The 116,764-nt window shown below is 43.3% G+C and overlaps 3 protein-coding genes across 10 annotated transcripts; all 3 read right to left on the reverse strand.

Annotated features, from left to right (window-relative positions):
* Positions 1 to 6,659: 6,659 nt before the first annotated feature.
* On the reverse strand, positions 6,660 to 11,557 carry CHCHD5 (coiled-coil-helix-coiled-coil-helix domain containing 5). Of its 7 annotated transcripts, none has more exons than XM_058428409.1 (4): positions 11,116 to 11,325; positions 9,654 to 9,790; positions 9,403 to 9,568; positions 6,660 to 6,834 (listed from the first exon to the last, which is right to left on the reverse strand). In XM_058428409.1, exons 1-4 carry the CDS (start codon positions 11,182 to 11,184, stop codon positions 6,811 to 6,813), a joined length of 396 nt encoding a protein of 131 aa, XP_058284392.1. In that variant the 5' UTR covers positions 11,185 to 11,325; the 3' UTR covers positions 6,660 to 6,810. The 7 variants fall into 7 exon arrangements, with proteins under 7 accessions (XP_058284392.1, XP_032032407.1, XP_058284395.1 ...); XM_032176516.2 differs by having other exon boundaries at positions 9,654 to 9,794; positions 11,116 to 11,250; XM_058428412.1 differs by lacking the exon at positions 11,116 to 11,325 and adding an exon at positions 10,850 to 11,096.
* Positions 11,558 to 14,419: 2,862 nt separating this feature from the next.
* Positions 14,420 to 49,563, reverse strand: POLR1B (RNA polymerase I subunit B). Its single transcript, XM_058428407.1, has 16 exons — positions 49,546 to 49,563; positions 49,065 to 49,249; positions 44,568 to 44,735; positions 44,188 to 44,334; positions 42,358 to 42,490; positions 40,652 to 40,788; positions 39,328 to 39,551; positions 38,501 to 38,672; positions 33,211 to 33,382; positions 31,719 to 32,000; positions 26,500 to 26,633; positions 22,559 to 22,729; positions 21,797 to 21,953; positions 17,940 to 18,136; positions 16,891 to 17,144; positions 14,420 to 15,860 (listed from the first exon to the last, which is right to left on the reverse strand). Exons 2-16 carry the CDS (start codon positions 49,239 to 49,241, stop codon positions 14,978 to 14,980), a joined length of 3,408 nt encoding a protein of 1,135 aa, XP_058284390.1. The 5' UTR covers positions 49,242 to 49,249; positions 49,546 to 49,563; the 3' UTR covers positions 14,420 to 14,977.
* Positions 49,564 to 49,972: 409 nt separating this feature from the next.
* On the reverse strand, positions 49,973 to 103,530 carry TTL (tubulin tyrosine ligase). 2 transcript variants are annotated; one of them, XM_032176519.2, is made up of 7 exons: positions 103,184 to 103,530; positions 99,657 to 99,735; positions 91,507 to 91,739; positions 84,246 to 84,381; positions 82,072 to 82,341; positions 70,879 to 71,022; positions 49,973 to 53,556 (listed from the first exon to the last, which is right to left on the reverse strand). In XM_032176519.2, exons 1-7 carry the CDS (start codon positions 103,338 to 103,340, stop codon positions 53,532 to 53,534), a joined length of 1,044 nt encoding a protein of 347 aa, XP_032032410.1. In that variant the 5' UTR covers positions 103,341 to 103,530; the 3' UTR covers positions 49,973 to 53,531. The 2 variants fall into 2 exon arrangements, with proteins under 2 accessions (XP_032032410.1, XP_032032409.1); XM_032176518.2 differs by lacking the exon at positions 49,973 to 53,556 and adding an exon at positions 59,644 to 63,624 and having other exon boundaries at positions 103,184 to 103,527.
* Between the last annotated feature and the right edge of the window lie 13,234 nt (positions 103,531 to 116,764).

The following is a 116,764-nucleotide window of genomic DNA, read 5'->3' on the forward strand; positions in this document are numbered from 1 at the left end:
GGGAGGCCGAGGTAGGTGGATCGTGAGGTCAGGAGATTGAGACCATCCTGGCCGACATGGTGAAACCCCGTCTCTACTAAAAATACAAAAATTAGCTGGGCGTGGTGGTGCATGCCTGTGGTCCCAGCTACTCAGGAGGCTGAAGCAGGAGAATCGCTTGAACTCGGGAGGTGGAGGTTGCAGTGAGCTGAGATTGCACCACTGCACTCCAGCCTGGCGACAGAGCGAGACTCTGCCTCAAAAAAAAAAAAAAAAAAAAAAATAGTGCATGCCCACAACTGAGTAAAAGACAGGACTGTGATCAGGAAATGCAGAAAATGTTAAATTTTAATGTCATAGGTTAATTTAGAAAACATTGGCAAGTATTTTCTCCTTTTATCATACCTTCCCCCTTTCTCATCTTTGATGCAGATAAGGTCAAGTTCAGGGACTGCAGGACTTAAGGGGTAGGAGGCAATTCCTTCAAAACAAAAATGAAGGCCGGGTGCGGTGGCTCACGCCTGGAATCCCAACACTTTGGGAGGCCGAGGAGAGCAGATTACTTGAGGTTAGGAGTTCGAGACCAGCCTGGCCAACATAGTGAAACCCCATCTCTACTAAAAATACAAAAAAAGTAGCTGGGTGTGGTGGCGCGCGTCTATAATCCCAGCTACTCAGGAGGTTGAGGCAGGAGTAATGCTTGAACCCAGGAGATGGTCCTTGCAGTGAGCTGAGACCACGCCATTGCACTCCAGCCTGGGCCATAGAGTGATTCTGTCTCAGAAAAAAAAACAAGATGAATAGAAAACCCTTCTTTTCTCCTGCTTCGCATCTGCAATGGTGCAGGAATCCACAGATGTAACTAGACATAAGTGGTGAATTGCAAGAAGTTAGAAGCCTGAAGAATGCAGCCGACATGAAAGGCTTTTATTCATACAGGTGATGTGATCTAAATCACTGACTGCATATTTAGAAAATAAGAAGAGTGTGAGGGACAGCAGCAAGGGTGAAGAATCGCCCCTCACCAGACAAGACTACGACAAAATTAATTGAGTCCTCATTTCAGCTTTAAAATAAACAAAAGGGGCTGGGCATGGTGGTTCACTCCTGTCATCCCAGCACTTTGGGAGGCCGAGGCAGGCAGATTTCTTGAGCTCAGGAGTTAGAGAACAGCCTGGACAAGATGGTGAAACCCCATCTCTACTAAAAAGACAAAAATTAGCTGGGCATGCGTGCCTGTAGTCTCATCTACTCAGGAGGCTGAGGTGGGAGGATCATCTGAGCCCAGGAGGTGGAGGTAGCAGTGAGCTGAGATCACATCACTGCACTCCAGCCTGGTCAACAGAGTGAGACCCCATCTCATAAATAAATAAACAAACAAATAAATAAAATGAACAAAAGGGGAACTGTGTACCCAGACTATAAAAAAGATAAATAAAAAAAAAATGAACAAAAGGGGAATTGTATACCCAGGCTTAAGGTGGAGTCAGGCCTTCTAAGAAAAAGAACAGCAACAACAATAACAATACCAAACCTTCTGCAGGGGCAGGGTGCAAAGAAATGGTGGTGAGAATGACAAGCTGGGGAAAATAATGCCTGCTGCAACTCTGGACACATTGGGACTTAGTGCTCCCTTTGAGAAATATATATGAAAGTCCATGGCAGCAGGTGGAAGCCCAAGGCAGAAGCCAGGGCTGGAGATAACCATCTGTGAACCAATGACTTATCTGATATTCTCTAGGAAGGAGATCACTGCACAGAGTAGAGAATAAGAAGAGGCCTGGTGTAAGCCTTGAAGAAAATCATTATGTCACGGCTGGGTGGGAGAAGGTGAAGGCATAGCCAGAGACCTAGGAGGAAATCTGCAGAGTCCATGTAAAGAAGAAAGAAGAGTGGAAATGTGGAGGGCCATTAAAAAATTATTCTGACACTTGTTAAAACAGTATGGAAAATTGTACTCAAGACGACTGTCCCTGTCTCACTTCCCACTGCCTTAGTAATGCTTACTGGGATCAACCTCTAATTCTCTGTCCCAGGGTCTGTTTCTGGGGGAATCTGAGCTAAGACAGTGCATCATGAACCAAGGATTATGATTCAAGCACATATGGCACATTAACAAAAGCTGAGCATATGCCAAGCCATAAAGGCTCGACACATTTCAAAAGATTAAAATCATATAAAATGTTCCCAACCCAATTGCAATTAAGCAAGATAACTAAAAAAAAGAAACCCTCCTTATGTTTAGAAATTAAGAAACATGACTCTAAACTTTCTAAATAATCTGAGGTCAATGGAGAAATCAAAAGAGAGTAGAGAAGGGAAAACAAGGAGCAAAAGGAGGATTGAAAGAAAAAGACATTCAAGGAGCAGGACTACTATCAGCAGAGATGGCAAGAAGGAAATGTGACTGTTGGCTAAGTTACAGCAATGCACTCATGGGTTTTTGTTGTTATTATAGTTATTTTATCTTCTATTTTGAAGAATGATTTGCTATTTCTTCACAGTTATGGGACAAGTAAAATTATATATCTGGGAAAAAAAAAAACAAAAAACAAAGTCAAGCTTTGTGGCAAATTTAAGTGTATTAGAAAAGAAAGCCAGACGCGGTGGCTCACGCCTGTAATCCCAGCATTTTGAGAGGCCGAGGTGGGCAGATCACGAGGTCAGGAGATCAAGACCATCCTGGCTAACACGGTGAAACCCCGTCTCTACTAAAAATACAAAAAATTAGCTGGGCGTGGTGGCAGGCGCCTGTAGTCCCAGCTACTTGGGAGGCTCAGGCAGGAGAATGGCATGAACCCGGGAGGCAGAGCTTGCAGTGAGCCAAGATCGTGCCACTGCACTCCAGCCTGGGCAACAGAGCATGACTCTGTCTCAAAAAAAAAAAAAAAAAAAAAAAGGAAAAAGAAAAAAGGCTGAAAACCAGTAGCTAAACATTCATTTCAAAGAGGTAGAAACAGACAATTAAATCTAAAGAAAGAAGAAAATAAGAGAACTAGCTGGACGTGGTGGCTCACACCTGTAATTCCAGCACTTTGGGAGGCCAAGGTGGGTGGATCACAAGGTCAGGAGTTCAAGACCAGCCTGGCCAACATGATGAAACCCTGTCTCTACTAAAAATACAAAAATTAGCCGAGTGTGGTGGCGGGCACTTGTAATCCCAGCTACTCAGGAGGCTGAGGCAGGAGAATCGCTTGAACCTGGGAGGCAGAGGTTGCAGTGAGCCAAGATCACACTACAGCACTCTAGCCTGGGCGACAGAGTGAGAATCCGTCTCACCAAAAAAAAAAAAAGAAAAAAAAAAAAAGAACTAGTTAAAAACAAATGTACAAAATAAAGTGTCAACAAAGCCAAAAGCAATTTCTGTGAAGATTAACAAAATTGATAACCCTCTCTCAAAATCGATAAAAAAAGGAAGAGCATACAAATAACCAATGTCAGAAATGAAAAGGGGGTTATCACTACACATTCTACAAACCTTAAAAGATACTATGAGGATATTATTAACAAGTTGATAGCAATTTGAAAATGTAGATGTTTGTTTTAGTCTATTTTCTGTTGCTATAACAGAATACAATAGACAGGGTAATTTACTAAAAAGAAAATTATTTCTTATAGTCTGGAGAGTGGGAAGTCCAAGAGCACAGTGCCTGCATCTGGTGAGGGCCTTCATGCTGCATCATAACATGGCAGAGAGCATCACATGGTGAAAGGGCAAGAGCAGACCAGTTCAGGTCTTTTTTCCTCTTCTTATAAAACCACCAGTCCCATCATGGTGGCCCCACCCTGATGACCTTATCTAATCTTAATTACCTCCCAAAGACCCCCACCTTCAAATATCACAACTGACACAAGAAGAGACACTATGAAGTTGTTGCAGTAATTTAAATATAGGCACAATTTTTTTGCAGCCAAATGCTATCAAGAAGTAAAGTCTCCCCATCTCTTTAATCTCAGCTAGACTCATGACTGCTTTGAACAATAGAATGTGGTAAAAGTGATGTCTGAAGTTTCCACTTTCACTCTCTTGGATCCCTGAGACCATCATATAAAGAAGCTAGTCTAGCCTATTGTAAGAGAGGACACACAGAGATGTTCTAAAGTGTCGTCTGGATCTCCATTTTGTCTGTTTTAATCACACTTCTTTTAGTTGCATGAGATAGAATCCCACTCAAGCTTACTCAAGCAAGTGGATGGGCTGAAAACATCCACCACAGCCCATGGAAACTAGAGCTGGAAACAAAAAGCCACCAGGATCCAGACCCTTTCAGGGACAGGAACTTGCAGGGAGCCAAAAGCCTGTGGGATGTGACCAACTCAGCATTCCACTGAGGGCTATATGATCAAACAGCAAACTGTTTACCATTAATACGGAATGTGGGCAAACTCACTTCTGTGCCTGCCCTAGAAGGTTTGATGAGGGGAATCGCTTCCTGGCGCCGAGTTCCTTGAGGTTATGTACTGGAACATCTAGAGAATGCGGTCTTGCAAGCCTACTCTGGACTGAGCAGCTGACCTCTTCTTCTACTCCTCTTCTCGCTATCTCTTTTGCCTAATAAATACAGAGAGCTGTGTAAAGCTCAGGGCCCTTGTCCACTAGAGGCAAGGTGCCCCCTGACCCCTTCTTCCAAATATACTCTTTTGTCTCTTGTCTTTTATTCCCGCGTTCGCCCCCTTTCTTCAGTCCACCAGGGATTGTGGCAGGTTAGAGGAACTGATCACAATTCTCTCCCCGCTACCTGGGTTTCCTCCTAGCTCAGACAAATCGTATAAAATCTTGCAACCCTGAACTTACAGGATTTCCACCTGGCTCCTAAACCAATGAACAACTTCCTTTGTCTTGGAGATTAATCCCTAGGAGAGACTCCCATAGGCGAGGCTCATTTTTCCAAGCCGAGCATAACCCTTGGGTATCAAATGGCCAGTTACTCCAATTTCCAGAGGTTTGGGATCACCTCCAGGCAGGAGGGCCTTGTCTGAATGGTGAATGTGGGTGCAGGCCATGGGCATGCTCAGCTCAGCACTCTGGGGTCTCCTTCTCTATTGCATACATGCCTGTCTGCTTTCTGTTCTCTAGGACCAGTCCCTACTGGGGAGCCTGTATCAAACAGCAGAAGCCTGTATTCCTGAGAAGCATGAAGAAGCCACAGCAGCCACTATTGGTGCCTGTCCAGATCCACTCAGCATATCTTCCGCATGTTTAAGGCTGCTCGCTTGATCCCATTATACTCTGCTTACGGCCCTCTTCTGATGGCAGAAGTGAACTTGGCCTATAAAGGGCAGGCCAGAAGTACCAGTCAATGCCCATGAAAATACCCCTTAATGACAGATGGGAAGTTGGTAGATAGACACAATTCCCTTGCTCCTTGATAGGGCAACTGGGTTATGTTCTATAAAGTCCCCCACAGGTCCCCAGTGGGACTGAGTCCCAGTTGCCCAGAGTGGTAACTCGCTTGATAAGGCACCTTTTCTTGGCTGTCTTTCTCTGTCTCCCTTCTCCATTCCTCTACCAGTGTTTCTGGAATCAAATTCAAATTACCATCTGCACTCAAATTCTGAGTTGGCTTCTGGAAAACTGGAAACTAAGAACAGAAATCCAGTGCATAGGCCAGGTGCGGTGGCTCATGCCTATAATCCCAGAACTTTGGGAGGCTGAGGTGGGCAGATCACCTGAGGTCAGGAGTTAGAGACCAGCCTGACCAACACAGTGAAACCCCGTCTCTACTAGAAATAAAAAAATTAGCCGGGCATGGTGGCGGGTGCCTGTAATCCCAGCACTTTGGGAGGCTGAGGCGGGCAGATCACCTGAGGTCAGGAGTTTGAGACCAGCCTGACCAACATGGTGAAACCCCATCTCTACTAGAAATACAAAAATTAGCCAGGCATGGTGGCGGATACCTGTAATCCCAGCTACTCAGGAGGCTGAGACAGGAGAATTGCTTGAACTCGGGAGGCAGAGGTTGCGGTGAGCCGAGATCACGCCATTGCACTCCAGCCTGGACAACAAGAGTGAAACTCCATCTCAAAAAAAAAAAAAAAAGAAAAAGAAAGAAAGAAAGAAAAGAAATCCAGTGCATAGCCTTCTAAGCCATACATCCTTCCATGCAGTTGTTTTCAATAATAAAGCCAGTATTTTCATCTCCATTGCCTAATGCCTCTAACTGTTGCCCAGCTGATTCTGAATTCAGCAGGGAAAGAGGCATATTATTTATCACACCCCCAAGCCTCCAAAAAACTGAATACAGACTTGGAGAATGCAGCCAGGCACTGTGTCAAGTGCTTGTAGTGCTAGCTACTCTGGAGGCTGAGGCAGAGGATCACTGGAGCCCAGGAATTCAAGGCTGCAGTGAGCTATCATTGCACCACTGTACTCCAGCCTGGGCAATAGAGCAAGACCTTGTCTTTAAAACAGATATATATTAAAAAAAATAACGACTTGGGGAATGCTAGAGAGGAAGGGAGCGAGGGTCTTTCCCCCATGCACATGCAGCAGGAGTCAGGAAATGGCTGTGTGGCAGAGTTCACAAGAGAGGCAGGGTAGTCTCAACCCTGGGGCACAGCTGCAGAGTCCTGCTCTTCCCAGGCACTTCCTTGGCACATCTAGTAAAGCTGGGGAACAGATGACTCTGCCCAGCCAGCTCTCCTAGGGCCCTCTCAGGTACGGATGGCAGGAATCAAAGCCCAGTATACAGAGTCTTTATTTATTGGAAGTCCTGATATCCAGGAAAGCCAGGCCCATGGCCAGGGCTCAGGACTCCATCTGGCCACTCTGCAGGGGAGGGGTGGGGGGGCAGTCATTCATGTCCAGTTTTCCTGCAGTCAGAGGAGTCCTCAGGAGGCAGGAAGTGGCTGTGCCTGTGGAGAAAGCACATCAACATCTAGTAGCACCTCCTCTGTGCCCAGCCTGGGGAGCCTACGTAGACACAACAGAGGGAGACCCTGCAGAGCCCACAGTCTGGAGGGAGAAGGGTGTCGGGCAATGACCCTGGCCCTGAGCCATGTGAAAAAGTCAGCTGTGGTGAAGTGTCATGGGGGGCAGGGAAGGCGCCATTCTGCTGTATTTACTGAGCACCTGCCATGTACCCAGCAGGCAAAACTCTCTGACTCAGGCAGGGAGAGACAGACAACAAATATGTCAACATTCGAGAAATGCTATGAAGAAAATTTAATCAGGGTAAAAAGCAGAGGTGTGTGCAGAATGGGAGGGACATGTACCACTTCGACTGTCAGCCACAAAAACACAGGACATTCTGTAAAGTCTGTATGCCATGCTGTAGATGAGAATGTTTGTGTTCGCTATTGTGTAGACCAGACAACGTGGGAGACCCAAATTTCACTGCCCCTAGCTAGGCAGGAAAAATTGTAACTGGGATGCCATTCCCAGGAATGAGGGGATGATGAGGAGGAGCTGATTATAGTTACTCTGAGTGCACTGGAAAGCCACAAGAAGGTTTTAAAGGGGAAAGATGTGACCTAATTCCCTGGTTTTTTTTTGTTTGTTTGCTTGTTTTTTTGGAAGACAGAGTCTCGCTCTATCGCCCAGGCTAGAGCGCAATGGTACAATCTTGGCTCACTGCAACCTCTGCCTCCCGGGTTCAAGCAATTCTCCTGCCTCAGCCTCCCAAGTAGCTGGGATTACAGGTACCTGCCACCACACCTGGCTAATATTTGTATTTTTAGTAGAGACGGGGTTTCACCATGTTGGCCAGGCTGGTCTCAAACTCCTAACCTCAGGTGATCCACCCACCTCGGCCTCCCCAAGTGCTGGGATTACAGGCATGTGCCACCGCACCCGGCCCTAATTCCCATTTTTAAAAGCTCCTTTGGCTGCCAGGGAAGAGAAGATCGTCAGGGCAGGGGTGACCACAGGGAGACCAGGGAGAGGCTGGTTGCTGGTCCAGGGAGGGAAGCAGCAAATGGCTCTAAGATAGGAGGATGGGATCTTTACTGTTCAGACGCCCAAAAAACTTGAAAGAGAGAAATGTCCCCAGCAGCTGACTGAGAACAGTATGTGATCGTTAGGTAACGTTTCCTGAGGAGAATTAAGTTCCTTCCGGCTCTCAGGGGTCGTAGTTTCTGCCCTGGGGGTCTGAACTATTCACTTATCCTTGCCTTACAGAAACAATTAATGCCTATAGGGCCTGGTAAGAAGGGCATCACCTCCATCTTCAGCCAAGAGCTCCCCTGAGACAGGCACAGGATGTGAGCCTTGATGGAGGGGCTCAGGGACCTTGGGAACTTGAAGACAGGGGCGGGAAGTGGGTGGGACATCAGGGAGGTTTTCTGAGAGACGTGCCGTCTAAGCTGGAATAGGAATTAGCCAGGAGATGGATTAGGAAGGGCAGTCCTGGCAGAGGGAAACAGCTGGACAAAAGCAGCGGAGACGTGCACTTGAGTAACTGCATGTTCACTGGGGCTGGAACATAGAGCTTAAGGGGGAAAGTGAGGAGAGGTGGGAGCACGGGTCACAGGGACTACATCCCACAGGGCCCTGTGGGCTGTGCTGGCGTTAAGACTTGGGCTGGTGGAAGTGAGAACCATGGAAAGGTTTGTAAGTAGAAGCAGAACATGGTCAGATTTCCTCTGAGATCAGTCTAGGATGATCACCAAGAATGACTGGAAAGTCAAGATGGAGCATGGGGCCCAGGAGAAGGATGGCCAGGTGGCCCAAGAGAGAAGACAGGGCTGCAGGGACAGAGAGAGGGCCCCAGGAGAGGGTGCTCAGAGGGGCTGGGGCAAGATGTGACTTTCACCTTTGGAGCTCACAGTCCAGTGAGGAGGGCAGTAAACATCTAAAAGAGCATTTTTCAACCTTTTTCCGTTACTGCCTCTCCTCAAGGAGTCATTTTAGACTTCTGTTCTAATTGCCCAACCATGAAACTTACATATCACAGATATACTGTGTATCTGGTTTACATATTAGATACATTTAAAAGAGTGACCTTTTTTTGGCCACCCCAGCCCAGCCCCTCTCCAGTTGCAGATGAGGAGTAGTGAGAAGGAAGAGGGTGAGGGAGGAGGTGAAAGGGAGAGCAGAAAGAACCCAGCAAGGACCTGGAATTTTGTTCTCAATGTGACACAAAGCCACTGGAGAGCTTTAAGCATAGGTGTAATGGGGCCAGATTTCAGTCCTTACATGCTCACCCAGGCCGCTTTATGGAGGCAAGAAAAGAGGGGGGAAGGGAGACCAGGGAGAAGGCTGGGGCAGGTATCCTGGAGATGGAGGGTGAGAGTGGTGGTGGATTAAAGCAGGGGCTATAAGGGGCAAGAAGTGATGATGTTCTGGATTCTGGATGCATGGCAAAGGCCCGTGTGGTGGTGGGCTGGGGCTGAGGATGACTCCAAAGTCTTTACCCTGAACAACCAGAAGGATGAAGGGGATGTTACGGAGAAAAGAGATGAACTGAGGTGAGCCCCTCTTACCTCCACAGTTGTAGGTGAGCGTGGCAGCTGCACCTGCTCAGCGCACTGCAGGAAGCGGCGCATATGCTCCGCACAGTTGCCCACAGCTGCCTCGTTCTGTCGAAGACACTCCTCGAAGGCCTCGAAAGGCTGAGCACAGGCCTGGCGGATCTGGCGGATGATTGGGCTGTGGGGGTAGGGCAGTTCAGCCCCTGGGAGATTCCCACCCCACTGCCCACCCCCTACACTGTCTCATACTTGCCCACACTCACTGGGAGGATGTGCATTGGGCAATGCTCATCTTAAGGTAGTGACAGTCCCGCTGCCAGGATTCCGGCTTGGCCGCCACACACTGGCCATACTGCTCCAGCTCCCGGCCACAGTAGCGAGCGGTGACCTCCAGGGCTGCCTGCCTGTGGGACAGGATGGGCTGAGGATCATTCCAGGCAGCAGGCAAGCAAGGGAATTCTTTTTTTGTTTTATTTTTTAGAGACAGGGTCTCACTGTGGCCCAGGCTGGAGTGCAGTGGCATGATCATAGCTCACTGTAGCCACCAACTCCTGGATTCAAATGATCTTCCTGCCTCAACCTCCTAAGTAGCTGGGACCACAGGCATGAGCCACCATGCCCAGCTAATTTTTTATGTTTTGTAGAGACAGGGTCTTGCTATGTTGCCCAGGCTGGTGTTGAACTCCTGGGCTCAAGTGATCCTCCTGCTTAGACCTCCCAAAGTGCTAGGATTACAGGCATAAGCTATGGTGCTCGGCAAAGAAAGGGAGTTCTGGTCTGCGTCTGAAGTAGGACTAGGCGTCCAGGGCAGATGTGAGAGTCTGAAGGATACTGAGATGGGGCCAAAGAAGTGTAGAGGTGAGGCCCAGCCCTGGGGCTTGTAAAGCAGGAGGGGAGCTTCTGGGGAGAGAGTGATTCTAAAACAAGGTCTGATTAATCTAAGGTAGGCCTTCCGGGTCCTAGAAGACAGGCCTTGAAATCCAGGCATTCCCCGGTAGGCCTGGGGATCATGCACAGAAGACTTGGGGCCTTTAGAAGTAAGATCTAGAATTCCAGGGAGAGAGCTTGAGATCCCTAAATGGGTTTGGGGGTTCTAAAAGTGAGGTTTAGAGGTCCAAGAGGTGGGGTCTCAGGTCCTGGGGAAGAGTGTCTTAGCCAAAGGGTCTTCAAGATGAAACCTAAGGCCCCGGTGCGGGACTCAAGGTCCCAGGGGCGTGAGGTCTGGAAGCCCTGGATGAGGCTGGTGCTCTGGGAATCCCGGGAAAGGTCAGAGTGGTCTAGGAACAAGTCTATGGACCCTATAGGTGAGGACTGGGGTCCTAGGCAGATCTGGAAGGTTCAAAAGGTAAAGTTTGGTGATGAAGGGGGGAGGAACCTGGAGCTCTAAGGACGCGTGTAGGAGTCCTAGAGGTCCCTAAATAAGTCTGTAGTCTTAGCATTTCGGTCTGAAAGGCCAGACCTGGAGTACTGGGGGCAGAGCTTGGGTGAAGAGTGACTGGACCGAAGTCCTAACCCGCGCGAGAGGGGGCGGGACCTAAACGCTTAGAGGGCGGCGCTTGGGCATGCGGAGGGTTGGAGCTCGTGAGGGAAGGCGCTGCATCCTGAGGGTCAGATCTCCAAGGAGGGCGGCTGGTCCTAATTCCGGAGGTCCTAAACTAGGTCTAGATGACTGGGTAAGAGAACGGGAGCGGCAGCACGTATGGGGTAGGCGCTCTCGCTACTCACATCTCGAGACCTTTGCCGGCGTAGGTCTGTCCGGGGGAACGACCCGCCTTTTCCGGTATCGGTTGTCATGGCGGCGCCCAGCCCAGCCTGGTTTTTTCCGGTAGCCAACTGAACTAACAGCTCCGTTCCCTTTACGACTAATCTGTCATGGCGGCGCCCTACCTCTTCTTCCGGCCCGGCTCGTCATGGCGGCGCCCTGAGTAGCCACTTCCGCCCTCTTCTGGCTAAATTGCTTTATCCTTATTTCCGGCTTGCAATGGCAGCGCCCGGGGTTCAACGGAAGTAAGCAATGGAAAGTACGGTGGTGCCTCGGCTCCAAAGAGAATGCGCCTCTGAGTTGCGCGGCACCTCACGGGAATGAGCCGCAGACACAAGCGCTCCAAATCTCCGACTGGAGCTGGTGGGAAGCGTCTGCTGTTGCTACAGCGTCTCAACATGTTCCCATTTTGGTTGGGTGCTGTGGCGGTATGCTGTTGGGCTCAGGGTTAGGGGGCCTGATTCCTAACGCCGCGCTGCCACCATCGGCCTTGCGCAGACGCTGATAATCCTCCTGGCACCCTGGTTCTTGTGAGCGCTTGGAACAGGAGGGAAGAAGGAGTCAAACCAAGAGCCGAACTAATTCGGCTTGGGCCTCCCATTTACTCAGCCTGGGACCCAGACGTTTCCCCATCCCTTAGCGTAGGCCAGGACAGACATGGCGTTTAATCCTGACTCCATGAGACTATCAAGGTAGTTACTTCCTCTCTTTGTAATTAATTCCTCCTAGTGTAGCAACATTTTCCCCTCCCTTCTCATCTGTCTTAAAAGTGTGAGGTTAGACCTGGGCGTGAGTTTCCCCACATAGAGACTGGATATCCCCTGGTCAGAGAACTGAGCATCAGTCCTGCCGTTTAGTTTGCAGATCTTTCAAGACTGTAGTCAAAATGAGCAGAACATTTTGCAGTTAATCATAGAGTTGAAGATGAACGAGATGAACGAGAGCTACTTGACTGTGAACTAGTAACGACCACTTGGAGTCTCAGTGTGTCTATAAAATGATGATGATGACAGTGACATCATAGAGGACATAATGCAAGTGAACAGTTTGATACTGAGCTTGGAGCCTCAGGAGTTCTGGATAAGTGAGAGCTATACGGGAGGCTGTAACCATGAGCTACCCTGGTTGGCAGTTGACATCCGAGCATCAGCACTGGTCATCTGAATCTGCCATGGGCACAGAAAGAAAGCTTTACACCTTGAGATCCCTCCGTTCTTCTTGAACTTCCAAGTGTATGTTTGATGGGAGAAGAGGGGAAGGGATCAACATTTAAAGGCTCTGGAAGGAGTCAGATAACTGTTTTTGGCTCCAATGTAGACTGAATCCCTAGATTTTCCTCTACTGGGAGAATGAAATCTTAACCCATCCCGTTCCCTTGTTGGTCTCAGAAACGGATACCGCAAAGATGCATTTTGACGTGCTGAAAGGCCTTAGAAGCTGCCTCAGAAGATCTGTCTAACCTTGTCTTGTTGGGGTGGGGATGCCCACAGATGCACAGGGCGGGAGTTTCTGAAATTTTCTTATCTGACCGAGAAAGCAAAAAAAAATTCAATTGTCTTAAACCCGGTTTCTAGGGATCTCATTAAAGAACTAGGAAAAATTAACCACCTGTTAACAGAAAAACCAAACTGAAATTTTGTTTTGGTTTGGTTTGGTTTGGTTTTGCTTTGTTTTGTTTTGTTTTGTTTTGTTGAGACGGAGTCTGGCTGTGTCGCCCAGGCTGGAGTGCAGTGGTGCAATCTCGGCTCACTGCAAGCTCTGCCTCCCGGGTTCACGCCATTCTCCTGCCTCAGCCTCCCGAGTAGCTGGGACTCAGGCGCCTGTGAAATGTTTTAAAGAGGTTTATTTTGAGCCAATATGAGTGACCATGGCCTGGGGAACACAGGCTCAAGAGGTCCTGAGAAAGTGTGCCTGAGACAGTAGAATTACGGTTTGGTTTTGTACATTTTAGGTGGACAGGAGTTACAGACAAAGACATAAATCAGTACATGGAAGGTAAAGATTGTGTTCAGCGGGGTGCAGTGGCTCACGCCTGTAATCCCAGCACTTTGGGAGGTCGAGGTGGGCGGATCGCTTGAGGTCAGGAGTTGGAGACCAACTTGGCTAGCATGGTGAAACCCTGTCTCTACAAAAAACACAAAAAATTAGCCAGGCATGGTGACAGGCACCTGTAGTCCTGGAGCTACTCAGGAGGCTGAGGCACGAGAGTTGCTTAGGCTGGTCTAGAACTCCTGGGCACAAGTGATTGCTCCTGCCTAGGCCTCTTAAAATGTTGGCATTACTGGCGTGAGCCACTGCGTCCGTCCTGCTAAGCCTATCTTGAAATGATAGATTTTTCTGTCTTTTCCTATCTGCCTTATAATTAGTGACAGACCATCTAAACCAAACTCAGGAAAGAATTACCTTAGGAAAGCTTTCATCATCAAAAAGCATCTTATAATTGCACAAGTATATACAAGATGATCTATTATCAATGGTTTGTAATGGCCAAAGATAAGTCGTCAGAATATTTGCAGAAAAAAGTTATTATGGCCAAAGAATGGAACAACTTAAATACACAGGGGATGGTAAATCCATACAATAAAATACTGTACACAAGAAAGAAAACGTAAGTGGCACTCTACACACTGCTATGAAAGCAGATCCATATAAAAGCAGAAAAAAGCCAAGTATAGAAGTGTAGACTAAATATAAAATACTCACCGGAGGCCAGGCACAGTGGCTCACACCTGTAATCCTAGCACTTTGGGAGGCCGAGGTGGGTGGATCACTTGAGGTCAGGGTTTTTAAGACAGGGTCTTCCTATATTACCCAGGCTGTCCTTGAACCCCTGCACTCAAATGATCCTCCCATCTCAGCCTCTCAAATAGCAGGGACTACAGATGCACACACCATGCCTGGCTTCCAAAATGGATGAATCTTATTTCACTATGCTAAGTGAAATAAGCCAGTCACAGGACAAATATTGCATGATCCCACTATATGAGATATCTAATAATAGTCAAACTCGTAGAAACAGGGTAGAAGGGTGGTTGCTAGGGGCCAGGGAAATGGAGAGTTGTTCAACAGGTATAAAGCTTCAGTTATGCAAGACAAGTAAGGTCTAAAGATCTGTTGTACAACATGGTGCCTGTAATTAACAATACTATATTGTACACTTAAAGATTTGTTAAGAGGGTAGGTCTTGAGTTAAGTGTTCTTACCACAGAAGACAAAACAAAAACTCAACAGCAACCAAAAAGCAAAAAACAAAGGGCAGGAGGAAACTTGTGGAGATGACAGATATGTTTATTACCCTGATTGTGGTGATGGTATCAAAGGTGTGTGTATATAGTCAAACCCATCAAATTGTATTCATTAAATATGTAACAACTGTACTTCTATAAAGCTGGTAAAAAACACTGTACCTGTTTGTTTTTACTTCAATGTGGCTATAAGAAAATATAAAATTACATTATATTACAGCTTGCATTCTATTTGTATAGATGGATTAACAGGTGTGTGACAGTCACTGCCTGCTGAGAGCAGGGTGTAGGGAACCTGGGGTTGGAAAGGAGACTTGTCACTGCATGCTTTTCCATTTATCAATATTTCATATTTTGAGAAGACAAGAAATTTTCGAACAAAGATACAGAAAATCATTGTCAATAGTTAATCTACCAGAGATATTCAGAAACCTTGCGTTCTTGGTTTTCAGGTCTTGGTTGAGAGTTCTAACACCCTTGAAAAATCTCGAGAGTAACCTGGTAATAATATCTTCATTGAACTAAAATTACATTTTGCTTTAATCTGATAGTCCTCTTAATCCAAAAGGTCAACATCAAGTTAAACAACATCCAGTTTCACTTTGATGTTCATAGCTGCCAGTTCAGCTACAAAATACCGAAAAACATAAGGCACAGAAACAGTATCGATAGTGTCACTGCGATTACACAGAGTACAGTTGTATTTTCTGTTGCGCATGGCAGACCAAGAAGGGGGTGGCTTCTCCAACAGTGGAGAGAGTAAACTGCCACACTTCACACACACATGGGCTACCGACCGATCCGAGCAGTTGAAGAGGCGGTCATGAAGGAGAAAAGATGTACCATGAGCTAAAAGCGCATCCCGTTCCATCTCCCCAAAACGGATTCCACCCTGGACATTTCTTCCCCCAATAGGCTGGTTGGTGACTCTGTCTCGGGCTCCAGTTGTCCTTACTTGAAATTTGTCTGAGACCATATGGCGTAAGCGCTGATAATAAACCACTCCTATGAAGATGTCTGCTTCCAGTTCTAGCCCACTGATGCCACTATATAACCTCTCAGTGCCATGGAAATTGTAGCCAGCAGCCTTTAACATCTCACCAAAGTATTCTAAGGCCGAGTTCTCCTCTGAGAAGATGAAGGGTGTAGCATCATGGCAGAGACCATGCAAAGCTGCAGACTTCCCGGCCATACTCTCAATTAACATCCCAATGGTCATGCGGGATGGAAAACCATGGGGATTGAACAGAATGTCTGGGACCATCCCACTCTCAGTAAAAGGCATGTCCTCAGCTGGCCACAATCTGCTTAAAATGCCCTTCTGCCCATGGCGACTGGCAAATTTATCTCCGATAGTTGGGTTCCGAGGCACTCTCATAGTGATGCAAACACACTTGAATTTTCCACTCCCAGTGTCATTACTGCACACTTTGATGTTATCCACAACACAATTTTCTTTACTCCTAGGAAAAAGTAAACCGTATAAGGTCAACCTATTTGTTTAAACTTACAGAGATAAGTTTCATTGATATAATTAGTGCTTCATAAAGGATATTTGTAAAACTTTTTTTTTTTTTTTTTATGAGACAGGGTCTCACTCTGTTGCCCAGGCTGGAGTGTGGTGGTGCGATTACAGCTCACTGCATCCTTGACTTTCCGGGTTCAAGCAATCCTCCCACCTCAGCCTCCTGAGTAGCTGGGACTACAGGTATATGCCAGTAGGCCTGGCTAATCTTTAAATTTTTTGTAGAGATAGGGTCCCACTACATTGCCCAGACTGGTCATGAACTCCTGTGCTTAAGGGATCCTCCTGTTTTAGTCTCCCAAAGTGTTGGGATTGCAGGTGTGAACTACTGTGCCTGGCCTGCAAAACTCATTCTTGCCTTTATTCTCCAATACAAACAGAGATGGTATGAATAGAGTTATTGGTGATACTCACTACAGAATTATGTTCATCTGAAAGAAAACTAGCAACAAAGGCAACTGAAAAATTATTATGAAGGCCTATTGAAATAAATTATATTGTAAAATAAACTAAAATAAGACATTTCTAATAAGAGGTATGAGCTCAACATTTTGGCTAGGAAACATTGCTAACATTGTATATGAGAAAGATGACAAAGTTTGGATAATACAGTTTTTTAAAAAAGCACAAATAGGCCAAGCACGGTGGCTCACGCCTGTAATCCTAGCACTTTGGGAGGCTGAAGCAGGTGGGTCACCTGAGCCCAGGAGTTCGAGACCCGCCTGGGCAACATGGCGAAACTGTCTCTACCAAAAATACAAAAAATTAGCTGGGCATGGTGGTCCGTGCCTGTAGTCCCAGCTACTTGAAGGCTGAGGCGAGAGGATTGCTTGAGTACGGGAGGTGGAGGGTGTAGTGAGCTGAGATCACTCCACTGCACTCCAGCCTGGCTGACACACTGAGACCCTGTCTCAAAACAAAAACAAAAACAAAAACAAAAAAAACCCAGCTTGGATACCCAAACTTACTTATAGTACATCACAAAACTTTCCCCGGTGTTGAGGTTTAGGTAGCTGTAATACGGATCTCCATACTGCAGTTTTGCTCCTATAAACGGCAATCCATCGTCATCTAACTTCTGCAAAACCCGTGGGTCACCAGGTTTGATTCCAAACACCAGGCTACTATCTCCTTGTTTCATTTTTTCAGAGAGGTCTATGAACTCAGACTTGTAGACACTTCCATGGGCAAAGCCTCGTTCCCAAGAGGCCTTATTCACAATCTGTGAAGTAAAAGAATCATTAAAAGACTGAGGCCAAGTGAGGATTTTCAAAATAAAACTAGGTGGGACTCTAATACTTGGTTTAGGATAACTGGCATCACATTTTAACTTTCCTCACATTTTCCAAATCACTGATACTAACTACAAAAACCCAGACATGGCCGGGCACGGTGGCTCACGCCTGTAATTCCAGCACTTTGGGAGGCCAAGGCAGGCAGATCACTTGAGGTCAGGAGTTCGAGACCAGCCTGGCCAACATAGTGAAACCCCATCTCTACTAAAAATACAAAAATTAGCCAGGCATGGTGGTGGGTGCCTGTAGTCCCAGCTACTCGAGAGGCTGAGGCAGGAGAATTGCTTGAACCCAGAAGGTGGAGGTTGCAGTGAGCCAAGATCGTGCCACTGCACTCCAGCCTGGGCAACAGAGCAAGACTCTGTCTCAAAAATAAAAAACAAAAAACAAACAAACAAAAAACAAGAAAAAAACCCAGGCACACAGAAATAGCTTAAAATCTAATCATACTTAAATATAAAAGGTAGATAGATCCAAAACCAAACTTCAAAATTTACTCATAATATGCACTCAAATATGCAAGACGTGTATCTGAATATTTAGTGGATATTCCTCAAGGCTTGCCCACTTTCAACTTAGACTAAGAACTAATCATTTAATAGAACATCATGTGCCAAATACTAGGTACCTGGGTACACAAAAATATTCCTTCAGTGATTTCACAGTAAACAAACGAGTTAAAAAATAAAAAGATTGGAACAACATTTCCCGGTAAAACTTACCATGGCATCTTCCATATCATAGCCAGTGTAAGAAATCACAGCAACGATGGCATTGGTCCCAATTGGATAGTTATCCATGTCATAATAATCATACATGGAGGGTCTCACCAAGGGACTCTGAGGAGTCTGAAGACGATACAGTTTGTTATCCGATCGGTCTTGATAAGTGAGAAGTGGAAAGCCCATAGTTTGCTTACCTACATGGAGAAAAACCATCTTAGCATTTTCTGCTTCTTTCATCTTGATTATAGGTGTCATACACAACACTGGAAACAACTAAATATTCATCAGAGGAAAATGAATAAATAAAAAATCATGGCAGTTATGCTTACTTTAGACTAATACATAAGCTGTGAAAATGAAGTAAACCTAAATGTATCAACGTGACCAGACCAGGAAAACCATGCTGAGTGGGAGAAAGTGCAGACTGACATTTAATATGATACGATTTATGTGCATTTGCAACACACCCCAAACAATTCTATACTTAGTTTATGGATACATGTATGATGTAATAAAAGCTTTAAAAAGGGACAGAAAGGCAGTACACAAATTACAGGATATCACTACTGGGGGAGAAAAGTGGATAGTAATTATTATGTAATTAGATTACTTTCTTACAGCAGAATATGTATTTAATTCTAGGTAGTGGAGCATGGGGTGAGATTCCTCTGTGTACTACCTCACAGTATAGAGAATCATTTTAGAACAAAATGATTTTAAAATATAAATACATACAAGTGAAATTTTTAAAAAAATTATAGACTTAGAGCTTCCAGTAATAAAGGGCTACTCTTACAAGACCACCCTTAACACATAAGTATAAGACGCAGACCCCCAACTACACATATAGCACTAGAGAGTAACCAAAAGCTGTCAGAAGCTGAGAAGAATTTTTACTTGGACAAAAGGAACCACACTGGGTGAATTCCAGGTTTTTAAGTATTTATGTATTTATTTTTGCCTTATGGCCCAGTGTGGCAGCTACAACTTAGATAGAAACCCACAGTCTTACTGGCTTGAAGAACCAGGAAATAGAGTTCTGAGCATGACAACAATTGGGAAGGGGGAACGTTTCAGAAATGAGAGAACCACAAAGGGAGACCCTTAAATTCAGCATATAAATTGGGTCCAAATCTTTGGTGGACTCTCGAACTATGCATGCATGGGACAGATCACAGCAGCCCACCTAAGGCTGAAGAATGTACTTCAACTGCCATGTTCACCAAGTTAAGTACCTGTGAAAACTAAAAACCAATCCTCTTCCCCTGGAGAATTTTTGGTGACATGCACTGAGCCAGGTGATGGACTGTGTATTAAGAAGGAAAGACATAAAATGAAAAGAATTAAAACGTAATTGAAGGTCAAACACCACACTAAAAACAAAACCAATCCTCTTCAGAGGACCCTAACAGGATCCAGGGTTTAAAACATATTCCTCGCAATGTTCATAATACAATCCAATATTACTGGGCATACAAAGAAATGGTGAAACTTGACTTATACTCAAAGAGACTGATACTGAGATGACCCAGACATTGGAATCTGCAGATAATGATTTTACAACACCCATCATATAAAACTATGCTCAAAATATAAAGGAAAACATGCCCACAATGAATGAAGATAAGAAATCTTAGAGAAGAGAGAAACTATAAAAAAAGAAACAAGTCAGGCCAGGCGCAATGGCTCATGCCTGTAATCCCAGCAATTTGGGAGGCTGAGGCGGGCAGATCACTTGAGGTCAGGAGTTTGAGACCAGCCTAGCCAACATGATAAAACCCTGTCTCTACTAAAAATACAAAAAATTAGCTAGGCATGGTGGCACATGCCTGTAATCTCAGCTACTCAGGAGGTGGAAGCAGGAGAATCGCTTGAACCGGGGAAGCAGAGGTTGCAGTGAGCCAAGATCGTGCCACTGCACTCCAGCCTGGGTGACAGAGCGATACCCTGTCTCAAAAAAAAAAAAAAGAAACAAGTAGAAGTGCTGGACTTGAAAAATACAGTCATGCACTGCATAGCAATGTTTTAGTCAATGCAGGATGGCATATATACTATGGTGATCCCATATTTTTACTGTACCTTTTCTATGTTTAGCTACACAAATCCTTGCCATTGTCTTACAACTGTAGACAGTACACAGTACAGTTACATGCCACCCAGGTTTGTAGCCTAGGAGCAACAGGCTATACCATATACTAGGTGTGTAGTAGTCTCTGCCATCTAGGTTTGTGTAAGTTCATTCTATGATGTTCACACTATGACAAAATCACATACGACTCACTTCTTCGAAGGTATCCCTGTCATTAAGGGCACAAGACTGTAAGCGAAAATTCAGTAGAAGACAGAATAAAAAGTGACTGTGATAATAGGTCAATAAAAATAATCCAATCTGGGCCAGGTGCAGTGGCTCACACCTGTAACCCCAGCATTTTGGGAGGCTGAGGCAGGCAGATCGCTTGAGGTCAGGAGTTTGAGACCAGCCAGGCCAACATGATGAAACCCTGTCTCTACTAAAACACAAAAATTAGCTGGGCATGGTGGTGTGTGCCTGTAATCCCAGCTCCTTGGGAGGCTGAGGCAGGAGAATTTATTGAACACGGGAGGCAGAGGTTGCAGTGAGCCGAGATCGTACCACTGCACTCCAGTCTGGGCAACAAAGCGGGACTCCACCTCGGAAAAAAAAAACAAAAAAAAGATCCAATCTGAAGAAAATAAAGAAAAAAGAGAACAGAAACTCAATGTCTTATGGAACAATATCAAAAGGTTTAAATATATGAATAATTGATAGAAGGGGAGGAAAGAGAGAAAAGGATAGGAGCAATGTTTTTAAAAATAATGACAGAAGAGTTTAGCAATTTAATTAAATTTAAAAAAACAAAAAACAAAAACAAACTTGAGGCCGGGTGCAGTGGCTGATGCCTGTAATACAGCACTTTGGGAGGCCCAAGTGGGCAGGTCACCTGAGGTCAGGAGTTCGAGACCAGCCTGGCCAACATGGTGAAACCCCATCTCTACTAAAAATGCAAAAATTAGCTGGGTGTGGTGGTGAGTCCCTGTAGTCCCAGCTACTTGGAAGGCTGAGGCAGGAGAATCACTTGAACCCAAGAGACAGAGGTTGCAGTAAGCTGAGATCACACCACTGCACTCCAGCCTGGGCGATAGAGCGAGACTCTGTCTCAAAAAAAAAAAAAAAAGAAACACACTATATTCAGAAGACTGCTGCCTTCTAACTAGAAATGACAGAGACTAAGAAGAGACAGTGTAACAACAACTTTTAAGTGTTGGAAGAAAAATAACTGTCAACTCAGAATTGTATATCCAGTGAAAGATTCCTTCAAGTGAAGCAAAATAAAGACATTTTCAGATAAATGAAAACCAAGAGAATTTGTGGCCAGCAACCTGCACTATAAAAAAATGCTAAAGAAAGATTATCAGGCTGAAGGAAAATTGTATGCAAAGAAAACTTGAATCTTGCAGCAGGAATGAAGAGGACTGGAAGTGATAAATATGCGGGTGACTATAATTGCTTGTATTCTTCAAAAAATCAAATAATAAGACCTCAGGCACACCCAAATCTATGGACATTCTATAACTTTTTCTTCAAAAATGTCAATGTCAAAGACAAAGAATGGTTCAAGATTTGTCATAAATTACAGGAAACTAAATAGACATGCCAACTAAATATAATGAGTGATCCTGGGCTGGTTGCTTGTGGCACAGAAAAAAAATAAACTTGTCATAAACTGTATTTTTGGAACAAATGGTCAGCATATGTAAATAAGGACAATAAAAGAGTATGCTAGTATCAAGTTTACTTTCCTGATTGTGACTATAACATCATCCCTCTTCCTTACCCATCTGGCACTGGTACATGTTCCGTGGACTCTGGTTGTGATCAGAGAAAGGGATGAAGTTGGCAATCACACTCAGCAGGCTGTGTGGAAAGAGTTCCTGGTGTGTGGTAACTCCAGCAAAAACCTCATCCTCAAAGATAGCGACATTCATGAAGATCTGGAAGAGCAGGTGTCCAAGGCACAAAATAACGGCAACTGCTTACACATTTACTCTTACCATTTCTCAGAGTTCAGTACTCAAAGACTCAAGAGAAAACCATCCCCACCCAGCATCATGAGTGCTGAAGGGATCAACTGGGAAGCACAGGGAAGTAATCAGTTAGAAATACCACTTGCTTTACATATCTCACTCTAAATCTACCCCAGACCAATTGTGAAGGGGAATAGAAAGAAAAATTTTTAAGTAGCACAAAGCCTATAATTTTGCAACTGCAAATATGTAGGCAAAGACTGAGTGTGAATCTAATGGAATGTTTTCACTTCACGGCTGAGGCAGAGCCAGGTACAAAGGAGTTCTGGGAGCTAGACAAGATGGGAGGCAGGTAATGTGACCACCAACCCTCTCAGGTTCTGTGGAGTGAGATCAGACATGGAAACTAATCTATGCTGATCACAGAGGAGGTGGAAAGTCTGACTTTCTTTCAAATGTCCAACTGTTGTTATAACACTAACAACCCTTTTAAAAAGGAAGAGTTAAGTCTCTGAAAGTTGCACACTATACAAACAAGCACATACACTCATCCATCACACATATGTATTTACCTGTTCCATAGTTCCAATTAGCTCTTCTTTGCCCATTTCCAAGTTCTGCACAGGCCGTACCAGTCTACAAGGAGTGGTAAAAAGGAACAATCCTGGGTACAGACTTGGTTTTCCTGTCATGGGTATAAGGACCACTTCCATCCAGGGAGGAATTCTTTTCTCTCTCAACACCTGTTTTTAACAAAAACAGAGTTTAACAAACCTGTCCCACAGCCATGGCTGTCACTGCCAGTCTTATGCCCCATGGAATACCATTCATCCACACTCAGCCATGGTAAAAGCCCTACTTCCTTGGGTGCTCACCCCAGCTAGCAGGCAAATCACTAACTACTGAGGCTAAGGATAAAGCACACCATGAATGCACGCGTCGATACACACGTGTCCTCTGTGATCTAAAATAACAGTAGATTACTGGTTTTATTTGTAAATTTAATAAACCAAAATCTCATGGGTGGGCCAGGGGTGGCTTATTCCTGTAATCCCAGCACTTTAGGAGGCCTAAGTGGGTGGATCACATGAGCCCAGAAGTTCAAGACCAGCCTGGGCAACATGATGAAACCCCGTCTCTACAAAAATTAAAAAATTACCTGAGTGTGGTGGTATGTGCCTGTAGTCCCAGCTACTTGGGAGGCTGAGGTGGGAGAATCACTTGAGCCCAGGAGGTTGAGGCTGCAGTGAGCCATGATCATGCCACTGCACTCCAGCCTGGGTGACAGAGTGACCCCGTCTCAAAAACAAAACAAAAAAACTCCAACAAACTCCTGGGTGAAAGGAGAAATAAAAAATTACAGAAACCTGAAAACAACAACAACAACAACAACAACAACAAAAAACCCATGTGTCAGAACTCATGGGGATTCACAGCTAAATGCATTATCATTAAAAATGAGAGGATGTTTGGTGGAGGGGAACACGGGGAGACGTTGGTCAAAGAGTATAAAGCTTCAGTTATGCAACAAAATTAAGTTTCTGGAGATCTCATGTACAGCATGTGACTATGGTTAAGAATACTATATTGCATGCTTGAAATTTACTAAGAGAGCAGATCTTAAGTGTCCTCATCCCCTGACCCTCCACAATGCTAACCAAAAAAAAGAGAATGAAAATAAATTCTCTATAAAAAAGACAAAATCTGAGACTAATGAGGCAGGCAGCTCATTTGAGGTCAGGAGTTCGAGACCAGCTGGGGCAACATGGAGAAACTCCATCTCTACTAAAAATACAAAAATTACCCAGGCGTGGTGGTGTGCACCTGTAATCCCAGCTACTTGGGAGACTGAGGCAGAATTGCTTGAACCTGGGAAGCAGAGGCTGCAGTGAGCCAAGATCACACCACTGCACTGCAGCCTGGGCGACAGAGCAAGACTCTGCCTTAAAAAAAAAAAAAAAAAAAAAGGAATGAGTGTTTAATGGTTACAGAGTTTCAATTTGTGATGACAAGAAAGTTCTGAAGATGGTGATGACTGCGCAGCATGAACGTACTTAAAACCCTGAACTGTACACTAGATCAAATCTCATACACTCTCTGAGCATCGAAATAAGTAGTAACAGAATATTCACAAAATTAAACAAGCATCTATAAATCTATGCTAACACAAATAAATGAAAAACTAATAGAAAAGAAAGCCCTCCCTTACAGAATAGCAACTAATAAACACAGAAAAAATGCTGGTGGGGGAAAACACCATGTGGTAACCATCACAGTAATATTAACTCAGCAAAGAACCAGCAATGGAATAGTAATTCAGCTAATAATTCATCAACTAGTGGGTGAAAATATGAAGAAAGGGGGCTCCACATAGCTTTCAGCTATCTCTCCACAAGTTACTTATTACAGAGAAAAACAGAAACTGTACAGTGTATTAACCTAAAGAACACAACTTTGAAGGGATCAGTTAACATGAGTTGTAACAGGACAAACCAATGTCATGTGCTTCCTGAAATATCTTGAATCTCATCATGAGGAAGCAAAACATAAACCTAAATTACAGGAGAGCTATGATTCCCAGCACTTCGGGAGGCCAAGGCGGGTGGATCACTTAAGGTCAGGAGACCAGCCTGACCCTAATGGTGAAACCCTACCTCTACTAAAAATAAAACAAATTAGCTGGGCGTGGTGGTACACACCTGTAGTCTCAGCTACCAGGTAGGCTGAGGCACAAGACTCTGACTCAAAAAAATAAAAATAAAAGACTGGTGGTTGGCAGCATCTAGGTGGCTTCAGGATGGGGCTTGTCACCAGGAAGACCAAGCCGGGATTAGAGGATTGGGACTTTCAGCCCCACCCTCAACCTCCAGGAAGGGGATAGGGGCTGGAGGTTAAGCTAATCACCAATGGCCAATGATTCCATCAGTCATCCTATGTAATAAAGCCTCCATAACAACCCAAAGGACTGGGTCAGGGTAGCCGGGCACAGTGGTACAGTCCGGTGGTCAGGCTGCTTGGCAAGCTGAGGTGGGAGGATCACTTAAGCCTGGGACATTAAGGCTGCACGGAGCTGTGATTGTGCCACTGCACTCCAGCCTGGGCAACAGAGTGAGACCCGTCTCTTTAAAAAAAAAGAAAAGAAAAAAGAGAACATTACTGAGACAGCTGGTGGAATCTGAGTATCAACTATGGATCCCACCCACATGACCTTCTCTGATTTTCATAAATGTACTGTGGTTATTGAAGAGAAAGTCCTTGTTCTTAGAAAAAGTATGCTAAAATCTTTATGGAAAATGGGACCATGTCTCAATACTGCTCTCAAATGGTTCAAAAGAAAAAAATTATAAAGAGCATACAGAAGATAAAGCATGTGGGGCAAAGCATAGCAACGGGTGGATCTGGGTAATGTGTATACAGGGGGGTCCCATGTAACATCTTTGCTCTAAGTGTAAAATTATATCAAATGAGCCACAATTCCACTTAACAGGAATATACTCAAAAGAATTAAAAGCACAAGGACTTAAATAGATATTTGTACACTCATGTTCACAGCAGCATTATTTGCAATGACCAAAAGGTAGAAACAACCCAAGTGTCCAACAGAGCACTTAAATTAATAACTAAATTTAGTTTAAACATTTAGTTTAAACATTTTTTAAAAAATGAAAACATAGGGCCAGGCGCGGTGGCTCATGCCTGTAATCCCAGCACTTTGGGAGGCCGAGGTGGGTGGATCACCTGAGGTCGGGAGTTCGAGACCAGCCTGACCAACATGGAGAAACCCCCGTCCCTACTAAAAATACAAAATTAGCCAGGCATGGTGGCACATGACTGTAATCCCAGCTACTCGGGAGACTGAGGCAGGAGAATCGCTTGAACCTGGGAGGCGGAGGTTGCAGTGAGCCGAGATCGCGCCATTGCGCTCCAGCCTGGGCAACAAGAGCAAAACTCTGTCTCAAAAAATAAAATAAAATAAAAACATAGAACAGAAAATAAACAACAAACTCAGCCTGTTGCCAAAGGACAATTCTTTCAGTGGCCATTATCAAAGCAACAAATACTCTTCACTAGGAGGAAATCTCAAAGATAAGTTATTCAAAGAATGTCATTCTACTTTTTAAAAATATATTTTCAAAACCTAGGAGGCAATGGGGTATAACTTCTACCTTGCATATTTTGAATATTATTGAAATATCTGTATTTTGAGATCCCTTATATGCCACTAGTATTAAGAAGGTGAAAAAAAGTTAAAATTAGTTAGATAAGCAGACTGAGGTGCCTCAATGAAACTACCAAAGAATGTATATGGGTCAAATATCTGTCACTGACCCCTATCGATGAGGCCAGTATAAGGCAAGCCTCTGTCACAAGAGGGAATGCACAGGCATTCTGGACATTGTGACCCCCTGACCACTTGATCACTCTAGACCGCCCAGGGGTTAACCCCAAAACTAGAAAGGAACTGAAAACCTAAGGCCAAGGGATAGGACAATTCACAAAGCCTCAAGCCCACCTTAAAATGACGAAGAGAATCTGCGATACCTGGAGCAAGCTCCTTATCCACCCAGCCAACCATGACGCCGTCCAGCAGGACAGGGTAGCACTCACTGTATGGTCGGTGGGGAGCTCCATCAACGGGAGTGACCCCTGGTGAAGGGAACAAACATCACAATCACATCAGAATGCTGCATCCAACATTCCAGATTCCCTCCAGATGGGGTCAACAGCTGCTCTATCAGTTCAGATATCAAATTATCCTTGTCTCTAAAACAGGTACAGGCATTATTTCTTTTAATTGCACTTCACAGATATTTCAAGCAGGCTTATCAATGCCGTTTTTCCAACAACAAGTGTTCCCTTTGTGTCTCTGTGCCACCATTTTGGTAATTCTTGCAATATTTCAAATATTATTATTATTATTATTGTATCTGTTATGGTGATCTGTGATTAGTGATCTCTGATGTTACTACTGTACTTGTAGATGTGGTAGAAATAGCAAGACAACTAGAATTAGAAGTAGAGCCTGAAGCTGTGGGTGAATTGCTGCAATCCCATAATCAAATTGGGTTTTGATTATAATCAAATTATGGATGAGGAATTGCTTCTTAGAGGATGAGCAAAAAAATGTGTTTGTTTTGTTTTGTTTTTGAGACAGGGTCTTGCTCTGTCGCCCAGGCTGCAGTGCAGTGGCATGATCATGGCTCACTGCAACCTCAACCTCTTGGATCCAAGCAGTCCTCCCACCTCAGCCTCCCGAGTAGCTGACAGGTGTGTGTCATCATGCTTGGCTAATTAAAAAATTTTTTTTTTTGGAAGAGACAGGGTCTCCCTATGTTGCCTAGACTGGTCTCGAACTCCTGGGCTCAAGCAATCCTCTTGCCTTGGCCTCCCAAAGTGCTGGAATTACAGGCCTGAGCCACTGTGCCCAGCAGAAACGGTTTCTTGAGATGGGATCTCAAGAAATGAGAAGATGCTGTAAACATTGTTGAAATGACAATACAGGATTTAGATTATTTCATAAACTTAGTTGATAAAACAGCGGCAGGGTTTGAGGGGACTGACTGCAACTTGGAAATAATCTCCTCTGTGGGTAAAATGCTATCAAACAGCATCACATGCTACAGAGAAATCTTTCATGAAAGGAAGATTCAATTGGTGTGGCAAACTTCCTTGTTTTATTTTAAGAAATTGTCACAGGCCGGGTGCGGTGGCTCATGCCTGTAATCCCAGCACTTTGGGAGGCAGAGGTGGGTGGATCACGAGGTCAGGAGATCGAGACCATCCTGGCTAACACAGTGAAACCCTGTCTCTACTAAAAATACAAAAAAATTAGCTGGGCGTTGTGGCGGGTGCCTGTAGTCCCAGCTACTCGGGAGGCTGAGGCAGGAGAATGGCGTGAACCTGGGAGGCGGAGCTTGCAGTGAACCGAGATCACGCCACTGCACTCCAGCCTGGGTGACAGAGCAAGACTCTGTTTAAAAAAAAAAAAGAAATTGTCACAAGCCGGCCGGGTGCAGTCACTCACACCTGTAATCCCAGCACTTTGGGAGGCCAAGGTGGGCAGATCACCTGAGGTCAAGAGTTCGAGACCAACTTGACCAACATGGAGAAACCCCGTTGCTACTAAAAATACAAAAAAAATTATCCAGGCATGATGGTGCATGCCTGTGGTCCCAGCTACTCAGGAGGCTGAGGCAGGAGAATCGCTTGAACCCGGGAGGTGGAGGTTGCAGTGAGCTGAAATCGTGCCATTGCACTCCAGCCTGGGCAAGAGCGAAACTCTGTCTCAAAAAAAAAAGACATTGTCACAAGCCGTCCTAAACTTCAGCAACCACCGCCTGGATCAGTAAGCAGCCAGCAACACTGAGGCAAGACCTTCCACCAGCAAAAAGATGACAACTTACTGAAGGATCAGATGATTTAATATTTTTTAGCAATAAAGTATTCTTAAAATTGAAATATTTACAGCATAGTGTAAACATAACTTTCATATGCACTGTGGGAACCCGAGAAATTCATGTGGCTCACTTTATTGCAGCGCTCTGGAACCAAACCTGCAATATCTCCGGGGTAAGCCTGAATGAAGGCTTTTGTATTGCTTGTGGAAGTTTAAATCGCTTCAGCAAGGACACACAGGAAAGAAGTAGCAAGGGAACAGGGGCCTATGGGAGGGAGCATTTCACTGTATGTCTTAATATTTTTATTTCTAAGCCACCTAAATCCATTAAATGCATTAACCCCCAAAATGTAATTACAGTTGCTGGGTGCGGTGGCTCACGCTTGTAATCCCAGCACTTTGGGAGGCCGAGGCGGGCGGATCACGAGGTCAGGAGATCGAGACCACGGTGAAACCCTGTCTCTACTAAAAAAAATACAAAAAATTAGCCAGGCGTGGTGGCGGGCGCCTGTAGTCCCAGCTACTCGGAGAGGCTGAGGCAGGAGAATGGTGTGAACCCGGGAGGCGGAGCTTGCAGTGAGCCGAGATTGTGCCACTGCACTCCAGCCTGGGCGACAGAGCAAGACTCCGTCTCAAAAAAAAAAAAAAAAATGTAATTACAGTTGATCCTCATTATGTGCACATTTGCCTACTTGGTACATTATCTCTGTAACCACAAAATACTGGGGATGCTTTCAAAGTCATTTCAGAACATACAGCAAAAAACTTTGAGTCCCCTGATGCAGACGCTCCCAGCAGCTGAAGTCAAACAAGACAATGCCATGCTTTCTTGTCAGATAATACTGTAAACAAGTGTCCCTTGCCCAGTCTGTTCACTGGCATGTTTTCAGCATTTTTGTGCTTTTTGTTGGTGTGATTTCACTGTTTAAATAACAGCTTCCAGGCCTGGCATGGTGGCTCACACCTGTAATCCCAGCACTTTGGGAAGCCAAGGCAGAAGGAATGCTTGAGGCCAGGAGTTTTGAGACCAGCCTGGATAACATAGCAAGACCCCATCTCTACAAAAAAAAAAAAAAAAAAAAATTGCCTCCAAGTGCAGCACTAAAGTGCTGCCTAGTGCTCATAAATGCAAAAAGGTTGTGATGTGCCTAACAGAAAAAAATGTGTGTTAGATAAGCCTATAATTACAGTGCTGTTGGCTGAGAATTCAATGTTACCACATGAACAATGTATATTTTTAAAGTGTGTCTTTCAACAGAAACACACAAAAAACAAGGATACATATTGATGAGCTAACAAAAACGTTGTAACCCGAGGCTCGAAGGAACTTTGCCCTGTATTTCCCCTAGGCACAATGGTTCAATATTTACTGGTGACTTTAAAGATGAGTACTACAAATAATGAGAATCAACTGAAATTAAGTAAAAAAAGAACACTCTTCCATGAACCATAAATACATTCTGAAGACATCAAGTGTTTGTTAGAGTGTCACAAGTTACCCACCTCGTGTTTCATCTGTCACCACAATATGAACATCTCTATGGAAAGTTAGGTAGTGATTCTGTCTTCTTCTCCAGTGCCAGAGCAAAAAACCCTTCCCCATCTCTTTTTCTGCAGTTGGATATATTTTCTACCTCTCCGCTTTTTCTTTTCTCCTTTCTACCCTCTCCTGGACTTTGACATTTTGAATCACCAGTAACAAAATTCTTTTCCTCATAGAGGATAAATCTTCAAATTACACTGATTACATCTTCTGAATCTTGAGTATTTCTTGATTACTTTCTGTGGGGCCCTCTTCTTACAGGTAACTCTCTCTCTCTCTCTTTTTTTTTTTTAGATGGAGTCTCACTCTGTCACCCAGGCTGGAGTGCGGTGGTGCAATCTTGGTTCCCTGCAACCTCCACCTCCTGGATTCAAGCGATTCTACTGCCTCAGCTTCCTGAGTAGCTGGGACCACAGGCACATGCCACCACACCCAGCTAATTTTTTTGTGTGTGTATTTTTAGTGGAGATGGGGTTTCGCCATGTTGGCCAGGCTGGTCTTAAACTCCTGACCTCAAGTGATCTGCACACCTCGGCTTCCCAAAGTGCTGGGATTACAGGCATGGGACACCATGCCCGGCCAGGCCACTCTAATTGGGAGAAGTACTTTTAAGCAGAACTTTCCTGAGTCAATGCCCTTCTAGTTGCTTGAGAACACCTATCATCTGATCCCCATGAACTGGAAGTTTTACTGTATAAATATTAATTCCACTGAGGACCCTGTCCACAGACCACCAAAGACAGAACATTTCTAGTCTCCAAATCATAAATGGAGAACCCTGGGACTAGAAGACTGCAGAGAAGGCTGACATCTTTAGGTATGAAGGTAAATTCAAACCAAGTATCAAGCCAAGCAGAGACAGAGACAGCAGCTTTAAGGTTATCAGGAAAAAAGGTTATGTATCTGATGACATCAGGGTAGACTGGAAAACCTCCTTTTAAACTGTCCTCCTGCAAACCAACACTGTTTTCTATTTAGAAATGCAAAGATCCACCAAGAGAGGCAAGAAGAAATGACCCAAAAAACTACTCAATAGCTTCTATACTTCTAATATTAATGACCAGTCTATTTCAAATGCTTTGGCATCATTCTTATTCATTTATTTTTCATTTTGGAGATAGGATCTCACTTTCTCACCCAGTCTAAAGTGCAGCAGCGACACAATCACAGCTCACTGCAGCCTCAAACCCCTGAGCTCAAGCAATCCTCACTTCCATTATCTTTTTTTTTTTTTCCCAAAGAAAACAAAACACCTATAACACTTAGTTTCTCCTGTTTTCACTTTCAAATAATGCATTCAGCCTTCTATAGAGGAGCCAAGAAAGCAGCCCAACTCCTGCACAGAAGAGTAAAAAAGAATTCTTATAGAAAATCTCTGCTGAATCTCCAAAAGCAGCACAACGTAACAGGTTAAAAACCACGTAACCTTGGCCGGGCGCGGTGGCTCACAACTGTAATCCCAGCACTTTGGGAGGCCGAGGCAGGCACATCACGAGGTCAGGAGATCGAGACCATCCTGGCTAACACGGTGAAACCCTGTCTCTACTAAAAATACAAAAAATTAGCCAGGCATGGTGGCGGGCACCTGTAGTTCCAGCTACTCGGGAGGCTGAGGCAGGAGAATGGCGTGAACCCAGGAGGCGAAGCTTGCAGTGAGCCGAGATCGCTCCACTGCACTCCAGCCTGGGTGACAGAGCAACATTCCATCTCAAAACAAACAAACAAACAAACAAAAAACAAAAAAATAAAAACACATAACCAAACAAGATGTTTATCACTGTACACTACATACCCAAGTTGCACAGTAAAGCTGGAATAGATGCCGTATACACAAACTGTGTGACAACCTCACATACGGCAGTTAGGTGGTTCATCAGGCCACAGGGCTCCCCGTCTGGGGTATGCACGGGACAAAGGAAGCCCCAGGACTCTGGCAGCAGCCTGCGTACTGTAGTGGTCCTCATCTTGGCAAAATCAGCCCCTCTGTGCACGCAGCGGAAATGGGAGAGGTAGCGTATGAAGTTCAGCTTGTCAGCCACAACACAAAGTCCAGAATCTTGTAGGAGGCCAAGACCTTGATAAAACAAAAGTCATTCAAAAATGGGCCAATCTTTTAAAAAACGGAAATTTTTGAGGCTTTATGACAACAAAACCTCAGAGCATTCTACAGATCGTAGAATGAATTATTACAACATTTATTCTCCTAGCTCTGATGAGTGTAAAGAGTTCACAAAAAATATGTAAAATAATCCCCAGATTTCACAAACTGTATTAGCCCCAACTATTCCCTGTCTCCTCTATGACCTCCTTTGTGGGTGAACATTAAATGAGTTAATAAAATAGCAAGTGGTTAAATTCATCCGAGAGGGTCAGATAATAGACAAGCAAGTAAGCAGGCTAATGAAAGCATCAGCATCAGTAACATGGGTTTAAAAAAAAAAAAGGCCGGGCACAGTGGTACATGCTATAATCCCAGCACTTTGGGAGGCCAAGGTGGATGGTTCACCAGAGCTCAAGAGTTCCAGATCAGCCTCGGCAGCATAGCGAAACCCCATCTCTACAAAAAATACAAAAATTAGCCAGGTGTGGTGGCTTGTGCCTATAGTCACAGCTACTCATGGGGCTGACGTGGGGGGATCACCTGAGCCCGGGAAGTCAAGGCTGCAGTGAGCCATGATCCTGCCACTGCACTCTAGACTGGGTGACAGTGTGAGACCCTGACTCAAAATAGAAAAAAAAAAAAAAAATTCTGGATTCCCAATTAACACTATTTAAGTTTCTGGGGTCATTCTCTTTTTTGTTGAGACAGGGTCTCACTCTGTCACCAGGCTGGAGTACAGTGGTGCAATCACAGCTCACTGCAGCCTTGACCTCCTAGGCTCAAGCGACCCTCCTACCTTGGTCTCCCAAAGTGTTGGGATTACAGGCATGAGCCACCACACCTGGCCTCTCAGGCCACTCTGAGGCAAGGCAACTGGTTTAGAGATGGGCATGTACAGCAACCCATCCAGAATTCCTGTTAGGTAAGCCTTCCTCAGAGGTCTAAGTGGTCTTTCATTTTCTAGAAGGAAGCAGAGAAAATGTATTTGGTTATTTGAATTAAATTTTAGCTGTACAGACACCTTGTCTAAAGCCCTTCAGACCTATAGTTGTCCAAGTCATAGTTATGAGACATTTACTTTTTTTGGGGGGGTTTGCTTTTAAAAAGAACTCTCAGGGACAGGCAAATCTACACTAAGCAAATAATTTGAAAAACATAAGTAAAACAATCTATTTAATTTTACCTGTTTTAGAACGCAGATTCCCAGTAGCAAAAAGGTATTCAAATGGTTTTGTAAGGTCTATTCCCATTGTAAAAATCCTCATCAAATTCTCAGTGTTCATGGAAACACTGGTCTTCTGAGCCTTCTTATCAAAAGCTATTTTAATAGACACTAACCAACCTTCCAGCTTTTCCTGAAATAAGAAAAAAAAATTAATATAAAATAGTATGTGAGCCAGGTGTGGTGGCTCACATCTATAATCCCAGGATTGGGTGGATTGCTTGAGACCAAGAGTTCAACATGAGACTGGGCAAAATGGTGAAACAAAACCCTGTCTACAAAAAATTCAAAAATTAGCCAGAAAGGGGTGGGGTGAGGGGGTGGGGCGTGCCTCTAGTTCCAGGTACTTGGGAGGCTGAGGCAGAAGGACCACTTGAGTCCAGGAGCCTAAGGTTTCAGTGAGCCATGATTGTGCCACTGCACTCCAGCCTGGGAAACAGGGCAAGACCCTTTTCTCAATAAAATAAAATAGTATGTGTTTCAATTATCACAAACTTCATATTTATTCCCATGTAATCTGTACAATCTTTAACAAAGGTCTACTAACATACATCAAAACCAAAAACCTGAAAGAGGGCTTTTCAGGTGCAGAAAGGATAGCTCTTCAGTGTGACACCCTCCTTCACCCATTATACTTGTTATATACCTAAAACCAATCCCACGAACTACACAGTCCATCTTAATCTATGCTGCCAACACTAAGTGAAATGGCTAAAGCAGCCTGCAATTCCAAAATTACAGCTAGATTGGAGGAATCAGTTTTGGTATTCTGCAGCACTGTAGGTTGAATACAGTTAACTATATTTGTTGTATATTTTCTCACTGCAGCCTCAACCTCCTGGGTTCAAGGGATCCTCCTGCCTCAACCTCCTGAGTAAGGTGGGACCATAGGTATGTGCCACCATGCCTGGCTATTTTTTTTGTAGAGATGGGGTCTCACTTTGTTGCCTAGGCTGGTTTCAAACTCCTGGGCTCAAGCAATCCTCTTGCCTCAGCTTCCAAAGTGCTAGGATTACAGGCATGAGCCACCACACCCAGACTTATTGTATATTTTCAAAAAGCTAGAAGAGGGGATTTTGAACGTTCACAACACAAAAAAAGATACATGTTTGTGATTAATGTGTTAATTACTCTGATTTGATCATTATACATTATTTACATATATGGAAATATCACTGTATACCTGATAAATATGTACAGTTATTACATGTCAGCTAAAAATAAAAGAAAAAAAGACTATACACCATCAGCGCTTTCTATGGGTGGTTCAGAAACCATTGAAAATACCTAACAGAATGTTTGAGATAGGTTCTCTCCTATATTTGATATTTGGAAGAAAGCCTGGAAGATGTACATAGGTCACTTAATCACTGTATACCTTTTCTAGCAGGCCCCCAAGTCAACACATTAGCCACTGACTATTGATAATCCACCTCTTCAAACTATCAGTGTTTGAACACTCACACTTGGAAGACCTAACTGTTCTTCCAGAAGACAGCACTTGAAGTGACACATTTCATTTCTGTATATTCTCTGGCACTGACACTGCATTTAATATCACTGTGTGGTACAGTAATATTAAATTTTCAGTACTTGGAAGGAATAAATTTTGGAGAGGTGTGGGAAGAAGGAATATATTTTATAAAATGTTACGATGAATATCACAACTGACAACACACTACTAGGATTTGTAAGTACACTGCTAAAAATCTGTAATGTACAGATAAGGGAATTACCAGAGAGTGAAGGAAGCTGTTAGCTTACCCAACAAGGGTGTTAGCGTAGGTTTGGTCTTTATCAAGTGAACCTAGAGGATCAAGTTTGAATGGAAGAGCCTGGCATCAGTGCTCCACCTCTGCTGGTTGCTGTGTAGATTCCTTTCTTGAGCCTACATCTTCCTGTGTCATAAACATTTTTATCAGGTGTACACTGAACACTTCATCTTCACAGTCAAGATGGAATAAGAAGCCCTGGATCTTGACAACTGATTTGTTTGTGTTCTTCTGCCTTTTTTTTCATCAACTATGTCTACTTCCTTATTTGGGTTTAAAATCAAAACCGGAAAAGCTAACTCAAGTGTTTTATGGTTAATCTACAAATAATACAGAAAATATAGTTGCTATTTTTCAATTTTATGTTGCTTATTTCAACGTAAATACAATGTGAATTTTTAACAGTCTATAATTCATCTTATGTCATGGTCATGTATCTTCTGAAGATTGTTTTTAGGCTCCAAACTCAAAGGTTTAAAAGCTTTAACATAGCTGGTAAGGAAATCAGATACTCGGCAATGAATTCTCTGAAAAAGCCCCAATTTTCCCTTTGTTTCTCTTGTTGCTGAAACAGGTCACCTTAGTAATGCCTTGCTACAGAAGACTCATTTCTTTTCTTTTTTTTCTGTTGAGACAGGGTCTTGCTCTGTCACTTAGACTGGAGTGCACTAGCATGATCACAGCACACTGCACCCTCTGTCGCCTGGGCTCAGGCAATCCTCTTACCTCAGCCTGCTGAGTAGCTGGGACCACAGGTATGGCCCATCAGTCCTGGCTAAATTTTTAAAAAATTATTTGTAGAGACGAGGTTTTGTCCCTGGGCTGTTTGCCCAGATTAGTCTCAAACTCCTGGGTTCAAGTGATCCTCCCACCTTGGCCTCCCAAAGTGCTGGGATTACAGGTGTGAGCCACTGCACTAGGCATTTTTTTCTTTTTTCTTTTTGAGATAAGGTCTTGCTCTTTTGCCCAGGCTACAGTGCAGTAGCATGATCACCCCTTACTGCAGCCTTGACCTCCTGGGCTCAGGGATCCTCCCACCTCAGCCTCCCAAGTGGCTGGGACCACAGTCATGTACCACCATGCCCAGCTAACAGTTTTTTTTTTTTGGAGACAGGGTCTTGCTCTGTCGCCCAGGCTGGAGTGCAGTGGCGTGATTTCAGCTCACTGTAACCTCCATCTCCCAGGCTCATGCAATTCTCCTGCCTCAGCCTCCTGAGTAGCTGGGATTGTAGGAGCATGCCAGCGTGCCCAGCTAATTTTTATATTTTGTGTAGAGACAGGGTTTTGCCATGTTGCCCAGGCTAGTCTTGAACTCCCGAGGTCAGGAGATCTACCCACCTTGGCATCTCAAAGTGCTGGGATTATAGGCGTGAGCCACTGCACCTGGCCACTGCTAATAGTTTTTATTATTTCTGTAGCGATCTCCCTATGTTGTCCAGGCTGGTCTCAAACTCCTTGGGCTCAAGTTACCCTTCTGCCTCAGCCTCCCAAAGTGCTGGGATTACAGGCATGAGCTACGGTACCCCCGGTCTCATTTCTTTTTCTTTTCTTTTTTTCCTAATTAGGAATTGATGTGGAATGAAGACACATTTATAAGTGTGGAATACAATGAGCCCACCATGCTTCACTTTAAGTAGATGGGAAATGTAAATTAACCTTTACTTGAAAGGTTAATTTAATAACAGATTAAATTAATAAGAGAAAACTTATGCTGCCTGCTTTCAATTTTTGTCAGGAAAATTCTAGGCTGCTGAAATTTTTCAATCTAATTTTATTGACAGAGCAAACAGAAACAAAGATTATTACTTTTGGGAAGAATGTAAATAAGAATTACTAACTAGATAAGAAATTAGAAGGCCGGGCATGGTAGCTCACGCCTGTAATCCCAGCACTTTGGGAGGCCAAGGCGAGTGGCTCACTTGAGGTCAGGAGTTCGAGACCAGCCTGGCCAACATGGTGAAATCCCGTCTCTACTAAAAATAAAAAAATCAGCCGGGCATGGTGGCACACGCCTGTAATCCTAGATACCCGGGAGGCTGAGGCAGGAGAATCACTTGAACCCGGGAGGCGGAGGTTGCAGTGAGCCGAGATTGTGGCACTGCACTCTAGCCTGGGAGACAGAGCAAGACTCTGTCTCAAAACAAAATAAAATAAATTAGAAGCCAGGCACGGTGGCTCACACTTGTAATCCCAGCACTTTGGGAGGCCGAGGCAGGTGGATCACCTGAGGTCAGGAGTTCAAGACCAGCCTGGCTGACATGGTGAAACCCCATCTCTACTAAAAATACAATACATTACCTCTTAGATTACATCTTTTTGGGAATAAGATGCAAAATATAAAATGCCACTGAATCAATATTCTTACAAAATCATTTTTGTGCCATGCCAACTTTCTCTCTATATACATCTACAATCAAATTTCACTACTCACAGTAGTTATGTTCTAGTGAACACTGAATTAACACATATGAAACCACTGCTCCTGGGGAGAAATACAGGGCTGGGTTCCTGCAAATTTCTGGTCATAACATTCTAGTCAACGGATCAATATACAATCTTGTTTAATGCAATCTTTTGCTGAAAGGCACCTTATTTAATATACCTTGTTAATTCGTTAACGCTGAACACTAGACAGCACTTCAGTGCTATGCTTGGGGACCATTATAAACGGCAAAAACTGGCCAGGCGCACTGGCTCATGTCTCCAATCCTATCACTTTGGGAGACTGAAACAGGAGGATCACATGAGCCCAGCAGTTTGAGACCAGCCTGTACAACATAGTGGGACCCTGTTTCCACAAAAAAAATTAAAAATTAGCCGGGTGTGGTGGTGAATGTTTATAGTCCCAGCTGCTCAGGAGGCTGAGGTGGGAGGATTGCTTGAGCCTGGGAGGTTGAGGCTGAGACCTGGTCTCAAAAAAAAAAACAAAAAAGTCACCAATAAGAAGCACGACAATGTGAAAAACATAGCACTGAATATACCTCAAAAAGGACCCTCTTTATAGTATGAGCTGAAACCAGAAAGCAGAGCATCGCTCTGCCCCCGCCTCAGCTATAACATTTGCCTCAGGAGACACAAGTTCTTCACTGCTCTGCTCATGTGTGTGAATAATCATGAAAGCACCGAGTAGTGACATTAGGGTTACAAATTTATTTTAGCCAGTGAGTGAATTCACAAATACACAATCTACAAATAATGAGGATCAACCATATGTATGAATATAGGCCATTTGCTTTTTATCATTAACACTGTGACCAAGATTTGATGTGATCTTTATATAAAAATATTAAGCAAATTTCCAAACCTGGTGTAAGCTAGGATTTCTGATTCCCTTACTGCTAAATGAACAAACAAAAAAGAGACCACACAAAATGCCAAAACTAGAAACTATAAACATGCAGAAAACAGTACTACTGGACAAAGTCACACCATTCCACAAGTGGTACCACTGGCCAAGGGTGGACATAGCACACATTTACCTTCAGAAACATAAGGAACAGCTGACCCGGTGTGAGGACTTCTTGGTTCACTAAACTATCAGGATTGTCCTCCATGCACTCTCCTTTGGCTAAAGCAAAGAGCTTTCGCGTCATGAGACAAAGCATATAAAACTTTTCAGTATTGGATTTCAAGTGGATACAGATGCACTGGCTGTCAAAACAGAAAAAAACAAAAGCTTAAAACAATCCAGTTGGTAATACTACTCAATGTTCTATTAACCAAGATCCCCAATTCATGCTTACTTAACTTTAATTAAATAAAATTATGCATTCAGTTTTTGAGCTGCATTGGCCACATTTGAAGTGCTTATCATGTGGCTAGTGACTATGCACTGGATAGCACCAGCATGGAGCTGGCTTCTTTAGTAATTATACAGTGGTTATATAAGACAAAGTCCTTGCTTTGGAGAAATAAAGAGAAACAATCCCTGCAACTTTCAAACCATACAGAAGAAAAATGTACATCTGTGTACACAGAAAGTAAAAAAGTAAATGTAAATGAATGAAATGTTCACAATTAGTGAATATAAGAATCCAATGTACTATTTGGACATTATTCTGGAAGTCTGAAATGATTTCAAAATAAAAGTTAAAAAGTACTATGAAATAAAACACAACTACTAAAAAAAATACAAGTGAGGAGGGGCCACAAAAACAAAGGTAGCCCCCGGCTGGCAAGGACCAGAATTCTACCCCAAGATTCACTCTCATTCCCAAATGACTCGCCCGCCCAAACTGCAACCAATACAAAGAACCACTGACAGCCCTCCACCGATCCAAAAACAGTTTAGACAAAGCACACATACTTAAACAGGAACTCCGCAGCTTGCTCATTTGGGTACCAGTCAGGAACATTGAGTTTCACTCTGAAGCATTCACCTAGGTAGTTAAGGACCTGTTTTTGTGTGGAACAACCCTCCTCCATTACAATCCTTAACATCTGAGAAACAGAGTTCCTAAGGAAAGAATCATCCTCTTTTCCTTTGATGAGCTCCTGAAAGATCTGATAATCAGAAAAGCTGACAAGTGCCTAGAATAGAAAATAACGGGTTTAATTGCTCACTAATAACTAAAATATTTTATCTATTCAGTAATAATTATCTTCTCTAATTTTTTTAATACCCAAGGAAAATTAGCACTCTGCTATTGCTGAATCAAAGTAAACTCTCTCAACTAAAGCATTCTTTGTATGATAGCCAGACAGCAAAATGGCCTCCAGGGTCCTCACCTCCTGGTGTTCACAAACCTGTGTAGTTTCCTCCCATGCTGAATCAAGGCTGGCCTGCTTGACCAAGAGAATGTGGTGAAAAAGATGATGGGAGACTCCCAGGGCTAGGTCACAAAGGGCACTGCAGCTTTTGCCTTCTGCATCTTCTGCTGTCTGTTGTCTCAGTTAACTATGTGGAGGAAGACAGCTGCCTCAAGCAGCCTACAGAAAGGGCCATGTAGAGAGCAACCCCATGAGGAGACCTCCTGCCAACAACTAGAACTGACTTGCCAGCCATGTGAGTGAGCCACCCTGGAAGTCCTCAAAATGACTGCAGTCCTGTCTGACATCTCCATGCAACCTCCTGAGACCCTGGGCCACAACTGCCCAGCCAAAGCACTGCCGAACTCCCGACCCACAGAAACTGTGAGACAGAAATGTTTATTGATGTTTTAAGCTGTTGAATTTTTTTTTTTTTTTTTTTTTTTTGAGACGGAGTCTCGCTCTGTCACCCAGGCTGGAGTGCAGTGGCGCAATCTCGGCTCACTGCAAGCTCCGCCTCCTGGGTTCATGCCATTCTCCTGCCTCAGCCTCTCTGAGTAGCTGGGACTGCAGGCGCCCGCCACCACGCCCGGCTAATTTTTTGTATTTTTAGTAGAGATGGGGTTTCACTGTGTTAGCCAGGATGGTCTGGATCTCCTGACCTCGTGATCCGCCGGCCTCGGCCTCCCAAAGTGCTGGGATTACAATCAGGTGTGAGCCACCGCGCCCAGCCTAAGTTATTGAATTTTGAGGTAATTTGTTTTGGAGCAGTAGATAACTAGTACAGTATTATTTTAACAAAGAGAATCCATCCAATCTGCACAGGATACTACCCCCAATGAATTTCTTCGTAACAAAAGAAGGCATTCATTAAGTCATACCTTAAGTGCAAATCCCAAAGGAAGAAAAAACAGTTCTTTCCGGTAAATAAAGTTCAACATAACAGTGCCATTTTCCAAGTAGTGGAGGTTCATATTGACAGCGGAATGTTCTTCCCTCACACAGTGCATTGAAACTCCTATTGAACCAAACAACAAAAAAATCAGAAACTCATTGATACTAAAATTGCTTCAATCATTTTTTTCTGAACAATCTTACCCTCTTAGACACAATTAAAGCCAAACCACTAAGTGTAGCCAAGACTGGCAATCAAAAATGTTTCTAAACCTCAGCAAATGCCCTTTTGCATGCAAAATCTACCCAGATTGAGAAACACTAATGGAAAATAACTGAAACTATGAATTTAGGCAAACTTCAAAGTTTCCCTCCAGGACAGAGTCCACGTCTTTTAGCACTTTATATCTGCCTTAAACTGTGGAGTCTGGTCAAGACATGGTGCTTGATCTAATAGTTCCAATGGAGAAAAGTAGAATTTTAGATTTTATTTCAGTTTCAGGCAAAGACTGCTAAGACATACTACAATCAACTGATGCAAAAGAAAATGACTAGACATTCGGGCATGCTGTTTTTCTAGGTATAGTATGTATGGCTATAATTAAGGTCTGATTTTTAGCTTAACTATCAGGACAAATTAACTGTCAGGGTTGCTCAAGAATACAACATGCTGTCTTAGGCACTGTCAAAGAGAATGCTCAAACAGAGGCCAGGTGGCTGTCAGACAGAGACCCTGAGGGGTGTGCCACAGTGGCCTGAACCAGAAGACATCCAAGGCCCACATTCACCTATGGCCAAGCCAGACTAGCTTTCATCTTCATAAGTAGTAACAAAAATACACATGCTCTTTCAGTTTGCAAAAGTGAAATATAATAGAAAGTTGGTTTTCCACTATGAAATTTTTGTAAATTTTAAAATGCTTATAATTGATAAAAATCATATATATTCAAGGTGGACAATACCTTGAATATACATATACATATATTATAATGATTTCCACAATCAAACTGATGAAAACATCAATCACCACCCATAGTTATCATTTGTATGTATGTGTGCAGGCGTGTGTGGTTGAGACACTTAAAATGTACTCATCAAATTTTAAGTAAGCAGTACAGTATTACTATCGTCACCAGGCTGTACATCAGATCCCCAGAACTTAATTCATCTTGCAACTCCAAGTCTGTATCCTCTGACTAACATCGCTCCATTTCTTCTTCCATCCCAATTATGAAAACTTAACATGGGAATGCTCAATAGAAAAACAACAAAAAACAAAAGAAAGGCCAGACACAGTGGCTCATGCATGTAATCTCAGCACTTTGGGAGGCCGAGGCAGAAGGACTGCTTGAGCCCAAGAGTTTGAGATCAGCCTGGGCAACATGGTGAAACCCCATCCCTACAAAAAAAAAAAAAAAATTAGCCAGGCATGGTGGCACATGCCTGTGGTCCCAGCTACTTGGAAGGCTGGGGTGGGAGGATCATGTGAGCCTGGGAAGGTCGAGGCTATGGCGAGCTGTGATCACATCACTCTGCACTTCAGCCTGGGTGACAGAGTGAGACCCTGTCTCAGAAAAAAAAAAAAAAAAAAAAAGAAACAAAAATATCAAAGACTATTTAGATGCATCTACTTTAGAAAAAAAAAGGTTTTAACATTTCCTTAAAAAACATTCTAATAATCTCCAGAACTTACCATACTGAGTATAACCAGGCCCTCTGGTTTTCCATTTTGGTCTTATCATTGCAATGGGAAAATTTCTCCGAGGCATAATCAACATTCGGATGACTTTTTCAATGCCATTGATTATAAAATAGCCCCCCATTTCCTGCCAAAAAGATGAATTGCAACTTGTTAAACAAAGATACATTACTAACTGTAAACATGAACCTCATTCCTAGCCAAAGGTAGTACAACACACAGAACAGGAACACAGAGGTGAAACGTACTACTGATCCCTTGAAAACAGTACATAGACACTGTCTTTGTGTGAATTAACAGTTTTCTCAAGTATATTACAAAGGTCCTAGGGACATGGGAAAAAAGTATGGAAGAAAAATAGGGTACTTCTCTTTATCAGACAGGCTCAACCTAACTTGCCTTTCTGTCCCCTAAAATGACTTCAGTCTTCAAATAACACTAAAAAAAACTTACTCCAAAGAGACGCTGAAAGATAAAACTGGGCCAGGCGCGGTGGCTCACGCCTGTAATCCCAGCACTTTGGGAGGCCAAGACAGGAGCATCACGAGGTCAGGAGATCGAGACCATCCTGGCCAACACGGTGAAACCCCATCTCTACTAAAAATACAAAAAATTAGCCGGGCGTGGTGGTGGGCACCTGTAGTCCCAGCTACTCGGGAGGCTAAGGCAGGAGAATGGCTTGAACCCGGGAGGCGGAGCTTGCAGTGAGCCAAGATCGCGCCACTGCACTCCAACCTGGGTGACAGAGCGAGACTCCGTCTCAAAAAAAAAAAAAAGAAAGATAAAAACTGTAACCATTTTGCTTCTATACTCGAGTATGGTTTCCCAAATAAGTTCAAAAACTTGATTGTATGAAAGCTCTGGAAACCAGAAATTTGAATTAGCTAAACAGAAAAATATTTTTAATAGCTCTGCTCAATATCACATTTCTGTAATAAACAGCTACTATTTACGAATTGCCTACTATGAAACAGGCATATTATACTAGGTGCTCTATGTTATCATAACATTTAATTCTCATAACAATGAGTGGGGTAGCTATTATACCCATTTGCAGCAGAGGAAACTGAGGCTCAGGGAGATTAACTTCCCCAAACCACAAGACTGATAAGCGGAAGGGTTGTGTGTCAAACCCAGATCTGACACCAAAACCCTCTTCCCACCACATAACACCATCTACCTATTTAGTAGGCACCATCTGTTCATCTTGATTACCTCAACTCAACACTGCAAAGCCACTTAATATAGCTGAAAGAAATGATGAAGGGAAGGCATATAAGTCATTTAATATGTGCACAGAATCTTACTGTTAGCAAAGCAGACATTTTTATTTTATTTTTTTAGTGACGGGGGTCTCACTCTGTCTCCCAGGCTGGAGTGCAGTGGCACAATCATGGCTCACTGTAGTCAGGCCTCCTGGGCTCAAGTGATGCTCCCGCCTTAGCCTCCCAATTAGCTGGGACTACAGATCCATGCCACCACCACGCCCAGCTAAATAGATATTTTTGACAATAGCTTTGTGGGTTAAGACAGCTTGAAAAAAAAAAATTCGTGGAAGTATGACTCTATCATTCAGAAAATTAGGGAAAAACCTACCAGTGCTTCCCCCCTGAACAATAATATTCTCTAATTTTATAGCCACTTTTTCATACTGTCTAATTTGATAGTCATTCAGAGCCATACACTGTATGCAGGCAAGATACTGGCATCTCTTTCACCTATCCAGAAATTGGAGCAGAGAAAGAAAACACTGACACACTTCTTGTCTTCTTACTCCCAACACAGGCCTTCTCTACTGTCTCACGCCTGGACGCCCGTGATTACCTCTGCCTCCTCATGGTGCTCAATGAGGGCTTGTGGGGGAAGGTTATGTAAGTTGCAAAGCTTGGATTTCACCATGATGGGAACATAGCCAAGAAACTGCTTAATGATTCCTTTTGAGATTCCATTCACTGCCCAGTTGATATCAGCCTAAATGAAAACGAGAGAAAAAGTTACTTAACAGAAATATCTGCATTTGTGAGAACAAATGAGTATTTTCAAAGACTGAGGAAGAAGATCAATTAAATTATTTCATGCCTTAGATTGGGATCTCTTAGACAACAGCACCAAGAAAGCAATTTCTGGCATAAACTTTGTTAGGCAGCTGCCCTACTCCCAAATATGTGCAGTGTTGAGTGTCATACAGCGTCACTAGTACTCACTGTCAACTTCCCACGGTAGGTACTCCTTCGGCCCCGGCATTCTGCTGGATAAATGTTGACGTCTTTGCAGATGGTCCCTTTTGGAACTGTAGGTGGACTGATAACAGCATCCAGAATAGTAAAAGAGATACGCTCATCTTTGAAAGTAAATTCAAAGGGAGGTATAGCCTGAAATGCAATTCACACTATTAAATTGCTTGCATTTCCAAAGCATTTTTTCTCTGAGACTCTTCCAAATCTTACGTGTTCTACAAACATTGATGCCTGTGATGCCACCATGACACACCTAAAAAGGACAGTTAAGGCTACCTCCAGTTGGCCGGGCGTGGTGGCTCACGCCTGTAATTCCAGCACTTTGGGAGGCCGAGGCGGGAGGATCACGAGGTCAGGAGATCGAGACCATCCTGGCTAACATGGTGAAACCCCGTCTCTACTAAAAATACAAAAAAAATTAGCCGGGTGTGGTGATAGGCGCCTGTAGTCCCAGCTACTCGGGAGGCTGAGGCAGGAGAATGGCATGAACCCGGGAAGCAGAGCTTGCAGTGAGCCGAGATTGCGCCACTGCACTCCAGCCTGGGCGACAGAGCGAGACTCTGTCTCAAAAAAAAAAAAAAAAGCTACCTCCAGTCTACTCATAACTTCACTAAATACTTAAAACCACAATGCATTATTAGTACAAGATTGTTTTGAGTGACTACATGTGTCAGAGACTGTAGCAGGCTCTAGGGATACAGCTGTGAACAGAACAAAATTCCTGTTCTCTGAACCAAGAGCCTTGTGTATTCTTAACTTGTCTATGTGCATAGCAAGACAAATGGGACTACTGCTAATATAACAAGAATATGGAAACATCCTTTAGGATTTAAGACTAGATGCTTAATGTACGATGGCAACGTCATACTGAAGCCAGAGCCATGCAAAGGAAAAGATGGTGGCCAGGCCATCCCCTTCCACAGAAGTTACTTCTTTGTACCATTCTGTGGGCGAAGCTTTGCTGTTCTGAGGAAGGGGCATCACCAAGCTCTCCTATATATTAATTACAAGCAACCTCCTAGCCTTAGTCTTAAAATAATGAAAATGAAAAAATGGAACCAAGAAAGAATACCAAGGGGGTTCTCCATCCTCATGTGAGTTAACTGAACTTTTATAAATTTTAAAATTTTATCTAAAGCTGGTATTATTTTAGAAATTCATATTTTATTTAAAAATAAAAGCCAGATGCAGTGGCTCACACCTGTAATCCCAATATTTGGGAGACTGAGGGAGGAGGACTACTTGAGCCCAGGAGTTTGAGACGAGCCTGGGCCACATAGGGAGACCCCGTCTCTACAAAAAATAAAAATAAAAAAACTAGCCGGGCATAGTGGTGCGCGCCTGTGGTCCCAGCTACTTGAGAGGTTGAGGTGGGAGGATCACTTGAGCCTGGAAGGTCGAGGCTGCACTGAGCTATAACCGTGCCACTGCATTCCTGCCTAGGTGACAAAGTGAGATCCTGTCTCAAAAAAAAAAAAAAAAAAATGGAGTTAAAAAAAGAGAGATTAGAAGATTTGCTTTCTCAAGACACAGCTGCACTATCTAGAAAGAAATACAGTGAACTGTTGTTATTCATAATAGTTATGTTCTATACAGTTGCCATAAACACTGAATTAGCCAATACCGAACCACTGCTCCTAGGGTAAATACGTGGTTAGCTTCCTGCGAGCCTCTGGTCACATTTCATCAACTGATCGATATACAGTCTTGCATTATATGTGTTTCTGTTTAAGGACAGCTTATTTAATACATATTATTGAGTCCGTAACTCATGCCTGAACAAAGCCTAAGATTTCATCCACTGATCAATACACAACCTTGCATTACGTGGGTTTCAGTTTAAGGACAGCTTATTTAATATATATTATTGAGTCCCTAACTCATGCTTGAACAAAGCCTATGTTAAAGGCATGTATTAATATTTTCCCCAAAAGGCACAGCACAGCCTTCTTGTGCTTAGGAACTTTATACAGAACTTTAATACTTTCATACTTTGCTTGGGGGACATTTTAAACAGCAAAATCACCAACAAAAAGCACAAAACATGGAACTAAATAGTGAAGACAACCTCTGTTTATAGTTTAAGAACTTAAAACAAGAAGGCCGAGCATCACCTTGTTAGATCTCAGCTGGGAAAATGGACACTAAGCAACTCAACGTTTTCGCTGCTTCTGGGCATGGTGCTTTTGGAGTAGAAGTAAATTTTAGTGAGTAGGTGAATTTGCAAATATAGAATCCCCAAGGAATAAAAATCAATTGTATTTTGAAAAGATTTTGAAAAGACAGACACATAAATTCTGACTCACAGAAAAGAGGAATTCACTCCAAAGAAACTGGGCAAAATTATGTTTTGTAAGTAAAAAATATGGTAACTATTTTTTCCCTTGGCTTTATAAATATTAGTCATTTATGTTACTGTGTTTTACAGAACATTTTCAAATACTATATTATTATAGTCCTAGCTAAGTTGTGGCATCATTTTCTACGCAGGGCCAAATTTTCTTCATCTACTTCAACCAAAACAATTATCACAAGGGACTGAATGCAGACATGAGAATCCAGTTGTCTTTTCATTAAGCCAGACATTAAAAAGATTTTTAATAATGCAATTCGTCTAACTTTTTTGCTTTGGAAAATATTTTTCTTAAAAATGTTAACATATAATTGGTTTATTTATTTATTTATTTATTTTTTGGGGAGAGTCTCACTCTGTCACCCAGGCTGTAATGCAGTGGTGCAATCGTGGCTCACTGCAACCTCTGCCTCCCGGGTTCAAGCGATTCTCGTGCCTCAGCCTCCTGAGTAGCTGGGATTACAGACATGTGCCACCACGCCCGGCTAATTTTTGTATTTTTTAGTAGAGATGGGGTTTCACCAGGTTGGCCAGGCTGGTCTGGAACTCCTGACCTCAAGTGATCTACCCGCCTTGACCTCCCAAAGTGCTGGGATTACAGTCAAGAGCCACAACACCCAGCCGACTGGCTTATTTTTAAATTAATTAGTGCTTTTCTAAAATTTCTCAATTTGATTTTTTTTTTTTTTTTTTAAAAAGACAGGTCTCACTCTGTTACCGAGGATGGAGTGCAGTGGCACAATCATAGCTCATTGCAGCCTCAAATTCCTGGGCTCAACTTATCCTCCCACCTCAGCCTCCCAAGTAGCTGAGACCAGCTACTTGGGTGCGCACCACCACGCCCCACTAATTTTTAAATTTTTGTAGAGGTGGGGTTTCACTATGTTATCCAAGCTGGTCTTGAAATCCTGGGCTCAAGTCATCCTTCTGCCTTGGCCTACCAAAGTCCTGGGATTACAGGTGTGAGCCACTGCACCCAGCTCGATTAACTTTTAATTAGGTATTTTTCTCACAGACATGATACTGTAAGAATGCAGGCACAATACAAATAACCCCCACCACTCTAGTCTTTCTAAACAATAAATCTTCATGGCTCCCATATTATTTGCCGAATAGAGTTCAAGAATCAGACTGGCAATCAAAGCTCTCCACATTATCTCTATCCCTATCTCTCACAACACAAATCTTACCCAACAAAACCACAGGTAGGGTCCCCTAAGCATGTGACTCTGCTCTACTCTTCCCCTGGACGAAATGCACGTTTCTCACCCTCTTGAACTCATCTAATCCTGCGCCTTCTGAAACTCCTTGATTAGTTGCGCCGCCCATATGCTCCCACAGTAGCCCACATAATTCCTTGGCAGAGCAGTTCTCAAGAATATTGGCACGAACTGCTTTCATATCTTCACCCCTTCAACCCCCAAACACGACAGGAAGCACTTAAATGCATGAACTGTCTCGTACACGGGACTGTCTCCTCCACATCCTCTGAGCCTCGTGCCTGGAGACACTGGGGATGCTTACTAAACGAAACTTTTCCCCACCATACTCACTTGAATTCTGCTATCATTACTCTACGCTAATAATGCAATTACACTTTTCGATTCAATCTTGCTTTTATGACTCATTTATACCTTCCTCAGCACCTGCTTAATTCATAACAAATGACGAGTAGTTTCTCTCTTTAAAGCTCTAAGAGAAGGAAACTGAAGGATAACCTTGAACATTACACTGTACCTACAAATAAGTTCGGAATCTTTTGAGGTACGTTTTGGAGAGTTAAGTCTTCAAGTGATATATAGCCGTGTGCACTGTGAAGCACACTCCAGATAAGCCACTTCCTCGCTCTCACAGCACCCCGAAACTGTCCAAAGTACGGTTCACAATCACTTTTCACTCCAGAATCACGAATACATCTCTTAAGACGCCTCGACTACAAGTCACACGAAGCCCAGTTCCGTGTCCTGCTTAACATGTTGTGCTCTCCCGCTTACCCACCGAGCCTGTCAGGATCAAGGAGCACATGCATTTGGGGTCATACTGTGACCTCCCAGCCATCTCCCTGGGATTGGCCTCGCCGCGGCAAGGGCGCCAGCGGACGCCGCGCTCACCTGCACCGCGAGGCCGAGACCCTCGTGCACAGCGTAGTTAAAGGACTCCACATGCGCCCGCGTCAGCTCCTGCAACGCTGTCTTTTGCTGTTCCCGCGGGATTCCATAAGAGGGATCAGTCAAGTGCTTTAGGCTAGGCCCGCTGGGCAGGTTCCGCCACCGGCTACCGGGATCCATGTGGCCACCTGCACACCGGACGCCAGCGTCGCTATACACGCCGGAAGTAGTGGCCGGAGTCCCGTTTCCGCAGCCTGCTGGGAAATGTAGTTCCCTCTCGTTCCACCCGCCCTAGGCCCTACGGTTTCGGTTTCTTGGGGTCGACGTAGAACCAAAAATGTCGAGTGAACGGGACGATTAAGGCCGTGTCCAGCCAGAGCGTGGCGGGCCCTCCCTTTCTCCCATTTTCCGCCCCACTTATCTCCCTCCTCTGCGAAAGATGCCGCAGGTGGAAGCCCGCTCCCCGCCCAGTTGAGCATGTGACCTCTTTGGCTCTCATTGGCTCAGTCAATTAGGATTGGAGGAGAGCAGTCGTCTCAGGTTCTCTTCTATTTCCCTTAACCTGTTCCCAGTCCCACGCTGATGCCGACCCTGGGGAGTCATCCGGCCAAAGTCGTTGCTTCAACGAAAAAGCGGATGCCGGGCCCCGGGCTGACTCTCTACCCAACTCCTAACTCGCGAGGCTCACCCCTGGGAAGCCAAGGAGTGGTCGGGCCCCGCTAACCTCCTCGCATCTTCCGGACTGGAGTCCTGGGGGAGGCCTGGGGAGGGAGGTGGGAGAGGGGTCGGGCGGTCCCTGATGGAGGGGATGGGGCAGCGGGGCGTCCAACTGGATTTACAGCCTGAATTTCCTTTGCGTTCCTGTGAGCCCCTTACCTCCCCAGAATACTGATTAATCAGGGAATGCCTGCTGGTTTTTCAACTTTATTGTGTGTGTGTTTAACAGCTATATTGCGTTATAACTGGCATACAATAAACCACACATTTAAAGTGTACGCGTTAAGTTTTGACCTATGTGTACAACCATGCAGCCATCACCACAATTAAAACAATGAATTAAACCACCACTACCCAGTATCCTCCTGCCCCTGATAGTCCCTCCTTACTATCAACTTCCCCTTTCCTAGTTCAGCTGGTACTTTTCATTCCTATATCACTTTTTATAAAAAATTTGAGCCGGGAGTCTGTGTTGCACAGGCTGGTCTTGAACTTCCGGCCTCTAGTGATCCTCTCGCCTTGCCTCCCTAAATGCTGGGATTATAGGTATGAGCCACCGCGCGCGCCCGGCCAACTGAGTAGTTGTAGTTCTTTATATAGCCTATACTAGTCCTTGTCAGATACATGATTTGCAAATATTTTTCTCCCATTCTGTGGGTTTTTACTTTCTTGCTGGTGTCCTTTGAAGCAAAACGTTTTAATTTTGAAGTGTAGTTTTTTTCTTTTGTTGCCTCTCTTTTTATATCATATCTAAGATATCATTGTGTAATCCAAGGTCATGAGGATTTTAAAAAAACTTATGGGTACATAATTAGCATATTTATGAGGTATACGAGATGTTTTCATACAGGCATACAATAATAATCACAGGAGGGTAGATGGGGTTTCCATCACCTCAAGCATTCATCATCTCTGTTATGAACATTCCAACTGTACTTCCTCGGTTATTTTTAAAGGTACAACAAATTATTGCTGACTGCAGTCACCCTGTTGTGCTATCAAATACTAGATATTTTTCAATCATGGGGATTTTCACCTATATTTTCTACTAAGAGTTTTGTAGTTTCAACTCTTAAGTCTTTGACTCATTCTGAGCTAATTTTTGTATATGGTGTGAGAAAGGCATATCACTTTATTCCTTTGCATGTGGATATCCAGTTGTCCTAACACCATTTGTAAAAAAGACTATTCTTTCCCTCATCAAATTGTCTTGGCCTCCTTGTCGAAAATCAATTCACCATAGATGCAAGGGTTTATTTTTGACTCTCAGTTCTATTCTCTTGATCTGTATGTCTATCTACATTTATCTGTATGTCTGTCTACAAACTACACAGATTTGATTAATATAGCTTTGTAATAAATTTTGAAATCAGGAAGTGCACATCTTCCAACTTTGTTCTTCTTTCTCCAGATTTCTTTGATCCTTTGTACTTCAATATGGATTTTAGCGTCAGCTTAGCTTGTCAATTTCTTTCTCTTTTTTTTTTTTGTTTGTTTGTTTTTTTGAGACAGAGTTTTGCTCTTGTTGCTGAGGTTGGAGTGCAGTGGCATGATCTTGGCTCACTGCAACCTCCACCTCCTGCCTCAGCCTCCCAAATAGCTGAGATTACAGGCATGCACCACCATGCCTGGCTAATTTTGTATTTTTAGTAGAGACGGGGTTTTACCACGTTGACCAAGCTGGTCTTGAATTCCTGACCTCAAGTAATCCACCTGTTTTGGCCACCCAAAGTGCTGGGATTACAGGTGTGAGCCACCACACCCGGCCCAGCTTGTCAATTTCTGCAAAGAAGGCTGAGATTCTTGAACAGGATTGTGTTCAATCTGTAGATCAATTTGGGGCCTGTTTTCATCTTAACAATAATTACCTCCCAATCCATAAACATGCGACGTCTTTCCATTTATTTAGGTGTTCTTTAATTTCTTTCAGAGATGTTTTGTAGTATTTGGTGTAGAAATGAACTTTTGTTAAATTTATTCCTAAGTATTTCATTCTTTTTGGTGATATAAATGGAATTGTTTTCTTCACTTTAAATTGTTTGTAATATGTAGAAATACCATTGAGTTTTGTATATTGATCTTGTGTCTTGCAATCTTGCTAAACTCTTTATTAGTTCTAACAGCGTTAGTGGATTTCTTAGGACTTTTTCTATATGGTATCTTGTCGTCTGCAAAGAGAGATCATCATACTTCTCCCTTTCCAATCTGAATGCGCATTCTTCTTTCCTTCCTTTTGTCTAATTGCTCTGTCTAGAACATTTAATACAATGTTGCAGTGACAAGAATAAATATACTTGTTTTGTGCCTGATATTGGGAAGAAGCTCCCAACTGGAGCTTTCACATCACCATTAATATGATGTAGGCTGTGGGTTTTTCCAAAGATGCTCTTTATCATGTTGAGGAAGTAATTTATTTCCAGTTTGTTGAGAGGTTTTTTCCAAGAAAGAGTGTTGTGTATTGCCAAATGCTTTTTCAGTGTATATTGAAATGATCATGTGCTTTTAGTCCTTTTTTTTCTATTAAAGTGGTGTATTATATTAAGTAAATTTTGTATGTTAAACAAACCTTGCATTCTTTCCCCCCTTCTCAATGTTTATTTTAGAATCAGGGGTACATGTGCAAATTTGTTACAAAGATACATTGGGTGATGCTGAGGTCTGGGGTATGGTTGAACCTGTCACCCAGGTAGCGAGCACAGTATCCAATAGGTAGTTTTCAATCTTTGCTCTCCTCCTTCTCTCCTGGCTCTAGTAGTCCCCAGTGTCTGCTGTTCCCATCTTTTTTTTTTTTTTTTTTTTTTTTTCTTTAGACAGAGTCTCTGTCAACCAGGCTGGAGTACAGTGGCGCAATCTCGGCTCACTGCAACCTCCACCTTCCGGGTTCAAGTGATTCCCCTGCTTCAGCCTCCTGAGTAGCTGGGATTACAGACGCCCGCCACCACGCCCAGCTAATTTTTTGTATTTTTAGCAGAGATGGGGTTTCACCACATTAGCCAGGATGGTCTCTATCTCCTGACCTCATGATCCGCCCGCCTCGGCCTCCCAAAGTGCTGGGATTACAGGTGTGAGCCACCGCGCCTGGCTTCTTCCCATCTTTATGTCCATGTGTACCCAATGTTTAGCTCCCACTTTTAAATTTTTTTTGAGACAGATCTTGCTCTGTTACCTAGGACAGAGAGCAGTTGTGCAATCTTTGCTCACTGCAACCTCCTCCTCTCAGGTTCAAGCGATTCTTGTGCCTCAGCCATCAGAGCAGCTGGGATTACAGGCATGCACCACCATGCCTGGCTAATTCTTGTATTTTTAATAGAGACGAGATTTAACCATGTTGCCCAGGCTGGACTCAAACTCCTGGCCTCATTTGATCTGCCCACCTTGGCCTCCTAAAAGTGCTGAGATTATAGGAGTGAGCCACCGTGCTCAGCCTAGCTTCCACTTATAAGAGAACATGCGTTATTCCAAACTTTGTAATCTTAGGATAAGTCCCACTTAGTCATAATGTATAATCCTTTTTCTATGTTGCTGGGTTTGGTTTACTAGTATTTTGTTGAAGATTTTTTCCATTTGTATTCCCCAGAGATTATTGGTCTGCTATTTGCTTTTCTTGTGACATCTTTGTCTGGTTTTGGTATCAGGGTATTAAGAGTGACCTCATAAAATTGAGGACACTCTTCTCAATTGAGGAGTATTTTCTTCTCTTCTATTTTTTAGGAGACTCTATGAAATATTGGTGTTAATTCCTTACCATCTGGCTTACAATCTGGTCCTGGGCTTTCCCCTGTGGGAAGTTTTAAAAGAATTATTATTAGTCCAACCTCTCTACTTGTATATTTCTTCATTAATACAGAAATTAACAAAATTTGTTACTGATTTCTGATTTTATTCCAACATGGTCAGAGAACATATGTAGTATAATTTCAATTCTTTTAAATTTACTGAGACTTGTTTTATGGCCTAGCATGTGATCTACCCCAGAGAATGTTCCACATGCACTTGAGAAGGATGTGTATTTTGCTGCTGTTGGATGGAGTGCCTTGTAGATATTTGTCAAGTCTAGTTGGTTTATAGTGTTTTCTATTTTCTTGTTGATCTTCTGCCTAGTTGCTCTAGCTATTATTGAAATGGAGTTTTGAGGGTTCCGACTATTGTAGTTAAATTGTCTGTTTCTTCCTTCAATTATCTCAGTTTTTATGTCATGTATCTTTAGATAGTATTGCTAGGTACATATGTTTATAATTGTCATATTTTCCTAATGGACTGACCCTTTTATCAATATAAAATGTCCTTGACATACAAGTGGCCAAGAAACATATGAAAAAATGTGCATCATCACTAATCATCAGAGAAATGCAAATCAAAACCACAAGATATCATCTCACAGTCAGAATAGCTATTATTAAAAAGTCAAAAAATAACATGCTGAAGAGGCTAAGGAAAAAAAGAGAATGCTTATACACTGCCAGCAGGAATGTAAATTGGTTGAGCCACTGTGGAAAGAAGTTTGGAGATTTCTCAAAGAATTTAAAACAGAGCAACTGGGCATGGTGGCTCACGCCTGTAATCCCAGTACTTTGGGAGGCTGAGGCAGGTGGATCACCTGAGGTCAGGAATTCAAGACCAGCCTAGCCAACATGGTGAAACCCTGTCTCTGCTAAAAATACAAAAATTAGCTGGGCGTGGCAACACACACCTGTAGTCCCAGCTACTTGGGAGGCTGAGGCAGGAGAATTGCTTAAACCCAGGAGGCGGAGGTTGCAGTGAGCACAGATCACACCACTGCACTCTAGCCTGGGTGACAGAGCGAGACTCCACCAAAACAAACAAACAAACAAACAAACAAAAAGAGCTACCATTCAACGTAGCCTCCCATTACTGGGTATATATCCCAAAGAAAACAATTCGTTCTACCAGAAAGACACATGCACCTGTATGTTTATCACAGTGCTATTCACAATAGCAAAGACATGGAATCAACCTAGGTGCCCATCAACAGTGGATTGGATAAAGAAAATATAGTACATATATACCATGGAATACTATGCAGCCATAAAAAAGAATGAAATCAAGTCCTTTGCAGTAACATGGAAGCTGCTGGAGGCCATTATCCTAAGTGAAATAACGCAGGAACAGAAAACCAAATATTGCACAGTCTCATAAGTGGGAGCCAAACATTAGATACACATGGACACAAAAATAGCAACAAGAGACACTAAAGACTACAAGAGGGAGAAAGGAGGGAGGGGAGCAAGGATTGGAAAGCTGACTATTGGGTACTATGCGTACTACTTGGGTAATGGGATCTGTACCCCAACCTCAGGACCCATGTAACAAACCTGTACATGCACCTCCAGAATCTAAAATAAAAGTTGGAACTATTAAAAAAAAAGTCCGGCCGGGCGCGGTGGCTCACGCTTGTAATCCCAGCACTTTGGGAGGCCGAGGCAGGCGGATCACGAGGTCGGGAGATCGAGACCACGGTGAAACCCCGTCTCTACTAAAAAAAATACAAAAAATTAGCCGTATCCCACTACTCGGAAGGCTGAGGCAGGAAAGGCTGAACGGAGGCGGACTTGCATAACGGAGATTGCCCACTGCACTCACCTGGCAAAAAAAAAAAAAAAAAAAAAGTCCTTCTTTGTCTGTAGAAACAATTTTTTTCTTAAAGCCTATGTTGTCTGATATTAGTATAGCCGCTCCAGTTCTCTTTGAGTTACTATTTGCGTGGTATATCTTTTTCCATCATTTTACTTTCAATCTATTTGTGTTTTTGAATCTAAAGTGTGTTTTGCCAGGTGCATTGGCTGATGCCTGTAATCCCAGCTACTTAGGGGAGACTGAGGCAGGAGGAGTGCCTGAGGCCAGGAGTTCAAGACCAGCTTGGGTAACACAGTACAATCCTATCTCTAAAAAGAAAAAAATATTTTTTTGGAGAGATATCTGCACTCCCATGTTTACCGCAGCCTTGTTTGCAATAGCCAAGATTTGGAAGCGACGTAAGTGTCCTTCAGCAGATGAATGGATAAAGAAAATATATTGCTTATACACAATGGAGTACTGTTCAGCCATCAAGAGTGAGATCCTGTCACTTCCAACAACATGGATGGAACTGGAGATTGTCATGTGAAGTGGAATTAGCCAGGCAAGTTTTGAAGTAAGCCAGGCCCTATCTCTAAAAAAATTGTTTTAAATTAGCCAAGTATGGTAGCAGGCGCCTATAGTTCCAGCTACTTGGGTGGCTAAGGTGGGAAGATTACTTGAAACCAGAAGTTCGAGGCTGCAGTGAGCTATCATTACACCACTAGACTCCAACCTAGGCAACAGAGCAAGACTCTGTCTCTAAATAATAAAAATAAAAATAAAATGAAGTGTGTTTTTTGCAGATAGCATATAGTTGGATCATGATTTTTTTTTTTTTTTTTTTTTTTTTGAGACGGAGTCTCGCTCTATCGCCCAGGCTGGAGTGCAGTGGCACAATCTCGGCTCACTGCAAGCTCCACCTCCCAGGTTCACGCCATTCTCCTGCCTCAGCCTCTCCGAGTAGCTGGGACTACAGGCGCCCGCCACCACGCCCGGCTAATTTTTTGTATTTTTAGTAGTGACGGGGTTTCACCGTGGTCTCGATTTCCTGACCTTGTGATCCGCCCGCCTCGGCCTCCCAAAGTGCTGAGATTACAAGCGTGAGCCACCGCGCCCGGCCGGATCATGATTTTTAAAAAAATCAATTTGCCAATCTCTACCTTCTGATTGGAGTATTCAATTCATTTGCATTTAATGAAATTACTGATAAGGCAGGATTTATCTACCATTTTACTGTTGGTTTCCTATGCCTCTTGCCTTTTATTTCTCCCCTATTTTTCATTACTTCCTTCTCTTTTCTTATGTATTTTCTAGTGTAACATTTCCGCTTCCTTGTCATTTTTTACTATACATTTAAAATTATTTTCTTAGTGGCTGGTGTGTCTTGAGGTGGACTCTTTGAGTCTTTCCTACTTAGAGTTCGTTGAGCTTCTTGGATTCACTTTAATGTTTTTCCTCAAAGTGGGAAAGGTTTTGGCCACTATTTCTTCCAATATATTTTTTATCCCCTTCCCTCTCTCTCACTTATCTATTCTAGGACTCCTATTACATGTATGTTGGTATGTTTGATGGTGTCTGACGGGTGTCTGAAGCACTGATCATTTTTCTTTGCTTTTTTTTTTTTATTCTGTTCCTCAGACTGGATAATCTCAAATGACTTCTAATTCGCTGATTCCTTCTTTTACCAGTTCAAACATTTTTTAAACTTCTCAGGTAAATCTTTCATTTGCATTTTTGTACTTTGCAACTCTAAAATTTCTACTTGGTTCTATTTTATAAACTTTCTTTCCTTTTGTATTTCTTTTTCTTTCTTCTTTCTTTTTTCTCTCTCAATCTCTTTTCTTTTTCTTTCCCTCCCTCCCTTCTCTCCCTCCCTCCCTTCCTTCCTTCCCTTCCCTCCCTTCCTTCCCTCCCTTCCCTCCCCTCCCTCCTTCTACCTGCCTTTCTTTCCTTTCTCTTTCTTCCTCTTTCTCCCCTTCCTACCTTCCCTCCCCTCCCTTCTTCTGCCTTTCTTTCCTTTCTCTTTCTTCCTCTTTCTCCCCTTCCTACCTTCCCTCCCCTCCCTCCCTCTCTCCCTCCTTCTGCCTCTGTCCTCTCTGCTTATGCAGACACTTAAGGTCAGACAAAAGAAAGAGCTGGGGAATTCTCAGGTCTCTTCTGGGCATGCGCACAGCCCTACACATGTGTGTGGCCTTCTGCATTCTTAGGAATAGGTCGAAAATTTTCAAAATGTCCTATAGACATCTCATTCCCAGCTTTTCCTTCTAAGTCTTTTGGTCAGTTTGTTTGTTCCAACTGTTACAGCCACCTTAGGAAGTTGAGATGTTCAACAATTGCTGTTGATTTTTTTTTGACAAATGCACCCAGGGAAAAGGTTGTTCACACTGGGTAACCTCTTAGTCACATCAAATAAAGACAACACCTAGGAGTCAGGACTTACATGGAACTACGAAAAAGGCCAAATGGCAATTCTCTGGTAAAGAAGCTGTGGAGGAGCTCCAATCCCCTTCTGAGCCCTACAGTGGCTGCTCGGCTGCTGGATGTCAGCATGATTGTGCGGCTGAGGCTGTTGTGGAGCTGGGGAAAGGGGGAGTGGGAATAGGGTACATTAAAATGTCAGAAAGCTTGCTCTTCTTACCCAGATGCAACTTTTTTTTTTTTTTTTTTTTTGAGACAGAGTCTCGCTCTGTCACCCAGGCTGGAGTGCAGTGGCGCGATCTCGGCTCACTGCAAGCTCTGCCTCCTGGGTTCATGCCATTCTCCTGCCTCAGCCTCCTGAGTGGCTGGGACTACAGGCGTCCGCCACCACACCTGGCTAATTTTTTTATTTTTAGTAGAGATGGGGTTTCACCATGTTAGCCAGGATGGTCTCGATCCCCTGACATTGTGATCCGCCCGCCTTGGCCTCCCAAAGTGCTGGGATTACAGGCCTTTTCTTGAATAAATGGATTGCTGCAAGCCTCTGGTTAATGGCTAGACAGTTTTGCTAGTGTTCTCGTTGCTTTTATGGAAGAGAGGGTTTTCAGAGATTCTTACTCTATTACGCCCACTGATGTCCTCTCATAATTTTTGAAAGGAATTACGCTTGCAACAATCAAGTTCTGCTACTATGTATTGCACTGGACAGGGGTTCATTTTCCTTTGCCTTTAGGGACTGCTATGGTTTGAATGTGTTCCCCAAAGTAAATGTGTTGGAAACTTAATCTGTACTGCAATAGTGTCGAGAGGTGGGACCGGTAAGAGGTTAGGTCACAAGAGCTCTACCCTCATGAATAAATTAATGATGTTATCCCAGGAGTGGGTTATCACAGGAATGGATTGCTACTTAAAGGGTGAGTTAGACTCCCTTCCTCTCTTGCCATGTGATGCCTTCTGCCATGCTATGAGGCACCAAGAAGGCCCTCACCAGATATAGCCCCTTGATATCGGACTTCTCATCCTCCAGAACCGTGAGCTGAATATACTTCTCTGTAACATTCTGTTATGGCAATACAAAATAGACTAAGATATGGAGGGATGCTTTGGGGAAAACACTTTTAAAATATGAGCTATGGGAGAACTTAAGATTAAGGAGGAGGTGTAGTTACTGACAGCAAGTGGGACCAGTCTGTAAGAGAAGTCCTCCAGAGGCTTTGGACCTGTCCACTCTCAGGCTCCAAAGTAGCTGCCTGCCTAGGTGCATGTATGCTTGCGCCCTGCACCCTGCCCATGCAGTCTCTGCTGAGTCCACTGGGAATGTGTCATGCTGTATGTGAAACCTGTTTGGAGTGGGGTGCCTACACCAGGGCTTCTGGCATGGAAGCCTCCTCTGTGCCAGAGGTATATTTATGAAGTGGAAGCAGCCACAGAAGGCAGGCCAGCCATACAAAGAAAAGATGTCCAAAGCATTCAGCCTTATTGCACAAGAAGTTACAAGTTATTAACAATTTGCATTAATGAAACTCTTTCTATCCACAAGACTAAGCACCTGAGGTGTGTGAGGTTTATAGGTATTTAAAAATCTGGCCTTGGTGAAATGCTTTGCAAGAACTTGATACACAAGACACGTAAGAAACGATGGGCTGGGACTTTCGCAGCTGAAAGTCTAAGTGCTTCACTGAGCAGCTCATCAGTTTTGAAGGACAATCTGTTGGCTTATGTATTGGGTAATATCCTGGGCTCAGCAAATTACTGCCACATCTGGCCTGCTTTTATATGGCCTATGAGCTAAGAATAGTTTTTGTATTTTTTAGGTGTTGGATAAAAAGACAAAAAGTATGCAACAAAGGCCCTACATGGTTTGCAAAGCCTAGCAGATTTATTATCCGGCCTTTTACAGAAAGTCTGTCTACCCCTGAGTAACAGCATCATCGATTTGTATTTACTTTATTATTTATTTACTTTTGAGACAGAGTCTCGCTCTGTTGCTCAGGCTAGAGTACAGTGGTGTGAACGTGGTTCACTGCAGCCTCACACCTCAGCCTCAAGCGATCCTCCCACCTCAGCCACCACCATGCGCCACCACGCCCGGCTAATTATACGGTGAATTTAAATGACCAGTGATATCCTAGGACAGTCAATACCTACAACAAGAAGCAAAGAGCACAAAAACACTTGAAATATCATTACTTTACTTTAGTGTTCCAGGCATTTTAAATACTCATACAATTGCCTTGTTTCAGCAGTCATTTCCTCTCCAGTACAGATTTTGTGTCCAGAACCAGAGCCATGTACGTCACTTAATTTTCTCTACAGCGCCCGCATGCTACACAGGACCCACTCTGGTGCACATGTCTTTGCTAGTAGAGCCTCTCACCACACCTGCAAGAGGGCTGGACCTCCCCTTGCTTGACGTAGCCTCCACTGTGAATGAAAACACACTTAGTAGCTTCGATCCCAGTACATTTCCAGCACTCCCAGGTGTTCCATGTATGTGGCAATCATCCCGCAGAGCTAGTGACACATCATGTCAGCTGGTACCTATGTCAGCACCTGCTCCACTATATCATACAGATGCTGAGGCACTTAAATGTTCTTGGTAAAATGGAGTTCATAATTGCCATAGGAGTTGAGTTTTGGGGAAAGGGACTTTCTCTCAATAATTAATACCCTTAATACATATTTAGCAGATTTATAATTTCATGTCTGTCTACATTTGTTGTCAAAGCTTCATAAACTACTTACGTAAATGAAAGCATGTTCGAGTTTCCAAATGCTGCTATGACAAGCAAACAGAGAAACTGCTTAGACAACACCTGCTTGTGCCATAAACACATATGGCAACATCTGGTCATTCTTAAAGAAATGCTTGTGTTTCCAAAAAGAATTTTTTTTTTAAGTCATAAGCCTTATGCAATTCTTCCAAGGTAATAATGTGTTTGTCTTTCCTTCTCAAGCATGGTTCAAGGCATCTCAAGGCATATTGCTGTCTGAGGTTCTGATTTAACTGGCTGGGGGGAGAGGAGAAGAGTGGGCACTAACATTTTTTAAAAGCTTCACAAGTCATTCCAGCATGTAGTCAGTGTTGAGAACCTTGGTACTAAAGACTCTTGTGTCTTCCTACTGTCACTTGTCCTCACCAAAAGCCCTTGAGGTAGTCCCTGGGTCAGGCAATGATCTCTTTCATGGGATAAGAAACTAAGGCACAGAGAGGTTAACAGGCTCCTCTGATACTGTGCAGTCAAATGACAGAACCATGATTGCAACTGACATTTCCAAATAAACCACGACTCCTCCCCCAGCAACGGGCAGCACTTACCCGGACCAAAAGTATGAAGCCTAACTGGGAGCCAGGCATGACCTTCTTTGTCAAGGACATCATGGTAGGGAAAGGAACAGTTCTGAACCAATCATTCCACATGAACAGAAATAAATACATAAAGCCAGGCTTGGTGGTGTGCACCTGTAGTCTCAGCTACTCAGGAGGCTGAGATGGGAGGATCGCTCAAGTCCAGAAATTCAAGGCTGCAGTGTGCTATGATTACAACTGCGAATAGCCACTGCAATCCAGCCTGGGCAACATAGTGAGACCACGTCTCTGTAAAAAATAATCAAATTTTTAAAATTTAAAAAATATTTTAAAAAAAGAAATAAGTGCCTAAGATACTTATTGGAAGCCACGTGAGGAATGAGGCATAATTTTTTCTTTTCTTAAAAGTCTTACTTCCCTCTTACATATGCCATTGAGTCAGGTTTCTCAGAAAATCCATCAAGATTCACAGACTTCCTGACATCTGAATTCTTAGCTCTGTTACTGTGAGGGCTAGAAAACTCGTGAATGTCTCTGTAATTTGGGTCCAAAAGATAATTACAAACCTGTGTTAGCATGTGACAGCAATACAAAAATGCCCATGCCTTCCCTGTCACCCACCCACCTAGACTTGCCAGGGACCCAGAACCCTACACGTTCTAACTAGGTATACATCTTCCCAGGATCTGACCAGATCTCATTCCCTTCTCAGAATTTCCCAAACACCAACCCATCGGCTGCGTTGGGCCTCAAGGATTAATGATTACAACTGACTGTTTTATTTTGCTCTACAGGCAAACTTTTAAATCTGTATTCTGGGTAACCCCCAGGATGTTTATTTTGTAATTCCAAATTTCCATGAGAGCCAATTCACCTGAGACCTTCTCCACTTCACCCCAAGGTAACACCCTCACATCCTATCAACTATTGCTGCACCTAAGAAATAATTTCTATCATTATTGCCTTTTTCATTGTAAGTTCTCACATCTCATCATGTTCAAGGAGGCATTGATTTTATCCTCTTTTGTAAAAGTCTCACCTGACTGCAGAAATGTTTTCTTGAGCCAAGTAGAAATAAGGAATGGAGCACACATAGGCATGAAGAAAGAACATAGCACGTTCTGGTTGAGAGGGCAGTTTTCAATGGGTTGCTGTGATTTCCAGGACACTCTAGGAAGGGCCTGTTTACTCAGCTTACACTGAACACAAATGATATCTTGTTCTCCTACTGCTAGTGATGTGGCCTCCTGAAAAGCCTATAAAGTATTAGTTAATCCAGTAAGTGGAAGCCACTTCTAACAGTACACATTTGTTGAGATTTACAAGATGCTGTGTGGAGCTGAAACCACTTCTTTCCCATTTTAGAAGACTTTCCCATTCAGGCAGGACATATACTCACCTGATACCTACAGGCACAGGAACTCGAATCCTTTCTGGAAGGAAACCTGTCCCTCTAGCTACTGCAGAAAGTGCTTGGGGCATAAAAAGAACAAAAAGGGGGAAAGCAACCTTTTTCTGGGGCAGGGCCACTTGGGGAGTGGAATTTTACTGACTCCTGATCCTCAGAGAGGTTTTTACAAACATTTTTTTTAAAAAGTCAAAAAAAAAGGGAACTGGGCAAAACCGCATTTAGAATTTTGATTAAAGCAAAGAAAATTGAGAAAATTGAATCATCATATTTTCAAAGACCTACCATATTCAACCTATTAAGTAAAGCAATATGTCATGTTTTTTTCTCTCTCATGCTTATTCGATGATTACAGGTTCAGGGCAGACTTGCCACTTTGTTTCTAAAACATGCAGAGAGCAGACTTAGAGCAGCATATGCTTTTTTGGGGCCCAACCCGCACAAACCCTGACAGGTGACTGACCAAACACCATCAGGAAGGTGATGAGGGAAACCACCTTCGCTGAGAGGCCAGTGCACAGCACAAAACTAAGGACTGTTGGTGCATGCTTGTCCAGAGCTTAGTGTGGCAGAGTGTTACCAAAGGGATGGGCAGGGAACACACAGGCAACCTCCAATATGCTCTCACATCCAATCCACAGTCCAGAGCAGTGGGGCTGCAGCCGGGCATGGAGCTAAGGCACTAGGGCTGCAGTGGGTGGGAGGCACCGACCAGAGGTCCCAGTGCCTTGCTGTTTCCGGGGAGAGGGGAAGGAGCTCTGCTCACAAAGCTGCCTTTGTGTACCAAAGTTGTTTTCAAAAGTCTCAACGGCATTGCCCAGAGCTCCACATGGTAAGTCCCCTGAGCAACCCTCTCTTCGGGAGCTGCCTCCTCTGCTCACGTGCCTTCTTTCATCTCATCTTTGCGAGTTGCCTTTCTTTCCCCTGCTGTGGGCTGGATAAAGAACATCCAGTCATTTCACCGTTCCCTGGAGCAGGACCCCATGCTTTTTCCAAGGCAGCAGGGAGTGCCCCTCCGTCACAGCTTGATGAAGGCAGCTGGCTGGGTCTGAGGTTGCTCCACATCTGGAGGTGGGAAGACACTGGAAATGGCTATGTCCACGATGCCCTGGCATAGTTCTGCATAGAGCTTTCTGAAATGTGTTTTAAAAAATATCATTGAGGATGTTCATCAAAGTACAAGCAAAAAAAATAAATGTTTTTTGTTTTTCAGACATGGTTTTTCTCTGTCTCCCAAGTTGGCGTGCAGCGGTGCGATCATGGTACATACACTGCAGCCTCAAATTCCTGGGCTCAAGGGATCCTCCCACCTTAGCTTCCCAAGTAGCTGGCACTCTAGGTGTGCATCACCATGCCCAGCTAATTTTTAAATTTTTTGTAGAGACAGGGTCTTGCTATGTTGCCCATGCTGCTCTTGAACTCCTGAGCTCAAGCAACCCCCTCGCCTCGGCCTCCTAAAGTGCTGAGATTACAGGCGTGAGCCACCGTGCCTGGCAGTTTTTCTTGTTTTTGTTTTTTACCAAGATCTTCCCTAGAAATTCTATTTCATGACCACATTTCTAAAACTGGTTGCCACTCAGCCAGAGAGAAAGGTCGGGTTACCCACAAAGGGAAGCCCATCAGACTAACAGCAGATCTCTCGGCAGAAACTCTACAAGCCAGAAGAGAGTGGGGGCCAATATTCAACATTCTTAAAGAAAAGAATTTTCAACCCAGAATTTCATATCCAGCCAAACTAAGCTTCAAAAGTGAAGGAGAAATAAAATCCTTTACAGACAAGAAAATGCTGAGTGATATTGTCACCACCAGGCCTGCCCTAAAAGAGCTCCTGAAGGAAGCACTAAACATGGAAAGGAACAACCGGTACCAGCCACTGCAAAATCATGCCAAACTGTAAAGACCATCAATGCTAGGAAGAAACTGCATCAACTACCGGGCAAAATAACCAGCTAACATCATAATGACAGGATCAAATTCACATATAACAATATTAACCTTAAGTGTAAATGGGCTAAATGCTCCAATTAAAAGACACAGACTGGCAAATTGGATAAACAGTCAAGACCCATCAGTGTGCTCTATTCAGGAAACCCATCTCACATGCAGAGACACACATAGGCTCAAAATAAAGGGATGGAAGATCTACCAAGCAAATGGAAAACAAAAAAGGCAGGAGTTGCAATCCTAGTCTCTGATAAAACAGACTTTAAATCAACAAAGATCAAAAGAGACAAAGAAGGCCATTACATAATGATAAAGGGATCAATTCAACAAGAAGAGCTAACTATCCTAAATATATATGCACCCAATACAGGAGCACCCAAATTCATAAAGCAAGTCCTTAGAGACTTACAAAGAGGCTTAGACTCCCACACAATAATAATGGCAGACTTTAACACCCCACTGTCAACATTAGACAGATCAATGAGACAAAAAGTTAACAAGGATATCCAGGAATTGAACTCAGCTCTGCACCAAGCGGACCTAATAGACATCTACAGAATTCTCCACCCCAAATCAACAGAATATACATTCTTCTCAGCACCACATATTGCACTTATTCCAAAATTGACCACATAATTGGAAGTAAATTGACCACATAATTGGAAGTAAAGCACTCTTCAGCAAATGTGAAAGAACAGAAATTATAACAAACTGTCTCCCAGACCACAGTGCAATCAAACTAGAACTCACGATTCAGAAACTCACTCAAAATCGCTCAACCACATGGAAACTGAACAACCTGCTCCTGAATGACTACTAGGTACATAACGAAATGAAGGCAGAAATAAACATGTTCTTTGAAACCAATGAGAACAAAGACACAACATACCAGAATCTCTGGGACACATTTAAAGCAGTGTGTAGACAGAAATTTATAGCACTAAATGCCCACAAGAGAAAGCAGGAAAGATCTAAAATCGACACCCTAACATCACAATTAAAAGAACTAGAGAAGCAAGAGCAAACACATTCAAAAGCTAGCAGAAGGCAAGAAACAACTAAGATCAGAGCAGAACTGAAGGAGATAGAGACACAAAAAACCCTTCAAAAAATCAATGAATCCAGGAGCTGATTTTCTGAAAAGATCAACAAAATTGATAGACCGCTAGCAAGACTAATAAAGAAGAAAAGAGAGAAGAATCAAATAGATGCAATAAAAAATGATAAAGGGGATATCACCACTGATCCCACAGAAATACAAACTACCATCAGAGAATACTACAAACACCTCTACACAAATAAACTAGAAAATCTAGAAGAAATGGATAAATTCCTGGACACATACACCCTCCCGAGACTAAACCAGGAAGAAGTTGAATCCCTGAATAGACCAATAACTGGCTCCGAAATTGAGGAAATAATTAATAGCCTACCAACCAAAAAAAGTCCAGGACCAGATGGATTCACAGCCAAATTCTACCAGAGGTACAAAGAGGAGCTGGTACCATTCCTTCTGAAACTATTTCAATCAATAGAAAAAGAGGGACTCCTCCCTAACTCATTTTATGAGGCCAGCATCATCCTGACACCAAAGCCTGGCAGAGGCACAACAAAAAAAGAGAATTTTAGACCAGTATCCCTGATGAACATCGATGCAAAAATCCTCAATAAAATACTGGCAAACCAAATCCAGCAGCACATCAAAAAGCTTATACACCATGATCAAGTGGGCTTCATCCCTGGGATGCAAGGCTGGTTCAACATACGCAAATCAATAAATGTAATCCAGCATATAAACAGAACCAAAGACAAAAACCACGATTATCCCAATAGATGCAGAAAAGGTCTTTGACAAAATTCAACAACGCTTCATGCTAAAAACTCTCAATAAATAGGTATTGATGGGACATATCTCAAAATAATAAGAGCTATTTATGACAAACCCACAGCCAATTATCATACTGAATGGGCAAAAACTGGAAGCATTCCCTTGGAAAACTGGCACAAGACAGGGATGCCCTCTCTCACCACTCCTATTCAACACAGTGTTGGAAGTTCTGGCCAGGGCAATCAGGCAGGAGAAACAAATAAAGGGTATTCAATTGGGAAAAGAGGAAGTCAAATTTTCCCTGTTTGCTGATGACATGATTGTATATTTAGAAAACCCCATCGTCTCAGCCCAAAATCTCCTTAAGCTGATAAGCAACTTCAGCAAAGTCTCAGGATACAAAATCGATGTGCAAAAATCACAAGCATTCCTATACACCAATAACAGACAAACAGAGAGCCAAATCATGAGTGAACTCCCATTCACAATTGCTTCAAGGAGAATAAAATACCTAGGAATCCAACTTTCAAGGGATATAAAGGACCTCTTCAAGGAGAACTACAAACCACTGCTCAACGAAATAAAAGAGGACACAAACAAATGGAAGAACATTCCATGCTCATGGATAGGAAGAATCAATGTTGTGAAAATGGCCATACTGCCCAAGGTAATTTATAGATTCAAAGCCATCCCCATCAAGCTACCAATGACTTTCTTCACAGAATTTGGAAAAACTACTTTAAAGTTCATATGGAACGAAAAAAGAGCCCACATTGCCAAGACAATCCTCAGCCAAAAGAACAAAGCTGGAGGCATCACACTCCCTGACTTCAAACTATACTACAAGGCTACAGTAACCAAAACAGCATGGTACTAGTACCAAAACAGAGAAATAGACCAATGGAACAGAACAGAGCCCTCAGAAATAATACCACACATCTACAACCATCTGATCTTTGACAAACCTGACAAAAACAAGAAATGGGGAAAGGATCCCCTATTTAATAAAAGGTGCTGGGAAAAACTGGCTAGCCATACACAGAAAGCTGAAACTGGATCCCTTCCTTACACCTTATACAAAAATTAATTCAAGATGGATTAACGACTTAAATGTTAGACCTAAAACCATAAAAACCCTAGAAGAAAACCTAGGCAATACCATTCAGGACATAGGCATGGGCAAGGACTTCATGTCTAAAATACCAAAAGCAATGGCAACAAAAGCCAAAATTGACAAATGGGATCTAATTAAACTAAAGAGCTTCTGCACAGCAAAAGAAACTACCATCAGTGAACAGGCAACCTACAGAATGGGAGAAAATTTTTACAATCTACCCATCTGACAAAGGGCTGATATCCAGAATCTAGGAAGAACTTAAATTTACAAGAAAAAATCAAACAACCTCATCAAAAAGTGGGCAAAGGATATGAACAGACACTTCTCAAAAGAAGACATTTATGCAGCCAAAATACACATGAAAAAAATGCTCATCACTGGCCATGAGAGAAATGCAAATCAAAACCACAATGAGATACCATCTCATACCAGTTAGAATGGTGATCATTAAAAAGTCAGGAAACAGCAGGTGCTGGAGAGGATGTGGAGAAATAGGAACACTTTTACACTGTTGGTGGGAGTGTAAACTAGTTCAACCATTGTGGAAGACAGTGTGGCGATTCCTCAGTGATCTAGAACTAGAAATACCATTTGACCCAGCCATCCCATTACTGGGTATATACCCAAAGGATTATAAATCATGCCACTATAAAGACACATGCACATGTATGTTTACTGCAGCACTATTCACAATAGCAAAGACTTGGAACCAACCCAAATGTCCATCAATCATAGACTGGATTAAGAAAATGTGGCACATATATATATCGTGGAATACTATGCAGCCATAAAAAAGGAGGAGTTCATGTCCTTTGTAGGGACATGGATGAAGCTGGAAACCATCATTCTGAGCAAACTATCACAAGGACAGAAAACCAAACACTGCATGTTCTCACTCATAGGTGGGAATTGAACAATGAGAACACTTGGACGCAGGATGGGGAACATCACACACCAGTTCATATGGAACCAAAAAAGAGCCTGCATTGCCAAGACAATCCTAAGCCAAAAGAACAAAGCTGGAGGCATCACACTCCCCGACTTCAAACTATACTACAAGGCTACAGTAACCAAAACAGCATGGTACTAGTACCAAAACAGAGAAATAGACCAACCTAAGCCAAGACTCAGGGATGAATAGAAGGAAGCTAGAGGTAGAACCCACAGGGCCCTGATGGGCAGGACTTGAGGGGAAGGGAAGGCAGAGGCAGGATCACTGTCAGGTTCAAGCTTAGTCTCTGGGGGGAGTAGGGGGTGGTGACCGACCGAGATGGGTAAGTCTGGGAGGTAGACAGGGGGACATTCTGGCAGGGAAGGCAGGTGCAGATACTAGTCTGCATCTCTGGGCTGTGATGTAATTTGGTAATTTCAAAATCATGAAGTTGGATGAGATCACATACACAGAGAGGAGACAAACACCCAGGCCTAAGACCAGAGGCACTGGGTGAAGAAGACGGAGCCCAGCTTGCCCACACCTCCCCAGGCAAGCCTGCCCAGCACCACGTGCCCAGCCGCGACAGGAGAGCAGCTCAGCGAGTGCTGTCGGTTGCCTCGAATGCTGCTGACAGGTCCAAGGGGGTGGGGACAGAAAGAGGCTGCTGGAGGTGGCAATAAGGACTTGGCTGGGGACCTGCAAAGAACAATTTCTGTGAGGCAATCAGGATGGGAGCCAGCCTGGAATGGACTAGAGCATGGATGGGAAGAGAGGAATAGAAGACAGCTTGTGCAGAAGGTGCTCTCCAGAAGCTTGGCTGTGAAGGGAACTGGAGAAGGCGTGATCATTGGAACAGGATGTGGCATCAGGGGAGGACATCTTTTTGAATAGTTGGGAAAATCTGCTGGGACTGCATATGCTGACAAGAATTATGCATGAGAGAGAGAAAAAGGTGACAACGTAAATGAGCCAGATGAGAGGACAGGAGCGGGAGGAGGGTAAGGTCTAGAGCACCATGGAGGGACAAACCCCTGATAGAAAGGACAGCGGGTGAGACTGGGCACACCACTGTTGATTTGGTGAGAGAAGGTGTGGAGCCCTGCCTTATTCCGCCCTTAGCCCATCTAACTCGCGTTCGGCCTTCAGATCTCAGTTCCAACATCACTTCCCATCGTGGGCCCTTGGCTCAGTTACATTACCTTTCAACATCCTTTATTCTCCACTGAAGCACTTGTCCTCGTTTGTAATTGACATCTGCCTGGTCTCTGTCTGCCCACAGTCTCTCCCCACGAAGGGTAGGGCCTGTGTCTCTCTTTGCCCCCACTGCAAACTCATGGCCTCGTACAGAGCCTGGCCAGGTAGGCAGCACCTAATAAGCACTTATCGGCTGCAGAGACTGATGAACAAGATGGAATCATGCCTGTCACAACCATCGGGCAACAGCAAAGGCCTAGCTTCTAAGTAAAGAACAACTTTGGTGTGCTGACGTCGTCCCTTGCAGGTACAGGACTTTCTCTTAAACATTTTGAAAAATCACTCAATTTCTTCAAGATGTAGATGGGAAGAGGATCTTCAGAAGAACCCTCAGCACAAGAGAATTGAGTCCGAGTGACTTTCCCTGACACGTAAGGCCTTCCACAGAAGGTCCTCTCTTACCTTCCTTCCTCCTTAATGACTCCATAACGCTCATGCTACAACCAGGCTTCTCCCGAGAGGAGCAGAAGTTCCGGAGAGCAGGTTCTCAGGAGCTTCTGTTCCTCTGGACATCTCCCAGACCTGCAGAGCCCAGAAGAGGGTGAGAACCCGCAGGATGCTGCACCTCTTTCGGAAGACTCTCCCCACCAACCTTTGGTGCAGCTGAACCCTCTTTTCTTGCACCCCAGCTCCAGATCCACCATGTCTAAGATGCCTTCTCTGACTCCTTCCTGCCTCAGGAGCCTCTGAACTTCTGGGTCGCCACATCATAGGATCCTGCTCACTCAGCTTGTCACACCGGTCTCTCTGGCAGTAATGAGCTTTAACACTCTCATGGCATCTCCCACCCACCTGAGCACAGGCTATTTGCTTACATTTTTTACTTTTGAGACAGGGTCTCTCTCTGTCGCCCAGGCTGCAATGCAGTGGTGCAATCATGGCTCATTGCAGTCTCAACCTCCCAGGCTCAAGTGATCCTCCCACCTCAGCCTCCCGAGCAGCTGGGACTATAGGCACACAGCACCATGCCTGACTAATTTCTGTATTTTTTGTAGAGATGGGGTTTTGCCATGTTGCCCAGGCTGGTCTTGAACTGCTGGATTCAGACAGTCTACCTGCCTTGGCCTCCCAAAGTGCTGGGATTACAGGCATGAGCTACCACACTGGGCCTATCTGGTTACAATACACAGGGAAATGGGAAAGGAAATGACTCAGCAAAGCCCCCTGCCAAACAGAGTCCTTCCAAGGGTCTCCTATCACTGTGGCATCCTCCCTCACAGCAGTCAAAGTGTCTATACTTGTACCCACAGACTATCCCAACTGCAGAACCAACTTCCCACTTGTGAAAACACAACGACATGCAGGCTTACTGAGCACATGCAGGGGCACCGTTGACCTCAATGAGCCACACCTTCAGCTCCTCATCCACCATGAAGTCAAAGCCAAAGAGCTGGAAGCTCTGGTAAGGGAGGTGCTTGGTGCTAATGGCAGGCTCCACGCTCAGGAGGCAGTTCCTATGAGGCGGGAGGGGAAATGCTCATTAGAACGGGGTGATCAAAGGAGAAGGAAGACATGAGGTGTGCTTGAAATATTTTATATGAGATGAATACAAATATTAGCTTTGACTTAATTCTCTCTTTTCCTTTTTTTTTTTGAGACGGAGTTTTGCTCTTGTTGCCCAGGCTGGAGTGCAATGGTGTGATCTCAGCTCACGGCAACCTCCGCCTCCTGGGTTCAAGCGATTCTCCTGCTTCAGCCTCCCGAGCAGCTGGGATTACAGGCATGCACCACCACACCCAGCTAATTTTGTATTTTCAGTAGAAACAGGGTTTCTCCATGTTGGTCAGGCTGGTCTCGAACTGCCTGACCTCAGGTGATCCGCCCGCCTTGGCCTCCCAAAGTGCTGAGATTACAGGTGCGAGCCACCGTGCCCGGCCTCATTCTCTCTTTTCAACTTATTACCATTAGGTTATTCAAGAGAATGTTACTTAGCAAGCATTTGTTAGAAAACTCTGCAACCACTCATGTTCTTCCAGGCAAAAGCCACTTTCCCATGTCTCAAGAAGCAGTAGAGTGCTGAATCATTGTGGCCTCTATAAATGAAGATTCCTCCAACAGCTGGGCTGCTGCCATGTTTGTTTATAACACATAAAACATTTCCATGTATTTTTGCCATGTGAAGAATGGACTGCCCTTTGGTGAAGGGCAGGATTTGCAGAAAAAAAAAACAAAAAAAAACACGTTGACCTCATGATCTCGCTACTTCTAGTTCTAATGGCAAATTATTGCTAATTAAAAGATTTAAGAGCTATACATGTTGAAACTAAATGTTGAAATGTAGAAGTATTATTAGCAACAATGAATGGAAAAATGGCAGGATTTTAGTGACAGAAAAAAAGTTGAAAGTGAATCTCGGAAATACAATGAACAAGTACATGAGGTCTCAGGTCAGACCAAAATCTTGGACAAGTGATTGTTCAATGAGATAATTACATAAGGAACTTGTCATAACTCCTGGCACCTAGGAAGCATTTAATAAATGTTACTGTTATGAAAAATTTTTCATCATATTTCATTATGATAACCATATATCTATTATTTAGGAATAATAAATACCTCTTATCTACAACTATCTCAGAAAACCTATGCCATTTCTGTTTTATAAAGATCTTCCCTGATTTTTCACCCAACTGAATGCTGAGGCAAAATAGTTCTCTCAGTAAATAAAATGTGCTACAATGACTCTGGGGTACCAGAGATAACTGTCCTTCTACACAGCTGTGTATTTGGAAGGAAAAAGATACAGGGGCTAGCCGGGCGCGGTGGCTCACGCCTATAATCCTACCACTTTGGGAGGCCGAGGCGGGTGGATCACCTGAGGTCAGGAGTTCGAGAGCAGCCTGACCAACATGGCAAAACCCCATCTCTATTAAAATTACAAAAATTAGCCAGGCATGGTGGCGGGTGCCTATAATCCCAGCTACTCCAGACGCTGAGGCAGGAGAATCACTTGAACTCAGCGGGCAGAGGTTACAGTGAGCTGAGACTGTGCAACTTCACTCCAGCCTGGGTGAAAGAGCAAAACCCTGTTTCAAAAAAAAAAGAAAAAGATACAGGGAACTGTCATCCATGTGACTAACTCTAAGACATAGCTCTAGATGCAGGTTTTGACTCATGACTTTAATAAAGAACTGAGGCCTTTGTGAACTTGAAGCCAATGTCAATCCTCCTCCCTCGGGCCCCCACAAACTTCAATCTCCTTTTCTTTTTTCCTAAAAAGAAAAATATTTTAATAGATACGTTTAAACCTTTAAAAACTATTTTGGTTTAAGTGGTTCTTTTAAGATGAGTCATTTAAAAACTAATTATAATAAAAATTTCTTCTCCCATTCATATTCAACCTGCATTGACAAGCACACATCACATTAAAAAAAAAAAAATCCCTGTTCTACACAAGAATATCCTTAACTTTTGCTTTAATTAAAATATTTTTGGCTGGGCGAGGTGGCTTACACCTGTAATCCCAGCATATTGGGAGGCCAAGGCAGGTGGATCACTTGAGTTCAGGAGTTTGAGACCAGCCTGGCCAACATGGTGAAACCCTGGCTCTCTACTTAAAAAAAAATAAAAAGATTAGTTGGCCATGGTGGCGCATGCCGGTAATCCCAGCAACCCAGCAACTCAGGAGGCTGAGGCAGGAGAACCACTTGAACATGGGAGGTGGAGGCTGCAGTGAGCCCAGATCATGCCATTGCACTCCAGCCTGGGAAACAGAGCGAGACCCTATCTCCAAAAAAATGCAGGAGAAAAGGTCTCACTCTGTCACCCAGGCTGGAGTGCAGGGGCCCAATCATGGCTCACTGCAGTCAGTCTTGACCTCCCCAAGCTCAAGCAATCCTCCCAATTCAGGCTTCTGAGTAGCTGGGGCTATAAGCACGCACCACCATACCCTGCTAATTTTTTTTGTATCTTTTAGAGACAGTGTTTCACCATGTTGCCCAGGCTGGTCTTGAACTCCTGGGCTCAAGTGATCTGCCTGCCTCAGCCTCCCAAAGTGCTGGGATTACAGGCATGAGCCACCGTACTTAGCCTGTTTTAATTAGAATATTCTTAAAAATATTATAATTAAGGAAGATTTAAAAGTTTAACAGATGCTCATGGTAAAAAATAGAAAAAAATACTAAAATATAAAATGGGGGCCTGGAGCAGTGGCTCATGCCTGTAATCCCAGCACTTTGGGAGACTGAGGCAGGCAGATCACTTGAGGTCAGGAGTTCAAAACCAGCCTGGCCAACATGGTGAAACCTTGTCTCTACTAAAAATACAAAAAATTAGCATTGAGTGATGGCACATGCCTGTAATCCCAGCTAGTCGGGAGGCTAAGGCAGGCGAATCGCTCAAACCCGGGAAGCAGAGGTTGCAATGAGATGAGATCACGCCACTGCACTTCAGCCTGGGTGACAGACCAAGACTCTGTCTCAAAAAAAATAAGATAAAATAAAATTGAAAGAAGTATTACATTCCAACATAAAGAAAAAACTAAGAATCAGAAGCAAATCAAAACTAATTTTTTTTTTTTTTTTTTGCTGAAAGCTCAAGATTAATAATTCACTTTAAAGGATTTTTATCCATCATCAGAGACTTCTACAGTGCATCTTTTTTTGGCTGGAGTGGGAAGTTAGGGGGAGGCTAGCTGGAAAGAAAGAAAACCTGAGAGCTGCTGGGAGCATTTATAGCACCACAGCAGCAACACTCTGAACAGCACTGAACAATGCGGAGAGGATGCTGCAAACTTCCAATAAAGCTTTTGCCTAAAATAGGAATTCTTTTTCCAGCATACTTGATTTATCTGGTGTCAGAATTCCAACCACCTATACTCCCTGAAGAAATGGGACTCCAAGCCCTGTAATTATTCTACTTGGCTCTATGTGAGAATTCAGTAAGGTAAAAGTCTCAGTCATTGTGACAGGGTAGCATTGACATGGTGGATGGTAGAACAATGGGACAGAATGGAGATCCTAGGAACAGACCCTCACATAAACGGCCATCTGATTGACTGATTGATCGATTTCTGAGATGGAATCTTGCTCTGCTGCCCAGGCTGGAGTGCAGTGATGCGATCTCAGCTCACTGCAACCTCCACCTCCCAGGTTCAAGCGATTCTCCTGCCTCAGCCTCCCAAGTAGCTAGGATTACAGGCACATGCCACCATGCCTGGCTAATTTTTTTATTTTTAGTAGAGACAGGGTTTCACCATGTTGGCCAGGCTGGTCTTGAACTCCTGACCTTGTGATCCACCCGCCTTGGTCTCCCAAAGTGCTGGGATTACAGGTGTGAGCCACTGTGCCCAGCCAGCCACCTGATTTGTAACAAAGACACACCACAATGCAGTGGGGAAAGGACAAGTGGCCCTGGGTCAATGGGATATCCTGTGGAAAGACATGAAACTTGATACATAACAACTTCAGATAGATTATAAGTCTAAAATATAAGAGATAAAACCCAGATGTCTACCGACTACAGAAGGAATAAACTGAAATATTTACACAATGGAATATTACACAGTAATAAAAAGGATAAACTACTGTTATGTGCAATAATATGGATGAATGCCACAGATATAATGCTGGAAAAAGCTGAACATAAAACAAGAAATATGGTATAATTCCATTTACATAAAGTTGAAGAACAAGCAAAATGAATCAAAGGTGATAAAAGTCAGAAAAGTGGCTATCTTTGGCAGGGAATATATTCATTCATTCATTCATTCATTCATTCATTCATTCATTTAGAGATAGAGTCTCACTGTGTCACCCAGGCTGGAGTGCAGTGGTGCGATCTTGGCTCACTGCAAACTCCACTTCCCAGGTTCACACTATTCTCCTGCCTCAGCCTCCCGAGAAGCTGGGACTACAGGTGCCCATTTCTTAGTAGAGACGGGGTTTCACCATGTTGGCCAGGATGGTCTCGATCTCCTGACCTTGTGATCTGCCTGCTTCGGCCTCCCAAAGTGCTGGGATTACAGGCGTGAGCCCCTGCACCCGGCCTGGCAGGGAATATATATTTTGAGGGAGTGAACATCCCAGAAGTAGTCTTCTGGGATGCTGTAAATGTTTTATATTTTTATGTATATCACAGTTAGGTGAGTACATGCATAACTGAAAACTCACCAAACTGTACACTTTGTGCATGTTACACCTCATTTAAAAAATCTTTACTAGACTTAGTAAACTGTAGTAAATGAACACTAATGCTAAAAAACTACTTCCAGGCATATTTAGAAATAAGACCAAGAGAAAAACGAGACAATAGAAACAGACCTAAAAGTCAGAAGTTGGCAAACTTTTTCTATAAAGGGCCAGACAGTAAATATTTTAGGTTTTACAGGGTATGTACTGCCTCTGTTGCATATTCTCATTTTTATAATCTTTAATATATAAAAAACATTCTTTGCCTACAGACCTTACAAAAACAAGCTATAGGCCATACGCAGCCCATACACAGGCATACTCTGGATTACTCTGCCATGGGTAATCTAGATTTTGGAGTTATCAGATAAGGATGTTAAAGAATTGCCATTATCTTCAAGAAAATATGAGGCAAGTGGGAGAATTTCATAAGACAACTATAATATGAAAAAAGAAATAAACGGAAATTTCAGAACTAAAAAGCACACTAACTAAAATCAAGAACTCAATAGGTGAGTTTAACAGCAGCTTTTAAAAGCTTTTACCTTGTAAAAATTGTTAATAGGTTTTAATAGATAAAGAAAGGATCAGCAAACAAAGATGTCAGAAGAAAAGAATGAGTACAACCATGGAGAGATAAAATGATACACAAATGCCATAAAAGTGTGAGAAACAGTGAAAAGCATTAACAATCATGTAATTAGAGACCTAGAAGAAGAGGAGAATGGAGCAAAAGACACAACTGAAAGTATAATGTCCATGAATATTCCCAAACTAGTAAAAGATATCAAGCCACAGTGCAAGAAGCACTATGAACCCAAATGCAGGAATATGTACAAAGAAAACTACACACATCTCATAGTAAAATTTATAAAAACCAATGTAAAGGAATCTCAAAAATAGAGAAAAGATACATTAAGAGCAATACTAAGATTTCACCTGACTTCTCAGCAGAAAAGATGGAAGCCAGAATACAATGGTATGCAACCTTCAGAGTGGGAAAAGAAATTAACTGCTTATCTAGAAATCTATTTCCAGAGCAAATGTCCTTAAAAAAAAAAGACAAAATATATTTTCAGACAAATAATAACTAATTTATCACAGCAGACTTTACTTAAAAACTACTAAAAATTAGTTTTTTTTTTTTGAAACAGAGTCTCGCTCTGTCACCCAGGCTGGGGTGCAGCAGCACAATCTTGGCTCACTGCAACCTCCACCCCCCAGGTTCAAGCGATTCTCCCATCTCAGTCTCTCGAGTAGCTGGGACCACAGGTGTGCACCACCATGCCCAGCTAATTTTGCATTTTTTGGTAGAGATGGGGTTTCAGCATGTATCAGGCTGGTCTTGAACTCCTGACCTCAAGTGATCCGCCCACCTCGGCCTCCCAAAGTATTGGGGTTACAGGTGTGAGGTACCGCGCCTGGCCTAAAAATGAGTTTCTTAACAATAAGGAAAATAATCCTAGATAAAAGCAAGGGAATGCAGGAAAGGAAGAGAAACAACATAAATGCTCAAAATGTGGGGAACTCTAAATGAATATTAACTATCTATAATCACAGGAATGCTGTCTTGTGAGTTTAAAATATATGTAATATTAATTATTCCTCATGTACCCACCATCCACTATCTTTAAGCCTCTTCCCTGTGTCCCTTTTGCCTTTCTTCTAGGGATAGGAATAACCACTATTTTGAATTTTATGTTTATCACTTCTTTGTTTTGCTTTACATTTTTACCATACATGTGTATTCATCTAAATAAAACATTATTTAATTTTACTTGTTTTTTAACTTATGTAAGTGAAATAAATTTGTATGCATCTTCTATATAGCTTGTATTTTTTGCATTTTTTTGCTTAATATTATTTGTATAAATATTTATATTTGTATATTTATACTTGTATAAATATTTATATTTGTATATTTATACTTGTATAAATATTTATATTTGTATATTTATACTTGTATATTTATATTTGTATATTTATACTTGCATATTTATATTTGTATATTTATACTTGTATATTTATATTTGTATATTTATACTTGTATACATATTAGTTGTATAAATATACTTGTATAAATATTTATACTAGTATAAATATTTATACAAGTATAAATATTTATACTTGTATAAATATTTATATTTGTATAAATATTTATACTTTTGTATAAATTCAGTGAAAATACCCTTCAGGAAGATGGTGAAATAAACACATTCTCAGATGACAGAAAACTAAGAGGATTTATCAGCAGCAAAACTGTTCTAAAAGAAATGCATAAGAGAGAGACTCAGAACTTTAATAAAACTTAAGGAAGTATATGGGTAAATATAAAAACTCTAAAAGAAATGCTTAAGTCTGAAGGGAAATGATACCAGAGAGAATCTCAGAACTTCGCAACTAAAGGAAAAACAAAAGTAGTATCTGGGTAAATATAAAAGAATATTTTTCTCCTTTTATAAGGTGGATTTCTTATAGACAGTATAGAGTTTGGTTTTATAGTTTAAAAATAATCCAACCTGACAATCTATCATACCTGTGCAAATATATATATAAAACTGTTGACAGCAAAAATAATAACATTATGTGGTAAAGATTTCAATGTGTAGATATATACATATGTTAACTATAACAGAGAGCAAGAGTTAGTGAACTATGTTATAAGGTTTTTGCATTTTATTTGAAGTGGTAAATTATTAACTCTAAGAAGGTTGTGAAATAATTGATATGTATACTGTAATTCCTACAGCAAGCACTAAAAAAAAAAAAAAGAAGACATAGCGCCAAATACTCAACAGGAAAATTAAAATAAAACTCTAAAAATATTTCACATAATTTAAAAGAAGATGGGAAAAGGAGACACAAAAAAACAAAAACAAAAACTACAACAAAGGAGGGGACAGACAACAAATAATAAGATGGCAGATGTCCATCCAATACAATAATTACATTACATTTAAGTGGTATAAACACAGCAATTAAATGACAATGATTATCATGTTGGATTAAAATTAAAATACAGGGCCGAGTGCAATGGCTCACGCCTGTAATCCCAGCACTTTGGGAGGCTGAGGCGGGTGGATCACCTGAGGTCGGGAATTCCAGACCAGCCTGACCAACATGGAGAAACCTCATCTCTACTAAAAATACAAAATTAGGCCGGGCGCAGTGGCTCATGCCCGAAATCCCAGCACTTTGGGAGGCCGAGGTGGACGGATCACAAGATCAGGAGATCGAGACCATCCTGGCTAACACGGTGAAACCCTGTCTCTACTAAAAATGCAAAAAATTAGCCGGGCGTGGTGGCGGGCGCCTGTAGTCCCAGCTATTCGGGAGGCTGAGGCAGGAGAATGGCGTGAACCTGCGAGGCAGAGCTTGCAGTGAGCGGAGATGGCACCACTGCACTCCAGCCTGAGCGACAGAGTGAGACTCCGTCTCAAAAAAAGAAAAAAAAAAAAAAATTAGCTGAGCGTGGTGGCACATGACTGTAATCCCAGATACTCAGGAGGCTGAGGCAGGAGAATTGCTTGAACCTGGGAAGCAGAGGTTGCAGTGAGCTGTGATCGCGCCACTGCACTCTAGTCTGGGCAACAAGAGTGAAACTCCATCTCAAATAATAATAATAATAATAATAATAATAAAATAAAATACAAATACAAAACCCATATGCTGTCTACCAGAAAACTACTTTAAATATAGAATATAATACCTAGGAACAGCATAGAATAGAATACAATGAAAATAAAAGGATGGAAACATACTCCAAACATGGAGACATACCATGGAAACATTAATCAAAAGAAAGCTGGATTGGTTATATAAAAATTAGATAAATAAATAAGAAATACTGGCAGGGCATGGTGGCTCAAGCCTGTAATCCTAACACTTTGGGAGGCTGAAGTGTGTAGATTGCTTGAGCCCTGGAGTTCGAGACCAGCCTGAGCAACATAGTGAAACCCTGTCTCTACAAAAAAAAAAAAATACAAAAATTAGCCGGGCATGATAGCATGTGCCTATAGTTCCAGATGCTCAGGGGGCTGACGTGGGAGGATGGCTTGAGCCTGGGAGGCAGAGGTTGCAGTTTGCCAAGATCATGCCACTGAACTCCAGCCTGGGCAACAGAGTCAGACCATCTCAAAAAAAAAAAAAAAAAAAGAAAGAAAGAAAGAAAAAAAAGAAAAGAAAAGAAAAGAAAATTACATAATGATAAAAGAGTCAATTCCCTAAGAAGAGATAAAAATCCTAAATCCTAAATATATATGTATCTTAATAACAGATCATCAAAAGACATGAAGTAAAAACAGATAAAATTGAAAGGAGACATATACAAATCCATAATTATACTTGGAGACTTCAGTGCCTCTCTTTTCAACAATAAATAGAACAAGCATCGCTTCTCGGCCTTTTGGCTAAGATGAAGAGTAATAAATAGAACAAGCAGAATAAGGCCAGGTGCAGTGGCTCATGTCTGTAATCCCAGCACTTTGAGAGGCCAAGATGGGAGAATTGCTTGAGCCCAGGAGTTCGAGACCAGCTTGGGCAACAGGGCAAAACCCTGTCTCTACAAAAAAAATACAAAAATCAGGTGGGTCTGGTGGCATGCACCTGTAGTCCCAGCTACCTAAGCTACTTACACTTGAGCCCAGGAGGTTAAGGCTGCAGCAAACCATGTTTGTGCCACTGCATTCCAGCCTGGGAAACAAAGTAAGACCTTGTCTCAAAAAATATAAAAATAAAAAACAACACTCTGCCCAATTATAGCCAAGTACACATTCTGTTAGTGCACCTGGAACATTAAAAGACCTTCTGGGCTATGGAACAAACATTAGCAACTTTTAAAGATGAAACCAGACAAAGTCTCTTCCTGACCTAATATTTGGATATTAAACAAAAATTTCTAAATCACATGAATCAAAGATAAAATCATAAGGGAAATTAGAAAATATTTTAATAAAATGGAAATGAAAACATAACATGGCAAAATCTGTGGGATTCTGCTAATGCAATATTTAGAGGGAAACTGATAAAGGGAAACTGAGACATGCTTTTATTTTTTTAAAAAAGAAATATCTCAACCAGCCTGACCAACAAGGAGAAACCCCGTCTCTCCTAAAAATACAAAATTAGCCGGGCATAGTGGCACATGCCTGTAATCCCAGCTACACGGGAAGCTGAGGCAGGAGAATCACTTGAACCCAGGAGGTGGAGGTTGCGGTGAGCGGAGATTGTGCCACTGCACTCCAGCCTGGGCAATAAGAACAAAACTCCATCTCAAAAATAAAACAAAACAACAAAAAAAACCAATATCTCAAATCGATTATTTAACCTTTCACCTTAAAAACTGGAATAGGCTGGGCATGGTGGCTCACACCTATAATCCCAGCACTCTGGGAGACCAAGGTGGGAGGGCTGCTTGAGCCCAGGAGCTGGAAATCAGCCTGGGCAAGACAGTGAGACCGAATTCTATAAAAAATAAAAAAATTAACTAGGCACAGTGGTGTACACCTGTAGTCCCAGCTACTTGAGAGGCTGAGACAGGAAGATCCCTTGAACCTAAAAGTTTGAAGCAGCAGTGAGCTATGATCACACCACTGTACTCCAGCCTGGGCAATAAAATGAGACACCATCTCTTAAAAAACAAACAAAAAGCACAACTAGAAAAAGAGTAAATTACATCCTCCAAAAAGCAAAAGGAAGAGAATAATAAAGTGCATAAATCAAAGAAGCTGAAAAGAAAAACAATAGAGGAAACCAATAAAACCAAAAATTAATTTTTTGAAAAGACTGATAAAATTGATAAATGTGTAGTCAATCTGTCCAAGCAAAATAGAGAGAAAATATAAATTAGCCAGGCATGGTGGCTCACGCCTGTAATCCCAGCACTTTGGGAGGCCGAGGGGGATGGATCACCTGAAGTCAAGAGTTCGAGAGCAGACTGACCAACATGGAGAAACCCCGTCTCTACTAAAAATACAAAATTAGCTACAGCGTGGTGGCACATGCCTGTAATCCCAGCTACTTGGGAGGCTGAGGCAGGAGAATTGCTTGAACCTAGGAGGTGGAGGTTGCGGTGAGCCGAGATCGCACCATTGCACTCCAGCCTGGGCAACAATAGCAAAACCCTGTCTCAAAACAAAACAAAAAAAAAAAAATATATATATATATATATATACACACACATAAAACCATTACCAGAAATGAAAGAGGACACATCATTACAGAACCTACAGACATTAAAAGGAAAATAAAGGAATATTACAAATAAATCTCTGCCCATAAATTAGACAACTTATATGAAACAATTCTTTGAAAGACATAGACGCCAAAGCTCCTTCAAGAAGAAACACATAATCAAAAAAGATACAATTAAGTTACCTTATTATATGTTTAATTTGTAGTAAGATACTACTTTCTAGGGTAATGTTCAAAGCACTTGTTAGGTACTGATTGAACTCCTTGAAGAACATTTCATTTCCTTCTTCATACTTCCCGTAGTTCTTTGAGTACTCTTTTTGAATGCAGTGATTGGTCAAATGGCAGGTTTTGTCTTGGAAATTATCAACATGATATGGTTCTGAAGCAGTCCGAAGCACACCCTCTCTATAGAGGTAGATATTATACTGATGATCCACCAAGACCCAGCTTCTGCAATTCAACAAAAACACTGCTTTACTCAAGTCATCCAAAGTTTCTGCATATTATATACATCAATCCCCACATCTTGACTTCTTTTATGGGGTAGGTGAGGAGTGGGAGGCAACTAGGGAAGGAGGAAGTTTCTAAAACTATAAGAGGCATATTATGATTTAGCTAAAATAGTGAGTTATCACTACAATGAGGCAAACAAAACATTTTACCATAAATAACAAGGAAATTTTGATCAAAAGATAAAGCATTTTGAAGAGATTCAGATGGATTTTTTTTTTTTTTTTTTTTTTTGAGATGGAGTTCTGCTTTTGTTGCCCAGGCTGGAGTGCAATGGTGTGATCTCGGCTCACTGCAACCTCCGCCTTCCAGGTTCAAGCAATTCTTCTGCCTCAGCCTCCTGAGTAGCTGGAATTACAGGTGCATGCCACCACGCCCAGGTGATTTTTTTGTAATTTTTGTAGAGACAGGGTTTCACCATGTTAGCCAGGCTGGTCTCAAAATACTGACATCAGGTGATCCACCCACCTTGGCCTCTCAAAGTGCTGGGATTACAGGCATGAGCCACTGCACCAAGCCCTAGATGGACTGGATTTTAAGGTTAACCTATGAAACCTCCAATGTGTTATGTCTCCTCTTTTAGTAATCTTAAGAGTGTTCCTCCTGAAGATGATCTGACATAGGGTTGATGTTCAAGAAGCAACAAATCGTTATGAAGCAATCAAGGAGACAGAGTCCGGCCGGGCGCGGTGGCTCACGCTTGTAATCCCAGCCCTTTGGGAGGCCGAGGCGGGTGGATCACGAGGTCAGGAGATCGAGACCACGGTGAAACCCCGTCTCTACTAAAAATGCAAAAAAAAATTAGCCGGGCGTGGTGGCGGGCGCCTGTAGTCCCAGCTACTAGGAGAGGCTGAGGCAGGAGAATGGCGTGAACCCGGGAGGCGGAGCTTGCAGTGAGCCGAGATTGCGCCACTGCACTCCAGCCTGGGCGACAGAGCGAGACTCCGTCTCAAAAAAAAAAAAAAAAAAAAAAAGGAGACAGAGTCCTTGGCAAGGAGCTGACAGCAAGGCCAAGGGTAAGTTGGAGAGGGAGGGCTGTTTAGCTTTCAAATGCACCACACAACCTCTTTCTCCATGCCAAGCCCTTTGGTCAGAAACTTAAAATCCCCTGAGGTGTGGTCATAAAATCCACAGAGTGGGACACAAATAATGAAGTGAGGAGAAATTATTTGGCAAGGTTGCACAACCTGCTGTGTCTGAATTACGTGTTCCATGCACATCTCTCAGTTTATTCCATGAGCAAGACCATACATTTATATTAATTTCTTTGAATCCACAAGTCATTTTCATAGAAAATCTTTTTTTTTTTTTTTTTTTTTTTTGACACAGAAGTCTCGCTCTGTTACCCAGGCTGGAGTGCAATGGCGCGATCTCAGCGCACTGCAACCACCCCTCCCGGGTTCAAGTGATTCTCCTTCCTCAGCCTCCTGAGTAGCTGGGATTACAGGTGCCTGCCACCATGCCTGGCTAATTTTGTATTTTTACTAGAGACGGGGTTTCACCATGTTGGCCAGGCTGGTCTCGAACTCCTGACCTCAGGTGATCTGCCCACCCTGGCCTCCCAAAGTGCTGGGATTATAAGCGTGAGCCACTGTGCCCGGCCAGAAAAGAATATTTTTTTAAAAAGAAAATTCAAAATCGTAGTAACATTTTCTAGATGGAAAAAAGAAAGAAAAATAGAAAATTAGGTACAGAAGCTCAGTTCCATTCAGCTGTGCTCAATTTTGGTAACATATTAAACATGATCAAACACTTCCTCATATTCCATGTCCCCCTTCCCACCATATACCATGGCAGTTTTTTCAGATGAATAAAAACAAAAGCTATGGACATGAACGCATTACCGAATGTCAAACTTGCGATGACCTGGCTCAAGCAGCAGAGGGTGCTCGAGATATTTCTGGATCACATGCACTTGGCCCTGGTTGTCTATGAAATCGAGAAGCTCTGAAGCCTCTGAGGAGATGAGAATGCCTTCACCTAACAGGGGAAAAGCAAAAGAGAAACCAGTCCAATTCAAACCAAGAGCTCTCTATAAAGCCAGAAAGGAAATACGAACAGCAAAAACCCCACAAGAGGCTTTCAATGTCCTGCTCACCTTTTCCCCTCCCTTCCTTACTCCAGTCTCCCACACGCTCCCTTCTCCCCTCAAAAGCACCCAGGATTATCCCACCAACTCTTTCTCCATATGGGTTGTCAACGCTATCTTGGCTGGCTACAACCATGAAACCTCGGTTTTACAGAAATTCAAAGTGCCTAAGCACTCAAAATAAATACCATTCTATTACTGGTCACTGGCTACCACAATAAAGACTATAATGACAATAAATCCCCTTCCTTCACTATATCTTATAGAACTACCAGGAAGATAAAGGCATAAAGATGAATGTTCAAGTACATCCCTTGCAGCATTGCAATAGAAAAAAACTAGATACATTGGAATTGTCCATAACATTAAATAATTGATATATCCTTTTTAATAGCTTGAAGTATAATTCATATACCAAAAAATTTATCCTTTTAAAGTGCACAATTCAATGGCTTTGAGTATATTCAAGAGTTTTAAACCATTACTACAGTTTTTGTTGTTATTTGTTTGTTTGTTTTTGAGATGGAGTCTCACTCTGTCGCCCAGGCTAGAGTGCAGTGGTGCAATCTCAGCTCACTGTAAGCTTCGCCTCCCGGGTTCAAGCAATTCTCCTGCCTCAGCCTCCCGAGTAGCTGGGATTACAGGCATGCACCACCATGCCTGGCTAATTTTTGTATTTTTAGTACATATGGGGTTTCACCATGTTGGCCAGGATGGTCTTGGTCTTCTGACCTCGTGATCTGCCCGCCTTGGCCTCCCAAAGTGCTGGGATTACAGGTGTGAGCCACCACACCCGGCCTACTATAGTTTAATTTTAAAACGGTTTCACCACTTCCCCCCCAAAAAACTCTGTACCTATTAGCAGGCACTCACTACTCCCTCCTCACTCCAGCTTCTGACAATCACTAATCTACTTTCTGTATCTATGGATGTCTCATCTGGACATTTCATATAAATGGAATCACACAGTATGTGGCCTTTTGTGTCTAACTTCACTTAGCACAAAGTTTTCAAGGTTCATCTCCATTGTAGTGTGTATTAGTATCATGTTCACTCCTTTCTATGGCCGAAGAGTCATTTTTGTTCATTTAGTCATCAATTGATGGACATTCGCATTGGTTCCATTCTTGTCTGCCTCTTATGAATAATGTTGCTATAAGATTTGCATACAAGTTTTTGTGAACATATATTTTCAATTCTCAGGAATACTAGGTATGCAGGTGTGTGCCACCACATTGGCTAATTTTTGTATTTTTTTGTAGAGATGGGGTCTTACTGTTTGCTTTTTTTCTAATTGGATTGTGTATCTGTTGTTTACTGTTAAGTTTTGAAAGTTGTTTACATATTCTAGATCTGAGTTCCTTGTCATATGTATGACTTAAAAATCCTTTCACCCAGTTTGTAGCTCATTTTTATCCTCTAATGAAGTGTTTCATAGAGCAGAAGTTTTATTTTGATGAGATTCAATTTATCAATTTTTACTTTTATGGATTATACTTTTGGAGTCAAGCTCAAGAACTCTTTGCCAAGCCCTATCTCCTTTTTTCTGAAAAATTATTAGGTCCACGATCCACTGAGTTAGTTTTTGTATGAGGTGTGAGGCTTATGTTGATGTTCATTTTTCTGCCTGTTGATATCCACCTTATCTAGTACAATTTGTTGAAAAGTTTATCCTTCCTCTATTGAATGGCTTTTGCACCTTTTTCAAATATCACATAGGCATATATGTTTTGGTCTATTTCTGAGTTCTCTATTCTCTTCCACTGATTTATGTTTCTTCTGTTTTTGAGAGAGTCTTGCTCTGTCACATAGTGGTGTGATCTTGGCTCACTGCAACCTCTGCCCCCTGGTTCAAGCAATTCTCATGCCTCAGCCTCCTGAGTAGCTGAGAGTACAGGCATGCGCCACCACACCTGGCTGATTTTTTTGTATTCTTAGTAGAGATGAGGTTTCACCATGTTGGCCAGGCTTGTCTCGAACTCCTGACCTCAGGTGATCCACCCGCCTTGGCCTCTGCTGGGATTTCAGCTGTGAGCCACCGCGCCTGGCCCCACTGATTTATGTTTCTATTTTTCCATGAATACTACAGTGTATTGAGTACTATAGCTCTAAAATACGTCTTAATATCAGGTAGCATGTTCACTTATACTTTATTCTTCTTTTTCAAGATGTTTAAGCTATTCTAGGGCTTGTGCCTTTCCATATGAATTTTTGTTATTTATTTATTTATTGAGATGGAGTCTTGCTCTTGTCGCCTAGGCTAGGCCCAAGCGATTCTTCTGCCTCAGCCTCCTAAATAGCTGGGATTACAGGCGCCTGCCACCATGCCTGGCTAATTTTTGTATTTTTAGTAGAGACAGCATTTCACCATGTTGGCCAGCCTAGTCTCGAACTCCTGACCTCCGGTGATCCTCCCGCCTCAGCCTCCCAAAGTGCTGGGATTATAGGCGTGAGCCACTGCACCTGGCCTCCATGTAAATTTTTTTTTTTTTTTTTTTTTTTGAGATGGAGTCTCCCTCTGTTGCCCAGGCTGGAGTGCACTGGCACGATCTTGGCTCACTGCAACCTCCGTCTCCCAGGTTTATGCCATTCTCCTGCCTCAGCCTCCCGAGTAGCTGGGACCACAGGTGCCTGCCACCATGCCCGGCTAATTTTTTGTATTTTTAGTAGAGATGGGGTTTCACCGTGTTAGCCAAGATGGTCTCGATCTCCTGACCTCATGATCCACCTGCCTCGGCCTCCCAAAGTGCTGGGATTACAGGCGTGAGCCACTGTGCCCGGCCCCTCCATGTAAATTTTAAAAGAAGCTCCATGTCTATACAAAAATCTTGCGAAGATTCCGATAAGAATTACATAAACCTATAGACCAGTTTGGGGTGAACTGACATCTTTACTATACTGTCCTGCAATCCATGAACACAGTATGTCTGTCCATTTCTTTAGGTCCTCTTTGACTTCCTTCATAATCATTTTACTATTTTTAGCATACAGAGCCTATATATGTCTTGTTAAATTTATACCCAAGCATCACATTTTCTCTGGGGTGACTGTAAGTAGTACTGTGGTTTTTTGTTGTTTTTTTTTAGACGGAATTTTTGCTCTCTTGCCCAGGCTGGAGTGCAATGGTGCGATCTCAGCTCACTGCAACCTCTGCCTCCTGGGTTCAAGCGATTCTCCTGCCTCAGCCTCTTAACAGGGATTACAGGCGACTGCCACCAAGCCTGGCTAACTTGTGTATTTTTATAGAGACAGGGTTTCAGCAAGTTGGCCAGACTGGTCTCGAACCCCTGACCTCAGGTGATCCGCCCGCCTTGGACTCTCAAAATGCTGAGATTACAGGTGTGAGCCACTGCGCCCAGCTAAGTAGTTTTGTGTTTTTAACTTTGGTTTCCACATGTTCATTGTTGGCATATAAAAATGCGATTAAGTTTTGTGTGTTGCTCTCATATCCTGTAACATGGCTGAACTCACTCTTTAGTGAGTTGTCACCATTTCTTATTTTAACCATTTTAATAAAAGTGTAGTGACAGCTCATTGTGGTTTCAATTTGCTAGACTCTTCTGATCTATGCTTTAGATTTATAGCTGATTTCTACCTGGATCTCATGCTTTCTGTATAAATGAATTCAATTCAGTTCATTAATTCAATGATCCACCTTTCCCAAACGTTAACGCCCTTTTCAACTACCTTGTTCCTGTCATTTGTTCTACCATCTGGTGAGCTTCTTGAACAAGAAACTGCAAATCAACCTGGAAAAGCTCCCTTCTTCTCTTTCCCTACACACATGACTCATGCTGTTTCATCTCCCTTAGGAATCAGATTCAGATTTTTTGATACAACGGTATCAAAAATTATAAAATAAATTTGAATTTTATGTATTGTTTTATACGTACAAAATAAGAAAACAAAAATGGTGATACTTTTAGTGAAAGTTCATCATGAACTGCTCCCTGTTAGCTCATAGCCCTTTGAAAAAGCAAGAGGATAACACAGAGCAAGAGCCATAAAGGCTGCATATCATTTGACCAAGTAATCTCATGTTTCAAACTTACTCTACTGAAATTTTTAAGAAGAAACAAGAGTCAAGGCTGGGTGTGATGGCTCATGCCTGTAATCCCAGCACTTCGGGAGGCTGAGGTGGGAAGATCACTTGAGCGCAGGAGTTCAAGAACAGCCTGGGTAACATAGTGAGACCTCATCTCTACTAAAAATCAAAAAATTAACAGGGTGTGGTGGTGCACGGCTATAGTGCCAGCTACTCAAGAGGTTGAGATGGGAGCGGACCCGGGCACAGTGGCTCACGCCTGTAATCCCAGCACTTTGGGAGGCTGAGGCAGGCGGATCACGAAGTCAGGAAATCGAGACCATCCTGGCTAATGCGGTGAAACCCTGTCTCAACTAAACATACAAAAAATTAGCTGGGCGTGGTGGCAGGTACCTGTAGTCCCAGCTACTCGGGATGCTGAGGCAGGAGGATGGCGTGAACCTGGGAGGCGGAGCTTGCAGTGAGCTGAGGTCACACCACTGCACTCCAGCCTGGGTGACAGAGTGAGACTCTGTCTCAAAAAAAAGAGGTTGAGGTGGGAGGATTGCTCGAGCCCAGGAAGTCAAGGCTGTAGTGAACTGAGATCATGCCATCTCACTCCAGCCTAGGCAACAAAGTGAGACCTTGTCTCAAAAAAAAAAAAAAAAAATATATATATATATATATATACACACACACACACACACACACATAAAATAAAAAATTAAAATTAAAAAAGAAACAAGGGTGATCTACAGCAAAGACGTTTACTACTGTTATCTGTAATAGTGGAACAATGGGGTTGTTTCTAAACAAGAATTTTCTATTATAGATGTAGTGTGTTCCCATGCTCCAGGTGAGAGGTGAAGGTGGCTAGATTAGAGATAGGCAGTGGACATGGTAAACAGTGGCTTCATAATGGATAGAGTTTGAAGGTTGAGCCAACTATACAAAGCATGTAGTAGGTACCAAATAAATACTTGTTTAACAAGAATAAAAGCCATTCATTCATCCTATTGGTTTCATTTTATGGTTTCCAAACATAATAAATATATATCACTTATCTCCTCAACTCCTAAAGCAAAAAGTCTTTGGCATTTTATTTTCTCTTGACTTCCCCCTGCTGCTTGGTGTCCCTCTGAGTCTTGTCTTGGTGAGGGTCCAGGGATCACCAGGTGTCCTCACAGTGGCCATTCTGACTCCAGTCCCAAACCCACAGGAGAACGGATGTCTATTTCCTCTTCCAATTCCGTCATTTACCATTGGAACCACACTAGGGGGCAGTACTTGAGAAAAGGTCACAAGAGGGGAGAGAGAAGTAGGTGAGGTACCTGGCTTGTGGCAAGAGTCCAGCTCTCCCCCTTTCAGGGATACCAGGTGAGGCCTTCCTGTCTCATGGTTGGTGGAAGAGAAGGTGAGGTCCCTTTGACCCGGAATAGAAATGAGTACCAATGGCCAGATGTCTTCCAAGGCAATACAAGAAGTGAGTTCAAAATGGAATGTTGTTTTTTTTTTTTTTTTTTTTTTGAGAAGGAGTCTTGTTCTGTCGCCCAGGCTGGAGGTGCGATCTCAGCTCACTACAAGCTCCACCTCCCAGGTTCACGCCATTCTCCTGCCTCAGCCTCCCGAGTAGCTGGGACTACAGGCACCTGCCACCACACCTGGCTAATTGTTTGTATTTTTAGTAGAGACGGGGTTTCACCATGTTAGCCAGGATGGTCTCGATCTCCTGACCTCGTGATCCGCCTGCCTCGACCTCCCAAAGTGATGGGATTACAGGCAGTGAGCCACCATGCCCAGCCAGAATGGTTTTATAAAGAACGTATGAGGGCATTAACACAGACAGAGATTGTTTGTGTGTTCATTACATTGGGAACTGCCTCTATTTTCAGCCTGAGTTAATATTATAAACCTTACCCCTTACATGCATTCATTCAACACATATTTGTTGAGTGCCTAAGAGGAAGATACAAGGATGAATAAGACAGAATGTCTGTGTTTGTGTGAAGCCTACAGAATAATGGGAGAGATGGACAGAGAAGTAGTATAGTGCCAGGAAGAGGTTAATGCCAGGAGGTAAATGAGGCAGGGGAAAGGGAAAGAAAGCAATGGACATGGAGGCTATTTTAGATTAGAAAAGCCTTCCCTGATGAGCCAGCATCTGAGGTGAGAGAAACAAAACAATCCATGTAAGCACATTCTAGGTACAGAGACAAGTTTGGAATATTTGAGAGATACTAGGTAGTCTTTGTGTCTACAGTGCAGAGAGCAAAGCTGAGGATAGAAGGAGATGAGATCAGAGATATGGGCAAATGTCAAATGGTGCAGGCTACCATTAGGAATCCGGAGTTCATTCTAATTGTATTAGGAAGCCAGCTGGTAAGTCTCAAGTAGGAAGTAACATGATTAGATTTATGTTTTGAAAACATTATTGTCTGGAAGGAGAACTGGTTGAGAGCAGGCTCTGCAGTTACACACACTAAAAAGAATGGGGGTTTTGATTTAGAGGGGAAGCAGTGGAAATGGCAAGAAATAGTCTATTCAGAATATATTCTGAAGGTAGAGCTAGCAAGAATTGCTAATGCATTAGGAGTAGATTGTAAAGAATACAGTAGTCAAGGATGAATCCTAGGTTTTAAGCTTCAGAGACTGAGTGAATAGTGGGATAATATACTAAGTGGAAAGCGTGAAGGAGGAGCAGGCTGGCGTGGGCAAAGCTGGGAAGGAAATGAAAAGTTCTGTATCAGATGTGTTCAGTTTGAAATACCTTTTAGAGATGGTGAGGGTGTCAATGGATCTAGAGCTTAAAGGAAAAGACCTATACTGGAGATACACATTTAGAAGGCATCAGTACATAGATGGGTATTTATAACTATGTAACTTGACACGGTCTCAACCTTCGATGATTCAGATTAAAATAGGGTCATTCATCTAAATACATCACAATAGCAACTTACCAGGAATAGAGAAGGGGACAGCAGTGCCAACTCACCTTTGGCACCGGCTGATGACTTTGCAATCCAAACGTTGCCCTCTCCATCCTCTTTCTTTCTGTTATAAGAAGCGAGAAAAAATTCTCTTTCATCTGTCCTTGAGTTACTGATTGGTGGCTGAATTCCATTCTGTGCTGGAGCAACTGGAGTCTTGAGATTAGTTGGATAAATCACATAGGATTCAGGGAACCATGTGCAGGACTCAGCCAGTTCAGGGCTTGTCTTGATTAGCCTGGCAGATGACAGAAGAGGGTCAGCCTCCCTTCTTAGTGCACTTTGTCACTCCCTTCAGAAAGGCCACTGCTTTCCCCCAGAGATTTTCCGGGAGGCAAAGCATGACTCAGTCTTCTAACACCTCTGTTTGCTCTTAGTCTCCCTGGACAAAGCTCAAATGCATGATTGGGGAGCACACAGCTGTTAGATGCAACTTTAAAGGCATACCCCAGTTAATTCAAAAGGCTTAATGTCCAATGCTTTTGCTCTTTTTAAAGTGCATCTCTAAGGAAACTTAACTGGACATAATCCTGAGCCAATACCTTTTCAACAAACATGTTGTTGAGCCAGACCCATACTAAAAAAATGAAATAGGGAAGAAAGGAAAATTTAAGTAGCAAAAAGACTATCCTGGCCCAACTCTCTATGGGAGAAAAGGCTATGCAGGAATCTGAATTATCTAAAGACTTTTTAAAGCCCTTCTTTTCTTGCTTTTAGCTCAGGCTGGCTTCAGTGACAGAATAAAAAAGGTATCTTTCTAACGGAACATAGGACACCAGTGGTCATAGTGAAATATACCTCCTGCTCCCCAAATACCATAACACCACAGAAGATAAAGTCAGGCAAGGCACTTAGCAATCAGACCCCTGGAGCTAGAGCACTGGCATCACATTTCACAAATTAGGAACTGGGTCATAGAGAAGAACTTCCTAAGATCATAAAGGTAGTGAGGACCAGCCAATAAAGGTAGTGAGGACCAGCCAACATGCAAGCCCCAAACTCCCAAGTCTTTTTTTTTTTTTTTTTTCCTTTTTAACAGCTCAAGCTACTACAAAACCCCCAAGTCTTAACTGGAAACTTGCTCTTACTCCCCAGGAATCAGAGACAGGGAGGAGCCTGCCCACAGACATGCAATGGCCTTCCCTGAGCTGTGCTCCCTCTTCTGTTTAGAACAGAACTGTTAATGCCAAGTCTGTGTTAAGATTCACCTACAAAATCCAGTCTGTGAACAAATGGTGGAAATAATGACGTTGTAGATAGGTATTAAAAATAAATTTATTTTAAGGCGTAAGGGAAAGAACTGAAAAGCTACTTGAACTTGAAAGAACAAAATAAATAAATTTTTAACTCACTGAAAGTTCAACTCCATATCTGCATTGTCCCATCCAGTGGCCACTAGCCAGCCACATGTGGCTACTGAGCATTTGAAATGTAGTCAGTGTGACTCAGGAACTGAATTTAAAGTTTAATTTTTTATTTTATTTTATTTTTTTTTATTTGAGACGGGGTCTCACTCTGTCTCCCAGGCTGGAGTGCAGTGGTGCAATCCTGGTTCACTGCAACCTCCACCTCCCGGGTTCAAGCCATTCTCCCACCTCAGCCTCCCGAGTAGCTGGGATTACAGGCGCCCGCAACCACACCCAGCTAATTTTTGTATTGTTAATAGAGACAGCGTTTCACCATGTTGGCCAAGCTGGTCTCAAACTCCTGACCTCAGGGAAACCACCCGCCTCAGCCTCCCAAAGTGCTGGATTACAGGCATGAGCCACTGTGCCAGGCCTAAAGTTTAATTTGCCTTTAATTTAAAAATGGATGCATTATAAAATATTTTTCCATTAAGCACAACTTTATTGATATGGTGAGATAATACTTCACTTTATTGTTGTATCGCAGCATGCATGTCAGGGCCATGTGTCATTTCTAGTATCACAAACAAACACATCGCTATTCTATTCAGGGACAATAGATTGATTCAGTTCAAGTGATTTCTGTGCAGTGATGAAACATTATGATATGTTTACTATGCAGAGAGCGTAAGTTACAGTGCTAGCTACATATACCACAATTGGTAACCAAGGTGAAATAGAATTTCTTCCTAGTTAAAAAAATATTTGGACAAAAATTTAAATTTAAAACAAAGGCATACTACTGATGTGGAACTGAGTAGGGACACAGAAGCTATAAGAGATTAAAAAAAAAAAGAACTGAAAGGAGGTATGCCACAGATTCACAAGAAATGGTGACTGCAATAAGCTATGGTAAAAGTAAAATGAAAAAACGGTTGTGTAAAGGAGAAATTTTTAGCAAATACATAATAAATTTGATAAGTATTTTCCTCTCAATGCTCAAAAAAATTAATGAAACTAGTGGCTGAGATCACAATATCCAACACATTTTTTAAGCGAATGTTTAACAGAGTCTGGGTTTATAATTTTGGGCAACTATAAAATGGCTTGGATTCTTACACAAAAAAAACCATTTTAGATGCAAATGTGGTTTTAAAAAACTATTTTAAGGAAAAGACTTAAAAATATAATTTACAAAAAATGAACAATCTTCAGCTGAGTCACAATTGCCCACAGACTACAAAACATTTCTAACAATATCAAAGATTGACTCAAAATTTGAAAAATATTAAGTATTTTTCTTTAGCTTTAGGTGAACTGTGTGACATGAAAGATGCTGTCCAATTAATACTTTAGGTGTTTTGCCTCAAAGGATTTCCAAATATATGAAAAAATGCTGTCGAACTGCAGCTTAAAAAATATCAAACTCGGCCAGGCGTGGTGGCTCACACCTGTAATCTCAGCACTTTGGGAGGCCAAGGCAGGCGTATCACGAGGTCAGGAGATCAAGACCATCCTGGCTAACGTGGTGAAACCCTGCCTTTACTAAAAATACAAAAAATTAGCTGAGGGTGGTGGCAGTTGCCTGTAGTCCCAGCTACTCGGGATGCTGAGACAGGAGAATTGCTTGAACCCGGGAGGCAGAGGTTGCAGTGAGACGAGATCATGCCACTGCACTCCAACCTAGGTGACAGAGCGAGACTCCATCTAAAAATAAATAAATAAATAAATAACAACAACAACAAAAACACACACACAAAAACTCATAGTATAGATATTTTAAAATCTTTTACATCTGTCACAGAATTTTACCTACATGCAAAAAATTACTTTCTATCATGACAGATAGGACTTCAGTTAGGTTGTATTAAAATATGGATTTATGGCTGGGTGCAGTGGCTCACTCCTGTAATGCCAGCACTTTGGGAGGCCGAGGCGGGTGGATCACCTGGTGAAACCCCGTTTCTACTAAAAATATAAAAAACTAGCCATGCATAGTGGTGGGTGCCTGTAATCCCAGCTACTCAGGAGGCTAATGCAGGAGAATCGCTTGAACCGGGAGGCGGAGGTTGTAGTGAGCTGAGATCGCACCATTGCACTCCAGCCTGGGCGACAGAGTAAAACCCCATCTCAAAAAAAAAAAAAGGATTTACTACGATTTTAGTAGACTAATGTTTCCTTTACTACTTCATTTTATTGTATGACACATATTGGAAACATTTGCTTCATTGCATTATGTGTTACATATTGAAAACATTTGTGTTAGGTTTGCTTTTTGTTTGTTTGTTTATCCGAGACAGGGTTTCGTTCTGTCGCCCAGGCTGGAGTGCAGCGGCACAATCTCGGCTCACTGCAAACTCTGCCTCCCCGGCTCAAGAGATTCTTGTGCCTCAGCCTCCCAAGTAGCTGGGACTACAGGCGCACACCACCATGTCCGGCTGATTTTTTTTTTGTATTTTTGGAAGAGACAGAGTTTCACCATGTTGGCCAGGCTGGTCTCGAACTCCTGACCTCAAATGATCCACCTGCCTTGGCCTCTGAAAGTGTTGGGATTACAGGTGTGAGTCACCACATCCGGCCTTGTGTTAGGTTTTCTGAAGCAGACTAAGTGTCATGGATACAGTTGTTAAAATGGTTCTATATATACTCAATGATTCTCCAGTTCATGGAAACAGAAGACAATGAATTTAATGATACTGTGTTCTCTGCCAGTACTCACTGATGGAGAAGGGGAAGGGTTTTTTTAAATAAAGATTTACTTTTCAACTCCAATTCAGATTTTCTTGAAAATAAAAGGAATGTTTGTCAAATCATCATTTTCACTCAGTAATTCATTATTTCAATAATCAAAATAAAAAATGACTGCCATTTGCATTTTCTCATCTATCTTCATACTGCATATAAACACGATAAATTTAAAGCTCCAAGGAAGGGAAAAGAAGATCTTATTTATGATCCACCCAGACAGTGTGAGAATTTATGTTCCAACTTCATAATATAAGTTGATAATAATGATTTCACATATTTTTACAACATGACTCAGTATGCAAAAATGTTAATTGTGATAGCATTATGAAAATTGGCTGCAAAAACTAAAAGAAATCTGAAGAACGCTTTGTTGACATTGATAAATTTAGAGTTACTTCTAAATTTATCAATGTAAATTGACACTATATATAATACATATAAATTATATACTAGTAATTCTAGTATATAGAATTACTAGAATTCAATATATTCAATACATCTTTGAATTTGATATTTACAGTATTGAACTAACACAAGAATTGGTGAATTTACTTAACTTGGACATTATTTTGAAAATAAGCTTTTGCTTCATAGTCAAATCAATTCTTCTAGAAAAGATGAACTAGTTTTGAAAATGTGTGTGCAGTATTAAAGGAAATAGATCTTCTGGCTTTCAAAGTTATTGAAAAACTTTTATGTACAACTTGAGTACATAAATTTACTTCTTCAACCATACATTTTTTATGTAATCTAAATTCAGATCAAAGCTTTCCAATGAAAATTTACTGTTTGAATTAAGATGTGCTACATATGTAAAATTCACATTAGATTTTGAAGACTCTGAATGAAAAAAAGAACGTAAAATATAATAGCTTTTTATATTAATTACATGTCAAAATAACATTTTGGATTTATTTAAATATCATAAATTATTTGGTTTTTTTTTTTTTTTTTTTTGAGACGGTGTCTCGCTCTGTCACCCAGGCTGGAGTGCAATGGCGTGATCTCGGCTTACTGCAATCTCCACCTCCTGGGCCCAAAAAATTCTCCTGCCTCAGCCTCCCAAGTAGGTGGGACTATAGGCGCCCGCCACCATGCCCAGGTAATTTTTATATTTTTAATAGAGATGGGGTTTCACCATGTTGGCCAGGATGGTCTCGATCTCTTGACATCGTGATCTGCCTGCCTCAGCCTCCCAAAGTGCTGGGATTACAGGCGTGAGCCACCATGCCCGGCAATAAATTATTAATTTAATTGCAGCTGTTACTTTTCTTTTTTTTTTTTTTTTTTTTTGAGAAGGAGTCTCAGTCTGTCTCCCAGGCTGGAGTGCAGTGGCATGATCTCGGCTCACTGCAACCTCCACCTCTCAGGTTCAAGCGACTCTCCTGCCTCAGCATCCCGAGCAGCTGGGATTACAGGTACCCACCACCATACCCAGCTAATTTTTGTATTTTTAGTAGACATGGGGTTTTACCATGTTGGCCAGGCTGGTCTCAAACTCCTGACCCTAGGTGATCTGCCCGCCTCAGACTCCCAAAGTGCTGAGATTACAGGCGTGAGCCACCACGCCCAGCTTGCAGCTGTTTCTCTGCACTTATTTTAATGTGGCTACTAGGCGGTTTATAATTACATATGTGGGTAGCATCCTATTTCTGTTGGGCAGTGCTGGTCTGTTGGGCAGTGACCTTGGTTTGGAAGCCCTCATTTCCTGCACAGAACCAAGACCAGGCTCTGCAGGAAGTCCTTTGCTTTTGTCCCATTTCCTCATGGGCCCATTTGGGAAGTAATCAGAAATGGAGATTTATTTACATCTATAAAACAGCAATGCTCAGGACAGGAAAAGACAGCCTCTGATCTGTACCAGGATAAGAAAAGCCCCTCAGGGTTCTAAGACTATGGCCTTGAAGCCTCAAAGAAATTTCTGAAACTCCCTGAAGTGACAGGGGAAGGACTGGGCTGCACAGGGTCCTGCACTGAACCCAACCAAGGCTCTGGGAAGACTCCCGAGGGTGCACAGTCTCAATGGCCAGGGGTCCCATCTGTGCAGATTAAAACTGTCCTGGTTTAACAGGAGCCATGGGCAACCTGGCTGTCCTCTCTGAACTGCCACTTTGTCCTATAAAATCAAGGAGACTTTATTTCTAACTCTCTGGAGCCCTTTCAAGCCATACAAAATCATGGGAGAGAGACAAATGGATAAAGGGAATCATCATATCCTGGGATTACTACCAGCCCCTCACAGGACAACTGAGACAAAGATGGAAGCTGATGAGGATGATGCAACCTCCAGCCTGCATAGGTCATGCCACCGTTACAAGGTGATATCACGGATCACACTACATGCCTCCAAGGGGCAACCAGCAGGTACTGTCACCACCATCATCCCCATTTTACAGATGAGACACTAGGATTCTGAGTGGTGCTCTCCAAGGTCACAGATATTTATCACACTTGGTCACGACTCCAGCCCTGTACTCGCTCTGCTTCACTATAACTGCAAAATATGCAAATATGGAAACCATTTTTTTTTTAGAGTCCTCTGCTTCCTACTTTGTCTTTAGGGGAAAAATCATAGCAGAAAAGGTTTAATAAATATTTAATAAGAATTTCTAAGTGAATAATCTGAATAAACAAGCATGTCCCACTTCTATTCCTGATTCTAGTGTAACAGTCATTTGCATTCTAAATATATAAACATGTCACAAAATGACTTCAGGAAGCCTCACTCTCCTTCAGGAGTGGGATGAATCATGATAAACCCATGATAGAGAGCAGTGGGTACATAAGTTACCAGGGCCAATGAGTGAACAAAAAGCAGAAATGTTCCTGTGAGCACCTAACCTAGTAAATATCTAGAGCCCAGAAAGAAATGTTAGTGGGAAAAGAGCATTTTGCATTGAGTCATATCTTCCAGTACCTGGCTACACACACATGTTCACCAGTCATCATGGAAAGAATACTGGAGGCCCACGACAGCCCTGATTTCAGTGGCCTGACCTAGTGTTTCCCTACTGAAATAACAGTAATAGCAATGACAACTATACTAACAGCAATAATAAGGAGTGCTTTCACTTACACAGTATGAACAGCAAGACAGGCACTATTCAAAGCCCGTAGCTAAATTAGCTCAATTAATCCTCATAACAACCTTAGGTAGTTATTATTATTTCCCCATTTTACAGCCAAGACAATTAAGGTAGTGTCAAATACTCATTATGTACCAGGCCACTGTGCTATTATAAACTTTACATGCATCACCTTATTTAATTCTCATAATAGCCTTACGAGGGAGGCACTGAGGCTTAGAGGGATGAGGAGATCTGCCCAAGCTAGTGAGAAGAAGAGCTGGGGTGAAAACTTACACTTTTGACCCTAGATCTTAATCGTTGTCTAACACCGTCTCCTTCCACTTTGCGATATCGTGGTGGTACCTAGCCATAATCCAACTGCTCAGAGATGGGCAGTGCAGTGAATGCTCTTATACCCTGCCCAGATATCCTTTCTGAGGGACCCCTTGCAGCCATGAGAGATGGATGCTACGGGCTATATATGCCCTTCTCCGGGGACCAGACCTTGCCCAGAAATGCCTGCGAAGCTAAGCCCTCCATCTCTTCCCACAGCCAATGGCTGACTGATACTGGAGCATAGAGGCCTGGTCCTTGCTCAAAATGTGACAACTCTGAGGTGCCATTCACTCTGGTACTCCTTGGAATCAGGAGAGGCAAGACTTCGGCTGAAACCACCTCTGTACTTGGTTCTCCCCCTGCCCTGCCCTGTCCTTGCTTCCCGATGGCTGTCTCTTAAGAACCCTACCCCAGGAAATCACTTACACAGGAGACCCTGAGTCAGGCTCTGCTTCTAGGAGCCTCACCTCAAGAGGCAGACAGGCTTTATCAAGCACCATGTTTAGGACTGCAACCAAAGCAGCTTAGAGGAAGCTTCTGAACTGATATCTGTTGGCTTTTAAAATAAAAGTATGTTTGTCCTTTAAACAACCCCACATTTTTGCCTAAGTGCTTCATTTAGGTAAAAAATGGAAAAACAGCAGTCTTAACACTTACTTCACTAAAGAAGCTTTGCGACACAGTTTGTCAGCGCCCCTGTAGTAATTCACCAACTGTACCAGCCCGGGCTCGTGACCTAGGAAGGAAAGAGGAGGCTCAGAAGGGACACAGGATAGGTGGGGAATGACAACGTCAGCCCCAGCAAGCAGGAGAGAGGACAGCTGTGCCATGCCCAGCTTTTCTCTCTCTCATCTCAGGATTGGCTGTTAGAAAATGGAAAATGGAACAATTTTGTTTCTCTGTCCCTAGGGACCCTCTTTCTCTCGGTATCCCGCTGGCAGCCTTCAGTCTCCCCACAGTGGATATTATAATATCAACATCATTAAGTTTGCCAAAACTGCTGCTACTTTTGTTTTTTCTTGTTAGGGTAGAGGGTATTGAGGGTATTTTTTCATTTCACCTCTCCCTGACTGCACACTGCATTCTGCTCCTGGCTTAACACATACAGACTTGTTACTGTGTACAGTAAGGCTACTTTAACAGTCACGCTTTACACATCCGTAACCTGGCTTTCTATACCAAGGAAGGAAGGAGAACTAGAATGATGCTGGTCTCAAGCAAGTCTATCTCTGCAAGCTTCTAGGAGGTGAAGGAAGGTAGTGGAGAGGCCATGTCTATAAAATCAGAAGCCCTGAGAGCTTTCTTCTGTGCCTCATTCCACGGGGAAACTCATTTTCAACAGCTCTAATTACATGTGGCCTTTTTTTATGGAATTAGAACAGAAAGGATACAAAGAAAAACATATTTTTATTAAAAATAAAAAGTGTTTTCAGCCGGACACAGTGGCTCATGCCTGTAATCCCAGCAATCTGGGAGGCTGAGGCGGGTAAGTCACCTGAGATCAGGAGTTCAAGACCAGCTTGGTCAACATGGCAAAACCCCGTCTCTACTAAAAACACAAAAACTAGCTGGGCGTGGTGGCGCATACCGGTAATTCTAGCTACTTGGGAGGCTGAGGCATGAGAATCACTTGAACCTGGGAGGCAGAGGTTGCAGTGAGCCGAGATCCCACCATTGCACTCCAGCCTGGGCGACAGAGCGAGACTTCATCTCAAAAATAAAATAAAATAAAAAAATATATTGTTTCAAATCTTAATAAAATGCATTGTATTTCCAGTAACAAAATCAACGTAAGACCAAACAAAGGAATTTTCAGTTGAAAATGCCAGAAGAAAGAATAATTTCTCTGAGAATGGCATACAGTCAAATCAAAAGTTTCAAGTAGGCATTAGCTGGCTCTCTCACTGGTCTCCCTGAGCAGACAGACCTGATTCCCACCTGAACTGCCTACGTTCTTATCCACAGGGCACCTGCCTTCCTGAGCCTTTACCTGGCTCTATAAATCTTCTCCTTGGCTTTCATGTAGTACACTTTAAGCAAAAGGTAAATATCCCTTAACGGTGATGGCATATAACCAATTTTGTTGTAGGATGCTGTTTTCTTTCCCATAAAAACCAAATGTTGGCCGGGCACGGTGGCTCACGCCTGTAATCCCAGAACTTTGGGAGGACGAAGTGGGCGGATCACCTGAGGTCAGGAGTTTGAGATCAGCCTGACCAACATGGCGAAACCTTGTCTCTACCAAAAATACAAAAAATTAGCTGGGCATGGTGGTGCATGCCTGTAATCCCAGCTACTTGGGAGGCTGAGACAGGAGAATTGCTTGAACCCAGGAGGGGAAGGTTGCAGTGAGCTGAGATTGTGCCACTGCACTCCAGCCTGGGCGACAGACTGAGACTCTGTCGCAAAACAAACAAAAAACAAAACAAAAAACACACACACAAACAAAAAGCTCAAATGTTTATTGAGCATCTCCTGAATTTGTGGTATCTGTTCAGGATTCAAATTCTGTAGGCTTCTGCTTCTCTTTCCTCGGCTTAAGCACCAGGGTAATGCCAGTCACTCCTACCTCTGCCTGGGCGGAGCCATGTTTGTTGTTTTTAATGTTAGGATTCCACCTAAGCTTTCACAGCTAGGCACTGCCAAGAATATAGAGGGAAGTCAGGAAGTCTGGACGGGGAAGTGGACAATGCAAGGAAGAAATAATTGTTCTCAACTATAAGCAATTCTTCCTCTCCTTTCAGATCATGTATTCTCTTTGCTAGGGTCTTCCTGACATCGGTTAACAAAAGGGAGTCTCCAGGCACAGTCTCCATATTCTAAGATTTCTGGGTGTTCAAATGGGTCCTTCCATGGAGTCACCATTCTACATCATAAACTTGTATACCAATGAAAAGTTGTCCCAGGTACTATTCAAAAGAAAAAAATTCAGCAACTTTACACTGCAGCTCTTCATTCCTCCAACGATTTGAGTTTTACACAGCCCCCTCCCAAAGGCTCTGTCTATGTAAGCTGATCAACGACCAGTCAATTCCAAATGGCCTGTATTCAGTTTTTACTCATTTGAATTCTGACCACACCTATTTCTAAAAACTGTTTTCTCTCCTGGACATAGAACATTGCTCTCTCTGGGTTGCCCTCCAAGGCAGAGGTGACTCTTCCTCCGTATCAGTTCTCCCCTTGTCTTTGGAATACAATTGGCCCCCACCTCTGGTGAATTCTGGCAAGGAACATGGCTCCCCAGAGAGAAGCTGCAATTCCCAGATGACTGTGCAAAGAGGGAGGCCATGAGACTATGCTCAGGTCAATGGGATGTGAGTTGAACCGATCTGGGCAACTTCTGGATGACATCATTTACAAAGGAGCCGCTAGTCCCCTCCTATTTCCTGCGCTTTCCTACCCGTGGACATGTGGGTATGGTGGTGCCCAGCCAGCTTCAACCATGTGGATGAAGGTAATTCCCTCGGGGAGAGCAGGGAAGACAGGGAGGGCGAACGCAGCCTTGTGTAAGATCTTAATCCATTGCAGAACTGCGAAAACACGTTATTTGGTGAAACTAAGGAAAGGTTTATAATCAGACATCCCTCCACGCTTCCCTGGGCTAGGGTCTCTTCTGCAGCTCCTGCTTTTGGAATCCAGGGGTCTTTTCCAAATCCTCTGACCTTTCCTCCGCGCCTTCGGGTGGCAGAAGCCTCAGGGGTTTCAACACCTACAGCTCCCCCTCCCGCGCCCACGCCAAGCAGGGAGAAATCCTCAGTGCAGAAGAGCTGCAAGATGACTCCAGCCGACACCAGCCGCCGGCTCTGCGGAGCCGCGCCCCGCGCCGCGCTCTGCGCGGCGGACCTGCCAGATTTGGGGGCTTCGGCCCGGGGGAGCAGCTATGCACGCGCCTCAGGTCCCAGCCCCGGCGGCAGACGTCTCCCGGGCTGCAGGGGCCGGTCATTGTCAGGAGGTAGCTGCGGCCCCGAGTGGCCGCACCGCGACTCCGACTCTAAATCCAAGTTAGGAGACAAGCACTAAAAATGACAGGTTTCGATCTTTCTGGATCCGTTTTTGATATGCCCGAGAAGCGACAGAGGGGAAAATTTATGACCCTTAAAAACAAAAGCGCTGGTTCTAACGGGCCGCGGGAGGCGCGCAGGGCCGCTCCGAGGAGAGCAGACGGGAATTGGGGAAGGGCTCACCCAGTCTCCCGAAGGGCAGCCGATTCCTCTCTCCCAACATCAGGTTGAATCTGGGGTTGTCTCGCCGCAGCCTCTTCCAGTGGCCGGTGGCGAGGAGCAGCCGGGAGACCTCGGCGTAGACGCTGCTGTTCTCATCGCGCACCACGAAGGTGTACATGGCGAAGGGCCGCGCGCCCGGGCCGCCGGGCAACCGCCGCAGGGACCAGCCGGCCAAAAAGGCGGCTCAGCGCGGACCCCGCCCCGGCGCCCGCAGCGGCCCGGCCCCGGCTGCCCGCCCCGGCTACCGCGCCTCTCTGTTGCCGGCGGCGCCGCGCCCGGGCGCCCGCGCGTCTGCCAGAGTGGAAAGCGCCTCTCGCACGCCCGCCCACCCCGGCGCGGCCCCGCCTCTGGCCCGTGATTCCGCGCGGCCCGGCCCCGCCGCGCTCTGGAGGGGCCTGTGGGCCGCGGCGCCCCCTTTCCATACCCTCCCCGGGGCGACGGCGGCGGCGCAGGGTTGGAGACCCGCGGCGGTGGGCGCGGCTTTACTGCAGCGCGCGGACCGTGCAGTGGAACCCGAGCCCGGGCCTGGGGTAGTTCCTTCCGAGCCCAGGGTCGCAGCCGGGGGGCGGTGCTGGTGGAAGATCCCAATTTGCAGGGCTCGATCTGGGTTTTTCTTCTATTGCCAAAGGACCTTTTATGGATAAAACCCAAAAGTTCTAAGGCCCGGTCCTGTGGCCTAGTGAAGAAGCGCTTCCTCTTCCTCTTTGCTTAACGACTACGGAGACTCGGAGCGTCGGTTTTGTTTGGGTCAAGTGCTCCTTCCTTCGGCTGAGACCAGGGTGGCGCACGGCCAAGGGAATGACCTTAGACTCTGCTGGTAGAAGCAGGTCCCGAACTGGCCCCCTGGAACCCTGGGCTCCCCTCTCTTCCTGCCTTTTACTGGCATTCAGCCACTTGCTTTCCCTTCTCCGGACCTCGATTTCCCCTTATGAGCGGCGGAGAGTGGCTCTTAAAAGTCCCTTCGGTTCTGATAGCCCACTCTGAAGACTATGCTGCTGCATTTGAGAGACAAAGAGAAGACAATGATCATCAGAGTTCCCACAAACTTCCTACACTCCCTCATAAATTACCCACATCAGCCCTGCGCCTTGCATCTTTTACTCTCCTTTAGAGAAAGAACACCCTGGGGCCTCTCCCCTTCCTGTTCCCCGATGCTCACGGTATCTACCCGAGCATGTTGTAAAAGCGCCCCTCTCCTTCCTATCGTTGCCCAAATTCCACAGGGCCGCCAGGCACTCACTCGCCCGTCTTGCGCACCGGCTCCACCTGTAGGCAATCGCTGGCTGTGGAGAGCTTGCTCAGAGCAGAAATGGGGCAGACTCAGAGGTGCTGGGTGCTTGCATTCCCTCCCAGCTGCTCTCCTTCCACGAGGGATAGAGCTGGTCGAGAATGCTCTGGCTCCCTCGCCCTCCGCACGTGCCCAGCGGGGAGGCATGTGTCCTAGGCGTATTGCGGTGGTCCTCTGTAGGGTAGAGCTGCAGTTGTCCACAGCTGTAACTTGCTCATCAAGGCATTTTCTGTTGGCTTCCTTCCTTTCCCTGACTACCGATGTTTCTTGGGATCACCTCCCAAAAAATTACTGTACTTGCGCTCAAATTCTTGTTCCAGGGGGCACCGTTTGGGGGAACTCGAGCCAAGACGCTGTATTCGCTGCTCTTCACAGCTGATCACCTTGAAAGTGACGTCCACTCCCACCATGCTGCATCCATTCCTCCTGCGACTCCTACTAAGGACTCCTGCGCCACAGGCAGCTTCTCTCTGCCACTCCACAACCGTGAATCTCGTTAAGAACACCAGTGACCTTTGAATTTCCAAATCCAGAAGCTACCTTTTTCCTTTTTCTCACTTTTTGTAGTGAGCACCATTTTTGTTTGTTTTAGCTGTAGGTTCTGTAGGGTACTACTTATTCCCCACCCCACTTTTTTTTGAGACAGGGTTTCACCATGTTGCCCAGGCTGGTCTCGAACTCCTAAACTCAAGCCATCCTCCCACCTCAGCCTCCCAAACTGTTGCGATTACAGGCGTGAGCCACCACACCCAGCTTATTCCCTTTTCTTTGTAAGATAACTCATCTTTCCTCCTTGGAACCTGTGTGTGTGTGTGTGTGTGTGTGTGTGTGTGAGAGATAGGGCTGGAGTGTAGCCCGGGCTGGAGTGCAACTGTAGCCCGGGCTGGAGTGCAGTGGCGTGATCTCGGCTCACTGCAACTTCCACCTCCGGGTTTCAAGCGATTCTCCTGCCTTACCCTCCTGAGTAGCTGGGACTACAGGCACAGGCCACCATGCCCGGCTACTTTTTATATTTTTAGTAGAGACAGGGTTTCACCCTATTGGCCAGGCTGATCTCAAACTCCTGACCTCAAGTGATCTGCCCGCCTTGGTCTCCCAAAGTGCTGGGATTATAGGCATGAGCCGCAGCACCTGACCCCCTTGGAACCCATTTTTTGTGGCTCTTGTGGGATTAACAGTGTCTGTTATTGATAAAGGAAGTGAATATCCGGGCTTGGTCCAATAGGATTACTCTCTATCCCTTTTGCCACAGCGACTGGTAAAACGTAGGAAAGTGGTCCAAATCAGACCAATCTGATGGAACACTATCTGTGTGGGACAGCTTGCCACTATCTTGCTGTCTTATAGGGGGAGAATCTGTCCTGAAAATTCAGCTTTGCCTCTACCCTAGCATTAAGCCCCTAGCATTAAGCATTAAGCTCCTAGCATTAAGCCATGTGGGTATGTGAATATATTCTTGCCAGTAGAATGTGAGCAGGTGATGTGTATCACTTCCTAGCTTAGACCTTAGAATTTGGATGTGCCCTCTTCTTCTGGAGACAGGACGTACAGTCAGCAGCAATATTGGAACAAAGAATGTAAGGAATTTGCCAAAACTGGCTGTATCCTGGATTATAAAGTAAACTCCAGCAATTTCAAAAGATTGAAATAATTCTAAACACTTTTCTGACAATAGTGGAATTAAGTTGCATGGAGATTAAATGATATTGTACACGGCTAAATAACCCATGAGTCAGTGAAGAAATCACAACAATATGAGAAAGTATTTTCGAACTGAATGACAATAAAGATATGGCATATCAAAACTGGTAGGATACAGCTAAAGCTGTTTTTAATAAAAATTTACAGTCTAAAGTACATACGTTTTTTAAAAAAGACTGAAAATCATTTAAGCTTCCATCTCATGAAACTAGAAAAAGAATAGTAAGTAAAACCCAAAGTAAGTAGAAGGAAATAAATCATAAGGGAAGAAATCAAGGAAGTAGAAAATAAATGTACAATAAAGAAATCAACAAAGGCAAAGGGGGTATATTTTAAAAAATGTAAAATTGTTAAGCATTCAAGACCAACAAATGAAAGGAAGAACAATCAAAGTTAAAATGAAAAAGGTCAGATGCAAGAAGATTTAAAAATATTTTTAAACAAATTTTTTAATGAAAAAAGAAACATCACAAGAGATCCTGAAGATATTAAAAACAATAAGATCTGGCCAGGTGCGGTGGCTCACGCCTGTAATCCCAGCACTTTGGGAGGCCAAGGCGAACGGATCACCTGAGGTCAGGAGTTTGAGATCAGCCTGACCAACATGGAGAAACCCTGTCTCTACTAAAAATACAAAAAATTAGCCAGGCATGGTGGCGCATGCCTGTAATCCCAGCTACTTGGGAGGCTGAGGCAGGAGACTCTCTTGAACCCAGGAGGCGGAGGTTGCTGTGAGCCAAAATCGCGCCATTGCACTCCAGCCTGAGCAACAAGAGCGAAACTCCGTCTCAAAAAAAAAAAAGAAGAAAAGAATAAGATCCTATAAACAATTTTTGCAAATTAATTTGACATGTGGACAAAATAGACTACTTCCTTGAAAAATCCAGTTTACCAAAAATGACACAGAAATACAAAATCTGAATAATTTCACACCTATTACAGAGATTGATTCTATTCGCAGATAACATATATGTAGAAAATTCTACCAAAAAAACCCCTAAGGACTACCCACACAAACATACACACAAAATGTTAGAATTAATAAACAAATTAGAATTAATAGAATTAATAAACAAATTCGGCAAACTTTTGGAACAGCCCAAAATAATCCAAGAAAAAATTAAGAAAACAATTCCATTTATAGTACCATCAAATAGCCCATTTATTAAGGGAAAATTTGAAAAAATAAAACTGTCATTTTTCACATATGATATGGTTCTATACATAATGGATCCTGAAGAACCTATACTATTTGAATGAATAACTGAACATTGTAAAGTCACTAGATACAAGGTATATATACAGATATAAATTGTATTTCTATATGTCAACAACAAAGAAATAGAAAAAATTTTTCTAAAAGATACAATTTACAGTAGCATCAATATAAATGTGAAATAATTAGGACTATCTAATGAAAGCTGTGCATTGCCTCTACACTGAAAACTACAAAGCATAATTGAGAGAAAATTTAAAAGCACCAAATAAATGAAAGGACGTACCATGTTCATGATTGAAAGACTCAAAATTGTTAAGGCGTCAAATTGATCTATAGATTCAATACAATCCCAAACAAAATCTCTGCAGAGCCATTCATGGAAATTGACAAGGTAATTCTAAAATTTACATAGAAATACAAGGGACTGGCTGGGCGCGGTGGCTCACACCTGTAATCCCAGCACTTTGAGAGGCCAAGGCGGGCAAATTGCCCGAAGTCAGGAGTTCGAGACCAGTCCTGGCCAACATGGTGAAACCCTATCTCTATTAAAAATACAAAAAAATTAGCCGGCCATATGTTTTTTAAAAAAGACTGAAAATCTTTTTTAAGATTTTCATGGTGGCATGATTTTTAAGATTTTAAGATTCCATGGTGGCATGCACCTGTAATCCCAGCTACTCAGGAGGCTAAGGCAGGAGAATTACTTGAACCGGGGAGGTGGAGTAATTGCAATGAGCTGAAGATTGTGCCATTGCACTCCAGCCTGGGCGACAGAGCGAGACTCCGACTCAGAGAGAAAAAAAAGAAAAAAGAAAAAGAAACTCTGACTCAAAAAGAAAAAAAAAAAAGAATAGCAAAGGTAATCTTTAAGAAAGTTGGAGGATTTACACTGCCAGGTATCAAGACCCGACTATCAAAGTTATAGTATGTAAGTACAAAGCTGTAGCAATTAAGGAAGCATGGTTTTAGCATAAAAAGAGAAAAATTAACCAATGTAACAGACCAATGTAACCCATGTAGGGAAAACCCATTTTAAGTTGTCTGGGGGTCTAAGAATAGGACACAAAGAAAAGACATGAAGGGAGGAGTAGTTCAGGATTTTGAGGCTTGCTTTTTAGGAGCACCACTCTTAAGCCCACGTAAGAAAACTGTAGAGGCTCTCACTCCGGCCCTGCTCTAGCCACGTTCTTCCCTACAGATGAGACATGTGTGAGGTCAAGGAGTTAATGGCCGCCAGGAGACTCTCACCCTCCCACTTTCTAGGATATGCCAGATACCGGGGAACCAGAATTCATTGTCCAAAGATCAAAGCCTATTTCCTGGCCCTGTGCTGGCTTCCTCCCTGGGCCCATGTCCCAAGGGTCAGTGGCACTGCTGGTGTACGCACCCATAGGCCTGGGCAGTGGCCAAGGGGCGGCTGTTTGTGGGTGGGGAGAGATGGATGATCAGCTGTGAAGAGCAGCAGATACAGCGTCCTGGCTTGAGTTCCTCAGAAAGGTGGCCTTGGAACTCACAATTCCATTGTATGTATGTTATAAACAACTTGCTTTATAACAAAGGTGACATTGCAGATGAGTAGGGGCAGAGATGGGCTTACAGATGGAGCTGGGTCAAGGATATCCATATGGAAAACTAATATAACCTTGACTCCTATCACATGCTATACTCAAAAATCAATTGCAAATGCGTTATGATGGAATACATTTAAATGTGAAAGGTAAAGCAATAAAGCTTGCTGGGTGGGCAAAGTGACTCATGCCTATAATCCCAGCACTTTGGGAGGTGAGGTGTTAGGATCGCTTAAGCCCAAAAGTTCAAGGCTACAGTGAACTCTGATCGTGCCACTGCACTCCAGCCTGGGCGACAGAGCAAGACCTCATCTATCGTGCCACTGCACTCCAGCCTGGGCGACAGAGCGAGACTCCATCTAAAAAAAAAAAAAAAAAAGACTTTTAGAAGAAAACAGGGGAAAATTTTTATGATCTTACACTAGGTAAATATTTCTTAAAAGGACACAAAAATCTCTATGAATAAAGGAAAAAAATATGAATGGTCAGTCTTCAAATTAACAAATCTCATTCATCAAAAGACACCATCAAGAGAATAAATAGGAAAGCCATAGAATAGGATATATATGTGTGTGTGTGTGTATGTATATGTACATACATATATGTATGACAAAGGACTCATATCTGGGATATAAAAGGGATTACAAATTAAGAATTAAAAATTGGCAAGCCAATGAACAAAAGAACTGAGTTGAATATTCATAAGGGACAACCTAAGAGGTAAGCCCTGAGCAAAGAGAAGATCTGGAGAAGAGTCATACTGAGAAAGTCAATAAGGGATATGTCTGGCTAAAAAGCAGGCCCACATCTAATAGTCGTATACACATGGGAGCCACATGTCTCAGTGTCTACCATATATCTGAGTATTTAAAAGTTACAACCAAGCCAATAAGCTGCTAAATAAAATGTCTCTCTTGCTACTTTACAATCATACTTTTATAAGGATGACCTGCAAGGGCACGATTTTTAGAATTCTCAGACTCATAAGAGTTCCATGCCAGAGCCTGGTAATACTGGGAGAGATGGCCTTGGCCCCTCACCATAGTTCAGCCCCGTTTCTTCCCATCGCTGACTCCAGCCTGCACCACAGAGGCTGTGCATGCATGCACGGCCTCTTCCTCACCATAGTAAGGAAGTCCAAGCTCCACCCATACATCATCCCCCACAAACAGTCACCCTTTGGCCACTGCCCAGGCCTAGAGGTGCACACACCAGCATTGCCACTGACCCCTGGGACATGGGCCCAGGGAGGAAGCCTGCACAGGGCCAGGAAGTAGGCTTTGATCTTTGGACAGTGAATTCTGGTTCCCAGGTATCTGGCATAGCCTAGAAAGTGTGAGGGTAGCAGTCTCCAGGTGGCCATAGCTCCTTGACCTCAAGAATGTCTCATCTGTAGGGAAGAACGTGGCTAGAGCAAAGCTGGAGTGAGAGCCTCTAGAGCTTTCTCACATGGGCCTAAGAGTGGTGCTCCTAGGAAAGCAAGCCTCAAAATCCTGAACTACTCCTCCCTCCATCTCTCTTCTTTGTGTCCTATACTTGGACCCCAAAACAACTTAAAATGGATTTTCCCTCACCCCTACCACCACCACAATCACTCCATGACTTGCTTACTGTAACTACCTCATAGCTACTCTTCTTGTTCTAGCCCCTCCACCTCTCCCACCTTCCCTGAACACTACCACCAAATTAATCTTTCTAAAGCACAGCATTCATCCAGTCTGTCCACACATCAAATACTGCAGGGGCTCATTGAAGGCAGAACCCCGTTTCAAATTCATGGCTTTTGTTTGTTTTTTTTTTTTTTTTTGAGACGGAGTCTTGCTCTGTCACCCAGGCTGGAGTGCAGTGGCGTGATCTTGGCTCACTGCAACTCTCTGCCTCCTGGGTTCAAGCAATTCTCCTGCCTCAGCCTCCCAAGTAGTTGGGATCACAGGCGTGTACAACCATCCCAGGCTAATTTTTGTATTTTTAGTAGAGACGGTGTTTAACAATGTTGGCCAAGCTGGTCTCGAACTCCTGACCTCAGATGATCCACCCACCTTGGCCTCCCAAAGAGCTGGAAGTACAGGCGTGAGCCACTGCGCCTGCCCGAATTCATGGCTTTTCATTAGGCCTTTCCACTGTATCTTTCCTGCCACATCTACCACATTCCCTCAACCAAATTGAAATGCCCTGATCATCATCAAGGTCAAATAACAGTTTGTCAGGTGGAGTTTTAATGTTGAGTGTGTATTAACCCTTCCAAAATGGATGACCACCTACTAGATGGATCATAAAAATCTCTATTCATCCAAACCTTTAATTCGCCAGCATTTTCTATCTCACAGTCACACTGAATAAAACATTTATTATTTCTTCAGCCTGAGAGCTTGGTTGCTCTTAAGCACTTTTTTTTTTTTTGGGGGGGACACAGTCTTGCTCTGTCACCCAGGCCAGAGTGCAATGGCGTGATCTCGGCTCACTGCAACCTCTGCCTCCTGGGTTCAAGCGATTCTTCCACTTCACCCTCCCAAGTAGCTGGGATTACATGCACCTGCCACCACGCCCAGCTAAATTTTGTACTTTTAGTGGAGATGGTGTTTCACCATGTTGGCCAGTCTGCTCTCAAACTCGTGGCCTCAGGTGATCTGCCCACCTCGGCCTCCCAAAGTGCTGGGATTACAGGCATGAGCCACTGCGCCCGGCTCTCTTAAGCACTTTGGAGGTAGAACTGCCTCACCCTTCACTGGAGGCTTTCAAGCCGCACCCCGAGGAATATGCCCACGGCCACTCTTCTATCCTCGGAGAATCCACCTGTGCCAGCCTCACAGTGCTAAGTTCATGTTGTTACATTCACTCACTCTTGAGGTCAAGGACCACGTTAGTTCAGCTCCACACTTCAGCATCTCCCAAAGGGCCTGTTCTATGGAAGGTACTTAAAGATCTTTTGAAGGAGAGAAAGCAAATTTCTAATTGTAAACATTTGGTAAGATGAATTTTACAACCAGGAAGTTAAGCAAGATAATTACAAACTCTCATGAAAGGAAAAGTTTAAATGAAAATGCTCTTTCTGCCTTCCTTTTGTGGGTTGATGTCAGCAAACTCCCCTTGCATATCTTTTTTTTTTTTTTTTTTTTTTGAGATGGAGTCTCACTCTCTCACCCAGGCTGGAGTGCAGTGGCACGATCTCAGCTCACGGCAACCTCTGCCTCACCTCCCGGGATCAAGCGATTCTCCTGCGTCAGCCTCCCAAGTAGCTGGGATTACAGGCGCATGCCATCACGCCTGGCTAAGTTTTGTATTTTTAGTAGAGATGGGATTTCACCAGGTTGGCCAGGCTGGCCTCAAACTCCTGACTTCAGGTGATCCGCCGGCCTTGGCCTCCCATAGTGCTGGGATTACAGGCGTGAGCCACCGCGCCTGGTCCCCTTGGATATCTTGCTGCACAAATGTTTATGGATAATGAGTGTCTTTTTAATACAAAGTTTCTGCGTGAGCTCTCCCTATTCAGCTTGTAAATCCCAGCTATGCCCATTCTTCCACAAGAGTGGATTTGGGCTCTTCAATGACAGCTCGAGCTTGTCCAGCAGGGAAAGGCCCTGGAAGGAAGGGTGGTTCTGTATGCAGTTCCTGGAATACACTTCTTCCAGTGAAGTGTCAGGGACGAGACACAGCCAGGTTATCAATAGTGTGTGGAATGGGAGTACACCTGAATATGGACATCCCAGAGGGAGAATGGGGGAGCCCTGCACCCCTCCACAAACACCCACATGCACCTCTACCAAAGATTTCAACCCCTCTGGAGACAGTTTTCTCGGCTCAAGCAACCTGTTCCCCTCTTTGCTCTCTTATCATTTAAAATTCCCCAAAGAGGGGCTGGAATTTCTCAAGAGTGTGTTCCAGGCCACCCAGAGCTTGAGACATGGAAAGAGGCTTTAAACTCCAGAACCAGGACCTGGGTTTTGGGCTGGTGTCAATCAGAAATCATGAGGACTGAGGTTTCCATGGGACGATGGAGCTTGTAGCCATTTTAGTTGGAAAGTAACTGTGTCTGGGCTTGTAATTCTTCAGAGGCCATGTGACAGAGCAATGAAGACACTGGCGCTCTGCGGCCAACCAGTCCTAACATCCCATATCTGCAGTTACTCTCTGTGTGACTCGAAACAGGTTTCTTGACCACTGTGGGCCTCAAATTCTGTCTTTCAAGAATGGAAGAATGATGTGACAATTGTGAGGATGAAATGACATGTAAAATGCCTAGTACACACCAGGCATATAATAAACTCTCTGTAAATAAGAAGTTACCAAGTTCAGATGCTGCACTTATATAATAGACTAAAAATACCTCTCTGTTAGGAGGAAAGCAGCCTGTGGAGTGGGGATGTCCCTGCTGGTGAGCAGGAACATTTTCATTTTCTATGCAAAAGGGACTGCCCCCAGGCACATAGTTAAATTGGTGAAATTCAACTACACACACACACACACACACATAAATATATGTATATACACACACATACTTTTTTTTTTTTTTTTTGAGACAAGGTCTCATTCTGTCACCCAGACTGGAATGCAGTGGTGCAATCGTGGCTCACTCTCACTGCAGCCTCGACCTCCCTGGGCTCAGGTGATACTACCTCAGCTTCCTAAGTAGCTGGGACAGGCATGCACCACCATGCCTGGCTAATTTTTTTGTAGAGATGGGATTTCACCATGTTGCCCAGACTGGTCTCAAACTCTTGGGCTCAAGCAATTTACCCGCCTCAGCCTCCCAAAGTGCTGGGATTACAGGTGTGAGCCACTGCACCCGGCCTTCACACATCTTTTAACACTTTCTCTCACCTATCCCACATCACCAAGGCCCCACTGCATGTCCCAGGTGCTGTCCTTTTAAGACAGCCAGGCAAGCTCTGCACAAGACAGCTTCTCCCCATCAGATTACACCTGACTCTGAGAGTGAGATGAGTATGCAGGTCGTGACCCATGAACATGGACAAGGAAGATACTTACTTCCAACTGCAGAAAGGATCATACAGAGCAATGGAAATGGGAACAGGAAAGCTTGGGGTGGTGTGTTTCAATCATGTCTATGGAACAGAAGGATTGGAGGAAGCCACAAAGTTTATCAGTGGTTGGTAATGCAGGGATTGGGGTTGTTTCTTTGTGCTTTATGCTGAGACAGGTGCCAAGATGTCTCTGCTGCTTAATATATATAATACATTACATAACGTATAAATAATTTACTGAACCAATCTGTCACCCTTCTTCACTGCTCTCAGCCAGCTTACTCAGGAAGGCAACAGACACCACATAGACGTACTAGGTTGTAAGGTCCCTTGAGGCAGGTGCCTTGACTTTATGTCCCTCCAAGTATTTCTCAAAACTAGGACAAAAAGATTTTCCATTTGAGTGAACTTATTAATGCTGAGATTCAGTGACAGGTGCATTATTTTTCCTAGCAGTAAGGATTGTCAACAGAGACTTTTGGAATGACCTACTCTTAAGGCATGCATCATTCATTCAACATTTAACATGTACTTGTTCCAGACAGTGTTGTAGGCGTGGAGGATTAAGACAAAGTCCTTGTCCTCGCATAGCTTATGATTTTAGTGCATGCCAGATAGAGGAATTTTTTTTTTTTTTTTGAGATGGAGTCTTGCTGTGTCACTCAGGCTGGAGCACAATGGCGTGATCTTGGCTCACTGCAACCTCCGCCTCCTGGGTTCAAGAGATTTTCCTGCCTCAGCCTCCTGAGTAGCTGGGACTACAGGCACGTGGCACCACGTCTGTGTTATTTTTGTATTTTTAGTAGAGACGGGGTTTCACCATGTTAGCCAGGCTGGTCTCGAACTCCTGACCTCAGGTGATCTGCCCACCTCGGCCTCCCAAAGTGCTGGGATTACAGGCAAGAGCCACTGTGCCCAGCCTAGATAGAGGAATTTTTAATTGGGGAGCACATATTCCCACAGTCTTGGCTGCTGGAATTCTGGTTTGGGGTGATGGTTGTGGAAACAGGAATGCCTCCTGAAAACCCTCACATCTCACTATGTAGGAGAAAGTTGCTTATGTCCATGTGTGACCTGAGTCATTTTTCATCTTATTTCCCTTTCTTTCTAGAGTGGATGCAATGGTTCAAATGTAAAGGAAATAGGAAAGTAACTCAGTGGATTGCCTTCAAAGGATAATGCCCAGACCTCCTGGAGTCACAGGGTGCTAGTGACTGTCAGGTGACACCTATGCCTCCCATCCAGAGGCCTCTGGCAAAGCCCCACACTCTCCTTTTGCCTGGGTCGTGCTTGCTGCAGTGTGATATCTGCTCAGGGTCTGCACACAATGTAACAGGCCTGTGAAAACCCAACTTAATTAGAAGTTGGTGGCATCTTTTCAAACAAACACTCCAGGAAGTAGCCACTTAGCATTCCAGGAAAGACTTAGGCTTCCAGGTTTCAAGGGTAGAAAGCCTAAACTGTAAGAAGGCATATACACAGAGTTGTTGTTGTTGTTGTTGTTGTTGTTGTTGTTTTTGAGACGGAGTCTCGCTCTGTCGCCCAGGCTGGAGTGCAGTGGCGCAATCTCAGCTCACTGCAAGCTCCGCCTCCGGGGTTCATGCCATTCTCCTGCCTCAGCCTCCTGAGTAGCTGGGACCACGGGCGCCCACCACCATGCCCGGCTAATTTTTTGTATTTTTAGTAGAGACGGAGTTTCACCGTGGTCTCCATCTCCTGACCTCGCGATCTGCCCGCCTCGGCCTCCCAAAGTGCTGGGATTACAGGTGTGAGCCACCATGCCCGGCCTACACAGAATTTTAGGAAAGAATATGCCAGACTGCTCTCTTTGTTTAATTGGGATATCCATCACCTTATATCTTTATCTTTTCTTTACACTTTTTTTATTATCTTCTAGCTATTTTGAAATGTACGCACAATTAATGTTAACTATAGTCACCTTACTGACTTATAGAACACCAAGTCATATTTCTTCTAAGTATATATTTGTACCGATTAATCAGCCTCTCTTCATCCTCCTTCCCCCAGTACTCTTCCCAGCCTCTGGTAACCACCAGTCTACTCTCTAGCTTTATGAGATCTACTGTTTTTTAGCCCCCACACATGAGGGAGAATATGCAGTATTTGTCTTTCTGTGCTTGGCTTAGTTCACTTACCAATATGACCCCCAGTTCTATCCCTGTTGCTGCAAACGACAAGATTTCATTCTTTTTAATGGATGAATAATATTTCATTATGTATATATACTACATTTTCTTTGTCCTTTCATCCATTGATGGACACTTAGGTTGGTTCCCTGTTTTGGCTATTGTGAATAGTGCTGCAAATGAACATGGTTGTACAGCTATTTCTTTGATATATTGATCTCCTTTCTTTCGGATGTATACCCAGTAGTGGAAATTACTGAATCATGTGGTAGTTCTATTTTCAGTTTAGTTTTTTTTTTTTGGCTCCTCCATACTATTTTCCATAGTGGCTGTACTAGTTTATATTTCCACCAACGTTGTTTGAGAGTCCCCCTTTCTCCACAGCCTCACCAGGATCCGCTATTCCCTGTCTTTTTTATAAAAGCCATTCTAACTGGGGTAAGTTGATATCTCATTGTGGTAAGTTGATATCTCATTGTGGTAAGTTGATATCTCATTGCGGTTTTGATTTGTATTTATCTGATGATTAGTGATGTTGAATACGTTTTCATTTACCTGTTGGCCATATTTTAGGAAAAGTCTGTTCAGATATTTTGCCCATTTTTAAGTCAGATTATTTCTCTTTTTTGTTATTGAA

The sequence above is a fragment of the Hylobates moloch genome, unplaced genomic scaffold (genome assembly GCF_009828535.3).
Source record: "Hylobates moloch isolate HMO894 unplaced genomic scaffold, HMol_V3 SCAFFOLD_15, whole genome shotgun sequence".
Taxonomy (NCBI): Eukaryota; Metazoa; Chordata; class Mammalia; order Primates; family Hylobatidae; genus Hylobates; species Hylobates moloch.

Excerpts from the sequence above, each read along its gene's own strand:
- CHCHD5 (XM_058428408.1), bottom strand. The coding sequence starts at position 11,184 with ATGACAACCGATACCGGAAAAGGCGGGTCGTTCCCCCGGACAGACCTA. Across the intron at positions 9,791-11,115 it reads GCCGGCAAAGGTCTCGAGAT|GCAGCCCTGGAGGTCACCGC; the intron begins GTGAGTAGCGAG and ends TCCCACAGGCAG. Across the intron at positions 9,569-9,653 it reads GCCCAATGCACATCCTCCCA|CCCAATCATCCGCCAGATCC; the intron begins GTGAGTGTGGGC and ends CTACCCCCACAG.
- TTL (XM_032176518.2), bottom strand. The coding sequence starts at position 103,340 with ATGTACACCTTCGTGGTGCGCGATGAGAACAGCAGCGTCTACGCCGAG. Across the intron at positions 99,736-103,183 it reads GCTGCCCTTCGGGAGACTGG|GTCACGAGCCCGGGCTGGTA; the intron begins GTGAGCCCTTCC and ends TTTCCTTCCTAG. Across the intron at positions 82,342-84,245 it reads CATCGCAAGTTTGACATTCG|AAGCTGGGTCTTGGTGGATC; the intron begins GTAATGCGTTCA and ends GTTGAATTGCAG.
- POLR1B (XM_058428407.1), bottom strand. The coding sequence starts at position 49,241 with ATGGATCCCGGTAGCCGGTGGCGGAACCTGCCCAGCGGGCCTAGCCTA. Across the intron at positions 39,552-40,651 it reads CTTTGGGATTTGCACTTAAG|GCACTTGTCAGCTTTTCTGA; the intron begins GTATGACTTAAT and ends TTTCTATTCTAG. Across the intron at positions 33,383-38,500 it reads TGTTCCTTATGTTTCTGAAG|GAAAAGCTGGAAGGTTGGTT; the intron begins GTAAATGTGTGC and ends TTCTTATTTCAG.